The following is a 118,914-nucleotide window of genomic DNA, read 5'->3' as shown; positions in this document are numbered from 1 at the left end:
TGTTCAGAGCTCAGTAATAGGGTAATATGGAACACTTTTTGACAGCACTAGTTAAGGGAATTTACTGAGTATATTAACTGCTGAAGAAATCCAGCTGAGAGCTATAGTTTATTTCCATACAATGTTAATGTGTGATAGTTCAAGCTAGTCCATCCTCCCACCAGAGTTTTACACCACTTTTAATTGCATTTAGCTTACACAGTATTCTCCTGGGACAATTGAAACTACATCTACTACAGGAGGTGAAACTTAACCCTTAACAATATGCAGATGAATCCATTCAAAAACCAAAACCAAACAGTTGGCAGTGGGAGCCATGTTTTAACTGTGCTACAAAATATGCAATAGAACCATAGAATTAAAGTACTAGAACTGGAAGAGACCTCTAGAGGTCATCAAGTCCTGTCCCCTCCCCTCACAGCAGGAGCAGGCACCATCTAGATCATCCTTAATAGATGTTTGTCTAACCCGCTCTTAAATATCTCCAGTGACGAAGATTCCATAACCTACCTAGGCAATTTATTCCAGTGTTTAACCACCTGGTCAGTGAGGAAGTTTTTCCTGATGTCCAACCTAAACCTCCCTTGCTGCAATTTAAACCCATCTGAGATGAAATCCTGGCTCAATTAACACCAGTATCTAAACTTTTAGTGGCTTCAGTGAAGTCAAGATTTCACCCCTGCTTTATGCCAAACACAGCTCCCATTGTGCAAGGCATAATAATAAATGTTGGTGGAAATACTCAGCAAAACAAGTTGATGTGTTCAGAACTGCAAAACCCAAATTGCTGCTCCAAAACTATATTGTTGATATTCGTTTAAAGTATATATTAGGGTAGGTTGTAACCCCACTTATTTGTCTGAGTGACTGGCTCAAAAAGATGTAAGACTGAATTGGCTTTTGAGCTCTGAAGTTGTACATAGTTTGACTTTTTCAGTTATTTTTGGTATACAATTCTACATTTCTAAGTTCCACTTTCATGACAAAGAAATTGTGCTTGACTACATTATTTGTACTGAGGTGAACTGAAAAATACATTTTTTTTGTTTTTTACAGTGCAAATATTTGTAGTAAAACTATATAAAAAGTGAGCACTGCACACTTTGTATTCGGTTATAATTGAAATCGATATATATGAAAATGTAGAAAACATGAAAAAGTATTTAAAATAAATATTCTATTCTTGTTTAATTGTGGAATTAATTTATTTAATCACATGGTTCATTCTCTTAAATCACTTGATAGCTCTTAAACCCACCTTATCTATCTAAAAGGGGGGTTGTGATGTTTGAATGGAAGGAGCCCTTGAGACTGCTGTTGAGAGAGCAGATTGCTCCCTCTAGGGGCTAGCTCAGTAAATGTGCTGCTGGCTGTAATAGTGGAATTCATGAAAGGCAGGTGGTTTTGAAGCATGAAAACTTGCAAAGTCTAAGCTTGAAGCAGAAGTGTCAGAAACAGCAAGAGCTTTCACCATACAGAGTTTTAAAGACCAATGAGACCAACTTAAAATCACTTGGAAACTTCATCAGTAGCTGGTTAAAAAGGTGCATATTCTTGTATCAATAGCTCACACCACTGAGCAAAGGTGCCACTCCTTCTGAATAAGTAGCTAAGCTTGGCTGGGAGCAATTAAAATAATTGTGGTTGATGCTGTGTCTTGTTACACACTTAATAAGGGTGCATTCTGCATGTATGTCACTTGTGTGGCTCTTGACACAAGTTTCTCTGTGATGCTAGATACCAAGAATTTTAACCAGGTACACTAGCTATTTTGTAATAATTGGTGCCTGCTTTGTTGCCATAGCACCCGAGCATGAATTATTACACGTGAACTGAAGCACTCAAGTATTCTCTTGAAATTTTCTCTGTTTTGTATAATTTGTGTACTTGGATCCACACACATTTTAATGAATAAAATATACCATATGTACGTATATAAAATGTATGCAGTATGCATCCTCCCCCTCCCTGCAACCTTTGACCAGCTGTACAGGAGCGCAATGGAGGCGATAGGGTGGGTCACTGTGGGGAAAAGATGGTGTGGGAACCTGGCTTCTTCAGGGTGAAGGGGCAGCAGGAAGTGGGGGCTTGGGGAGAAGGGGTGGCATGGGAGCAGGACCTCAGGGGAAGAGGTGGCATGGGCGTAGGGCCACAATTCAGGTGCCAGTGCCGGAGCCATCCCTGCCATTGGAAGGTTTGGGGCAGCTGCCCCAGGTCCTGCAATCTGGGTGGGCCCTGCAGTGGCTGCCCCAACTGTCCTGTGGATGGGACAGGTCCCCATATTGATGGAAACCTGCAGGACCCAGGGTTGTCTGGAGAATTACATGGAGGCCTGGCATGGGGCAGGAGCAGGGGTCTCTTACCCACCCCACTCACAGTGGCGTCAGGAGCTGGAGTGACCCCACAGCCGGTTCCGCTTCATCACCTCTCTTGGCCCACTGCACTCTGCGTCACCATGGTGATGGCTAGCGGAATGCCCCAGCCGGCCTGGCTTGCTCCCCTGAGTGAAACGGAGTGGAGGGGAGCAGGCTGGGTGTCTCTGCTTTCTCTCTGCTGCAGTGAAGCAGAGTCAGCGGGTTGGTATCTGGGCAGTGGGGCAGAGCAGGCTGCTGGGTCACTCTGGCTCCTGCTGCTGTGGTGCGTGTGTGGGGAAGGGGGGGAGAGAACCCCTTCAGGTCCCCTGGTAATCCCCTGGCTTCCATTGCTTGGGGGAGGGGGAGCTTGAGGGAAGAGGCAAGGTGAGGTGGAGGAGGGGTGGGGCAGGGCCAGGAGGAGGCAGGGAGGGATGAAGTGAAGAGACTGAGGGAGTGGAAAGGTTGTCGTAACAGCCAATCAACACGGAGGAGAAAGTCTAGTCAACACTATAAAGGTTAGTGTGTGAAGGACCAGATCTCACAGTTTGGCAGCTTCTGCTCCTACTGCTGCATCTGGAATTAGGGGGCCAGGGCACCCCCTGGCTTGAGGTGGTTTCCATTATATATGGGATTTACGGTTTGGTTCAATGTCTCTAGCCCCCTGCTATAAAACTTGTTCCAACTCCCCTATTTGCTTGGCGCCTCTCTGCAGTTTTCTCCCAAGTCCGTATGAGGGGAGGGGAGGGGAGGGTCTCTCCGCCCACCATATAGCTATGGGTCCAGCTGGAGTGGGGAGGGATGGCCCTAGGTGGGTGGGCCCCATATTAACCCTCCCCCAGTGCAGTAGTGCCTGTTCAGTTGCTTCTGCCCTAAATGGGTGGAGCCTCTGAGTGAGTGAGCAATGTCTAGGACGGCAGAGGGCATGATTCCCAAATCACTCATGCACAGGATAATAGCACTGCACTATGGAAACTCCCTTTATTTTATCATAATGACCAATCAGTGACAATATTACGCTCAGCAGGGAAGCAGGCAGACCATGTCCTGCCCCTCATGTGACTGTCATTCTGAGCTTGTTAAGCGGAGTTGAGAGCCTGCTGCCAGATGTCTTTTGGTAATTCATGCTGCTGATTTCCACACTCGCCATACAGTGCAAATGACCATGTCGAAAGACAACGGAGACCTATTAGAAGGGTAAATACAACTATATTGTTACTTACATTTGGATTTGAGGCAGTGCTGATTTTATAGCTGAGAAAGGCAGTGGAGAAACAGTGCAACCCACTGAAGCATGACTAATCATTTTGGAAAAATGTGCCGCATTCTCTAAAGTATTACTTCTGTGAATTAGTACAGTAACAGACTAAGATCTATATTATTTGTATAATTAAACAACATTTACCTTCTTACATTCTGTTTTCTTTACTCACTGAGTCTATGAAAAGATCCAGGTTCATTAGAATGCTAAGAAGCTGTATAACTTGCCTTCTGTGGATGCTGAGAAGAGTGTGGGATTGTGTAAAGCATCCTTTTTTTCTTAAAAGAAGCATTTCAAGGAGTTCAGATGTTTTATGTGTCCTTTGAAATTTTGTGGTGGTAAAGTCTCAGCAGTCTTCCGTTGTAAAAAGGAATCTCACAAGGAAGTGTACTTAGTTTTTTGCTTTTATGGGTTTTTTTAATACGTTCTGCATAAAGATAAAGAAATAAAAAAAGGAAAATTTAAAATGTTGTTAGTAACCACACTTGAAGAGTTTTAAGCAGATCAGAGCATGTTTCCGTTCAATGATAAGTATGTTGTAATACTGATACGCCTAAGCTAACAAAGGGAAGATAAAAACTATCATACACTTAGCTAACAGATGACAGTTTTAAAATAGGACAATACAACAAGCTCCAAGTGGGGCTCTAAATTATATAGTTTGTTCATACATAATATTGTTTTAGATGAACAATGGCTCACAATGATGCAGGGAACTTGCAGTTAATAAATGGCTGAGAGTCTTCCAGGAGCAGCACAATTGAAAAGTGTAATGACACAGGCATTATTGAGACTGTCTCGTAGTGTGTTTCTCTCAAACTTATAAGCCTGGTTCTTGAGTGTGCAAAAGTCATGCTGCTTTTCTTCACTAAAGTGTTTTACTTTTTAAAGAAAAAATATTGCAAAGTCCTCAGTGTAATCAGTAACCTCTCACTGCCTTGTTTTGAGTTATAATCCTTTTCTTAATAGAGCGATATTGCTAGCACACTTCCTCGTTTCAAGGTCAATTTCTTTTTAAGTTTGGTAATTATTTGTTTGCAATTTTTTTTAATGGGAACCAGCACAGATTCCAAGTCACAAGATGTTTGTTAGTTAGAGCAGCCAAAGTCAGGAGAGGTGGAGGAGAAAATGAGTTTTTATTATCTTATAAAAATTACCTGGACTCTCCTGTGCACCATGTACTAATGAAATCCAGCCTTTTAAAGAAAGGTGCAAAATACCCATATTTCAACTCTTTTGACATTTTCCAAGGTACATTAACCTTACCCATGCAAGGTCTATTCTTCCTACAGTCTCATACACAACAATTTTATGTCTTGTGCTGAACTTCAGCCAGAACTTCTCAGTTGGTCTATTATCCCATTACCAGTCATCCTGAGACCATCTAAGAAACACTCATCAGACATCTCAGGCCATAATATCAGAGTCTCCTAAAGAAAACAGAAGCCATTGGGGTAAGGCAATGAAGTAGTCCTCTGATTATGATATGCAGCTTTTGGTTTTTCACCTGCATTTTGCAGCTGTTTTTTAATTCAAACTAGCACTCCAGAGCTGACATTTTAATTGACTTAAATACGTATAGCTGTAGTGATTTAGTTCTTTCTTATACTTTGTGGTCAATGGCGGCATAAAATTGGGTTAAACAATACTGCCAAAAGGCTCTTCTGGCAGCAAGGTACTTAGGCATTTCCATGCTGTAGTTTCTCCAGTCCAAGCAGGACTTCAGAAGATTGGGTGGCAGGAGGAACTCTAATACAACTAGCAGTTATGCTGCCTGTAGAAGGGATGATTCCTTTCTGACCACTGCATTGATCAGTTTTCACCAGCAGGCTTGAAATTTGTTTCCCAAATTCTATTGTCCTTAATTACTAATGGTTTTCATCACAAAATATTCCAGGCACGATACCTGACACTCCAATTCCATTGCAGGACTGAAGTCTGTGGACCGATAGCAAGTTGTATGAAGCACTATTTTCCTTAATTTCACTGAAAGCCCTTGTTCTCACATTACAGGGGAGCTGTAAGGCAAAGGAACAGTCTAATCATTTTTTAATTTTGCTTGTATTAATTCTGGATGTCTCAGATAAGGGCCTGATCCAAAACCCTGGGAGCACCTACTGCCAAATTTTGGCAAAGTTTAAGTTGGGATCCTGGCATTGCAGCTAGTCCTTAATTCTATAACGGACCAAACCGAAACCCTGCATTTGACTTGAGCAGATTGTCCTAAATCTCATCTTGAGCCTGTTTAATCCTTAGTTTCTGAGCAAAAGGGGACAAAAAGCTCTACTTATTCTCCACCCCTGGGGCAGGGACCACATGGTTTTTGTAGCATTCAGGAGTTCAGCAGTGGCCCTGAATTACAGGTTACCGCTAATCCTAAAATTTATTGGGTAATCTCAATTCTTAGAAAGATCTGCTCCCTGTCAGTTAGCCTAAAATCTTCATGGCAGTTTAGGGAATCTTGGGTTTAATTTGAATTTGAAATATCATAATGTGAGGATGGTGCACCTTCAGGAGGTCACATTAGGTCTGCAGCTGATAGCATGGCACCAAGACAAGAGGCCACCAAAAGCAAGGCAATTTAACAACAAACACTAGAAACTGATAGAAAGTGAACGGGCATTAGCTGTTTGAGAGAGAGAAGGAATGAGGGACAGATATAGGAATATCTAAAGTGACACAGACTTTCTTTTTTCCTTACAGCACATTTAATGCAAGTTAGTCATCTGGTGTATTAGTGGAATCATAATGAGAACACATGATAAGAAATGAGTTCAGTAAAAGAAGAATGGAAGTAATAGGTTTTGTCATTCTTTTTTGACAGATCATCTGCATCAGACCTGAATGTGGCCCTGGAGGAATGTATGACTGCTGTGGATTTATTTCTAAGCAACCAGTTTCCTGAGGCCCTTGCTTCCCTACAAGCCAAGCAAGTTGAATTCTTTTACCAGCTTTTTGTTTTTTCCCCGCTTCTTTGCTTTCTTTATCTTTCAGTACAACTCCCATTACAATCTGAGCACTAGACAGATTAATAATAACTCTTTTGGATCATATGTAGTAAGTTGCTAGAGATGGAAGAAGGAAAGACTCTTCCCTCCCACTCCCACTGGTAAACGGCACGGCATGATCAGTGGTTATAGTACTTTATGCATCTTCTGTATCAGCAGCATCTTAGGGTTGTCTATAGGGTACTTTAGTCCATGCTAGGAAGGTGTGAATTTTAATGCATGAAAAGCTAGTGTGGACATTTGCTAAAAATTTCCTAGTGCTGGCTAATGAGGTACTATTTGAAGTAGAACACCATATGGGATAAAGAGTCTTAAATGCAGCTGTTGCTTTCCCTATTCTAGCATTAATATCCTTCTCTGTTCCTCTGTCTGTGCCCATAATACTTCCCAAGTAGATGAACTGCTCCACATCTTCGAGGCCATCCACTCCCAGTATGATTGGTGGCATTGTTGGACTAGTTGATCCTCATTGTCTTGTGAATGCTCAGTCCAATCATTGAGGAAGTTTTGTCTATTGTTGTGACCTTCTCTTCTATGCTTTCCTATTGGTGTGAAAGGAGGGAGGCATTGTCAGCAAAATCAATGTCCTCTAGCTGTTTGAAAAGTGTCCACTTAATTCCCCCTTGATGGCCATCTGTTGTCCTGCTCATAATCCAGTCCATTGTGATCAGGAGCATATGAAGTTCACAAATAATATCTGCAAAGATGAAACTGCAGATCTTCAACACAAATTGAAGAGTATGCTCTTGGATGGATGCAAGACCTGGTGTACTAAAAAGTCTTAACTCACAAGCTACAGACATTCATAAGCAGATGCTTGAGGTACATCCTTCACACTAAATAGCAAGACTTGGTCACAAATGAGGAGCTTTGGAACAGAGCAGGACAAGAACAACTTGACACTCAAATCAAGAGAAGAAAGTGGGGATGACTCTCAGAAAACCAGCATCCAGCTTAGTCCATTAAGCTCTCACATGGAACCTGCGTGGAAAATGCAAAAGAGGAAGATGTTGGACAATATGGAGATCTACTGAGACTGAAGAACAACAACTGGGGTACTTCTGGGGTCAGTTAGATGTTTTGTCCTGAGACAGAGTGAAGTGGAGGAGAATTGTAAATGACCTATGCACCACCTGAAGTATAAGGGTTCAAGTCAAGTAAGTCATCTGAAGCAGGATTACATTAATGCCCTTCAGAGAACTTTCTGTGCATGTCAGTAGGGTCCACACAAGCCATGCAGTGCACAACAAGTTAGTATAGATTGAAATTCACACTGGTCTGGTGGGGACTAAAGGATCACATAAGCCTATAGTGAACGAAATGTTTACTCTTGTTTACCAGATGGTATGTTCTGTAACATGAAATATAGCTCTTGTATTTGTTCCTACCAATGACTACAGGTGCCGTCACAGTTTGTTACAAGCAGGATAACTGAACTAAGTGTTATCAGGCTCTACACCACAGTTGAAAGGATTCTTCCCTCATTTCTATCATTGTCACTCCAGATAATAAAACCTGAACAAATCACTTGTTCATTCTTTCTGCTGTTTCCCTTTTCCCAGTTCATGCTCCTTGTCATCACTTTCACATTTCTGAACCTCTCTTCCTGTATCTCTGTTCATTTCTTTCTACTGCCCCAGTTCCTTTTAGGGCTTTCATCGGACAACTGCTTTTTTCCTCCTCCATCCACATATATCTTTATGCCTTCTTACATGCTGCTTCCTTTAATGATCTGCATCCACATACTCACCCTTTCCTGAGGCACACTTCTTCCATCAGCCTTTTCAGTGACAATCCCACAAGCAACAGAGAAACCTTAATTAGTTTTAAGGACTATGTGAATAGTCTTTGCTCAGCAACATAGATAAGACCAGATTGTGGGTAAAGACCAAATTCACCAAGTGCTATTCATGTAGATGTCCCAGTGTAAACCCAAGTGTAGACAAGGAAAGCCACAGCTTCAGTGGCAAGAGCAGTGGATATCTGTTACAATCCCCAATCCGTCATTTGTCACCACCCCACAATCTGCTTGCCTGGTTTTGATCAGTGGTCCCTGGTGAACAGATTCTGGACTGGGCAAGGCCTCTGTGCAGCCAATCAGTATCACTGGGGCCTTTGTGATAGCCCTTTATGCAGCTGCAGGACAGTACAGATGATGATGCTCATGATTGATGAATGAATGCCTGCTGATGAGGTTCAGCAGCGGTCTAGGAGAACTGCATCATGCCACTGAAAAGGCTATCGTTTGGCTACATGACTATGCACACACTCAATACATAAAGTAGAGATCAACCTGCTTGAAAGCCGGGTAGACTCATGGGAAGGTAAGAATCATCTTCCTGGGTCAGACCCAAAGTCTGTGTACTTCAGTGTCCTGTCTCTGATAATGTTTAGCAACCGTTGCTTCAGAGGAAATTAAGAGACACCACAATTGGCAGATGTAAGGTTATTTGCCACTCATAATAAGTTTCAGCCTGATCTCTAACAGATTGAGATTGGGTTAAACCCTAAAGAATGGGATTTAATATCCCTTCCACCAAAAATTGTTATAATTAATTATGGTAATATCCATATACATGTCCAATTGCATTTTGAATCTTGCTGAGATCTTGGCCTCATAGGCCTTAACCATAGAATTTATTACCAAACTATCTTTTCAAACAATGCATACTGTAATTAATTTCCTTTTCCGAGGCACATGGGGTGTGTGAATTTCCCAGGTTACTGGGTGGGGGCTCGAGCCAGTTCTATGTGAGCTGGATGAAAAGGGGCCCCTAGATATTCAACTCAGCCCTGGTTGCTCTCGATTCCTTCTGGTAGAAGAGTTACACCGATATTTGCAGTTTGTGCTGGTGCAGCGGCTGGCCATCAATTGATTGTTGGATTTGGTGCCTGTTTCCAAAGTAGACAAGATTTCAACTGATATTTGAAAGGTGTTCTGTGGGACCTTGAAGACTAGAGAATTATTTTTTAAGAAGTACATTGCTTCTGAAAGGAGGGGAATGAATATCAAAATTGCAGGGCTGTCATGGATGACCACCCTGTCAACTGTTCCCTTTCTTGTTAAGCAATACACTTCCTACTCTAGTGCATCTATTAACTGTAATCATGACAATGTCTCACAGGAAGATGGTTGGTTTCTCAGGCCCTGGGGCTGTCCACCTTTCAAGTTTCCAGTCAAAACAACACTTTTAGCTCCACCCAGAAACCTGAGGGAAACGGATGCAGCTGCCAATGTACTTGTGCAGTGCGCTGCTTCATACAGAGGCCGATATATTATGCATGAGCTTCTGTTTAAGTGAATTTACAGCATAGCGCCAAAAGGAATGGTGTGTTGTAGTTGTCTAATCCAGAGGAGACAAAGGCGTGGATCATGGTGGCCTTCCAAAAGAAAAGGTCTCAACTTCCTGTTCAGATGTGGATGAATATATACCTTGTTGGGCACGGCTGCCAAATTGTGTGATCATGTAACAGCTGGGGATCTAGCAATGCATCAAACTGGCAAGCCAGAGAGGCAAGCTTTGGATAAATACCTTCCATCAGATGAGTTTATATAATCTTCCCCAGATCCTCCTATTGCTTCCCTGCATTTATCATAATTCTTCTAGTCTTATATTGCTGAATCTCAGCCAGCTTGCTCTTATTCCTGAGTGAATCTGACTTCACCTGCTAGGGCCAATGTTCTTACCTTTATAGGCTTTTCTACAAATAACTGCCTCGCCAGTGTTTGCTCATGACAACTTTTGGATATAATGTAGAACTGAATACTTGCGGTCATTAAAGTTGCTATGGTTCCATTCTTCAGGACTTTAGTCCTTATGACCTGGCCACATTCCAGCTAGAAAATTACATTTTCCAAGCCAAAAATCTCTGTATAGTTTTTGCATATTCTTCACAGTCTGTATGTCACAAGGCCACTCTCGGTCACCAGTCTGTGATGCCTAGAAACTATTCCAACCCAAGTTCTTATTGTGTGCAGATTGAATTTTATTCTAAACCCATCCACCCACACATGCAGCCCAGTTTTAATCTCTACTTCTTTCAACATTTCTTGATTAGGGTCTTGGAGGAAAGGATATCTCCCTCTCTGTAGGGAGCTCCATAAGTCCAGGCTCAGCGAGCCTTGTCCTCCCCTCTTCTTTGTAACACCTTGTTCCTGGTACTTATTAGGCTGGTCAGCTTGGGGCCTAATTAGTTCCTTACCTCCCCAGTTTCTCCTTTTGATTAACTAATTATTCAGTCAGACTGACTAGAGGAACTGAGGCTTCTGGGATCAGAATGCTGACTCACCTGGCAGAGCTCACTGCATTCTCACATTGTCCTGGACTGTGTTGTGGCTGCTCTTTTTAATTAAAGGCTACTTTCTTTCACTCCGAAAATGACTGCATTTCAGTTGGCTGAGTAAAATGATTTGTTTGTATACATAGTTTTGTAATCAGCAGTTAAGTCTTTGAGTTTTAGGAGCACTGGATAAAACATACTACAGAAATGTGAGCCAATGATCCAAGGTTAACCAGCTGGTTTTACCATTCTGTGGAGACAAGCTATGAAATTATAATGATGTATGTCTTTGATCAGGGCTTTGACAAAAAATGGCCAGCATACTTGCTGTCCTGCTTCTGTCCTTACATATGTTAATACAGATCACAAGATAATGGGGTGGATATCCTCAGAGGAAAGCTGTTATAGAAGCACAGATTAGTATTTACTATTTATAAAAAACTGCTCATTAGCTTCTTGTTCTTGTGTAATTTCTGGCAACAGCTGAGAGCAAACAGCTCATGTGCCAGTGGCAGAACCTTCTGATTAAAAAGACTAAATAGGATGGTACAGCTTGTATTGGTTTCGATGAAAAGATTAGGTCCATATGACTCAACTAAGTCAATAAAACACTTATTTTAGAGGGACATAATTTAATTGGTGTTCAATTTGCACTAATTTGTTATCAGGCTCGTGTGTTTTAGAAAACAACAGTGAAGGTGGTTGAGGGAGAATCGTTTTCATTACATTGGGCTTTGGTTTGCATTAATGCATTTATCCTTCGACTGGTTTGTTTTCAACTCTTTACTATTGTTCTTTATTTCTAGCAAATCTTTCTTCACTTGCGAAAAGCATGGGACTGAAACCAAAGTTGTCTGTACAAAGAACACCACAGCATGGACAGAGGAATTATAAGCTTTCTCCTCATTGGCCTGCAAGGCTGTTTAGCCCTGCTCTGATGGGGCTATTTCTAAGGATAGAGTTGAAGCACAAGACTTCTCTGTGTTTAGGTGGCTAACGTTCAGCTTTATTGAATTCAATAAGGCAACAGATGAGCCAAACTGGACACTAGTAAAACCAAGTCCAGCAAGGCTGCTTGATGCAGCTAACTCTAGTATTTTATACCCTTACACAAACAAAGCCCAGTGTCAGAGGCAATTTTAATCACTTCTCAAAGAGAAACCGTTATCAACAAAGAGAAACAGGTACTAGGGAGCTGGAGCCTTGACTCCAAACAGTTCATTAACGCATTCCATAGAGCTCATCCTCCCTGCCATTCCCAGATAGGTCAAGGAAAGTACAGGCTCTTGTGTGTGTTCAGAAGTAAGGGATGTGAAATGGTTTCTGATACAAGATGGTTTCCACAAAAGAGAGGTTTGGTCTCCATAGTACATTCTGCCTTTGGCCGCCTCTGCTGAAACTGCCAGAAAGTGGTTCAGTGAGGTGGTGATTTCTGGCACTTACAGGCTGTTTAGATTCTTGCACCCCTCTTTTTTTAAATATGTGGTTTCATGCCAGTCAGGGTCCAACATGATCTTTTAGGCCTTTCTCTAAAAGTTGTTACAGTTCTTATTTAGTGGTATAGATTTGGAAAAGGCCAAACAGGGCCATTGTGGTCATCTCCTCTGATCTGCTGAATAACACAGGCCATAGGACTTTATGAATTAATTCCGGTTCGAACTAGAAAAACATCCAATTTGTTAAAAAATTTTCCCTTGAGTTTGAGTTTGTCTAATGTCACCTTCCAGCCATGGAATCTTCTTATATCTTTGTCTGGTGGGCAGAAGAGCCCATTCTGAAAGTAAATAGTCTATCACCTCAACATCAGAAATACATTCTCATCTGGGATACAATACTGTCTTGAAAAAGTATTATATGCTTTACATCAGGGGTCAGCAATGAGGCAGAATGCTGAAATTGACCTTTTGACCTCTATGTACGGTCCCAGTGCTGGTGACACTTTTTAAAGTCACTGATAGTCCTACTTACAACAGCTTCATTAACAAATAAATTAAGATGCAGAGCTTTACCGTTTAGGTGGTGGTTGGTAACATTAGTTGATCTTTTGTTGATCCACAGGTGGCATGGATTTGAGCAACCCTCCTAGCTGCATGGGGGAGGAGAGGAGGGGCTGAGGTCCTGCCTCATGTGCCAGTGAAAATTGACTTACATGCCACTCTTAGCACATGTGCTGGGGGTTGCTGACCCCTGCTTTACATGTTATAAGAGCCAGGGTACAACTTCTGGGCTTGGATGTGCTAGTCACTATTCTCTCAAGGACCTATAGATAAATTCCAGTACTAGAGAATACTCCCCAGGATTATCCTCTGCTCTTTATTTTGTACCTCAGTGTATCAGACCTACTCTTGGTCATGCTCTTCTGGCAGCTTTAGCACGGACGGTATAAACCAAGACTCAAACCTTATGGAAGGCGCATGATGAGACCAAACCATCTGTAGCTCTGTTCATAGGTTGGGCACATTATGGTTCTTGAGGTTGCACCCAAGTGAAAAGCCAAGCATTCTGGGAAACTCCTGTCTAACACATCAATTTACACTTACCTAGGACGGAAATTGGAAAGCTCTATCTATATCAAATATAGGTGAATGTCCTTTGGCAATCCAAATTCTTGAATGAAACATGGAGAAGCCCAGTTGTTATATGTTAGGCACTGCCCCTATCATTTCTCGAGCCCTGTAAATCTGCAGAGATCTGCTTTATATCCCTGGATAGCTTTATCCACAGATGAAGATCCAGTTGTATTGTTGACCAAATTAAGTCAATTGGATGTGGAACCAAATTTTTGTATTGCTGTAGGGCTCGAGAATAGTTGTCCTCACCTGGAGTCTATGGTCCACTGGGATTTCACGAGTCAGTTTCAAGGAGCCTGTGTGTCCCTATGGGTTTAAGACTTGGAGTTGTGGAGGGGTGGGAATGTCTCAGGGTTGTAGCTCCTTGGGGAGGGGACTTCTAAAAGCCAAGGCCAGTATGGTCCTGTGTGACAGACCCCCTGAAACTTGCTCACTGCCCCACAGTGGGCCTCAGAGCCTTGGCTGAGAACCACTGCTCTAGCGAGTGCAGGTGAAGATGTGAATACATATAAAAGGTTAAGTGTAGATTGCAGGTTAGATACAAAATAATTTCTGTGGGTGCAGATGCAAATTTTTGTATCCGAGTAGGGGTCTACTTATTTCCTGTCATCGTTGACAATATCTGGAACAAAGGCAGTACCCTGTGTAGTTTTGGTGATCCTGATCTGTTTGTCTCACGTGGCTGATAAAGAGCAATGCAGTTCACCTGGTAAGCTAGGTGCAAGTCAAGAGTGTGTTTCTAAGCAGTGAAATGTAGAGTCCCCTGTTTTAGAAACAAAGTGGGGGGCACATACTTTCAGAATGGGGATCTCTTGCTGTCATGGGAAAGAGTGACTCTGAAGAAAAAACAACCCTAGGGGTTGAGGAGGTTAATCAGATAAATATGAGCTCCCAGTGTGATGCTGTAGTTTAAGCATAGACTCATAGGGCTGGAAGGGACTTCAGGAGGTCATCTAGTCCAGCCCACTGCCTAAAGCAGGCCAATGCTCAAACCACTGAGCTCTCCCTCCTCGCTGTCAGCCCTGGGGCCGCATCAAAATTTTTTGCAGCCCCAGAGCTTGGTGCCAACTGGGGCATGGAGCCCCGCCAGCAAGTCCAGCCCAGGGACCTGGTTGGGGGCAGGGAAACCCCAGCAGCACCAGAGCTGGGAGACACCTGGGACACAGAATACCTTAAATTGATATTTCATTGAAAAATTATTATCTATGAGCAAATAACAATTTTACACACCAAATTTTATGAACTATTAATAAAATTATAAAACAATAAAATGCATATTAAGTATTAAATTTTCAATTAAAATTCTTGTGTTTATATTCAAATAAGACCTGAAAAATATTATACAATATACCTAAAATGTAATCTATAATAATTAATAATTATGACTTTCTGATAGAAGTACATTTTCTTTGGTTACCCTGAAAGCTATCAGTTTTCCTTTGTGCAGCCCTCAGTAGGCTTTGAGTTTGACATGCCTGCATAAAGTTAAAAGGGCTCATATGATCAACTGATGTCTACACAGGGGACTCGAGTAGTAATGGAGAGATATTACCCCCATGTTTGACATGGGTTTGACTGCTATTGGAATCTGGTGTCCAGTTTGGGTTCTGTGCATCAAAAAGGCTGTTGAAAAATTGGAGACAGTTAAAACTGCTGTGAGAATAATTAAAGGATTGAAAAATATGTCTTTTAAAGTGCTATGTGAAATCCCACAGTGTCAGCGATTTGGAAAGCATATTCAAGTTGGACAAATTGGGGTTATAACAAGCAAATATATAGATTAAGTAAAAAGCTGAGACATTTGCTGCCCATTAGCAGAAAGTAAAGTCAGTTTCATGTTAAGTGTACTTTGGCCACAATTGTGTTAATCATTTTCTTGATTATTCTGTGTAACTCTCCTAAGTAGAAGGGAATTGTCCCAGTTTGCAGCACACATCATGGTACTCAGTAGTGAGCTCATGCCAAAACAATTACCCCAAACCAAAAGAAATTTCAGAGCCTACCCTATGTTTGTTGAGTGCCCAACAGTTCCACTGATATATTCTAGGCATCCACCCTGTGCTCATTATTGTAGTGTCTTCTCATAGTAATTTAAACTAGAGGTCAGAGAATTATTTGATGCCCAAATCTGAACTTGGGCCATGTCCAGAATGTTTGTATTTTCCAGCAATAATTAACCTTTTGTATGTATCACATTGTGCTTGATTACTAGTATATTTGTTTAGGCTAGGGTTCCCAACCTGGGGTCCATGGACCCCAGGGCTCCATGAGGGTATTGTATGGGGTCCATGGGAAAAAAATAAATAAAAATGATAATAGAAAATAAGCTTTAAATGAATTACAAAGTTACAATCTATTATTATTTTTAAATAAAATATCTTACAATAATATTGATTGCTGTCCGAAAAATCTATGTTGTGTTTTCCTTTTTTCATTTCATGAAATTCACATAGCACTTAGAATTGGCTTTGCTGGGGGTCGACAAATGGTTTGGAGGGTGATTGGGGGCCTGTGAACAGTTCTGGGGGGATTGTTGGGGTCTGCACTAGTGTAGAGGTTGGAAACCACCAGTTTAGACCTTAACTGAATCTCCATCAGAGTAATATGCACCTAGAGTGTTGTTTGTTGAATTAATCTTGTGTTAAATTTGTGTCACCTATTCTTCTGTGTCTCACTTTTTTGCTACAGAACTAAGGACAGTATGTATCATGCGCTGACATATGCCACCATACGGGAAATGCAAGCCATGATGACTTTTGATGCCCAGGACATGCTGAATGCGGGAAACACAATGAAAGAAGCTCAAGCCATCTGTCAGAAGTAAGTGTGGAGAAGAGCACGTGCAGCTGGTGTCATCCTCTGTGAAGTTGTGAAAGATGTGTGGATGAAGGAAAGATGTGCAGAACTGCCCACTTCCAAGATTTTGTCATGACTCTAGCGATTTTAGGGTTGCATATACCAGTCTTGTGAAAACATGTGTGATAGACCACAGCCTGCAGCAGGCTACAGTAGCCTCATGGAGGGTAAATATGTGGGCAGTTGGGTCTGTGAGTTTGTGTTTCCTAGAGACTGAGGCTTATCCAGGATCAGCCTGCAGCAGCAGGCTAAACCAGCACCTGCTGCCAGTTCAGCACCTGTGGCCGATGAAATCCTGTGGAACCTTTGAAAAGGGTTTCCCTCAGGTGAGTGGAAGTCGGGGGAAGGAGACAGGGGATGAACGAGAGGGAAGGAAGGAAGGAAGGCGTGTGTAAGGAGCGATCCCAGGAAGAGAGGGCAGCTGCAACAATCTGAGGAAGGTACCGGGGAAGTGTCTGGTGGTAGTGGCCCAAGGAGGCAGTTGCTGCATCGGGAGGACCAGGGAGGGAAGCCCCTCTAGCTGCAGCTGCACAGGGTCCCGGGCTGGAACCCAGTGTGTGTGGGAGGGGTCTGGGTTCCAACCAGACTACCCCACACCCCAGGGCAGCCCTAGGGGATAGGATGAGACTGGGCACACCTAAGGGGTCTCCTCCACTAATGGCTGTGACATGGACTGTGCCAATGATGAGAATGGCTCGATTATGTCATGACCCAGGCCTCTGTGAGAACAGAGTGGAGAACAGGCGGAGCAGGGACATGGTGAGCCTCTGAGGCAGGACCTCTCTGGGTCAGGGGGCTGGACAGGACATAATCAAGAACCATGGGGAACAGCAGAGATAGTGCAGGAAGGGTAGGGAAGGGGAGCAGGAGCACGCTTTGGGACCAGAAGAGAGGTAACTGTAAAGGGGTACAGAGAAGGAGCATGGAGATGCAGGAAGCAGACCGAGTCAGAGAAATTTTGCTTCATGCAAAAGACTCAGCCAGTCCCATTGTTTTGATTGTGATATTATTGCTCATATGAATGATTGATGGAAGTGTAATGAACCAGAGATTCTGTCTGTACCACTTCTGAATTGTAAATAATTTAATGAAATCATATCATGAAATCACTGTGTCATGGGAAGCTGGTCTGTGTGTACTTCCCCCAGTACCCAAAGCTTGTTTTTCCTCACCAACAGAAGTTGGTCTCATAAATGACGATATCACCCTCACCTTACCTCTCTAATACCGTGTGACCCACACTGCTACAGCAACACTGTATTCACAGGGTTGTATCATGTCTCTGCCAGCCTGGCCAAAGACAATGGTGAGAGATGATCACACAAAGGGTTGCAACATTGTATTTGCTCTATCTGGGTGAAGACCCTTTCCTCTTTATATATCTGAAAGCAGAAGGGGAGTTTGGAAGTAGTGGAAAGTTACCAGGAGAGTAACCAGTAGTGGGAAGTTACCAGGAGAGGAACAAAAGGGGCAGATGTCCTTAGCAGGAGTCTATAAAGGGACTCACAGGAGGAAATGACATCTGCAGGAGAGAACTATATTATACCAGAGTAGGATGAAGTAGGCTGCTCCAGAAACAGGGTAGGCAATATGATAAAAGATCCTGACTGATTGACGGAACAGAAATGATCTCCCAAGGGAGGTGAGATACTGAGGAACTCTGCATTTCGGGTGTTCTATTGTTTTCCATAATCTGTGTTCTTCTGTGCTGACAATACCAAACTGCTCAAGGTAGTTAAGAAGAAAGAAGACTGTGAAGATCTCACAAAACTAAGTGATTGGGCAACAAAATGGTAAATGAAATTTTGATAAATGTAAAGTAATGCACACCAGAAAAAATAATCCCAACTATACATATAAAATTAGGGGAACTAATTTAGCAGTAACTACTCAAGAGAAAGATCTTGGAGTCATTGTGGATAGGTCTCTGACAACATCCACTCAATGGCTGTTTCTACACAGAAAAAAAATTTTGGGAAGAAGGGGCCTCCGGAAGAAGGACTTCCTTCCTGAAGCCCCCCCCAGGGCCGCACTTCTACAGAGTGTTTTGAAGTCCAGAAGAACGGTCTTCTGGACTCCAAATCATGTGATGTTATGCTAATGAGGTGTGGGGCATTTGCATCCGTGCCTCATTAGCATCTTTCGGTCCATATATTAGTGTGCCACTTAGAAAGGAAGTGGCCTGTGTAGAAATGGCCAATATGCAGTAGCAGTCAAAAAAAAAAAAAAGTTAGGAATCATTAAAAAAAGGGATAGCGAATAAGACAGAGAATATTTTATTGCCTCTATATAAGTCCGTGGTACACCTGCATCTTGAATATTGTGTACAGATGGGATTGCCTCATCTCAGAAATGATATACTGGCATGGAAAAAGGTTCAGAAAAGTGCAACACAAATGATTAGCAGTTTGGAATGGTTGCCATATGAAGAAAGGTTAAAAAAACTGGGACTTTTCAGTTTAGAATAAAGGAGACTAAGGGGGGGATATGATAGAGATATATAAAATCATGACTGGTGTGGAAAAATTAATAAGGAAAAGTTATTTACTTGTTCCCATAAAACTTAGGTGTCACCAACTGAAGTCAATGGGTAGCAGGTTTAAAACTAACAAAAGGAAGTTTTTCTTCATGCAGCACATATGAAGTCTTATGGAACTTCTTGCCAGAGGAGGTTGTGAAGACCAAGACATTAACAGGGTTCCAAAAAAGAACTAGATAAATTCATAGAGGACAGGTCCACCAATGACTGTTAGCCAGGACAGGTAGGAATGGTGTCCCTGATCTCTGTTTGTCAGAGGCTGGAAATGGATGATGGGAGAGGGATCACTTGATGATTACCTGTTTTGTTACTCTCTCTGGGGCATCTGGCGTTGGACACTGTCAGAAGACAGGCTATTGGGCTAGACAGACATTTGGTCTGGCTCAGTGTCATTGTTCTTACGTGCTTTATATGATTAAGGTGAAAAGAACACAAAATTGACAGATTGAGTGTGGGAGCTGGGAGGGGGAGCTGTATGTGTATGAGAGAGAGTGCAAAAGTGTGTGTGACTCCTTCACAACCACTGCACACCCCTCTGGGAGTTAAACTGTAAACCAGAAGCTTTCTCTTTGTTGCAAGGAGTTCTGGGAGAGCAGGTTATTTAGCTATTGAGGAGTCAGCTCTGTACCCAGAGGAGACAGGATGGCAGACTCCAACACTCAGAACAAGGTGCCAGATGGAAGGTCTGTGTCCTGAGAGTGTGCTTAGGGACCACAAGACTTGGGCAGTGACAGGACTCTGAGTCTTTAGATGCTTAACAGACCCAAGGGGGATCTAGAACAGCATAGGCTTAGAGTCACCTCATAGCTGTCCTAATGGGTAGCCATGAAAAGGTGGTCTCTAGGATATGGGGCAGTGATTTATTTATTTATTTTGCATAGGAACACTGTTGTTATGGAAAATTACAAATACTTTCCATACTTATTTTCTTTGAAATATTCAGTCAAGGGGATTACATAACTGTGCTCCTAAGAGTTCTGAACACTGGATAGCTGCCCATTTGCTCACACTGATTACTTATTCCATGCTTATATTTGAATACATCATCTGCTGTTTTATACAGCACTACATAAACATGTGAGCTTACTCAAATATAATGACTAAGCATCTTTCTCTTATGCTCCTGCATGTTATGTACACAATACTCATTGCTGCGTAAGACCCTATCTCTTTACATATTCCTGATCAGCTAAACTGAGAAAGAAGGAGTTAATGTAAAGGTCTTTAATATCAATATTTGTAACTCATCAGTCTGATTAAGTGCTTCAAGTTCTATGTATGAGTGTGAATCATGCTGCATTAATTAGGTCAGTGGTTCTCAAACTAGGTGCCATCCAGCCCTTCTTTATATAAGCTAGAACAGGAAACAGCAAAGATAGGGGAACTATCTTTCATTTCCTATAAATATCATAGAGTAAATGGAGTCTCCAGCTGAACAGACAAAGAAGCATGCATTTTTGAGAGCAGTAAAGTTGGTTTTACAACCATAAATGATCTCTCGTGCGTTGGAAGAAAAATAGAACGGCACAAAAAAGTCAAGCAACAGACTATATAATATCATTTTCTGACGTTTTAAACATTTAATTTTGGGGAGAAGTCTGACTTGTGATTTTTGATCTCTTGAGATTGGCAATACTACCTATAGTTTACAACTCCTCCTATTAGTTGATAGAATGCAGGAGAAGACAAGGTGGCTGCATGTAAAATTATACACTGTAATTGGTGAGTTTGCATAGTTGAATCCTGTACAACTCTGTCCTGTTGCTGCACTTTCTTCAGCTATTCATTTCCATATTCATTTGTGAGCCTATCACTCCACTGATTGGCTCATTAGCTCTGCGAAATGCTGCCTTCATGATAACCATAAGCAGAAATAGTTATTCATTATGGATTCGATACCAAAACAATGAACAGCAAAATGCAACTAATTCTGTTATTAATGAAACATGAATAAGCACAAACTGAACAATTTCATGGAGTAAGCTTTTCTACTCTAGCTTGCATGAATTTGTGAGAGCTAGTTTGTATTGGTATCGACCAGTACACGGCTAGGTAAATGGTAATCTTCACAATAGCTGATTGAACATAAGTTCTCTGTTTGAATGAATTTTCTTTTGTAATTTACTGGTGTTACTCTGTTATGGCAGGGTAATTTCAAATTTCACTACAAAAATTAAAATTAATAGTTTGAAAATTATTGCACTTTAGCAAATAGTTTCTTTATTATTTCTGTGATCTTCACTGTGTCTAATCCCATTTGTTGTGTCAGAGGGGAACAAGGGAAAAGTGCTGAGTGAGTTAGTGCTTGTGTGAAATGTAGGTCAGTAACACAAATGGCTACAGCCCTGCATGGATATAAAAATGTGGATCCGTATCCAATCTGCATCTGCCAGCCTCAACTCCCTATTCCATCCATGATCCGGATTTTACTTGATCCACGCAACACATCTGTAATGGAGGGTGAAAAGGGATGGAGTGCAGATGAGTAAGGAGGGAGCAGGGTTGTGCAGGGAAGAGGCAGAGTTCCTAAAACAGGAACTGGGGGTAAGAGGCAGCAAGGACCCAGGGCCAGGGCTCTGCAAGTCACTGCTTACCAAAGGATGGAGGGGTGTGGAACAGGACAGGGCCTGTACTTGACCCCTCCTGCAGGGACACAGCTTCTTGAGTCCTTTCTCTGCTGGCAGTGCAGGGGCCTGCCCTGGTGCCCCCTCCCCTGCCCAGGGGAGGAGGCTGCATAGGTATTCAATCCACTATCTGTGGATATACATGATTCTACAAATGGCCCAAGATCTCTTAGATTGAGATGAGATCTTCAACCTGAATATTGGCAGAGATATGTGTGGCAGGACCAAATGTTACATCTTCTTTTCTTGAGCTTCAACCAATACAGGTTACTCTGTTTTTTTGGAAATACATGGAAATCTTTATGCTATAGGCTGAGATGGCAAAACCCAGAGGGGGCGGGGGGTTCTAATTGGCAGTAAATGTTGGGCTCATGCTTGCAAGCTTCTCTTGTCACTGTTAATCTCCCAGGTGCCATCTCATCACTTATCTAATCAAAGATTAAGGTGAAGGTTTTACGAGATGATGGCAAAACCTGGGCTTAATTCTGCAAGGTCTTCAAGTGCTCTTGGGTCCTACTGAAATTCGATTCAGCCATGCTGCAAGGCATCTTTGTTAGCACTTGTTTTCTTAAAGAATCAAGGGTTTTTTTTCTTTTTTTTTTTTGAGAACTCTTCTTGGTTGCATTGACTACCTCAGAGACACATTTTGATGTCCTTACCATGAGTAGCACGTTGTCACTAATGATATCAATGAATTAGATCTCAGCTATATTAGAGAACATCTGCACTTCAAGTGGCCAGACCATATTAGCAAATTTATATCTCGGTCTGCAAATTGTCAAGTGTGAATTGCACTTCTCTAAGGTCACATTTTGGTCAGAAAGCCCAAAATGAATTGTGCAAGAGTTGGAGACAAGTCTTTTTCATTGAAGGGCTCAAGCTGCAGAATGCATGTGCACAGTAGATGAATCTAGCGTCTGATGGCTTCTAGAGAACAAAGCAAAATTTCCTGTTTGGTAGCAGTTCCATAATAATCAGAACAACATTCAACAGCTCTCCTCTCACTATACACAAACAAACATGCCAAAAACACCTCTTCCCATGTTTAAGGAATGGAGCCTATGAAAAGGTACCATGGATTATCTTAAAACGTTTCTAAATTTCCACATAGGATGCTCTGATGCACCCCAGTGATGGGCAGCAATACAGTACCTTAAAGTAGATATATCTACTCCAGGTGTAATCCCAGTGAAATCAATAGTACTGGTCACAGAATAAGGAGCTCTTCAAAGTGAGTCAGAATCTGTCCTGTTTTAGATGATGTTTAGTGATGAAGTTTCCATTGTCATCCAATTTTTAGCTTTGAGGCATGTTACATATGTGTGAAAATAACGCATGAACACATGTAATAAGGAGACTAGCAGCTCAGGAAGCTCAGAATGCTCTGGGAGGACAGATCTGTAGCAGCATTTTCTACATGTTCTGGTTCATGGCTCCGCATTTCTGGTGCAATTTACAATGGAAAAAGTGAAATAATAGTAGGTGCAGGCTGGTGATGTGTTGTGTCTGTTTGGAAAGCCAGGTAAAGAGTCTAGTTTTTCAGTGATTCCCCCTCTTGTTCAGAATCACCAAGCTTGTTTTTCTTTGCCATTAGGTTTAGGAAGAAATCGACTGTAGCTGATTCCTTGAACAACCTCATGCATAGACAAAATCTCGAGCACTTTACTGAAGGTAAGAGTCCAACTGGGTCATGTGATGGTATTTTCGTTTTCTGTGCCTTTCCCTGGTGGGATCATGCAGGCTTAACTTTATTCAGTGGTGACGGTGGTGGTCGTTGAGGATCTTTTCCACTGGATGTCTGTGGGCTTTGGAGTGGAATTCAATATATCAGGTGTCAGCTTTGGAAGAAATTGCACCTCTCTGTGTGATATTGCCAAAGTAGGAATTAGAGAAGGCAATCAAACTAAAATAGCCTTGATTTAACTGAAAGGAGCCTGCTATCAGGGCACATTCCATGCAGGTCCCTCAAATCTTAGTTTGCTTGAGCCTGTTAAATTGCAGGCGTTTTGCAAAGCCAACCTGTTCTGCTGTGTCCTTGTACACTGTACAGGATGAGTCTTGGAGAGATTTAATGATGGGTAGGGGTTTCTGCTCTTTTGGGACCAGAAGATGCCATTTGCTCCTATGAATGAATTTACTGAAAATGTACAAATCTGAAATTTGCTAATCCTACTAGCCGCTGGTTCTCTGATATCAGTTTCATTACACAGTGGCAGTCCTATTCCACGTAGAAATGTACAAGTGGTAGCCTTGTTTGCATCGGAGCAATAGTGTCCATATAACTGGGTAATTGAATTTAAACAGCTATGTAATGCTCTATTAGCTCTCTTTCTTTATTAAAGAATGGTGATTTCTTTGATGGAAAAGCTGAATGTGAGCATACACTGTACACTGTAATAACTCATCCAGGGCATGACGCACAGTTGGACTAAATAAGATAGGGTCATGTGATTAAAACAGCTTAGCACTATTGCTCAATAGTTAGGGAGAAATAATACTGAATGATTTTTGTCTCATGATCCAGTCCATCACTTGGATTGTATTTAGTTATGGAAGCAAAAGTGTGTATGTGTATTACAGTCAGTGTAGACAAATACTCGCAAAATAGTGTAAGTTGCTAATAATTTGCTGAATAGGATCTCATGACTATCAGAGGAATAACCTCTTAAGAATGGGACGTGGACAGTAATGACAGTACTGCCATCCCTAAATAAGTAAAAATCATGGCTTAAGTGTCACAAAATCATGACATAATAATAAAGAAATTTACTAAAGGGTATTAATATTAGGTATCTTATTTGTCTTCTGATTTGGGCATTGCACTCAGATCGTGTTTTCAGACTTTTCTCCATAGTCACAAGAGCTAGAAACTTAATAATAATGCAACAAAATCAAACCAAACCTGAGATTCCCACACAATTCCAGGAGCCTGGGCTTAAAATCCCAAATAACACAAGATTCACAAATAAATCTATGCAATACCATAATACTCCATAAAACAAGCTGAAGGTGATCTCTCAAGGAGATACATTAAGGAGACTCAGCCTTAGCCTGGACCCTATTTAACAGGAAGGCTTGTGTTATGTGGAATTGCATATGTTGGATTATGTGCTCAGTTAAAGTAAGACTGTACTGCTGAATGATCCATTTCCAAAAACAAAACTTGCATTTCAGATCTTTGGGACCTTTGTTGTATAAGATCCAGTTCCCTAGCCTTCAGCTGTGGCGTTTTCTCGATTTCTTTGAGTTAATTCTGTATTGGCTAGGGAGTTGGTTCGAGAGCTTACAGAGGGCACAGCTCACATTTTCATTCTGGAACCATTGCTGCTTTTATCTTCAGTGACCATCCTCAGCTCAGTTGCTTTTGTAAATCATTATAGTCTCGAGTATGGATGGAAGGGGCGCAAAACAATACTCTTTCTTCAGGATCTCTGTTAACTAACACCATCCTACTACTCTGGAGAGAGATGCAGGGCTCACCTCTCTGCTTTCTGGTGTTCTCCATGATCTGAGCTCTTAGGCAGCCACTCGAGAGAGTCAGGTGCCTCCCAGCCAATTAGCAGGGCTCCCACGGCTACACACTGAAAGCAGCATGTTTTTCTACTGGTGGTGCACATCTGCACATGCCTTGGTGCACATAAAATTTATTCCACTCATGGCTGGGGAGAAAAACAGCAGGAACACTGTTTGCAACCCAGGGCAGAACATGTTTTCCTGCAAGTGGCCAAGAGGACAGACAGATGGAAACAAACTGCCCCTCGAAACAGAACCAAACAAAACTGTTGAGTGATGGAGTGGGTGGGAGGGCACTACTTACCTCTGTTGATACAGTGCCCCTGGAAGTTGCTAATGAGACCACTACCCTAGATACAAGGAAGTCCTTGTGAGTGATTAACACACCTCTTCCCTGGCTCCTTTTAACTTGCCCTTTCACGCATATTCCCACCTCCAAATGAAATGTCTGGGCTCCTGTAGCCCTGGGAGAGAAGGGCAGAAGCGATGATGATTTTGCAGCCTTTGTCTTCATTCTGGTACCCCACTGACCCATGTGTCATGCTGCTGCAACCTCACAGCAACAGAATGTAGCAATTCTAGCACTTTGTTTTTGAAGTGCGGCATTGACATGCACTCATTTTCACAACACCCCCGTGAAGTAATTTGGTGTTATCCTCATTATACAGTGGGGGAATCTGGCACAGAAACGAAATGATCAGTCAAAGACTGGGGGTCACAGATCCTAGTGAGTGCAACATCCCGGCCACTCGCTAGGACTTTTGGGAGGGGAATCGAAACCTCAGCTGTGCTGGATCACTGGAGTTTGAATGGAGTCTATCACCACCCCGAGGCATACTCTCAGGGGGCTGGTCTTTGATCAGCTCCAGGAACCTCCTGTCCAGATGCTTAGCATCTCTGTGTTCCGGGCTGACCATTCAGACTCCCTGTGACTTAAACAGTCTCCCTCAGAACCACTCACCAGAGATGCGAAGCTTCTGGTTTATAGTTTCATCCCTTTACAGACACACAGTATGTGTGAAGCAGTCAACCCGCACACACACACTTTGCCAAATCTGGCTCCTTTGTGGTCTTTTGTTCTTAATCACGTAAAGCACAGCTAAGTACAAATCATATAAAATAATAAACCTCTGAAACCGCAATGCCCCTCACTTTCTACTCCATGCTTCACTTGTGTGCTGCACATCTAGGAAGGCAGGCAGGGAGGCTGACCCCTGCCTCATGTAGGCTGTTACATGGTGAGTGGTCTCTCCCTCATGAGCTGGAGAATGTGGCTAACCACTATGCAGGGTAGCCTCTACCATTTAAAAACCTTTCAATGCCCTGTGTCAGGTGGCACCTTTGTCAGTGCCCCACATGAGCACAAAATCTTGACGACAATTTGCCTTGCCCCCCTGCTAAACCTCTTTTCTTGGGCAGGGACCATTCTTTTGTCTGACGTGAATGAATAGGTTTCCACATTATTGTGGAAGACCTTGCAGAACAAGCTGAACAAGCTGCAGGACAGAGGGACTTGAAAGAGCTCTATAACATCACCTAGAAGCTAGCTGGGTACTTGCATACAGTGGATCAGCCACTACAGAATAAGGAGGGGCATGTGCTAACAAACCCAAGTGAGCAGCTCAGTAGGTGGCAGGAACACCCTGAAGAGCTACTGTACTGCCCACATGGAACCTCCAGAGTTACCATCTGCAAATATATCTCTACCGATTAACAGCAACAGACCTACAAAAGAAGAAATCAGGAAAGCCATTGCCCATCTGAAAAGCAGAAAAGCACCTGATACAGACAACGTTCCCGCAGAAGCAATCAAGGCAGGTAGTGAGACATCAGTCAACATGATGTATAACCTATTTGGGATGCTGAAGGCTGGAAACATGGCTACCTTATCAAGCTTCCAAAGAAAGGCATCCTGAAGAAATGCAGTAACGGGAGGGGCACCACTTTACTGTCTGTTCTAGGAAAAGTGTTCCATAGGGTTCTGTTGGAGAGAATGAAGACAGAAATTGATAGACAGCTCAGGGAAGAACAGGTCAGATTCCGAAGTGAGGGATCTTCCACTGACCAAATAGCAACTCTGAGTGATCATAGAACAGTTGCTTGAGTGGAACTCCCCCCTGAACATAACCTTCAAAGACATTGAAAAAGCGTTTAACAGCATTGATAGAGACACTTTGTGGAAACTGCTGCAACACCACGACATCCCATCCAAAATTATAAGCTTGATTCGTTCAGTGGATGAACCCTCAACATACCAAGTTGTTCACAATGGTGTCTGGACAGAAACCTTCAGCATACTGAAGGGAGTGCAACTAAGGGTGCCAGTTGTCACCTTCCCTGTTCTTAATCACAATGGACTGGATTATGAACAGTACAGGAGATGGCTATTAATGAGGCACTCAGTGGACACATTTCAAACAGCTAGAGGACATTGATTTTGCTGATGATGTCACCCTCCTTTCATACTGACATGAAAGCATGGAAGAAAAAGTCACAACACTAGAGAAAACTGCTGCAATGACTGGACTGAGCATTAACAAGGGGAAAACCAAGACGATGAAGATCAACCAGTCCAACAAGAACATCATCACACGGTGAAGGGATGACCTGGAAGATGTGGAGCAGTTCACCTACATGGGGAGTATTATGGGTAGAAATGGAGGAAGAGATAAGGATATCTATGCCAGGATAGGGAAAGCAACAGCCATATTCAACACTCTCCATCCTATATAAAGTTCACAAATAATATCTGCAAAGATGAAACTGCAGATCTTCAAAACAAATGTGAAGAGTGCGCTCTTGTATGGATGTGAGACCTGGCATGCTAAAAAGTGTTCAAATCACAAGTTACAGACATTCATAAACAGATGCCTGAGGTACATCCTTCACACCAAATGGCAAGACATCGTCACAAATGAGAAGCTTTGGAACAGAGCAGGACAAGAACCATTTGACACTGAAATCAAGAGAAGAAAGTGGGGCTGGCTAGGCCACGATCTCAGAAAACCATGATCCAGCATAGTCCATCAAGCTCTCACATGGAAACCACAAGGAAAATGCAAAAGTGGAAGACCTCAGACAATGTGGAGAACATCTATTGAGACTGAAGGACAACAACTGGGGTACTCTTGGGGTCAATTAGAAGTTTTGCCCTGAAACAGAGTAAAGTGGAAGAGACTTGCAGATGACCTATGCTCCACTCGGAGTACAAAAGTTAAGTAATAAAAATAGGTTTCCAACAATGGGTACCCTCTATTGTTCTTTTTCTACCTGCCTTTGGAATTTAAAACCCGACATGGAGGGCAATAGCATAGAGAAAGCAAAAGGGTGCATTTTCAGAATGGCATGTGCAGCCTGACACATGCACACAGGGCTCATAATCTTATACAGTATTAATAAATCATACAAATACATTCTCTAATCAGTACTGGCATGTGAGAACCAGGATTAAAATTCAGGAGGGGCAATGCAAGCTTGGTTATGCCCTTTTGCCGCAGTGCCTCTCTTTGGCTTGGAGGTAAGAGAAGAGGTTGGTCCATTTGGGTCTCCGTTCACCAAGCATTAAATACATACTTAGCATTCGGTGTGTGACTGATCCCATCTCCATGCCATATAGCACTTTTGTTTAAATGCCTTGGTGGTTAGGAATGGGATTATGTATATGCTTAACATGAAGGACTTGCTTTGTTGAATAAAGCCTTCATCCTTGTATTTATGCTGAGATTGCTACAGTTTCTGGTGACAGCCGTTGCAGTCTAGACCCCTCTCTGCTGAGGGAAAGGCTGAGAACAGTGGTCGGTGTAAACTCTGTGTACGTACAGCAGCTCAGTAGAAATCCAGACGCTGCCCAGTTGATTAGCAGAGCACCCACTGCTGGATATTGTGTTCTTATTGGTGGTGCACATTCACACACGCCTTGGTTCACATAAAATTATTTATTCCACATGGAGGAAAAAATCCGCACATGGAAAAGATTAAAGGGGACATTGGCTGAGACCCCCAACTTGTTTCATATAGCCATCAGGCAACCACTTGGGAACAACTTTGTGTCACTACCACTTTTAAAAGCCTGATTACAGAGTTTTTCTTACAGATTTTCTTCTTGAGATGTTCTCACCCTTTGCTTTTATTATATTCTGTTTTCCTGTTTGGGGGTTTGATACAACTGCTTTAATGAATCTGATTTCTGATTGTGTCTTTTTCCTTCCCTTACCGCACCCTTTCACACTAGAGGAAATTCATGCAGAAATTTGCTATGCTGAATGCTTGCTTCAGAGAGCGGCCCTCACATTTCTGCAGGTACAGTATCACTGGCTAAGGCTGTTTCCTGAAAGCAGGAGGGGAAGAGGAGGTTTTGAAAAGCAATTGTATAATGTTCCACATAACGATTTCCATCTGTCAGGTTCACATTTTCATATACCTGTGCAGGTGACCCAGGTCCAAGCTACTGGACCAAGTCTCTGGGCTAACCCCCTCCATGGTATTAAGACCCCTAATTTCTAGTGAAATCAATAGGAACTGGGTTCCTTGGATGTGGGCCTTGTTTTTTGGTCTCCAAATATTCAGGCATTTCTTGTAGCACGGGTTCTTTCTGGTCTTGGCGAATGAAACCTTTCTGAATTTCTGGGAGAAATAGAAGTCAAAGTCCTGCTTCTGAAACCATTCCCCCTCCCCAAAACAGAATGCAGCCTTTAAACTAGTATGTGTGATATCCTGTGGAACCCTCCAGCTGAATGATGGAAATAGACATTTGCCCTGTGGAACAAAAGTAAAGAGGATCACATTGTTCTGTAAGCATTTGCTGCACGGTGGTTTGAATTAAGTTCTTTAGGGACATACTATGATACCAAGAGTGACTTTCACATTCAAGCTCGCTTTACAAGATCCCTTCTGGTATGGGGGTTGGAGACAGTGTATGAATTTCATCTGAAGAAGTTTTACAAAACAAGTGTCCATTCCTCTGCAGAGACATCCTTGTTAGGAGGGTGCTACTAGACTGGCTTCCACACAATCCCTTACATTACAAAGCTCTGTCTTTAAAAGTTGGGGCAAGGGAGAGAGTTTCCTTTCTTGACTTTTATCTAGTACAACAATTAAACTGCGCTTATCTTCACCCATCACCACATCTGTGATTCACTGCTCATTACTTTTCATGAATGATGAATGAGGAGAGAAGTTGTGCAGCAGAATGAGAAATTTCTTAACTTTCTTCCTGTTGGTTTTCTTGCCTCATTCAGACCACCTGTGTAGTCTGGTAAAGGACTGGAACACCACTGGTAACAAACTTTTATTTTTCCAAGGAGAGTTTTAAATATAAATTTAGTTTATATGTCAGGCTGTTGTCTTGATGCTAATAATTGGTTCCTGGCATATTGTTGAAGCTTTTTGAAGCACTCTTCTGCTGGCCTGAGTTGAAGGGCAGTGTTTAGCCCTAGAACCTGCAGTAATGACATTGGCCTACCTCTGAATCCCACAGGTAGAAGGTATTACCCTTAGTGGTGAACGGGGATAGAAGCTGCTACCAACATTATCAAGTAAAAAAAAAATTCTCATCTGTTGTCATAATTTTTAAGTCCAAGCACGCCTGGGTATTTTATCTTTCAGATTCCTTTTTCCATATCTTTTTTAATGCAATAGACGAGCATGTTACATTGTTTTTTTTATAGCTATGCTACATGCCATTAACACATGCACATTCAGAAGCAAAAAAGAGAGCGCATTTAACATACCTTTTGTTTCTCTCAACACCAGATTGCATCCTGCAGGATCTGGTGCAGGCAGTCTGCTGTTTGTAGCCAGGGAGTGTCTGAATCTTTGTCACGCTGACGGAGAAAAGAATGCAAAGCTCTTTTCACTCTTTGAAAACAGCCGCAGCTGTCTGTACTATCGATGTCACTTTTTGATAACAGCAACAGGGAACAATATGGTTCTGTTCTTGTGGTGATTGATATGGACTAAAGATCCAGTGTCAGAATTAAAGCAGCTAACCACAAAAATTATCTTTAAAATCTTATAGTTGAGAAGAAATAAAACAAAAACAAAACAAAGTTTTATTTAGAAAAGACATCCTAAGTCTTAGCTCCCTGGAGACTCATCCTCTTTGATTCATCTTTAAATTGTTTTGTTCCCAGTCACGTATTAATTTGCAGAAAGCAAATACATTTTAAATTGCTCAGTGCTAATGTGTTTCCCTGCCAACAGGATGAGAACATGGTTAGCTTTATCAAAGGAGGCATCAAAGTCAGGAGCAGTTATCAGACATATAGGTAAGTAGTCCTGAATTATCACGTTATCATACTGGATACATGCCTTCAGTAAAAAGATTCTGGTGCAGGGGAATGGGGGGACTCAGAGAATTAGCATTGTTCTATTTCCTTTACTTAGGTACATTGTGTAAGCTGTAATCACTATCTTCAAAAATCTAGGTGTGTGAGCAATTTTCAGCCCAGGCAGATTGGGATATGTGATTTCGCTCAATCCACCCATAGAAAACATAGATTTAATAATGAGTGCTGGTTAGCAAGTGAGCTGTGTCCATAGACAGATACTGGTTATGTCCATCCTCCTCCCTCGGTCCTAAAACCAAATAAACAAAACCATCTTGAGGAGTTTTTAATTTGTCCCACAGTTGATCTCCTCTGTACTCTAGTATGCACATGCTGCCTCATGTTTTCTGCCTGAATAACAGGCAAGTAAGAACAAGAGCAAAGTCAGTCTCAGCGCTCAGCATGCATGTCCTTTGTAACGGACTGTGTAAGTGCCATGGCCACACTGTCCCATGCGGTGGCACCTAGACCCCTTATACAGAGAAAGAATGAGTATCCTCTACAGCTTTAACTGAGATCCAGCTGGCTTTTAGCTCAAACTGTAGCGATTCTGTCACTAAACTCCAGAAGTCCCAGCTTTCGAGTTGACTTGTGGGCAGCTACAACTGCATCATCCTGCTGCATGATGGTGCAGACAGAATGCCTAGCCATGTTAAAAGTCTATAGAACTGTCCTTTTTAAAGCACTCCTGACAGTAGAGTGCAAGTCCCTAGGCCCAGCGTTCAAAAGACAACCATGTAAGGCTGCCCAACTGGCATCTCTCTTCATTTTTGGAAATACGAGAAATGTTCTCATTCACATACACACAAATCCAAGGGTATTTCCTGTTGTTTGCATGATAAAGACTTGGCCTTTCACATGTTCAGCCATTGTGTGCTTGCTTAGACACCTTGTTTGTCAAATAGTTTTGCACATGCAGAAAGAAGCTCACTCTATACTATATCTAATGAATAGGAAAGCAAAATGAGACCTTTTTCCACCAGGCCATGGTTAACAATAGCTTCTGGCTCTGAGTGTTAACTATTTAGACATGCTGTGGCATTTAGATTCTGTGGTGACTGACACATAATGGATTCAGATGGTTGGCTGTGTCCCTCATTCAAGAGGCCCCTAGATATCTATTCCATTATGCTCTGTTCATATGACTGTTCTTTAATTTTACTTTTATTTTACACATGCATTATCAAATTACTTGACCTTGCCTTCTGATAAACATTTCAAGCTTCACGGTGGCTGCTGCTGAAATTAAAAAATGGAAGCCATTACCATGTTCATGCTGTCACCCTGAAATCTTGTTGTGAGCGTACAGAAAACCCTACCCAGTTTTACATTGTATTTACAGAGAGGTAGCCCTGTCAGTCTGTATCTGCACAAAACACAAAAGGAGTCCTGTAGCACTTTAAAGACTAACAAAATGATTTATTAGGGGATGAGCTTTCCTGGGACAGACCCACTTCTGTTAAATTTTCGTTGTGCCAGCTTACTTTTCATAGAATTTCCAGGTCTGAAGAAGTGGGTCTGTCCCACAAAAGTTCATCCCCTAATAAATCATTTTGTTAGTCTTTAAAATGCTACAAGACTGCTTTTTTGTCCAGTTTTACATTGTCACATTTTGTAACCTAATTCTAAACTAGGATCCTGGACAATGAGTAATCCCTTGTGCATGCCATGGATAGGCTTCAGGTCCAGCTCATGCCTCCTTCTCTGTGTATCTGAATTAAGGTCTCTGTGGCTTTCATGAACAATGCATAATGTTGTCATCCTTTGTCACAGGGAGAGGAAATTTCCCCCCTGGAGAGCTGTGTACTAAAATGAGGGTATGTCTAAACTTCCAGGAAGATCTACCCAGTCAGGGTCGAACCTCTGGAGCTCAATTTTGCACGTCTGGTGAAGACAAGCAAAATCGATCTCTCTGGCGTCATAGGTTGACCTCTGTATACCACGCTATCATGTGGAGTAAGGGAGGTCGACAGGAGAGTATAAGGCTAAGTCTGTACTAGGGAAATAAGTCAAATCAGATATGTCAATTCTGGCTACATAAATGCTGTAGCTAGAATTGCGTATCTGAAATCAACTTATTTCCCTAATATAGACTTGCCTGAGGATTCTGGCAGGAGCCACCTTCAGATCAGGATATATAAAACATGATTTGCCAGACTCAGGTCCCTGGCTGCCTTTATGTATTCAATGGTTAACCAAAGCAAAGAACCTTCTGTCAGGAGTAATCCATGGAAGGTTGAAACAGGCATGGCCGAAACATATACTCATAGAGCGTGGTAAGTACGAAGGCAAGTCAGTAGCCAATTGAGACAGATAAAGTGAGTAATTAAAAGGACACCAGAATCTGGGAATCTAGTTAAGCTTTCAAAAAGGCGTTACAAGTAGTTACTGCATCTTCCTCTGAGTCTGTCTGCCAACTTTTGTGATTTTCAAAGTCACATTTTATGATTTTCTAAGTCAAGTTCTCTTCTTGCTCTTGCGCGAATACCCAGCAACAGGGAAATGGCTGCCCTACAAGGGAGATCACTCTGGGCAGACACACAGCTCTGTCAAACGCTCAAACTGAAAATGGAGGATTTTTTTCCTCTAATCTCTCTGCTACAGTAAATACAGGAGCTGCTCACAACTGTAGCAGATAAAACCTTTCCAGGCAGAAGTATGAGTTTAAGTTGACCCAACCCATTTGACATGAATTCATCTCCAGAATCCCTTTGCTGCTTGTAAATAGAAACTGCCTGATTGCTGAATTTATCCACTGAAGTGTGGCAGGCATTGTACCCTTTACTATTTTCCTCTATCTAGACTAGAATAATGATTCTAACTGGTAAGTTTTAAAAAGACTGATCAGCTTTCTTATAGAATTGGGACAAATATAAACCTGGTTATCCATGTACTTTATAATGTTATCTTCTCTATTGTCAGGGAGCTGGACAGTCTTATACAGTCGCCAAAGTATGTTAAAGGAAAGAACCATCACCATTTTGAAGGTGGCGTAAAGCTTGGAGTGGGAGCTTTCAATCTGGTATGTAAAAATAGTCTTCACTTCAGTCTCTCCCCTTTCAGCCATGCTTCATTTAAACACCTGCTTTCTTCTGACCTTAATGGAACCACTCATGCTCAAAGTTTGAAGTGTGTGGGTATTTGTTGGGTCCACCCCTTTGCTGGTTTTCTGGTCCCTGCAGATATAATGTGAGTAAGAAACATCAAGGGTGAACACACTGCACATAAAAGAGAGGTGCAGAGGAAACACTGTAAGCTGCAGTCCTACAGTTCACTGTATGCAAGTGCTCCTCTGCATTTGCATGGAGCACTGCTGATGTCAAGGCACCCGCTGCATGAGGACAGGCACCTGCCACTCCAACATTCATTGTAGGATTTGGGCCTACGCCAACACAGGGGTCAGGATGAAGTAGCTTGCTGGGCCATTTGAGCAGCATGATCTTTGGTCAGTAGTGGGATGAAGGCAAGAGCTGAGCACAGCTCAGTGTACGTCTATGCTTACTGTGGGTTTGACACAATCCATCTGCCAGAGTTTGATTTTGCCATATCAGTGAATATGCGGCAAAATCAATCTCGCTGGACATGGCCATCAACCCTGGTACTCCATGCTACCATGTGGAGTAAGGAACATTGGCACGAGCCTGAACAGCCCTGATCTACACCAGGGAACAAAGTTGATCCCGATACATTGATTCTAGCTACACTAATGGTGTGGCTAGAATTGTGTATCTGGGATTGACTTTGATCCCTAGTGTAGACCAGGCCTCAGTCTTCACTTGAGAGCTCCCAGCATGTTTACATTATCTCAAGAGTGCAGAATATGTGCCTGAGACCATGGTGTGATTGAAGTGAAGGCACCGTCATTGATACAGAAACCAGCAGACAAAAGGCGCCAACTGAAGTCCTTGCCACTTCTTCCCACCAGGAATGGCAAACCAGTTTGACTAAAGAACTAAGCAGAGCCTAACCTGAACAGTTTTCAAATTCAGAAGCTTAATTTACCTTTTCAGGTGGGTGGGAACAAGGCAGGTTGTAGGGAGAGGTTGATACCCAAGTGTTTCATTAATTATTTTTGTGCACTTTTCCTATGTGTTGGTTTCACCCCACATCAGAAGTGAAAGCACCAATATGCTGTGAAAGAGATGGTGTGTTTACTGGTGGTATTTTAAAACTGTAACCAGTAAGATTTGGATGTAATAGTTTGTTAGGTCAATCCCACCCTATTGAGCTCTTGGGAATTCCAGAGCCAGCAGTCAGGGAGTAATAAGCAGCAGTAGGGCCACACTAGTCCACTGCTCAGATCTGAAATCCGTGTGTTCCTTCTCCTAGACCAGTGGTGAGCAAAATAGGGGGCATGAAATAGCATAAGGGAGGCACAGCACGATCAGCTGCTGGGTCTCAGACTCGTCCATCTCATTAAAATGTTGAAACATGTTACCGCTTTTATGTATGTGTGTTCACATTTATATAATGATTGATTAAAGATTTTACATTGCACATATTATTTTCTTACCTATGCTGAAAGGGTTTTTTTATGAACATAGCCAAAATTTCCATTGGTTTATAATAATAATAATTGGAGATACACATCTCCTAGAACTGGAAGGGACCTTGGGAGGTCACCTAGTCCAGTCCCCTGCCCTCTTGGCAGGGCCAAGCACCATCCCTGACATCTATTTGCCCCAGTCCCCAAATGGCCTCCTCAAGGATTGAATGCACAACCCTGGCTTTAGCAGGCCAATGCTCAAACCACTAAGCTATCCCTCCCTCACAAGGTATGGATTACCTTAAGCAGGTTGGGGGGTCCGACGTGAAAATTTTGCTCACCCCTGTCCTAGACAGATTTGCCTAAAGAAGTTAAGTGAGCTCTGTCTGCCTGGGTTTGAAATCAGAATTTCTTTTCTCCTAGATTCAGTTAGTTCATGGCATGTTATTCCACATTAGTTGGTCCAGCACTGCTGGGTCTGTGAAATAGAGGTCAGAAGGCAGGAGACAGTAGAGATGAGTCCTTTGCAAGGGAGCAGGTGTCAAGTTGAGTGATTTTAAGATAAATGATTTTAGAAGGAGAGAAGACTGAGATCAGGGGGACTGGTGGGTACACTGCTGAAGGCAAACAGATGACAGTTACTATGACAATAAGGCTGATAGATAGGTCTGTTTACTCCTTGAGGACATGTGAGAGGCAGCCAGTGGGGGACTAGGCATCAGGCCAGTTGGGGGGAACTAGAAGAACAGGAGGCCTTGCACCCTGATCTATCCCACTCTCCTGCTTAGTGCTCCTGCAGGGAAGTAGGGTTGGGGCATGGTGGATTGCCCTGCTCTGCCCACCCAGTGCTCTCTTCTGGGGAGTGGGGTTGGACACAGTGGCATGTCCTACTCTGTCTGGGGTGCCTGCCCATGAGCAGGATCGCCACTTCCTCTGGTCTAGACTCCACAAACAAATCTCAGTATACCCCTGGGCACAGCAGATAGCTGAGAAGGATATATGACTACAGAAGAGGAGCGGGGGTGTGGGGTGGGAATAATTAGGCTTTTAATGATTTTATTGATTGTCTCTGAGGTTTAGGAAGGTCATATCACACACTGGGATTGAGAGAGAGGAACATACCAATTCCAGTTAGTGCTCAGTTTGTTTATATTTCTTTCCACAGACATTGTCCATGTTCCCAACACGGATTCTACGATTGCTGGAGTTTGTAGGGTTTTCTGGAAGCAAGGTAAACATTGTTCATTGGATAAGATTGTAATAAGTGTGGCTGATGCATGACAGCTGGAATCTGAATCCCCACCCCACTATTTGAACATGTGTTGCAGCATTTACATCACTGGAGCTGTTGTTTGTGCTGCTCAAGGATTTTTTTCTTGGTCTTTTTTTAAAAAAAAAACAACTTTGTAAATGTTTTACAGGTGAGGACAGTGACATGATGTTTGGAAAATACCAGAAAGATAAGGAGTAACTGTTCAGTGTAATATTGAAAGTAAGACTGTTGATTGAATTGCAGTACCACTTATAAGCACTGTTGGTACCTGATATTGAGTTAGATTCTCACCCTCCTTTTCAAATTTCTCATTTAATAGCTATTGTATTGTGATCACAGTATCCTGCAATCCCTGACTGTATTCCTGAATGGAATCCATCTTGAAAGAATGTACCTTTGATTGTGTGCCCATTCTTTTATCCATGCAGTTATAGGCAACTATTAATTTCAATTACATTTAAATTCTCCAAAGAGTCATTGGCTTGGCACATACTTGGAAAGTGTGGTGTGGCAGATTCACCAGCCTTACTCATGGGGATTTGGGCAGGTCTACAGGAAGGGATCAGACGTCTTTTCCTGGAGATCTGTTTTCCTAGTGCAAAATGTTACACATTCCTGCGGAAATTATTAGGAATTGCTTAAATCCTAAGCGGAGGAAGAAGGGTAGAATTGGGCGGTGGGACCAATTCTATTACAAGAACCACCAAAACTTTCACTCAAAATATTAGTCACATCTGGGTTCCTGGAATAAAATGGTGCGGAATGCTTCACATTCAGTATTACAAGTTGTACCTCTGAAAAACAGCACTTTCTGCTCTGGCAACATTTGTGGTCCTGCTGGACCATGGCTGCTCCTAGACCAGAGAGCCCAGGAACCTAAGGGCAGGAGGACCAGCCACAACTAGGTGGGCAGCCTGGCTGGGGGCAGCATGGGACAGAGGCTGGAGCCCTGTGGCAGCCCCACAGCAGTGCAGGGCTGGGATCGGAACCGCGTGATAGTGTGGGGGAGGAGCCAGCACATGGGCTATCCAGAGCACCAGCAGCATTTGGGCCCAGTGGGAGAGCGAAAGAAGGTTGCCTGCCACCATGCAGCAGGAAGCTGATGGCAGAGGACCTCCCCTGGTTCGGCAAATTCTCTCGTTCAGCACTGGTCAGGTTCTGATGGTGCTGGACCAGGGGGTGCAACCTGTACTTCCATCAGTCTGTTTCACAAGCATAGGGAATTTTTTTAAGTTCATTTATTTTATTTATTCAAGAAACTTGGACAAAATCTAGACAAATTTGCTTCTTTAGTTAGCATATATATAATGCTTTTCATTTACCAAGCACATGATAAGCTTTACCTTATTATTCCACACCATATCCCTGACAGACCAGTATGTGTGCATCATCCCACTTGTAACAGCAAAAATGAGTAAACTTAGTTGAGAAAATTATATATTTTAAAACCACGAAGTCTGTCAGAGAATCAAGTTCCTGGCTTTCTTCTTCAGCTCTTTGCTTAGTCAGCTTTACTTGCCTATTTAGCTAACCAGAAGAGGCAAAAGCTAAGTAACTCCACCTGTCTGCTATAAAGACTGGAATTGCCAAATGGCAAAAAATAAACATGTATCAAAAGGAAGCACAGGCCAGAGAACTAACAGCATGAATCTGACAAAAACAAACCATGTCAAACCAACCTAATGGCTCTCTTTGACAGAGTAACAACTTTGTGGATACAGGAAAGAGGCAGATGTCATCACCTTGACTTCAGTAAGGCTTTTGATACAGTCTCACCTGACCCTCTCATAAACATCTAGGTTGTATTTGCCTAGTTTGGAGCTTGTATAAGGTGGACGCAAAACTGGTTGGATAACAGTTTCCAGAGAGTAGTTATCAGTGATTTACAGTCGAGCTGGAAGGATATGAGTGGAGTCCTACAGGGAACAGTTCTGTGTCTAGTTCTGTTCCATATCTTCATCAGTGTTTTACAGAGCGGCACTGAGTACACTTACAAAGTTTGTGGACAATACCAAACTGGGATGATTGCAAGTGCTTTGGACGATAGGATTAAAATTCAAAATTATCTGAAAAACTGGAGAAATGGTTTGAAGCAAACAGGACAATATGGACAAATGCAAGTGTTGCACTTTGAAAGGATCAATTTCACATATACAAGATGGGAAATGACCGCCTCAGAGGTAGTACTATGGAGAGACCTTTGTCAGATATATTGGATCACGAGCTAAATCTGATTCAACAGTGTAACACTGTTGCGAATAAAAAGCAAAACATCATATTAGGATGTATTAGCAGGAGTGCTTTAAGCAAGACACTGATTAGGCCTCAGCTGGAGTATTGTGTCCAGTTCGGGGCACCATGTTTCAGGAAAGATGAGGACAAATTGAAGCAAATCAAGAGAAAAGCAGCAAAAATGATTAAAGTTCTAGAAATCATGACCTGTAAGAGAAGATTAAAAATACTGGGTTTATTTAGTCTGGAAAAGGGAAGACTGAGAGGTAACATACAGCTTTCAAGAACCTAAAAGTTTGTTACAAAGAGGAGTGAGAAAAATTATTCTCCTAAATCTCTGACGATAGGACAAGAAGCAATGGGATTAAATTGCAGCAACGGCAATTTAAGTTGGCCATTAGGAAAAATCTCCTAACGGTCAGGAGGGGAACCCTGCCCAAGCAGAGCAGAGGGAACTCACTGCCCCAGAGGACCAAAGAAAACCCTACCCTAGGGGAAAGAGGGTGAGCAGAGGGGATTAGCTCCTGAAGCAGGAGGCAGACATGGGTTTCTTCCATGGCTTCATGCTCTCTCCTTCCATGACACTAGTGATTCCCCAAGCCCAAGAAAGGGGTGCCACCCAGACCCACCACACCAAGGAGTAGTGCAGGACCCATCAAAGGAGCATAGGCCATTTGCCACACGTTCCTATCTAAAAAAGATCTCTGTGTACTTAAATTTGTGAGTTACAAGCCCAGATCTGACAGAAGTATTGCAAATGGTATTTGCAATCACATTTCCCAAGGCAGGTTTCCAAAGCTCAGCAAGAGGAAGCTACCCCTTGGAGTACAGACATGAGATTTCACGGTGAGAGAAATGGAAGGGTGGACATGAGATGATAGGAAGGGAGAGGGAACAGACAAGTGTATGTCCAGGTGCCATGCTCAATGGGGAAGAAATTCTGAGTCCTGCTGTGGTGTGACCATAAGATGATGGTGATCTTATTTGTTAACTTCTGTCAGTAGTCTTGGTGCTGTGCAAGGCACAGCGGCAGATGAGGCCAGCAGATTGATGAAATTAGCCCTGTTTCAGGGTATAATTCAGACATATCTGAATGCACTGGTACATTGGGGGTCATATTTAACTCAGTGTGTGGGGGGGGGTTGTTTCCTGTAAGTTATTAATACAGGCAGTCCTGGGACTTAGGGCACAGTTGGTTCGTGAAAATTGCATTGTAAGTCAAAAGGTTGTAACTGGGAACTGCAGTTCACCCTATTTCAGGACTGAGCATCGTTAATCGAAACCAGTGTCGTACATTGAATCGCTGTGTCAGTTAAAAAACATCAGAAGTGCCAGTTGTCTTAAGGTGAATGCCCTAAAGTCAAGGATGGCCTGTACTGGATTTGTGAAGACATTCCTATCCACTGCTGCATTAATTTTTCTATCTCTCTCCTGATACGAAGATGCCATGAAGCCAGTGGATCTGGCTCCCAGAGAGTTTCCCTCTGTAGTGGGATACTTAGGTGGTACGGATGAACTAGCATGTCCTCTCCCGCTGCCCTCCTCCAGTTGGGTTTCAGTGTATGAGGATATGTGAGGGATTCCTTTACATGTTGGCTGCTGGGATGCCCTCAGGGCATTTGCCAGCTGGATCAATTTATCAGTCTGAACTACTGTGAAGTTAATCCTCCATGTCTGAAATGCAGTTTGGCAATGGGTGAAAAGGCAGCATTATTTGATGTGGGAGGCAAGAAATTAGACTGGTGGAATTAATTTGAAGTGAGAGCATATTCATGCCAAATCAGTTGTGCTGAACATCAGATTTGACGTATGTCTTAATTTTTAATTGAGCTCCAGTTTCCCCCCCACCAGAAATTCTTTTGTCTGGTATTTTCTGCTCTTCTGCAGACACTAGGCCAAAGTTAACTCCCAAATGATCTTCCAGAACACACTCAAATGCTTTATCTGCTTTCTGCCCAATTCAATCAATTCTGTAAATAATATCCATCCTATTTGATAAGCCTGTGGTGACATGACCAAGTCACGAGACCAGAAAGGAAACACTGTGTTTTGTTTTCTTTGTAAACACCTTTCATTTTAAAAAAATGTGATTAAAAAGTTGTTTGCAGTGTTGTAGCCGTGTTGTTCTCTGGATCTGAGACACACAAGATTGGTGAGTTAATACCTTTTATTGGATCAGCTTCTGTTGGTGGAAGGCAGGGAGGGTGGCAGGCAGGGCTGTGTCTGTGCTGGGCTGGCAGGACACACGTCCCATCCATGCCAGCTCAGGCCAGGCCAGGAGACAGGACCCCAGTCCCAGCTACCTTCTGTCAGCCTGACAATGGTTAACCAGTTAAATGATGTAATTGTGATAATTTAACCTGTTACCTATTTTAATGGCTATTTACATCTCTAGTGAAAGGGACAAGCTTTTGACCCACGCAGAGCTCTTCCTTCAGTCCAAGTGGTTCGGGGAAGCTGATGTAGTTAAACTGCTGCCTGAAATAGGAACAAGCCATTCTGAGGTTTTAAATAGTGCCCTCACTCTCCCCACATCGTAAGATCTCTGTGCATCGGAGGAATCTCGAGTAATACTCAGATGGCTAGCAGCTAGAATGGAACTACTTGGATGTTAGTTTTCTTTCGTTTTGCTGACTTGGAAGGGAATCAATAGGGTATTGAATGTTGTATGTCCCACATAACATAGGAACGTAAGATTTACCTGCTCCATATGACAACTTGTCTGTCAAATCCTGTATGTTGCTGCTTCCAGCACAGACCAGTGCATGATGCAGTTCAAGTTACTGGGAGTTGTGCATGTCTATCCAGGAGCTGGAATTGGTCCCATGTTTAATGCACTATTTAGCTATTGGCGAGTGTGATGAAACAGATCTATCTAAAAAAATCTTGTTGCCTTGACATCTGTGCACATTGGACAGTGGATGAAGATGGATTTGGGAACACATTCACATTAGTTCTGGGTTGGTGGCTGATCAGGTCACGGCTGTGATGTGGTGGTTCTACTGCAGAGGGTGGTATGAGTGTGCAGAATATCAACAATGACATACAATATCCTCTCTTTGTGGATATGATCTGGTCTCCCTTCTTCTGTAAGAATAGACAAGCTTTCTACAGATGAATTATGGAGTTACTTCTTTAGCTCAAGTGGTAGTAACTTATGCTGTTGGTTTGATCCCCTTGGAGGAATACAGTATCTTTGGATAAGTAACACTCTGTTGGTTTATACATTGAGCCTTGTACAGGAAAGAAGTGGCTTGTAAAAATAAGTGAGAGCTAATTTGAAAGAAGTTTTTTTGCAACACTCCTGGCCCTTTCATTTCCTGATATTGCTATTGTAGGGAAGTGCTGCAATCATGATTTTAAAACACTTTCTTTCTCTCTCCAGCCATGTCTGCAGACTTTATAATCCCTAAGGCTACATCTACATTACCTCAGAAGATCAACCCACTCATGGTCAATCTTCCAGGGTGCCATTTCGCGCATGCCGAAATGGCACTTTCTGGGGTCAATGTCGACCCTGTAATTCCTCATGACCCATGAGGATTAAGGACGGTTGATGGAAGGAGCATTCCTATTGACCTTCTTCCATGAAGACAGCCACAGAAGTCAACAGCTGAAAAGTCGATTTTAGCTGTGCAATTGGCACAGTTAAAATCATGTATCAGCTATCTACTGCTAAGTCTAGTGTAGACATAGCCTAAGCGAGAATGTCTCTCAGTGTCTCTGACATATGTAGGGCTCAGATACCACAGTGATAATAGGCATTGTATAAAAACTGAATAGAACAAAACAGTGAAATACACATAGTATGGATGAACAAACCTGAGGCACAGGGAGACTAGAAGTTCATCAAGTAGCATGACATTGTGAGGACTTCAGTTACAGTATGACACTCGTTCTAGTCTCCATTCTAAAGTGTTAATGTATAATGTGCTGTGTAATGGATTGGTAGATTTTAAGGCCAGAAAGGACCAATAGGTCATCTAGTTTGACATCCTGTATATCATAGATCAAAAATTTTCACCCTATTCACCTCTATTGAGCCCTATAACTTGTGTCTGGCTAAATCATATATATTATGTTGGCAGAAACTAATCATGTCACCACTGTGGGATGTGCACAAATACATTACATGGTGGTAACCTGTGCCAGTTGCATAGGTATTGCAAAATTTGGTTACTTTTATTTTTAGCTCTGTTGGGGAATACTGGTAGAACCTAAGCACTATTGCACTCTCTCCGGATAGCTGTGCAGTTCTCCCTGAGTCACTGCTCTGCCACATGATGTTTTGCAAAAATCAAATGTTAACTCCATTGGAAATGATGATAACTTGCATTAATGTGGTGTCTCCTATCATAGCATTGTAAATAATTGGTGTCACTGCCGTAGATATATAGCACAGTCCATGTGTTTGAGTCACCAGCACAGCTAGAATTAAAATTACACAGGTGAAATGCGAAACAGCACTGTAATTGCTTTATGACACTTTGTCTTCTTTTCTCTCCATTTTGCACAGGAGTATGGCCTGCTGCAGCTTCAAGAGGGAGCACTGATGTACAGTTTTAGGTCGGTGCTGTGTGCCCTGCTGCTTTTGTGCTATCACACCTTCATGACATTTGTGTTAGGTAGGATTATTTACAGTAACCCTGTAAGAGTCCTTTCATTTGCTCAGTTATTGCTGGGAAACATGGGAAAGAACTGGTTAAAATGAAAAGCTGTTGGTGAATTGTTCATTCAAACCTGAACTGTGCAGAGTTGGATAACTTGTGGTGGTTGATTTTTGCAATAACTGTCATTACTGTGGAAAGGGCTTTCTCTCTTCAAGATAGAGGCTTGTGTAGGACATTCAGGAGGGGAAGCTAAGGGGATGGTTGTGCAGAACCAGTTTGTCTTTCATGTAAGCATAACTTCTGTGCCCTCTTCTGATCTGTCTGAAGTGGTGCAAGATGAGGGCCTACATTTGGCTACTATAAATGCTACTATATGGGAGAATTTAAGGCTGTTGTTTCCTATTCTTTTTAATCATTTGCATTGTTTTACTCAACTAACCTAGGGACAGGGAAAGGAAACATTGAAGAGGCAGAAAGGCTACTGAAGCCTTACTTGGCTCGCTATCCAAAAGTAAGATGAACCCTAATTCAATTTAGTGTTTGTAGCTGTTGTGTAACGAGAATGTATCAAAGTGCATGAAAATTGCTCATGGTTGCTTTTGTTTTTTACAGGGAGCCATATTCCTGTTTTTTGCAGGCAGGATAGAAACAATAAAAGGCAACATTGATACAGTAAGTAAACTCCAAGAACAACCTTGCCATATTAGTCACAAAGCCTGGCCAAGATTTCAAAAAAATAAGAGCCTAGGTTCGTCTTCTAACCATATTTAGGAACCCAAAGCCAATTACTCTATACTTTGGTCAAGTCCACTTCCAATGCCGAACTTTGTAGCTGTGATCCATCTCTGACTTTGTAGTGTCTAAACACAAAAGAGGAGTTTCATTCTCATGATTGCTTTGAATGGTTTGATCCACTGCTTTTGTAACCTACACACCTATTGGGTGTGGTTCACTGTGCCATGGAGTGGCACTTAGAGCACTTGCACAGAGGCAGAATGGGTCTCCTCTATAGCCTTTGTGAATAGCCATCTGACTTGTATTAGCTCAAGTGAGAGAGGCTCATGCACTAAACTCCGGAGGGCCCAGGTTCCATTTCACCTGTCAACATTGCATTTTTAGTTAATTGGGCAGCATAAAATAACCATCTGTGACTCATTTGAATGGCACAATTGGATCAGGGTTTAATCATTTTGTTTTGAAAGATCTATCCTGAAAAGGCCCAAGTTCAAGCAAAAGCCTCTGAAACAATGTATCTGCAACAGCCTTTGAAGTATTGTTGGGCCTCCATGCTGACAGTCACTCCAAAAACCTCCATTATTGCTGTCCTGAAAAGGGTTCCAAAAGTGTTGGCCCAGAATGGAGCTCTCTAGTCAAACAGGAGCTGATTATATAGATCCTGAACAATGCAATTCCTGATACAATTAAATTCAGCAGAAATTACACTGGGCAGAGCTGAGTGCTAGTTGCAGGGCTGATACCAAACTACACGGCCACTTTAAGATAGGGGCTCTGAAAGACTGGACAGATAAGCAAATGAGCGCGAGTGGTGAATGTGGTACACTCTTATGCTGCTCTGACTCCAGTTTGATATTAGTAATGCACTTCCCCAATGTTAATGTGTAACATACTGGAACTTAGTGCATGAGCCTCTACCCTTGAGCTAAAAGCCAGCCAGCTTGCAGCTAAGGCAGTAGAGCTCACTCACTCTTTCCCTCTGGAAGAGGTGTAAGTACCATTACATGGGACTGTGAACCACATGAGGTAGCTCTGTGGGTTACAGTTGCTCTTTGTTTAACTCATCCTGCAGCCAGCTTTGTCTTTAATGCCTTGCAGTGATTTTCCTTTGTCTGCCCTCGGACTTTTCTCCCACCAAACTCACATGTGCTATTTTCTTCTCTTGCTATTTTTCATATGCCCCAGATACCCTGGGGCAGATCCTCAGCCGAAATATATTGTCATTCCTCCACTGATATCAATGGAGCTTTGAGAAGATACACCAGCTGAGGCTCTGTCCTTCTGACTTTAATTTCCTAATCTCTCCTTGCAACAAACCCTCCTCTGAGAGCTCTACTGTTCACCTACATTCAGCATTAGGTAATACAATTAAGGTATCTGGAAGTCTCTAGGTGGTGAACTTGATAATACAGGATGAGAGTGTGGAGTCAAGGGTCTCATCCATCTTCTTGAATTTGGAGGGTGGAATCCTAGGAAATCCTGAGCACTCTCAGCTCCCATTAACTAAGAATGGGGGCATCTCTCCCCCTTGCAGCAGCATTGGGGCCCAGTCAGTATTTCCTATAAGGTGAGCTCTTGGGCAGCCATCCAGGAGAAATGTGGGTGCTGCCCAGTTGATTAGCAGAGTGCCCACAGCCAGCTGCATGTGTTTCAGCTGGTGGTGTGCATCCGCTCATGCCTCAGTGCATATAACAAAATTTATTCTCTGCACGGATGGAAAAAATTAGCAGGAACCCTGGTCCCAGTGCTGTTCACTAAATGGCCACAATTTGATGCATATATTCTATGAAACCCATTTTTTAAATTTGTCATGACTAGGGTTATGTTTGGGTTTTCCCTTGTTCAGGCAGTTAGTAGGTTTGAGGAATGCTGTGAGGCTCAGCAACACTGGAAGCAGTTTCATCACATGTGTTATTGGGAACTGATGTGGTGTTTCACCTACAAGCGCCAGTGGAAGATGGCCTATTTCTACGCCGATCTGCTGAGCAAGGAAAACATTTGGTCAAAGGTGAGCTAAGGTGAAATGAAAACACATAGTCAATGAAAGAGAAACCAAAGCTAGGGGTTAATTTTTAAGTGGGTTTAAGCCAGTCCTATCATAGCGTAAGGGCAGTAAAACAAACCCTGGCTTGCTCAGGCTCATGCAGACAGTGCACTCAGGGAGAGCCAGGCAGACATTCTGCACTTGTCATGTAGCCTGGGAATCCTTCTAGTGAGGATTCAATTCCTTGGGTGGGTTATAAAAATACCCCCACCTGCATTTAACACTGTCACGTTGGCTTTTATATCAGTACTGCTGCAAATACACTTTACTGTGCAGATGATGTTGACAGCATTTGCTCTTCACTTCAGGCTACTTATATTTACATGAAAGCTGCCTATCTCAGTATGTTTGGACCAGATGATCACAGACCCTTTGGGGACAATGAAGTGGAACTGTTTAGGTAAGATTTAGAAAGTTCCAAGGAGGGCACTCTTCCATTCCTTACCTCTTCTTGTGAGTTGCAACAGTAAATGTAAATCTGGTATTGGACGTGGAGAGGAAAAATTATTCTGTTTGTGAACAAGAAGAACCCTGATTTTGTAAGGTTAATACGATGCAGGTTCATGTGAGTGTGCCATCAAAATTTGTGTTGGAGTTTCAGATGGCTATCTGATCGCAGGACCCACGCTAACGTGAATGTGTGAGAGGAAATAAAACACTGTGTCAGACAGCAGCCATCACAAGAATTCCCCATTAACTATAGTAACATTTCTGGGATGTTTTCAATGGCCTTTCACTGTACGTCAACTTCCCATTGGCCCAGAAATGCTCTGAGTTAATATTATTTTCTATTTTATCTCTGCTATAGTAGCTACTGCTTTTGCATGCAATACTTTTTTGTATTATTCCAGTTAGTTAAAGATGGCATGAGCTTGTATGGATTTCACAACAAGATGTGTGTGTCCTGACAAAAGGTTGTTATAGACAGCTTTGATACAACCATGACCCTGGGGCACCTGGTAGACATATAAAAGGCTCAAGAAGGCAAGAGCCTCTGTGTGTGTGTGTGTGTGTGTGTGTGTGTGTGTGTGTGTGTTACTGGAACTGAAACGTGAATCTGGTTCTGATGCTTACGCTCAAAAAAAACAGCCTGACTTCTGCTTCAGTTTGATCAACTAGTTACAGTTAAACCCTCTTATAAAATTTAATTTTGATTTTGAAAAAGGTTTTTTCTGGGAAAAAACAACGCCAAGTCCTGTGGCACCTCAAAGACTAACAGATTTATGTGGGCATCAGATGCAGGACTCCTCATTGCTTTTGTAGAGACAGCTTAACATGGTTACTCCTCTGAAACTTTATTCTATGAGATGATATGTACAACTTACTGTGTGCAAAGCTTTGTGATCCTCTCAGACCCATTCACTGCTAGGGGTGCTACCTCCTGGCTGCTCTGGGAGTTAGCTCCTTCTAGGTGCCACACACCCCTTTGGTGGTCTCTCTCAATGAGACCCCTTTCACTCCAGCTTTCTCTTTGTGACTTGGCCCTCTGGCCAGCTCACCAGGGCCTTCCCCTTCCTGGGCACTAAAGTCTTTCAGGGCAAACTTTCCCAGGCAGCCCATTCCCCCTGCGCTGTGCCACTTCCCCCCATGGCTGGTAGAACTCAGGGTTGCCTTCTACTCTGGATTCCAGTTCAGGGTCCCTTAGATCTTGCTGCTTTTCTCGTGAGCTGTCCCTACCTTCCTGTTTCTCCCATCCCCACTTCAGGTTTGGCAGCCTAACCTCTCTCCTCCCAGGGAATAACTGTAGACTTCATCCCAAACATGTTTCCCTTCACCTTGGGAGTGACTGCAGATAATTTCCCTGTAGCTACTTTCTTCTCTCAGCCATGGTATAGGAGGAAAGATCCTTTCATGGATCGGGAATTGGTTAAAAGACAGAAAACAAAGGGTTGGAATAAATGGTAAATTTTCACAATGGAGGGGGGTAACTAGTGGTGTTCCCCAGGGGTCAGTCCTGGGACTGATCCTGTTCAACTTGTTCATCAATGATCTAGAAAATGAGGTAAGCAGTGAGGTGGCAAAGTTTGCAGATGACACCAAGTTGTTCAGGACAGTCAAAACCAAAAGGGATTGTGAAGAACTACAAAAAGATCTCAGCAAACTGAGTGATTGGGCAGCAAAATGGCAAATGAAATTTAATGTGGGTAAGTGTAAGGTAATGCACATTGGAAAAAATAACCCAAATTACACGTACAACATGATGGGGTCAAATTTAGCTACGACAGATCAGGAAAGGGATCTTGGAGTTATAGTGGATAGTTCTCTGAAGACATCCATGCAGTGTGCAGCGGCAGTTAATAAAGCAAATAGGATGTTAGGAATTATTAAAAAAGGGATAGATAATAAGACAAAAGATATCATACTTCCCCTATATAAAACTATGGTACGCCCACATCTTGAGTACTGTGTGCAGATGTGGTCTCCTCACCTCAAAAAAGATATATTGGCATTAGAAAAGGTTCAGAAAAGGGCGACTAAGACGATTAGGGGTTTGGAACGGGTCCCATATGGGGAGAGGCTAGAGAGACTGGGACTTTTCAGTCTGGAAAAGAGGCGATTGAGGGGTGATATGATAGAGGTATATAAAATCATGAATGGTGTGGAGAAAGTGAATATAGAAAAAATATTTACCTTTTCCCATAATACAAGAACTAGGGGACACCAAATGAAATTGATGGGTAGTAGGTTCAAAACTAATAAAAGGAAATTTTTCTTCACACAGCGCACAGTCAACCTGTGGAACTCCTTGACGGAGGAGGCTATGAAGGCCAGGACTCTATTAGGGTTTAAAAAAGAGCTCGATAAATTTTTGCAGGTTATGTCCATAAATGGCTATTAGCCAGGGGTAAAGTATGGTGCCCTAGCCTTCAGTACAAGGGCAGGAAATGGATGGCAGGAGATAAATCACTTGATCATTGTCTTCTGTTCTCCTTCTGTGGGGCACCTGGCATTGGCCACTGTCGGCAGACGGGATACTGGGCTGGATGGACCTTTGGTCTGACCCAGTATGGCCATTCTTATGTTCTTATATAGGCCACCGCTGTTCCCTTCTATCTCCTTCATGAAGTAGAATGTTCAAACAAGCCCCGTTAGCTTGTTCAGGCTTTGGGAGGGGATGGACATCCCCTCACAGTTCCAGAAAAACATAAATTACTGTAGGTTTTCACTCACCCAATTTGTACCTTGACACTACTCCAGGCATCCATATTTTGTTGGATTTCATTATAAGACTTTGGTCTAAATGTCAGCACCTCTGAGTGAATCAGTCTTTGATATTTATGTTGTTCTTGTTTAGATTTGTGAGTGGTTTCTCGATATTCAGAGGCAGCAAATAAAGGTTTAATCTTTTTTTTTTTTTAAATCTTCCCAGGACTGTGCCCAGTTTGAAACTGAAAATTGCAGGGAAGTCGCTGCCTACAGAGAAGTTTGCCATTCGGAAATCTCGGCGATACCTTTCTTCAAACCCGGTTCCTTTGCCCGTGCCTGCTTTGGTAGGCTGGAAAGAGGTCTTTTTCCCTTTTCCCCCTAAATTTTTCAGTTATCCACAATAATGAGACAAAATTAGATACTTAGAACATTGAACCCCCAAGAGCCTGAAAAGTTCCCAGGACTTCATCTCACAAATGCAAGGAATCTTGTAAAAAGGGGGAGGTATGTGCTGGCCCCTGGGGAATGAAGCCAGATGTGTCTCACCTGGACAAGCTACATGTAACTCACTAGTTCACTTTTTTGAGTAAAACACACTCCACAGCTTTTCACTGATCATGCTCAAGCTAATTGACTTTGATTTTGGTATCCACTGGGCCAACAGAAGTACTCATTCCAGGTGCAGCTGGGGAGAACAATAGGTAGGAAACATGCAAAACCTGGTGAAACTAGGTATTTTGGAGTCAAACCAACCTGAACTGAGATGCGTTCAACTAGACTCCAGGGCTACGTCTACACGTGCACCCAACTTCGAAATAGCTTATTTCGATGTTGCGACATCGAAATAGGCTATTTCGATGAATAATGTCTACACGTCCTCCAGGGCTGGCAACGTCGATGTTCAACTTCGACGTTGCTCAGCCCAACATCGAAATAGGCACAGCGAGGGAACGTCTACACGCCAAAGTAGCACACATCGAAATAAGGGAGCCAGGCACAGCTGCAGACAGGGTCACGGGGCGGACTCAACAGCAAGTCGCTCCCTTAAAGGGCCCCTCCCAGACACACTTTCATTAAACAGTGCAAGATACACAGAGCCAACAACTAGTTGCAGACCCTGTATATGCAGCACGGACCCCCAGCTGCAGCAGCAGCAGCCAGAAGCCCTGGGCTAAGGGCTGCTGCCCACGGTGACCACAGAGCCCCGCAAGGGCTGGAGAGAGAGTATCTCTCAACCCCCCAGCTGATGGCCGCCATGGAGGACCCCGCTATTTCGATGTTGCGGGACGCGGATCGTCTACACGTCCCTACTTCGATGTTGAACGTCGAAGTAGGGCGCTATTCCCATCCCCTCATGGGGTTAGCGACTTCGACGTCTCACCGCCTAACGTCGATTTCAACTTCGAAATAGCGCCCGACGCGTGTAGACGTGACGGGCGCTATTTCGAAGTTAGTGCCGCTACTTCGAAGTAGCGTGCACGTGTAGACGCAGCTCAGGTGTGCTATGTTCCAGAGTACATAATGGTGAGCAGGACAAATTCAGCCAGATTAGAAAACTGCTGTATGTGCTGGACATCCCTCCCTAAAGTACTGACTGATTCTCCAGGGCCAAATAAAAATATCTAAAGTCTTATTGGTGGAGCATTTAGAAGAGAAGATGACCACCTGTGCATTCATGTGAGAGCCCATCCCTGGAAAAAGGGGAATATCAGCGGATCTGTGTGCCATAGGTTTGTTGAGTGTAGTTCACGTCAGGGCCTGAAGTTTGGATCCGTTGCCTTTGAGTGTGTCACCAGTGTTCACAACTAGAACATTTCTTCCCTATTCAGCTAGTTTGTCTAGTTGTATGTGACCACTCAGGTCAGGAACTTTAAGAAGCTTGACTAATATGTATCTTAAAGATATTTTGCTCTTTTAGGGGGGGCCAGTACATGTTCTCTTGTCTCATCAGTCATGAGTGCCTGTGCTCAAAGCATGTGCCCTCCCACCTAGTACTCTTCTCTCAGTCCTCTGGCCATGCAACGGGATAGCGTGGCATGTTTCAAAATCCAGTGTCTGTTGCAACTGTACATCAGATCAGTGTGCACAATCCCGTAAGGCTGAGTTTCAACAAGATCTAAAGAGTTAGATGGAGGCTAATAATGGGGTCACCTCTGATGAAATTCCTTTGCATCCACACCCAGTAGGTTTCCATAAGCCGTTGGAAGGCAGAAACCCTCATACTTAAATTTTGCTGGCGCCAGTCTTACGTGATTGTCTGTGCAACAGGTTTCTCTAGCAAGTACTATAGTCTTGAATAGCTTGTTTCCATCTGCTGCAATTGCACTTTTAAGGCACCAGGTGTCACCCTCTAATAGTTAAAGACTAGGGGATTCATGGAGTTGGGGCTCAGATAACAAGCTATTTATAACAAGTTTAAGTGAACTGATAGACTTTCTGGGTGATTTCGTTTGGTTAGCAAGGAACTTGTGTACTGCAATAAGGTCCTAACTCACAGATTTACCCCAGGAAGGGTTTATTTAAACAATGGAAAAATGCAGTTGTCAGTATTTTTATAACATTCCAAGAAACTGAATCCTCACTAGAAACCAATAAGCGCAGCAAGAGCTCCTTGACTACTAAAAAATAGCCTAGCAATAGCAGCAGTGCCATTACAGGAGGCACTACGTATCAGCCCAAGAATAAAATTAAGGTATACAGAATTCAGAAATAAAAAACATTTAAGTTACAATATAGCCCTTTTAGGAATGGGTAATGGGAGTTGAGAATAAGTCTCTCTAAAAATTTTATGTACACCAAGGCTTGTGTGGATGTCTACCACTGAGCGATGCCTGTGGGCTTATGGGCAATACCCAAGTCTCTGAATGGAGCTATAGTCTCACTTCCTTTGGGCCAGTGAACTGCACCCCAGTGAAAAATCCCAACTGGACTGACTAGTGATGAAACCAATAGGGTTGGCTGTATAGAATGTATTCTAAAAAACTTTATGTAATTAATAGACAGTGACACACTGAGCCATCCAGTCCTCCAGGCTGTCTTTCAGCTGTCCCACATGTAGACAGAATTGTTGTTTTACTCAAGTGATCTGTATTGGCAAAGGAAAGGGGTGGACTAGATAACTTAATAGGACTCCCAGCACTGTTTGCTTTTTGCAGTGAGTTACTGGAAGGATATATCAGCCGTATCTGCTCTGAGTATGGAATTCATTACTTCTGCTCTTTGCTAGAATAATCAAAATGAGTTGCTACCTAGCTCAGTCCTTTGCCAGGTTAATGGAGTGTTTTCTCTGGCCACTCCTAGGAAATGATGTATATCTGGAATGGCTATGCTGTGATTGGCAAATGTCCCGATTTAACAGAAGGCATGTTGCAGACGTTAACCCAAGCAGAAGCAGCACTGGAAAGAAGCTCAGGTAAGTGCTGCTCTAATTTATGCAGGTGATTTACAGTGGTGTATCTATATTGTAAGATATTCTGGTTGCCTGTGAATGAAGACATCTTCCAGATACAGGTTGTACCTCCCTAGTCTGGCACCTATGGGCCCTAACTGGTCCTGAACCAGGGAATTTACTGGAGATAGGAAGATCAGCGCTGGCCCCTCTGCTACCACCAGCTGCATGACTCTGCTCTGATGCCAGCAAAAGGGCCAGCATTGACCAAGCGGGGTCTGGGCAGGGATGCTCCAGGGAAGAGGCAGGGCCAGAAGCATAGCTCAGCTGGGCTCCACAGCTGCCCTGCCATTTCCCTGGAGCATCCTACCATGCCTGTTCCTCCCCTGCCCTCCCTGAGCTTTCCTGCAGCAAATGAGCTGTTCGGGAGAGAGGGAAAGGGAGAAGTTACTGGACCCGAGGCCCGTGAATGTTCCAGCCCAGGAGAACCCGTGGGGATGCCGGGCCACAGACGTTGCCAGACAATGCAAGTCCCAACTATAAAGGTCCAAGCTGTAGTAAAAGAAGTTAATAGGGTCACAGGAGTGAGCTGGATTATATCAGCATGTTATTGGTTAATACAGATAGGAACAACACTCCTCTACTAACACCTTAACTTGCAATAATGTATAAGAGGCTTGTCACTTACAGGAGGAGTCTTTCGAACCATCCACTAATACGTGCTGGAAGACCATTTCTTTCGGCAGCCTTCTGGTCCCAGGCTGCCAGATATGAAAGAGTTTACTTTTCATGGAAGAGTGCAACCTTTGACCACTTACCAAAGTCTTAGAGTAGCCTTCTCACCCTGCATCAAAAATTATTGCCTACCCCTGTTCTAGGGCATCACCGATTGTAAATCAGGGCTTTGCGCTGTAAACGCCAAAGAGCAGCAGCTATTTTATCCAGTGAATGTTCAGAATCCACAGTCTGAATGGGACAGTAGTGCAGTACAAATTTAAAAATTAAATGAAAATTTGCACTGTTGCAAAGAGATTTTGAAAATGTCTCCTAGGTATTTTTGGAATGGCTGTGTTTAATTTTTTTCAGGGACAGTTATTTCAAAATGCAAAAATGATAAAGCACACTTTTTCTTGTAGCCACCGAATTGCTGGTAGATGACCAATGTTTGGTAAAGCTCTTAAAAGGCTTGTGTCTGAAGCACTTGGGCAAGATTTCTGAGGCAGAAGATCATTTCACCTACATTCATTTAAAGTAAGTTTCCATATTGGATACACAGAACTCAAGATATGCCGAGTGTAAGTAGCACTGTCAAGTGGTTAAGTCCTTAAAGGAGGCTCTGAAAAGGCCCTGTAACCTGGCTACCATTTAAATCGGCAAATTTACTATCCATGTGTAGGCAGACTTTAGGGATCACAGTACTTTTATATTGCTTTCTACTTCTGCCAGCCCTGCTGTGACAATGCAATTAAGAGTGCAGGATGGATTTTGTTATTTCTTTTGCATTATCAACAGAACCATTCATTAAGTTCAGATTACAAGTTAAAGGTGATGAGGATGACCATACTTTCTGGTCTACACAGCCTTCGTGGGCACTCGATGAAAAGAACGCAGCTTGACATGAAGTGGACAGGTTGAGTTTGCACGGCTGGAAATTAGAAAAAACTTAGGTGAAAAAAGAGCATGTTTGATATAGAATGATTGAAATGCAAAAAATGTGATCCCCAAAACATATATACGCACACTCTCCCCACCCTCCATTTTTATTCATTTTTCAGATAAGAACCATATTTTAATTCATCTGATTAAGACCTAGGACTGCTGCGGGTTTCCCGTAGAGGAATATTAAATAAGCATAAATTGTACCATTCAAAAGTATTTCTCTGAGCACCTCTATTAGAACCCTTTATTTTTGGGTGTGTGTAACTTTAGAACTAAAAGAATTTCCTGGCTGGCTGTTGCTCTCTTTCTTCCAGATCTCCATTATTCTTGTGGAGCCCCTGCACCAGGTGGAAGCTCTGCATAATTGGGGGTGACTAATCTCAATATGCCTCAGTCAAATCATTGTAAAACTGGGTGGAGAGAGTGCATTATGAATTAGATACTAAGTGAAGCTTTCCCAGGAAATTAAACCACACCTGCAAATTGCTCCTCCATTCACTAAGGCCCCATTTACAGTCAGGACATTAGCACTGATGTAACTATGTTCATTTAGTTACATTGGCATAGATACTTCACATAAATGTGCTGCCCTGGCCTGGCTCAAATTAAGCTGGTAACATACCAAAGCAGCAACGTTGACATAAATACAATGGTGCACTTTTTTTTTTAACACAGGCAAGGCCTAAAAGTTTGCCTCTACCTATGCAGTGGGAGTGAGTTGTGGTTTTGTTTTCACAGGTCACTGACCCATTATGTAGCTTCTCAACAAAACACATCCATGACCTTTACCCTTACAAAAATAATTTAATAATAAACCCAGTTTTAACGTGTCCATAGCTTTGTCTTCACTGGAGGGCCAGGGAGAGTGTATTCTACTGTGTCATAGCTCATACGTGACACTGTACTGGTGAAGACAAAGCAGTTTGTAGTTTTCATATGTGAGCAGGTTGAGTTAAAAGTTAGGCTCCCTGGTAGGACATAGTTTAAACTGTTTACGTATGAAAACCTACAGACTGCCCTGTCTTCCCCAGGTTTTTAACGTGTGTTAGCTAACCTGAGTTAAGAAAGCAGCTAGGTCTTCTCATTGAAGAAAAGTCTAAAGGGAAACTGCAGAGCGCCTAGAACAGTAGTTAAGAGAGGTACAGCCTGCTCCATCCATTTTATTAACTTAGGTGCCCAGCCATGAGGATTTTAAATTCTAACATTAACCATTTCATTCTGCACATAAGGGGGGAGGGAAAAATCACAGCCTGCTCAATTTGGACCCTATCTACACTAGTAATCTTACAGAGTTACTGATGTAGCTGTAAGATCACTTGTGTAGCTGCAGTATCCCAACTGGAGAGAGCTCTTCCGTTGACTTACCTAAACCACCTTCAGAGAGTGGCGTTAGGCAGGTCGGCAGAAGCAGCGCACCTCCAACTGACACAGAGCTGTCCGCCCCATGCTGCTGTCAGTGTAACGTATGTCACTGAGGCTGGTCTACACCAGATCTTACAGTCAACTGCAGATACGCAATTCTAGCCACTGTGGTTGCATAGCTAGAATTGACATCTCTCCAGTCGACAGTAAGATCGGTCCTCACTGAGGGAGGTTGATGGGAGCGTTTCTCCCTTCGACCTCCTTTACTCTCATGAGAGGAGTACAAGGGGTCAACTGTGGCCTCCAGAGAGATCATTTTTCCACTTCTTTACCAGACGCATGAAATCAAACTGCAGGTCAGGCTCCCAGGAAGTGTAGACATACCCTGAGAGAGGTGCCGTCCTTGCACACTCATGAGTAACAAAAGTGCTGGTATAGACAACCTTATTCTGAATAACATCTCATTTTGGCGCTACAAGTGGATGAGAATTGGGAGACACTATCCCTCCACCTTCTCACCAGCCACTCACAAAAACGCCAAGCCCAAAGAACTTATATGAGCCTGTGTGTATACTGAAGCCCAGCCAAGTGGGTGCTCAAAAGAATCCATTGGCAGAACAAGTCTGTTTGAAATAATTGCACAGTCTACAAGGAATGGCATCTCATATTGGGAATGCAAGAGTGTGGCCCTTACAGCACTGCCCCCTTTTGTTATCCCTCCCCAATAAGAAACTGCTGAGCATGGTAAATAACATGCTACAAAAGATGGTCAATGCTGAGGCACTTATTGGATAACCTAGCTATTGGCTAGGTTAGCATGCTTGAAGACTAAGCAGCATTGAAGGGATGGACTATTCCTATCTAATCCCAACTGACCTATTTCTTTGTGGCTGGAATGAGTGAAAACTGCTATATGAAAACCTTGTTTCTTTTTCTCTTGCAGTGAGAGGAAGATAAAGTATGACCACTATTTAATTCCAAACGCTCTGCTTGAACTTGCTGTACTGTACATGGACCATGGCAGAAGAGAAGAAGGAGTGAAGTTGCTGGAAAGAGCAAAGTAAGGCTACCAAACACTTGCTCAGATCTCTATCTGGTCAATTTGATTAAGGCATTTTACTAAAAAGGGGCCGGGGCATGTGGGGAGAGCTATACCGAGCCCATTGACTAAAGGTAGGTGATACTTTTTTTTTTTTTTAATTGTTAGTGTTATGGTAGCACCCACCACGACCAGGGCCCCTGTTGTGCTAATCCACAGATAGATTCTAGACCCCCTAAATCTGAAAACTAAGAGGTGGTAGGTAACAGACCAACCAGCAGTTTCATCAGCAAAGTCAGAGTGAGAAAATAAATGGAAATAGTAATAAGCAACCATTCAATGTTCTCCTTCAGTCAGCCACTTGTTGCAGAAGAGCAGTAGGGTTGGAGTGCATAGCTTTCTCACGGACACAGCCACATTTCTAGGCACCGTGCCCCCATGAGTGCTAGATGTGAACAGAGCTGACTTGTAACTATTTTAAAAATAAACTGTTTAACACTTTAAATATCTAATAGGCAGGTGTAATATAAAAATGAAAACTGGTCTGACACTTTCTAGGCCAGAAACTCTGTTTCTCCTACAGCAGTAAAGACATTAATACTGACACAAGAGAATCTGTGCTCTTTTTAGTATTGTGGACGTTGGCTTTGGGCTTTAGCTGGATGGAAGCATGGAAAAAAACCTCAATGCAGGTTGCCCCTAGCTATTTAGAATATATTGTGCTGTTGGGACAAATCCCCAGGCCAGCTCTGGACAGATGCCTTCGAGAATAGAATCCTTTCCCTTACTGTCCTGTGGAGCTGGTCCACAAAGGCTATCGCAGCCCAACTCTTCCTCTCTCCCATTGTCCCAGATCATCTGTCCCACTCATCACCCTTCCCACTGTACAAAACGCACGGATGCTACTGCCGCTGCCAACAGCATTGTCTTAGGCCAAGGGGCTGGATTTGTTCCCTTTACCCCTTTTGTGCATCTTCAAACATTTTGTTCAACCATAGCTTCATATTGGTTCACCTTTTCTGCAGCATGTTTCACAAAGAGGTTTTGTTCTTGTTTTTTTAAAGAGGGGCAGGGTTTAAGTAATTACACAGTTTGAAGATGAAGCACAGAAAGAGGAAACTGCAGGCTGGTCAGTTTCATACCTTTATAACGCTGCAGTTGTGGAGGGTGAACCTCTAAAATCCGTGACTTACTGGGCTGGTGACTTGCTGGATCAGAGCACCACAGAGCCCTGAGAGTCAGGGGCTGGGAGACAGGAGCCAGCAGCATATGACCATAGCTCCCAGGTCCTGCCAGCTGCTCCTTCCCTAGCCCCAGCTGTGGTCCAGTGCTCTCTTGCTCAGGCCGCAGTCTGCAACTCTCCAGCTCCAGCAGAACTGTACAGCAGCAGCCTGCAGTGGGACTGGTGAGCTGTGGACAGCAGCTGGGGCTGGGAAGCTGAGAGCCAGGAGCTGTGATCAGAGAGCTGTGACATCCTGCAGCCAAGACTGGGGAGTGGTGTCCTGTGGCCAGGGAGATGCAAACCGCAGTGACATGGGGGCGTGGTGGGGCAGGTGGGCGGTGTCACAACCAAGGCTGGAGAATTGTGGTCCGGGGCAGGGCCGAGAAGACCAGGACCAGGAAGTGTCCAGCGGCTGGGAGGGGAGCCTGGGAGCAGGCCTGGAGGCCAGCAGATGACTGACCTCCTTTGGTCCAGCAAAATCCCTGATCCAGGACCTTTCAGGTCCCCCAGGTGCCAAACCTGGGAGGCAGAGCCTGTACAATGGTTTGGTTTGCTCTTGTAGTCTAGTGTCAGAGAATCACGTGGCTCTACTCTGAGTAGCCTCCATGCCAAGAGAGCTCCAGCAGCTGTTTGCTTCTTCTGGATGTGCCAGCTCTCTTGTGTAGTCTGCTGTTTGTTTGTTAAATTCGTATCTTGTAAACTCAGCAAAGAAGCTGGAGACAAGAATTTGAAGCATCCAGAAGAAACTATAGAACTGAAAACACACAATCACCACTTCTCTCATGGCTTACGTGTCAAAATTTAGGACTTCTGTACATTATGCTACATTTTTAAAACTAAAAGGAAGAAAATCTGATTTTAAAAGAATCTCCTTCTCTCTTACCTGTGAACAGCGAACTCACTTTCACATTCCTGAACTTGCATGGCTGCAGCCAAGTGGTTAAATACCTGTCCTATCCCCACCGTACCAATTATTATTAAAGTAGAGGGGTAGGGAAGGAAATCCCATGAAGATGGATTATATTTACTGTAAAGTTGTCTGTTAAAGAGCTTAAAAAAACTTCTCATTTCTGGGAATAAATTAAAATTGACAATCATGGACATTTAATATGGACTCAGCATTCTGAAGGGGTAGAACAGACAGATTCAATTTCTTAAGCTATATTTTCTCTGGTAATTGCCAGACACTAGAATTACAAATAAAAGAACAAAGAGCTGCATTGTTCTGCCAAGCACATATGGCCTTACATTGTAGAGATGGCAACAAAGGAGACTTGAGAAATGCTTTTTGTCGTCCGCAAGTGTTTTGTGTAGCACAAATAATTAAAAAATGTTTAATGATGATAAAATGCTCAGAATGGATCTGTTTTTGCTTTAGACAAAATTACAAGCATTACTCCATGGAAACAAGAACACATTTCAGGATTCAAGCTGCCTTGCACCAAGCCAGATCTGTTTCTGAAAATGGAGTACATTCTGGAGTTTCAGCAGTGTCATAGCCTTTTCTTCTTTAATGTCTTGTTTGTATGCAAACTTTGAAACATTATCAGAATATGCTGTTAAATCAGTGGGTGAAACCAGAGCTTTTAAAATGTTACAAGTGATACCAAAAAGATTTTGAATCTGGGGTGACAGGCTGGTAAAAAAATTCCACCAAATCCCCACCTTTACATAACATTTCTTTTGTCCCATGTGTCCTATAATATATATTTGTAATTAATTTTTCTTGTATGTATATTAAGTTTACATATTTGCTAGAATGTGAAATGGGACACCTAAGCAAGGAGGCTTATTGATTTTGATCCAGCTTGGTTATGAATGTAAATTTGAAATCACATTTGTATTACTGTGAAAAAGACACACACTTTTCCCAATACCTGTGGTGTTTACCTGTTCAGTCTAGGTGAGACAAACATCAGCCTTTTAGATTGTCAAAAGCTTTTGAATCTCAAGCATTTCCAGTTACTCCTACAAAGATGTTATCAACTTTTCTCTTCAAAAACATTCTAGCTGCTGAAACAAACTTGCTGGTAATGACATTAAGGAGTTTATCTTGATTATGCATGTCTTTGTTTCAGATTTTGGCCTATTGGTTTTGGATACAGTACAGCCAAGTTTTTAGGGGATGGGGGAAAGGCAAATGAAAAATGCAGTGGAAGAGTAGATTGTTTATCGTAGGCTATATTAACGATGACCAGAGGGGGAACTAAATCCATCATCACTTACCAGAAGAAGCGTGACTTGAAGTTTATATTGTACATAAAGCAGCAGACCTTGGAGGCCATTTAAGAAAGGCACTATTAAATTACTATTTGTGAAGCAGTATAAAATTAATTTGGCAGTAAACTTTTCCTGGAAATCACGTCTCAAGTTGCTGCCATTTCCACATTTGAAGATTCTTTAGAAACATTTTCCATAGGAATAGTAATAGAGAGAGAGAGAGAGAGAGGAACAGGTGTTAGTTTGTATTCTATCAAAACAAAAAAGCAGTCAGGTAGCACTTTAAAGATTAACAAAATAATTTATTAGGTGATGAGCTTTTGTGGGACAGAACCACTTCTTCAGATCTATAGGCCAACCAGAACAGACTCAATATATAAAGCACAGAGGTCCAAAAATTATCAAGCTTGACAAATCACAAAAATTATCAAGGTTGGCAAATCAGATAGGAAGTTAGGGCTGGTGCAACACCTGTGTGCAGATTTTCTTGCCACAAGAGGGAGCCATGTGTCTACAATCTTATTTCCCTCCCACTCCAGTCTTTTACTCGCCATAGATGCACTTCTGTTTCAGATCTGAGAGGATGGTGGGCTGTAGAGATTTCAGGGTGCCTCACCCAAGTACCACCGTCTGCAGAATAGCTAGATTTCTGCAGCAAAGTTGTGAGTTAATGGAGTATTTATTTACTGCCCTCTTGGCCACTTCTGTGCAATCTCAGTGGAGGGTCTGGGGAGTAAGAGGAGAGCGAGTGCAATTTTTCCAAGCAGATGCCTGCATCCACTATGAGGGAGTCCATTCTCCTTGCATGTCAGGCTCCATGGTGATGCAATGTCTTGTAAACCCCACAGCTCCCTTTTCCCAGGAAGACAGTCTGCAGGAAGTTCCATAAAGGAGAAGAATGGTCCGACCACTCTGACCTTCTCCTGCAGGTTGGGAGAATCTGGCCACTGTCTACATGACCAAGTTTTCTCGAAATAACAGCAGTTATTTTGAAATAACCTTGGCATTCTCTAAATGACACACACTATTTTAAAATAAATTCGAAAAATAAGCCATATGGGGCTGTAATAGCACTACTTTGAAACAGTGCTATGTGCCCATAGACGCTATTTTGAAATGATAGCCATTTTGAAATGTCTCATTTCAAAATAGGATTGTTGTGTAGATTTAGCCTAATAGTTGGCCTTTTCTTCCCCTACAGAAGAAGTGAAATTTTTTCCCAATGCAAATGAATAGGTCAGGGCCCATACCCACGCCTTTTCACCATGCTGACTGGTTATGAAACATTCAATTCATACCCTTAAAAAATAAAAGAATCCTTGCAAACGTCTTTCATAGTTTAAAACCATCCAGTGGGAGTGTCTTCGCTGGCGAAAAGGCTTTCACAGTTCCACATGCTCATGTATGCAATGCTTGGTGGCACAGCTATATGATCTATGTCCGGGATGTCCAATACACTGTCCGTTCGCCACATGTGGTGACCTGGACAGTGTGATGTGGCATGCAGCTTCTTAGAGCCACACACACATGGAGTACCCCCCACCATTTGGTGGGACAAGTGCGTGGTGGCTGCAGCAGAGGCAGCTCCTCATGTGGCTCAGGGCCATGGGGCAGTTCAGAGCAACTTGCAGCAGCTGGTGGCTCGTGGCTCGGCTCCAGGCAGCTTGCACCTTGGCTTCGGGCAGTTTGGGTCTGGACAGCTCAGGGCAGCGGGGCAGCTCTGCTCTGGGGACAACTCTGGTGAGTCACCAACATTTTGCGCAGGGGGAAGGTACCTGGCTGGGGTCGGGGCCGGGGGGGGGGGGGGGGATAGGGGGTGTTAATTAATTCCAGCCTATTATGCCTGCTGTCTGTCTTTGGCCATTTTCGCCAGTGTGTCCCAGTTGTAGTTCATTCTCTTCCTGTCTACCTCAACAGTATGCCACCATATTGTCTTGGGCCTCCCATGTTTCTGTCATCCTTCAGGTGTCCAGTGAAGTGCTATCTTTACAATGGCATCTGCCTCCCTTCTCTTCACATGCCCTATCCAGCTCCAGCATATTCTTATGATGATAGGGGTCATGTCCTCCTGGTGGCATCGCAGGAGCAGGTTGTGGTGGGAGATTGTCTTTGGCCAAAAGATGTGGAATATCTTGCGAAGGCTAGTGGTGTGAAAGGACAAGAACTTGACAAGGTCACACTCTGTCATGCGCCAGCACTCTTAACCATACAGTAGCATTGATATGACACAGCTCTGGTACAGCTTAAGCTTGGTGTGGACATCATACTGTGTAGCTCTCTATACATCATTCATACTTCTGAGGACATATGTGGCCTTGCTCAGACTGCTCTGGATGTCGTTCTTGGTGCCTCCAGCATGATGGATGCTGCTGCCTAAGTATGTAAAGCTGTCTGTGCTTGGTAAGTCTGCGTCATCTATCTTGATTAGTGTAGGTGAATCTATGTTAAGAATCATCATCTCATTGTTTTTTGTTTTTATTTTGGCTAACTCAGTCCAACCTGACATCCAAAGTAGCATAGGTGTTGTGTCTTTTCCTGCGTGTGTTGATGGGTATGGGAAAGCAATGCAAGGTCATCCACAAAGTCATGGTCTTCCAATGTGGAATACGGTGTCCATCTGATACCCCTTGATGCATCTGCTGCTGTTCTCTGAATCACCCAGTCGATCACCATGTTGAAGGGTAGTGCAGACATGATGCATCCCTGTCTGACCCCAGTATTGACTTTGAAAGACAGATCACAGTATCCCGTGCTGAATATGAAGTTGGTGTATTTTAGCTATGTGAATTCAGAGCCTCCCACCCCACTCCCCCAAAACTCAAATTTAGGATCGTTAGTTATGGAAATAGTCGTATTATGCAACACCAGTGTACTTAGAATTTTAAAAATCAATTAATTTATTCACTATATTTACACATTTTAAACTAAAGTGGGTTTTGGGTTGGTTTTTTTTTTTGACTGCTCAGTTTTAAGTCTAGGCCTTCATGCCTTTTGTTATAATTTTGTTTATCAAACTGAATGCTTTTTTCCAGGCAGTTTGCATTGTTGAATTTTTAACACCCATACACAGTTTTAAAGCAAATGTTTTCATTATAAATTATTTGTTAATCTATAATTTCAATGCTTCTTTTATAATAAAAATCTAATAAATAAAGACTAACACTGACATGAAAAAAAATCTTTGAAAAGGGTTCATTTACCGATTTTTTAAATGTCTGGCCTCTCAGATGTGCTTCATGTAGTGAGTGAGAGAGAGAGAAACCAGAAAATATATCCAGCCTTGCTTGGGTCCTTAATTTTTGTTTGTTGGATTGCTCTGGGATGGAGTTGGGGTGAGTGGTTCAGTGTGCAGGCTGCCCCAGCAAGAGACTACCCCAGCCCTCTTGCTTGGCAGTAGCTTGGTGTCAAGTGAAAAGTGCTCCTTTATGCCTGCAGCAGCAGCAGGCAGAGCCAGGGGAGGGATGCATGTCTCCCAGCTAGGGAAGGTCCAGGTTCATCTGGCCCCTGTGCACCCCAGGAGTAAGGAGTACAGCACATTGTTCACTTTTCCCTCCCTCCCTACTGTAGGGCAACAGCTAGCAATGTTCTGCTATGAACTGGGGTCAGGGGGAGACTTCAGGACACATTGCCCTCCCTAAGCATACCTGGAGGGCGTGAGGCTTCCCAGCCAGCCCCTTTCAGCTTTCCAGTAATTCTGCCTCTGTTCTGTGAGAAGCACTCATTTCAGGCACATCCCATCTTCCTAGCACAACCAAACCCTGACCTTGCTGTAAGTTGTAAGAGGAAGCCATAAACCAGATTTGGTGGGCCTGGCTCTTACTGCTTAGGAGTTCTTAGACAGACAAACAGATAGACAAACTCTCTAAACAATCTAGTAGATATAAATTAAAGGCAGGGCAGGTTGAAATCAGGCAATGGACACAATGGGGCTGCCAGAACTGCCGTGCCTCTGGGTAAGGCAGGGTGTGGTGTGGCTCCATACTGATGGAAGGTGCAAAGATTTGGGATTGGGGCTGCCAGCCCTTGGTGCTGACTGGTGCTTTGGCTGCAATTTAAAAGGCCCAGGGCTCCAGCTGCTTTTGCTGCTCTAATAGTGGGAGCTAGGAGCCACAGGGTCTTTTGAATTGCTGGGCCCTGGGGCAACTGCTCCCTTTGCCCCACTCCACCCCTGCTGGCAGGCCTCAGTGCCTGTCGGTAGCGTAGGTTGCTCTGAACAGGTTTTGAATACCTTTAGCATTAATCTACACTACAGTGTAGATTTTAGCTGATGGGCTAATAAATAAAATATGTTGATTCTGCATTCTACGGACCACCCTTTAAAACCATTTCTGAGATACAATTGTTCTATAAACATACAGTTATCAAGTACTTGTGCGTTTAAATATAGTGTCACATCAAGCACTCAAACTATATACACACAGAACTATCAAAATATTCCTCTATTCATTGTGATTAAGTTCCAACTGGATCCGATTCTGCTAAATCAAGACTTCTCACTGTGTCAGTTTGCACAGGAAGTGTAAAGGTCACAGTAGAGCAGTGGTGCCCAAACTCTTCCTGTCACACTCCCACCACCAGTAGTGGAATCTGTCCAAATTTCCCCCTTGATTTCTGCGTGGTTGTCTTAGCAGAAGAACTGAAGGCAGAGTGGGGGATCTGGGGCTACAGGCAGAGAAGGAAGGAGGACAGCGCTGGGGGGGTGGGGGGCACAAAGTGGGGCTGGACCTGGGCAGTGGGCAGAGCAGGAGATGCAGTGGAGCTGCAATTGGGGTCTGAGCGGGGCACCCTCCCTGTCTCCTGTCCCCTTTTGGGGGTCATGCCCCCCTTCTGGGGACCACTGCAATAGAATATATTTGAGGAAAGATAAACATGTGCTAAATGGATAAAAAGAGCTACAATTTCTGCCAGGCTGTTTCTCCCAAGCACTTACCCTTTCTGCTTCAGAATTGTAGACACTTGTATCACTCCTACTTCGGCTGTGGCTATTTTTCCCCCTTGATCACTATGGAAATGTTAACATACGAATGTCACGTGCAAAATATAAAATACAGTTTTCTTACATCTGTAATGGCCACCATCAGGGTTTAACAAATACATTTCATTCAGAGACAGATACAGTATGTTTATTTTTAATTTCAATAACCTAAGAAAAACTACAGGAAGGAGAGATGCAGTACCCTTTTGCTATAGTCTAAGACATTTGGGGAGGGACTGATGGTGGTGGAGGTGTAACGACACAATAAGTAATCAACACAGTTTAATCTCCTCGGCCCCACTTTCATCATGTCCTGAAGCACAATGGTCCATTTTTAAACATGATAAATCAAAAATATTGATACTTAAGTTTAAATATAATTGTCTGATCCAAACTGAAGCAAATTAAGAAAACACAGGAAGAGAACAGCAGAAAAGGGTAAAACAAAATGTAACTGTCCAATCTGTTTAGCATCCTTGCATTGAATTGTCACCTACATAAAAAGGGATGGTGCATCTCCCTTTGCTTACAGGCTAGGAGATCACTTTGAATTCTACATAATCCTAACTGCAAACAAAATATAGCACTTTTAACATATTATAAATAAACTGGATTTCAAGCGGAGAGCCAGCCCAACTATAACAATACACTGTTTTAAAAGACCTAAGGCAATGGATTCCATTTCCACTGGAAAGAAAAAAAAAAGAATTGTGCAAACAAGCTTAAAACTATTTTTTGTGCCAGTGTTATAAAATGTAGCTTTTAATAAAGCCTTGACCCAAATGCCAAGAATTTTTGAAAAAAATCAGAACAATAGTAACTTTATTTTAGGAACAGAGAGAGAGCCATGTTAGTCTGTATTCTATCAAAACAAAAAAGCAGTTATGTAGCACTTTAAAAGACTAACAAAATAACTTATTAGGCGATGAGCTTTCGTGGGACAGACCCACTTCTTCAGATCAATCACCTAATAAATTATTTTGTTAGTCTTTAAAGTGCTACATGACTACTTTTTTGTTTTTATTTTAGGAAAAAATATTCTCATCTTGCTTCTAAGAAAAATCTGATGAACATTCACAGTTTTTATAACACTTTATATGATTCCTATGTCTGTTTGTAAAATCAGGCGTTAAAAGAACATCTGCATTTTTAAACACTGGGTCAAGGCTTTACATAAAATTGCTTCCTACTTTTTCTATCATCCCTAAAATATTAAGTGTTTCTCCAATATCTGCAGCCATTCAGGAATTGTTAAGGAAATGTACTTTTTGTGCATGATCTTAATTCCTAATCCCTGGCTCTTTGGGCTGAATAACAATGGAACAAACCCATTAAAACAGTTGATCTCCTGGAAGGGTCAGAGATAAAACCCTTGTTCAGTTATTTTCGTATGATGAAAGCAGTGCTGCATCAACTGGCTCCATGCAGGAGGGGCAGGTAAAGGATCTCATCAGCCAGTCATCTATACAGTCCAGGTGGTAAATGTGCATGCATGGCAGAAATCGAATGGGGTCCCCATAAACAAAGTCCATCATGCAGATCACACATCTGAGGAAAAAGAAGTTGGAGAAATGTTACGATACTCTTCTTTCTTTGGGAGGTTACGCAGCAGAATTACTTACTCTGCTACTATGAAATCTGTTTATTAGAGAAAAGCACCATGACAAGTTTATCATCACATCCACATCTGAATACATTTTGTTAATGAACCTAACAATGTTCCTTAATCCTATGCCCAACTCCACTGATAACAAAAATTAAAATAAAGATTAGCCTTGGAAAGTAAAAGGCTGAATTAAATTCCTCCACATTCCCTTGCCCCTCCCATAAACAAAAAAAATTAAATAAAACAATGAGAAATATGTGCAAACGCCCCTCCAGTGAATGGCCATGCTAAGGTCTGAGCTTTCTATACAGTAGAGTGCATCTTCAGCTCTTACTAATGGGATGACCTCTCTGACTCTCCCCATTTACAGCAGTCTGTTCAGCTACCATTGTTGCATGTATATAAGGCTCCCTGAGGTAGGGCCTTGTCATCTTTGCCTTGACCAGGTCTTAATGGTGCTATGTAAGTGAAAGTTGCACCTCTGTAATCCACCACTCTCGTGTCCAGCAACATACAAGGCCCAGCAGGACCACAGATCTGCCAGGACAAGAGAGTACGGGGCTGTGGCTGTGGCCAGGACAGGAGACCTACCTGCCACACGACAGCAGGTCCAGGATTGGAGTCCTCCCCTAGCCCCGCAGCAGTGTGGGGGGCTGGAAGCTAGAGCTCCCCACAGTCCCATGGCAGTGCAGGGGCCAGCGCTGGAACCTCCACCTGGACACAACAGTAGGCCCAGGTGCTGAAACTCCTGCTGTCCCGTGGCGGCAGAGGAGGAGCAAGAGCCTCCCACCTGCCCTGTGGGGCCAGGGGATGGAAAGTGAGCCCCCTGACATCCCTGTGGCAGCCCCAGAGGGCCTGGGCTAGGGCCACAGCAGCCCTCAGAGCACATCACTGTCTGGACCTCCCCTCACCCGGCAAACTCTCAGGTTCAGTACCTATTCTTTTAGTGCTTTTTAAAAGTGGAACTCTCCAGCCAGCCAAAGCTATGTCTTCCTTAAAGTGATTGAGTGATATGGCTGGGTATGAAGCTATTTGCAGTGATTGACTTATAAATATTAGTCATAGCTTCACTTAAAAAAGCCCAAGGTTTTCAGAGTTAAACTGTGGGACAAAACATTTAGGCTATGTCAACACTAGAAGCATCTGTCGATGCTTCAGTCTCCCAGGACACTCAGTGGCAGATTTAAGGGTGACAGTCCTGAAACAAAAAAATTTCAAAAATCAAATGGAGAGATAAATCTCTGAGCTGCAGTTTATTTGCAAATTTGACTCCATTAACCATGGATTAAACAGAGACTGGGAGTGGCTCGCATCTTACAAAGGCAGTTTCTCTGCTCTGGGTGCTAATATTTCCCCATTAGACTCTGACAAAGGCTCACATCACCCTGTCTGATCTGACTCTTTTTCCCCCTCTTTTGATAAGTACTGTTGATACTGGGCCATTTCTACCTGGCTGAATAGACCTTGTCAGCTCTGGCCCTCCCTCTTACTGGGACCCCACTCTTTAAACACCCCTCTGAAACCACACCTCCCAGTCAGGCATCTGATGAAGCGGGTCTTTGCCCACGAAAGCTTATGCTCCAAAATATCTGTTAGTCTATACAGTGCCACAAGATTTCTTGTTGTTCTCGAAGCTACAGACTAACACGGCTACCTCTCTGATACTTGTCACCATAGCCGTGTCTACACGTGCACGCTACTTCGAAGTAGCGGCACTAACTTCGAAATAGCGCCCGTCACAGCTACACGCGTTGGGCGCTATTTCAATGTTAACATCGCCGTTAGGCGGTGAGACGTCAAAGCTGCTAACCCCATGAGGGGATGGGAATAGCACCCTACTTCGAAGTTGAACATCGAAGTAGGGCACGTGTAGACGATCCGCGTCCCGCAACATCGAAATAGCGGGGTCCGTCATGGCGACCATCAGCTGAGGGGTTGAGAGACGCTCTCTCTCCAGCCCCTGCGGGGCTCTATGGTCATCGTGTGCAGCAGCCCTTAGCCCAGGGCTTCTGGCTGCTGCTGCCGCAGCTGGGGATCCATGCTGCATGCACAGGGTCTGCAACCAGTTGTCGGCTCTGTGGATCTTGTGTTGTTTAGTGCAACTGTGTCTGGGAGGGGGCCCTTTAAGGGAGAGGCTTACTGTTGAGTCTGCCCTCTGACCCTGTCTGCAGCTGTTCCTAGCACCCTTATTTCGATGTGTGCTCCTTTGGCGTGTAGACATTCCCTCGCAGCGCCTATTTTGATGTGGTGCTGCCCAACGTCGAAGTTGAACATCGACGTTGCCAGCTCTGGAGGACGTGTAGACGTTATTCATCGAAATAGACTATTTCGATGTAGCATGCACGTGTAGACGTAGCCCATGATGGATAACACTGTCCAGGCAAACGCAGAGTTCTGTGGAGAATCTGTTGACAGAATGCTTTAAGTGTGTGGCCGCTCCACATAACTCCTTCTGTTGACATAACTATCTAGCATGATCCTGCCAAAAAAAAGAGGCATAACAATCTACCTACAGAGTACTGTCGACAGGAGTGCACAATAGACACTTCTGTCGACAGAGAAGGCTTCTGGTTGAAGCTTTGCAGAGCTGCCATTCCGCTTTCTGGCACCAGAGGGCAGTGCAGTCTGGCAGTTCTCTGTCGACAGAGCAAGTTGTGTGTAGATACAATGTTGATGAAAGGTTCTGTCAAGATTCCCATCAACAGTAGCTTCTGTCGCCAGCGTGGACCCAGCTCTAGACTAAATCATCCTTCCAAAGCCCATACAAGTCCAGACAAACAACTTGCAAACTAGAAGGAAGTGTGTGAAGGCAGCAATCCTTCAATCTGTGCCACTGGCTCGCTTCCCCCAGTTACGTATAAGCCTCCTCTGCTGTGTCTAGGCTCCACAGCTGTGTGGGGAGGGGGGGGAGCTATTCTCTATACCCCACCCTCCTGCAGACAGGCTGGAGATTTCCTGGGTAAGTTAACACAAACACCACTGGCAATAGCTTTTTTGAGAGCTCTCAATGCTATGCCCCTGAAAGCACACAGAGCCCACACATGGGTGACTTTAGCCTCTGGCATGTCCTGGCACAGAAATACTTTTTATTCCAACTCCTCACTCTGTGTCAGCTACCCCTGGAGGGAGGAGCAACTCCCTTCCATTCTACAAAATTGGGAGGAGGCTGAATGCAAGCTCAGTTTCCAGTGTTCTGCACCGTTAAAATCCACATGGGGATGATCTGACTACCATGAATACTGTAACTTGTTCGATTAATGTAGAAAGACTCAAAATTGAAGGAGATACCACAACTACTGTGGTTCTCCTGGTCTCCATCTCCCCCTGCTGGGTCATTTCCTTCAGGCACTGACAACCACTGAAAAATAGCTGCTACTCAGTTCAGGTGTTACTGTGAAAGATTCCAAAAGGACACTCTTTTGGGTGTTTTTTTTTTTTTTCCCCCTGGAATAGTGTCCCATGGCAGATGTCACCATTTGAAGAATACAACTTTTAAGGAAGAAAATCTCTGGAATGGTGTCTTCTAGTGGCGTAATCTGACAATGCTGCCAATTCCTGTGATTTTAAAGCCAGAGCTCCTGGAATCAAGGGAGTATGTGAGAACCTGTTCGAAATCAACCTAAATTAAAATGGTCTTCAGCAGTGTGTCCACACAAAGCTGCACTGGTTTACCTAAACCAGTTTTTAAAAATCACACCTTTTAAGCAATGCAACTTTTGTGTTTAGGCCAAGTGCCTCTCTCAACTCCGCACCGCCCTCCTCAAGAGGGACTGTGGTCCGTGCGCCACATGAAGCAGCCACACTCACTCCAGCACACAGCAATCAGATGTGCCTAAAGCAAGTGTGCTGCTGTGACTTCACCTTTGACTCAGTGTTCTATCTGGACCCAGTTAAGAGTAGGTGAGCCTGAATCATAGGGCGTTCTCCTCTACAGGAGTCTCTTGAGACTTGCCCGATGCCTGAGGGGCAGAAGCTCAACCTCCATATCCCAGTATAAGTGGCTGGGAACCACCCAGGTACCAGAAGCGGCACACTCAGGGTGGTGAAGAGCTAAGTTCAAGTCTCAAACTTTGGCCCTTGTGCAGTAGCACAGTATTTCCATATCACTACACCAGGTCAAGAGAAATTCAGGAGAACTACTACAGCCTGACACTGAATGGGAACTATGAAGCAACACAAACTGTTGTTTAAAAACATTTAGATGGTATATAAATTCACAGGTTGTCTCACAAGCACAGTTAAGACACAGTCCATGCCCGGAAGCGATGATAATGTTAACAACACATGATAAGCAAGACATGGAACAACAGTTCAGGAAAGACAGACTATGTTTATTTTTGATGTGTAGAAGAAGGGAGGGCAGATGTATTATGAAATGGTTGAAATGAAGGGATTTGAAACACAGAGGGAGACAGCGATGAAGAAGACAGAGTTTTTTCCTAGAGCAGTGGCTCCCAACGAAGGTTCTGTGTACCCCTTGGGGTCTGTGAGAATACTGAAGGGTGTCCATGAAAAAAATAAAAGATAAATAAAAATGATCATAGAAAATAAGTTTTAAAGAAACAGCAAAGTTACAATAAATTATTATTTTTAAATTAAATTATCTTCCAATAATGTTACTAATTGTTGTCTGAAAATCTATGTTGTGGTTTTCTTTTTTACTTAATGAGGTGTACGCAGAGGCTAGAACTGGCTTTGATGGGGGTCAGTGAATGGTTTGGGGGCTGACCTAGTGAAAAGGTTGGGAACCACTGGTCTAGAAGGAAAGAGGAACATCATGGTGGGAAGGATAAAGTCTAAAGGGAAAAAGGAGACAGAAGGAACAGTGAGGCCTGGGAGAGAGGCATGCAGATTGGGAACAAGGGCAGAGAGGAACATACATTGTTTGGGGACAGGGCTAGATAGGTGAGAAATAGGAACTTTAGTTGATTAAGAGGCTAACAAGTGAGGTATTCAAGGAGTTGGATGATATAGTCTGAGCAGAGACAGGGAGGATGGCTTCCACCGTGGTACTTTGGCATCTAGGTCACCCCAGGGTACAGAATCCCCTGACTAATCAAGGTGAGGGAGACGGAGAATAAAACAAGGCAAAAAAGAGAAAAAAATTCTCCTCCTCCCAAGAGGCACTTCCCTACAGAAATGTGTTAGGAAAAAACAAAAGCCAACACCAACTTAGAACTACCCATTGGCGGAACTTACTCTCTAATCTTCTTCTCAGAACCGTCTCGGCCAGGGTCGTAGACTCCTTTAGGAAGGTGCTGGATAAGGCCTATCCTTTGCGCTATTCTAATTTGTTCCTCTTCTGTCAGTTGTGTTGCTAGCCGAGTCTGGCTGGGAGTTGGATGATAAACAGGTACTGGAACCTGCTCCTAAAATTAGAAGATAAAATAAAAAGTTTGCTTTGCTAATCATGTTTGCTGACATTGGTGGATTTTGGAATACATTAAACTTACTGTTTATACTGTTCCCTTTCGCACTGTTTGCATGAAGTTCCTTCTGCTGCCCTGCACATCTTGGTCTCAAACATAACATTGAGAACAGGATAAAGAGGGATGCCACCTTCTTAGAAAAACTGGCAAGGATCTATTTTGGGTCATTCTCTACCAGAGTTTCATTTCACTGCAGGAGTTATTCATAGATTAATTAAACACGTGCAAAAATGTCACATAACTTATATGTGGATTTAACTACTTGTTAGGTGTTCTGCAAAACTATAAAATATATTAATAAAATTTACACATATAAGTTGATGCACCTTCCCTCTGTATATTTACAGAGACTCATTTGTGCAATGGGGCCCAGTTTAGAGCATCAATTTTACAGAAGGATCTTTTATTGACTCTGCAATGACAAAATCATGTACAATCTATACAATAATCTAGACCCACAGACTTATTTTAATTTTAAATGCACTAAGTGGACAGTGGACATAAATTTTCCAATTAAATATCTGAACTTCCAATATCTATAGAGATATATTAGAGTCTGTCCATCTGTCTGTGAGTGCAGGTGTTCAAGAACTCCTCCTAAATGGCAAGGGATTTTCTTCCATAACACAGAAAGGGTGGGGACTGACAGGAGGGATAGTTGTGCTGTAGATTGATCACGGGGGTGGGGCAGCAAGCATGGCAGAGCTGCTATACTGCAGAGGGACCACAGAGGGGCGGCCACACCAGGAAGAGTAGCCAGTTGGGGCCAAGACCCTCCACATTGATTGCCAGTGGCCTAGGTAACCTATCCTCCATCCCTTAGGCACAGCACCAGATGGGAAGAGGGCAGCTGAAGCCAGTAGATCCATTGCCCTGGGAAAGCACCACCGGGGGCCATGACTGGCCCACACAGCCACCTAAGGAGCTCATAAAAAAAGGTGTGACACTACATATTGGTCTGTCATCCTCTGTTTTTCTTATAGTTCATGTTTAGAGGAAACTGCTGCATATTAATCATATAATATGAGACTCTATAAGCCTCCACACAGTAAAATGCACACAGTCCTTAGCACCTAACACAATCATCAAGAGTATCATATGATGCTCATTCATGTGACTTAGAGACAACACAACAACTGCAAACCCCAATGAGGCATCTTTTAAAGTATACTTATGAAGATACAGGTGTTAGCTCAACACATGGCCTTAAGAGTTAGAAGGTTACACACTGATCTTCTGACTATAAAATGAGACCTAAAGGAAATTCTGCTACATGACAAAAGTAGGGTGGCTCCAAAGTAAGAAATTACTCATGATAACCAAATGAAAATTGCCTTTATTAAGTGTTTGGTGATAACAATATAACAGTTATTAGTTAAATATATTTTAAACACCCCAAAACATAGCAAGCAGAAACATCTCTCAATTATTTTAGTCTTCGGGATACAGAGTGAAGTACTATCCTTATACCAGCAATACCGAGTTTGTTTATTATTCCAATCTCCTACCTCCCAATTACGTCTCCTCCCCTGCCCTCCAGAGAGAAGAAGAAAACAGAAATGATCACACACATTCCCCATGATACTAAGAAGCTGTCCATAACTCTACACTGATCTGGAAAGAGTGATCTTTTTTGCTTCCTGTGTCAGGTCTTCTTTGTACTACACTTACATGTTTGACATAGCCCATTAAGTCAAGCATTTACTGTGAGCATATACAATCTAACATGCTAGACAAGAATCTCTTCTCAGATTAGTAGCCTCAGGCTAAGTCTACATTGCCACTTTAATGCGCTGTACCTTTCTGGCTCAGAGGTGGGGAACAACACCCTCCCCTCGAGTGCAGCAAATTTCAGTGCCATAAAGAGCACTGCCAGTGCAGTTAACTGCTCCCCTCATGGAAGCAGTTTACATATGGCGATGGAAGAGCTCTCTTCCAATGCTGCTCCTGTGGCCATGCTTTCACTGCACTTTAATATAGAAGGTGTAAATGAAGCCTCAGAAGACGACAAAAAGGTGCTGTCTGTCACTTTTAAGCCAACAAACTAGTGATTAAAAAAGAGGGACACTGACCAGGTCCCACAAAAATGCACAAATCAAATCACTAATGTCTGGAAGTAACACTACACTATTCATGACTTAGAGTGCCTGAAGGAACCGTTAATCACCCCTCATATTATTATTCAAAGTTGGACCACCAAGGCCAACCCTTATGTAAACCAGTTTAGTAAAAACAATGTATGTAAGCACAGGGCAGAAGACTATTTTGCACTGACAGTGACCTCTTTAATTTCAAATTCATTTTTAATAGTGATTAAGGAAAAGCTTGTGAAATAGTTTGTGGTACTTAATATTTGTGAACAATACTTTCAGAATGTTCCAAAAATACTTTTTCATTGAATTTGAGAATTCCTATTTCTTTAGCCACGTTCTTAAAAACGAGGATTTATTTGTTCTTGGGCAGAGGGAGAAGGAGATTTAAAATGTCGGATGAAGAAGCAGATTTTAAATACAGGTTGAACCACTTTCGTCCCACACCCTCTCATCCAACAACATCCATAATCCAGTATAATTTTAGTTAGCTGGACGACGATTTACCATGAGTGTGGCCAAGTTTATCACTGTTCCATAAAGTTGGTTTATAGCCACCAGTCCTGCTTTCAATGTTCTGTGCTGTTATTTAGCTCTAATTTACCTCTGAGTATCTCCTAAGAGCCCAATAAAGTAGTAGAAGCGTTGGTAATGCTGCTAGACAACATTGACCTCCCATGGCCTGGCAAATTCTCTCGTTCAGCCTCACTCAGGTCCCTAGGATGCCGGAATAGAGAGGTACAATTTGTATTTTATGGATATGGGGTATCAGTGATTTTCGTGTCTATATACTGACATACATAAAACAAAATACCAGAAGATGTGTGCTTACACAGGAGGCAGAGGTGTAACACTTCAATTAAAACAACAAACTGGAATACAGTTCTTAGCTTCCAAGAGTTAGGAACACTGAAAACAAAATGAGTATTTCCTTTTCTAGCAATTTTTTTTGCAACCCTACAGCTATTTTTAAAACTAATATGTATTTGAAATACAAAAACTTGTAACTCAAGTTTAACATGGAACTCCTATTCTCTAAAATTACACAACATTTTGAGGTGTTAACTCGTAAGATAAAGACCCCTAGTTACCCAGATGGAAAAAGTTGTGTGTTTGCAGGAGCAGGGCCTCTGTGTGTGCTTAATTTTACTACCAGCCGCAGTTCCACTGATTTCAAAGAGACTCGTCACCATAGGAAAGTTAAGCATGTGTGTATGCCTTGGCAGAATCAAATTTAAGAGCCCAATTTCTCCAGCATCACTCATGCAAATAGTACCATTATCTTCAAGGGAATACTGCTTTGCAGAATTACAGCTCTTAATCAAATTATGATTATAGCTAAAGGCCCTCTGGTATGCATATAAGTAAAAAAGTTGACATCATAATAATTGTAATAAAGCTAAAATGGAAGCATAAAGCTTTTCTCTCTTTCTTTCCATCTTCCCTGGTGGAAAATGCTTTTTCAGACAAGTTATAAAGCACTAAATACATAGCCTGCATTGGGAAACCTTGTCTGGTTTATTTATCCTTTGACTGGGTTGTCAAACACTCCAAATTCAGATGAAATTTCATGTTGATTTTATTTTTATCCAAAAAGCTAAAAACTCAAAACAAAATATCTATATTAGTACTCCTCTAATATGATTTAAAATCTTCTTGATGTCCAGTTTATTTTAATTCATTCATTACTTTTTCATGTGAATTTAAGGCTGGAGAATGATCCCGGATGGCCAGCCCTAAAACTGAACATCTTCTGCTTATCCAGGGCAGGTACAGTTCAGAGAGCTGAAACACATCTCCTTATACTAACCTGCCAATACACTTCAGTACTTGTCTAGAAAGGCATCTAGAGGGAGTAAAGAATTCAGTCTCCATGCTATATCAGTCCAGATTAAGAGTCAATTTCCCTACTCCCCCTCCCCCCATCACTTTGGGTTTCGATTTCCCTGGCGGCACCTGTCACTTGGGTGATATCACCATGCAAGTCTTCAAAAAAAACATCTTCCAGGTTTTCCAACAATAAGGAGAATCCTAATAACGACTCTCAAAAAAATCCATAGGTTTATTGATAACTGCCTCCATAAAATCCTCCTGATCCTCTGGCCATACACCAATCAACAACAAAGACCTGTGGCAACTGACTCACCAACTTCCTGCCAAAGAAGAAATCAGGAAGAGAAGATGGCAATACCCTCAGAAAACCAACCACCAACCTCATAAGACAAGCCTTAAGTTGGAACCCACAAGGAAAAAGGAAAAGAAGGTGCTCAAGAAACAGCTGGCATACAGACCTGAAGACAGACACTAAAAAGACAGCATACTCCTGGTGAGAACTGGAAAAGATCGCCCAGGATAGGGGATGCTTGGCAAATGGTCATCAATGGCCTATACAACAAGATGTAGCAGTGAAAGAGGCTTACTACTACTAATATAAGAAACAAGCACAAGGGGCTGGGGGAGACACCCTTGCAAGGTTTTTCTGTGTGGATCCCATAGTGCATTTTAAGCATCTTTTCCCACAAAAAGGTGTTTTCATTAGGCTTCAGCAGACTTTTGCTTAAAACACTCTAGTCAGTTATGTGGCAAGATCGAGATGCTGCAGTAAAGCTGCTTTTCCCTAACCTCATGTTCTATAGCATTTTCATCTTGTACTTTCATACATAAAGATTTTGTAATGTTCTGAAAACATATCACAGGTAAACTCCCAATCCTGGAAAAATGATTATTTTAAGATTACTTTCTTCCACACAACAGCGGTACATTATAATAATTTGTATAAATATGTAATTCTTTAGAATCGCACCAACCTGTGTATTTTGCCCTTTGACCTTCCTGCTCCATACAAAATGTAAAGTACTAATTCACAACCTATACACAGATCTAGTTAGCTCTCAAGAAACATATTGGAATAACTTTATATTTTTAAAGTATCATGAGCAAACATACTACTCTACTACGCTACTTCAACGTTGAACATCGATGGCATCAGCCCTGGAGGATGTGTAGACGACACACATCAAAGTAGCCTATTTCGATGTTCTTACGTCGAAATAGGCTACTTTGACGTAGTGTGCTAGTGTAGATGTAGCCCTAATATTGTGAAAAATCTCTGCATTTTTAAATGACATATTTCACTTGCTAATTACTTTTTGGATTTTTTAAACTGGACAATGAAAGTCAGTTTCACTTTCTGGTTCATACTGTTGCAATGTTTGGGTTTCAAACAACACAGGGGAATATTTATTTGATTAAAAACAACTAAGTAGGATTTGAAAACAAATAATAGAAACATTTGTTTTGTGTAAGCATCAAATTTTGAGCCAAATACTTTCTATCAATAATTTAGACATCAGAACAGTCAATTGGAAGAATACCAAGTCTTACAACACCATTTAGACATGGGCTGTTGTAGAAGTAAAATTATATTTTTATTATAGGGCTGTAAGGGCCATAAAACAGAGCCTTCAGTTTTTCATTCCATAGCTGCATTATCAGCCAAAGCATAGGCTCAAATATGGAAATAAAGCAAATTAAAAGGTCTGAGTTGGCTTGTTCCTCCCTTCTGTTTTACCTTTTGTGCAATTCAGGGAGAGTGGAGTGAAGAGTGGGGAAAACAGAACAATACAGGAGAATGACAAGTTGCCAGGGCTCTGGCCCCACTCTGACACTCTGATTGCAGAAAGTGGGAGGCCCGCAAAAACTTAAAAACACCCTGCCTATACAAGGGGGGCGTGGCTCCTTTAAAACTTCCCAGGGTTACAGATCCCCTGGACCTTGGAGTGTATTGCTGCCACCACCCAGGTAAACAAAAAAGCCCTTACCCCAGAAAGATACACCTGCGAATATCTCCCATGGGGAAAAACTCCAAACCCTCTGTTAAAAGGAAAAGGGGGCTGAGAACAAAGCAAACTGTAATCTGAAGCTGGCCTTCTAGCCGAAGGCATACACCCACACAGGCCTTTCTCAGGACACAGGTTTCAGATCAATTGCTTAAAAATAGTGATTTATTCAGAAAACAAGAGAAAATAAACCATGGGGTTGTACACAGAGAAAAATATTGCCCTGGGGTTCAGCTTAAAAAGTTACAGGGGGAAAAAACATCAAGTCAGAGCACCTAAAAAGAACAAAGCAGCAAAACAAGGCAATAAGAAAGAGAGATAGCCAATCCAATCAAATTCAAAATAACATGGCCATAGTGAGAACAATAAAACAATCTGTTTTATACTTCTATATCTAGCTATTGAATTCACATTCTTTTAAAGAAATATTATTGTTTCTATAAATCAGTACTACACACACTTCTAAAACATATTTATGGACTATAAGGACCTTTTCTAATTTGTGTCCTCTTACTTATAATGTTGCTGACTCACTATTTTCAGTATCTGCAGGAGGAAAAGGCATGGGGGATAAAGAACCTATTTTTAAATAAAGTTGTTGAAAGTCCAGGTGACTATTCTGATTTCACCAGCAGGCAGGATAATACTGAGCAAAGTCACAGAGAATCATAGATGTTAGAGATACTCCAATGCTTGGTAGATCAGGGGTGTCCAATACATTCGTCAATTGCCACATGTGGCGAATAGGACACTGTATTGTGGCAAATATGGCTCTTGAGCTGCAGGCAGCTGTTGGAGCCTTTAAATATGCCTCCTCCTGAAAGCCACACGTGCACGTGCCCCACCACTTGGTTGGAGAAGCATGTGGTAGCCCTAGCGGTGGCTCCGGTGAACTGCTGGCATTAAATTAGAAGGAGGAGGGTGGAGAGGGCTGGGCACGCCTGGCTCTAGGGGAGGGTGAAGACATTTATTTAGGAGTGGGAGTCTGGGTGGCCTGGATCTGGAGGTGGGGGAGGGCATTTATTTAGAGCTGAGGAGAAGGGGAATGTGGCAAATATGGAAAAACGACAAACACAAGTGTGGAGATCTTTGAAATCTGTTTGGCCACCTCTGTGGTAGATCATCCGATTAAATATCCAGCCCATGCACTACTCTTCCCTACACTCATTTTCTAGTGGCCTAGGTTTAAAAGTACCAGACACAGGGACTTTCACAACTGCCCATGGGAGGCTGTTCCACAGCCATACGTAACTGTCAACATTTTTGGCACCAGTTTACTACAATAATTATATATTCTACAATGCAAAGAATACAAATGCTTGCTCCTTGTCACGTTTAACCCAAACATTTAAGTAAAATCCCTACATTACAATATACAAATGTTAGCTAACTTGCTCAAACACTACTAAAATTTCAAGGTCAGACTTAGTTCCATTTCAGCATACTACACTAAACAATTCTTCTAGTTCCTTGTTTACTTTCTTCGTGCATTTGCATACTGGTATATTCCGCTCTTCCCCCAGTTGTTACCTAACCAAATATTATACATTTAACTATCCAGATCTTTCCTCACAAACCTATCCTTTTTATTACCAGTACTTTTTTTCAGCTCTAACTCCCTCCAATTTGCCATTATCTTCATTGTAATGTGTGGTCCAGAAACAACTGTAATAGTCCTATTACTGCTACCTACTTGAGCAATACATTCTATGGCCTCCAGGTACACAGACTTAGAGCTTTTGCAACGAAGCGCTAAAATGCACTGGCCCCTCTGGAGCCATAACACTGCAAATTTGTGTTTATAATAATGTGCTGTCCATTATCACCATAGGTCTCTTTCCTTCTACTAACTAGGGCCTTATGGAAAGCCTACTGCAGTTAACAGACAGACTTCATGAGACTCAAAGGACTTTTTGGATCGAGCTGTTACAGAGTATGCATGTATCATGTGCGTCGTTTCCTCATTTGTGCATTCATGCATTGTTTCAAACTGAATTTCATGTGATTATTTTCTTCAATATTCCTAACGAATTTCGCAGTCTTCTGATCTTCTTGATTCATCTAGTTATTATATTTACTTGGTATAGTGGTGGAAACGAAGGGGCTTTTTTGTAAATGTTATTCTGGTTATACTGGAAAAGCCTAATCAAACACTATCATGTTAAGGTTTATTCTGAGGCATTACAGTGTGAATTATAGTATTATCATTGTAGGTCACTTTAATAACCTTTTAGAAACATTATTAGGTATTTGCCAATTTTACAATAGCCTTTTCTTGTTATATAGAAAAAGAGAAGTTCACGTATATAGCTCAATAAAACATAATTTAATGAACCTATTAGCCATAATTTTAATTAAGCCCTCATAATGCTTTATTTCCAAATAGCCATCCAAAATGCAAGTTATTTTGCAGCACACTTGAACAATTATGCTCTAGGTTTCAAAAACAGAAAAAAAAATTATTTTTAATTTGTAAAGAGACCTAAGACAGACAACCAGGTCAATCAAAGGGAGTGGTCATTGTACAAGCCAAAATCAGTACTAGTGATTTTGTCTACCAGACACAATTCATTTAACAGTATTAGAGCGAGCAATGTCTAAAGAAAGCACTAAACTCATATCTTGTTAGTTAAAATGGTAACTGATTCCTCTGACCTACTGTGTGTTCAAAGCCACAAAAGGCCTGTTTGATATTAAGAACAGACTGGATGAAAGCTACGAAGTGGATTCCAAAGGCACGTAATTCTCACCCAACATACACATACATGGCAGGATGCTTCTTCAGACAGGTCACTGAGCCACTCCACATAACATGTAGCCTATATCACTTTATAAAGTGGTAGTAAGTGGCCTATATCACTTTATAAAGTGGTAGTAAGTGGAGGAATAAAGCACAACTATGATTCTTTGCATATCTCAAGAATGTGCAGCCTTTTAGGGAAACAAGAGTCCCTATCAACAGACTAATCCCACATGGCTATGCTTTGACAGATTTTTTTTTTTTTTCAAAATATCTGTAAGTCAGTTTTTGTTTGTTTCGGAACATACCTTTCAGACAGTAATACTTGGAAAACAGATGTCGTATGCAGTATTCCCTATAAGCGGTGCACTTGTGCAGTCACTCAAAGAGGTTCAGGTGCCACCCAGCTGATTAGCAGAGTGCCGAAAGCTGGGGTTTTTTTCTGCTGCTGGTGCATATTAGCGCTTGCCTTGGTGCACATACTAATTTATTCCACACGTGGATGGAAAATATCAGGGGGAATGTTGATTGTATGTATGTAGCATGGAGGCTTGCCCTTTGAGGACTGGAGCATCTGAGATTAGCCAACCCTGATTACAAAGTAGGCATGTTTGGACTGGATCAGGGGATTCCTTATAAAGAGCAGTAGAAAGCTGCACAGGGTGGCTCAAGAGACGGAAACCATGACTAGAGCTCCAGCAGGAAAGGGCTGAGACTGGTGGAGTCGGGTGGGGGCAAAGAGTTTAGTATGTGACAGAAGAGCTAGGACTGAGCGTGACTTTTTGTGTTGTAGTTATACACTTTCATTTTCCGACTCTGATGATTTTGAAGCATTTGTTATTTAAACACTCCTGGGTGCAGGTGCTGCTAGCCACAAGAGTGAGTGTGTGGAGTTCTTCAGGGGCCTGGAAGAGGGGGCTAACAGAGGCAGGGTGCCTGTAAACTGACCTCTGGCCAAAACGGGGTCACCAGTAAGTACAACCCTGCTACAACACACTACTGGGAGCATTGCATTGGTGCTGCCTTCCTCCATTCCTGGGGGGTGTACGACTGCACTTAGCTCCAGGCCCTGCTCCCATTTCACCCCTTTCCTCAAGCCCCTACTCCTCCTCTTCCCGCTTTGCTCCAGCCCCACCCAGCTTCCACCGTCTCCTCCTGCCCCGGCTCTTTTCCAACCCTCCCTAGACCCCCAACCCTTCACACCACTGAACATCTGATTGCAGCAGGCCGGAGGCACTGGGCAGGGAGGAGATGATTGGCAGGGCCTACTGGTGAGAAGGAGGCACTAGGGGTAAAGGGAAAAGATCTGACATAAGCACCCAGTATTGTTTTTTCCCATGGAGCACCCATGAAATTGGCACCTATGACTGGGGAGTTGTTCTGCTACCACTACATCCCTGCTATTTACACCAAGGTCATTAACTGTACAGCATGACTGTTTACTTTCCCTCATCTGAAGGTCCCTTTGGGAAGCCTGACAATACTGAAGGACAAAAATATCACAGCATAAAACACTTCTAGCCTTGATTTTCCCTTTACTAAGTGTCATCATTAGCATGGTTTTCTTGTTGCAAGATACACTTCAAGGCATAAGTCTTTTCATGCAGAAATACTGTTGAGTTAGATTCCTCCATTGGTGCAGAGCTAGGAGGGAGAGAAAACATGGTATCTGGGTAGTGATCACAGAACTAAGTCGTATCTTGTACACAACAGCTTTCCAGGCACGCTGCTCACTATGTTAAGTAGCAGTATTTGAAACAAAAATTGTCAAAATGTTGGGGAAATATTATCAATGTGCAAAAATACACAAGATTAAAATTTGGGTAACTGCAGTAACTGAGAAAACAACTAAGGCTAGGGCTGCACTAGCTGCAGAAAATGGAATGCTTAGGTTTGATCTTCCGGGGTGCTGCTGAGTGCATGCGTGAAACGGCACGTTCTGGGATCACTGTTGAACCTGTAACTCCTTGTGTGCTGCAAGGATTAAGGAATGTTGACGGGAGGCGCACTCCAGTCGACATTATGAAGAGAGGGACCAATGTCGATGGCTTCAAAATGGATTTTAGGTACTCAACTGACACACCTAAAATTGCATAGCAGTTGTCGACATTCCCGGTAGGTGTAGACATCACCTAAGTCAGTGTCTGACAACCAGGAGAGAGTCTTGCACATGTGGTTTATATAAAGGGAACAGCAACCTTTCAAGAAAATGGAAGCTATCATGATTCCTAGGTCTTTCTTGTCTCTTCCTCTGCCTTAATTCTTCTGGGACAAAATCCTGGCCCTATTGAACTCACTGGGAGTTTGGCCATTAAACTTCAATGGAGCTACAATTTTACTCATCCTTCTGCTGAGTTTCTTTAAAAAAAAAAAAAAAAATCTTGCTCTCCCAAATCACTCACACTTTCTTTAGTTGCTGGACTTTTCCATAATTTCTCTTCCCTTCTTTCTGGGTTTCCTTTTCTCCTTCTCCCTATGAATCCCCTTAGTAAAGTTTTGAAAAGGGCAGGAATGCAAAGTCCTACACTTCACTGCTGAAAACATATAGTCTCAGGCCAGTCTTTTCTCCAGCACGAAATCATGTGCTGCAACACCAACTACAATTAAATCTCATCACAAACATGCTACATACACATACAGTTACAGACTCAGAAAAATGAGTTAATGGCTCTGGTTTGTCTAGCCCACATACTAGTTCTTGCTTCTTGAAAGTTCTGAGCTTTCAATTTCTGTTTCTCAGCACACTAAAAAGTAACATGTACAAAGAAAGACACCAGGGCTATGTCTACATGAGAAGCCTCCGTCGACAGAAGTCTCTGTCAGAAGGGATTTCCTGGCAAAATTTCTGTCGACACAGCATCTACACATAAAAGCAGGTCAAAGAGCAATCTGCTCTGTTGACAGAGAGCAGCTAGACTGCCCGTCCCTCTCCCAACAGAACGGTTGACCAGAAGCTCTGCAAATAGGACTGCCCGGTGAACCAGAAGCCCTGTCTGTTGACAAAAGGGCCCCGGAGCTTCTACACGGCTGTTTTGTCAACAGAACACTGTTGAGAGAGGTGTTATACCTGAACAAGAAGAGGTACAATGCTGGTGGTAGACATGCCAGGTTTTGTCAACTAACTGTTGACAAAGTGCATTGGGCTTGTAGACGCTCTGTGGTTTATCCCAACAAAAGCCCAGTTTTGCTGGGAAAAACCTCGTGTAGACCTAGCCAAGCTGAATAGGATTGCTTTTGTTCTGTGCTCATGTGTTGGTGGACCTTGGCCAAGCATGGTAGAGGGGTAAGACATTATCTTAAAGACAGAGAGACAATGTATGGGAAAGGACTGAGACAGCATAGTGAAGAAGACACATCCCCCTGCCCCCCATACACACACTTCAGCCACAGAAAAACTGTCATAGCTTCTGGGCGTAAGAGACCCCCTATCTGGGAATATTTTGAAGAATTCATTCCCTGGGTAAAAAATGGGAAACACGTCAAAAGTAAGCAGTGCAAGGAGGAGATGCAGGTCCTAGTTGCAAGAAACAAACACCACAAGGAAAACTGCTCAGTGGTTGAAAAATTAGGTGGATGAAGATGTGGGTATGGCTGAGTAGGTCTTGGTTAGTAACTTAAATAATTTATTTGGCAACGCATCATTCTTCAAGAATTTTTCAAGAAGACTCCCAAGCTGTTTCCTGTGTTGGATGTTGCTAGGAAAAAAGTATATCTTAGCTAATCCTTATGGTTTGTCGAATTAGTTAACTAGGTTCAGAATCTATCACCCAAGTATACAGTACAGAAGGCTGCAGTAAGAGAAATCCACAATTGCAGTTGCCACAGAGTGCCATTTTCTTATTTTATATACGTGCAAGCCACGCAAAAGAACTTTGTCTTCGAAGGAGAAACTCTCAGATTCAAGAATTTGGCAGTAGACTGACATACAGTTATTGCAATCGACCGTGAAAATCCAATATTGGATGGATAAGCCACAAGAGAAGCTGCAGACTCAAACACTGCACATAGATCCTCACTGCCACTAACCACTGTCTCTCGAGACAAAAAGGGGCCGTACTAATTACATAAACACATGCCCCTTACTTTGGAACATCATCAGCACACATCATAATGGTGATGTCATAAATCTATTCTCTGTTTTACTTCAGCATAATTCAGCTTTTCCAAAGGAACCTCATCCTATACTTGTTTTCTCAAAAAACAGAAGTGCCAGAGAGTTCAATGGGGCTTATTCTAAAATTAAGTATGCCCTTGTAGCCAAGAAGGCTAATGGCATATACGGGTGCATTAGGAGAAGCATTTCCAGCAGATCTAGAGAAGTTATTATTCCCCTCCACTCGACACTGGTGAGGCCACATCTGGAGTATTGAGTCCAGTTCTGCCCCCGTCCCAGTATAGAAAGGGTGTGGATGCATTGGAGAGAGTTCAGCAGAGGGCAACAAAAACAATGAGGGGTCTGGAAAACATGACCTATGAGGAGAAGCTGAAAGATTTGGGCTTATTTAGTCTGCAGAAGAGAAGACTGAGGGGTGATTTGATAACGGCCGTCAACTTCTTGAAAGGAGGATCTAAAGAGGATGGAGAGAGACTGTTCTCAATGGTGACAGATGGCAGAACAAGGAGCAATGGTCTGAAGTTACAGAGGGTGAAGTGTAAGTTGGATATTAGGAAAAACTATTTCAGCAGAAGGATGGGGAAGCACTGGAATGTGTTACCAAGAGAGGTGGTGGAATCTCCATCCCTAGAGATTTTTAAGTCCCGGCTTGACACAGTAATGGCTGGGATGATTTAGTTGAGGTTCATCCTGCTTTAGGCAGGAGGCTGGGCTCGATGACTTCCTGAGGTCCCTTCCAGTCCTAGAATTCTATGATTTTAAATTACAGAATCAGTCGACCCTGAGAAGGAGTTTGTTCTCAAGCTTCTAAGATATTTTTTGTTTATAACAGCACTACTACCTACTGTTATGACAGTTGACTATGACCTTTTCCTTTGCCTAGGAGTCACTACAAATTCTAACTCACTGAATTTTGCATAAGCTCTTTTTCACAACCAACCAATTTATCTTTCAATTATTGCACAACATGCTTCCCTGGCTTCAGGGTATATTTCAGCCAAACAAGTTTTTCATCTGCCAGCTCCTCCTTGGTTTTCATTGTGTTCTGTTCCTCTCTCTCCTGATCCCACCAAGCTGCAATGTATTAATTTCTTTGAGAAGGAATCCCATGACACAACTCTGTGCAACAATAAATGTACTTGACAGTCTGTCATAGGGCATATCTTCAATAGAAGCACACCAGCAGCACAGCGGCAACACTGCAGCTACACTTCTGTAGCATAGCAATAGACTGGGTTCTTTGTTGTAGTCAATCTACCTCTTCGAGAGGTTTCAACCTAACAGCGTCCACACTGGGGCTTTGATCAGGTTAGTTACCTTACATGAGGCACGAGATTTTCCGTGGCCTTCAGCAAGACAGCTGAAACTGTGTTGGTGTTGTAGGGAGAAAATTCCTCAGGCAGGCCATGGTTTGTGCTAAAAACCCCCTATTCAATTCTTAAAGTCTGGAGTAGGCCTATAAAATAAGAAACCCAGCTAGCATGAGTGAAAAAATACCTTGCTGGGACCCCTTCTCCTTATCTCTCTCACCCGATACCTCGCTGGGCCCTCTTCTCCCTTATCTCCCTCACAATACCCAGAGAAGGGCAGGAAGGGCCTTGAAGTCTGAAGGGAGAAAACTGCCTCAGCAACTACATTCCAAGGAGAGGCCCTGCATGTGGAAACCAATTGTTAGTGCTGTTAATGATTTGTGCTTTAAATCTTGTAGGTAAAACCCCTGGATGCACCAGTGTGGAGACATCGCCACATCCCCTATCCTACCTTGACATGAACTGGTCATTGTATATCTGTTTTGGTTAACACGTAAAGGAAACCACCTGTACTAGAGATACGACACTCAATAAGCTATGGGCGGAGATACTCTGTAACCTTTTAACCTTTTTAGATATTGGCTTATTGTGATCATTTCGTCTTGTTGCTAGAACCTATCCAGGCATGGGTGATACCCATGTCGTAGTTTCCCTCCGCCCACCAATAATCTCTATAATCAGTTGTCATCTATTGTCTGGGAGTGCTTGGCTGAGTCCTGATGGGTAAAAGTGGCACTCCACCAGCTGTGTGTGTAATAAACCCTCCAGTTTGCTTCATACACAGTGTCCAGACTTTGTTCCAACATGTATATGAAAATAAATAGTCTTATAAATATGAATGTGCCTAACTTGAATATACTTTATGCAAAATACTTCATAGAATTTATCATTTTGAAAGTTATAGTCCGCTGAAGGTGTATATGCTATCTGTGTGCATGTATCATTCCTGTATTTGAAATTAGAATTATGAAGCATAAAGTACTGATCTAGACATCCTAAGAGAGGGTCATTAGTGGTACTTAAGGACATAATGGGTTGGTATTCGGGAATAATCTGTGAACCTGGACTAGGGTTGGTCCTACAAAGATATATGTCCAGGCTACCTGATACTAGAAGCCATTTTGGATGCTGTATTTTTCCATGTGAGGTGAGAAAACTTTGAATGGAACATAAAGGATTCTCACCTTGACAAAATATACATAAAGGCATGAAGCAAACAATAGGGGCCACGCCAGATGCCAGGAGATTCCTGGTTACTAGGTAAGATGACTGCAGGAAACATCCAAGACTGAAGAGGGGGGAAGGATCACGCCCAAGCTGGGAGGTTTTCCAGCTTCCTTGGGATGTGGACAAGGCTGGTGCTAGCCAATTGGTGCTGCCAGGCAAATTTCAGTCACCCATTGAAAATGGCGATCCCCACAATAACCCCGAGCCCAGTGCTCAGCCCCAGCTCTGTATCCAGCAGCTGGCCCAACCCTGGAGTGTGCAGCATGGCAGAGGCCACTGTGGAGCAGAGTGCCCTGGCAGGAGCGCATGCAGCACAGTGGGGGCCAGCCCGGGAGCAGAGTGCAGACAGCGTGGCAGGGGCCAGCCCAGAGTGGAGCACCCGCCAGGGAGCACAGGTATCATGGCAGGGGACAGCCCAGGAGTGCATGAAGTGTAGCGAGGGCCAGCCCGGAGCAAAGTGCCCACCCCGGAGCTTGGGCAGTGGGGGGGGACCAGTCTGGGAGTGTGGGCAGCATGGGCAGGGTGGCAGGGGCCAGCCTGAGAGAGGAGTGCCCACATGGGAGTGAGCAGCGCAGGGGAAAGCTGGCTACTGAGACAGCAGCTGAGCCCAACACGCTGGACTGGCTTTTTCATGGCTCCTTGAAAATGGCAGCCCCAGGCAACTGCCTAACTCGCTGGCGCCTAAGACCAGCTCTGGATGTAGGACTCTGCAGTCCAACTGCTTGATCACTAAAATAGTGCTTCAGCTCTCCAGAATGCACTACTTGCTTACACATGCTCCCCATAAGTTCCACCAGTCTCTCAGTACTTTGTCCCAAAGACGTTAAGCTAGAAGCCAAAATGGCAGGAAACAAGGCACACAGGAAGCTCTTAACCACAGTCATTGTACTTTTATACTGCATGAGACAGTTACAGACCTTTGCACAATAACAAAAATCCTTGGACGCTGCCTTTGCTAGTCATATTCACCTCTTCTGTGATTCTGAATTCTGTTAGTATTTGAGGCCAGGAAGGGTCTCTCTTATTTTCTTTCTACCCAAATCAGTACTACTTGCATGTGGTGACTGGTGGACCTGTCTGCTCAGAGAAGCATCCTCTCTCCTTAAATACAGTCTCCCTCCTCTGGCTGAGGGCTTGACTGGACAGCTTTTCCTTTCCCTCCTGGGGCCCCTCTCTACAAAAAACTCTTTGGGGACTGGGGTAGGAAAGTGCAGCAGTTGAGCAATGTTGATGGCTTAGATGACTTGATGACTCCTCTCTGATGGTTCTTCAGAATGGAGTCGAGCTTCTTTTCAGATAGCTGTCCTGCCCTAGTATGTAACTAACAACCCTGTCTGGAGCAGGGTTAAATATGTTCGGCACATTCTACCAAAAAGGATTCCTAAAATACAGGGCCCCTAAAAGTGAGGTTACAACGCAAATGGGACTCATAATTGGATACAGACTTACTTCATTCTGTCACAGCCCCAAAGAGCTCAGAATGTACTTTCCAATGAGACGTAATGTGGGAACTGGAGAGTTGTGTTTGTTTTGTTTGTTTCTTTGTTATTAATGAAAACAAACGAGCTAGTCAATATCAGTAGCATCAGTTCACTACCTTCTTAGCTATTATCAGCTTACAGCTTTCTGTGGCTTCCTGGCAGAAGTGAGTGATCTAAAGGAAGATATAGATGTGGTTTTATAGTTGGGGTTTTTAGGATTTTTTGAGAAAGGGTGTCTAGTGCATACAACACTGTGATTGTGGGTGAAGATGTCAAGCAAGTAATCAAAACTTGGCAAAACAGAGGCAATGTTGGATCTGTAAACAATGTGCGGGGGGACAAGTATATTCACAGAGACATTAAAGCATTGTATGCTTCCTTTCTTCACTACAATAATAAATGTGATATAGACAAAAGCAATATTTGTAATTTCATTTACGTAACGCTTGTCCTCACAAACAGTGACTCTGTAGTTAGTTTCAAAGGGCATAAATCCAAGAATGATCTCATTCAACGGTCAAACTACTTCTAACACATGAGAGAGGCTTGTACTAAGGTTAGGACAGGTACAACAAACAGAGATACAACAGACCCACTGGGGATTGGTCATGCAATACAAGTAGAATGCTTCCACAAGGCATTTTCTTCCATTTGTTAAAAAGCTTTTATGTGTCTGCAGACACTGTCCAAAGTGACGCTACCAGAAAGCGTGTCTTCAGGCTACACATTTCTATGAAGCATACACGCAAATGATGCACTATCAGGTCAACCTTGCTACATTCAGCCTCGCTGCACAAAACTATTGACAAGTCATCCACCACTGAAGCTGTTAAAACATTTACGTCTATCTAATCAAAATGTTCCAAGTCTGGGGTATGTCTTTAAACACTCAACATTATAAACACAGAGCCTGATTCTGATCTAATTTATACTGATTAACACCAATGCAATTTCACTGACTTCAGTGGAGTTACTTTCAATTTATGCTGTTTTAAACAAAAAGCAGATTTAGGCTCAATATTTTCCACATTAAAAAAAAAAAACAAAGACAGATCATGGAACTAAGCTTGGGGTGAAGTCAAAAACTCACCTTGCATGTAACTCATTCTTCATGCCAAAACAACTAAAAGTAAGTCTATTTAGCAGTAAAAGATACAGCCCATAGCAGCTGGAGTGGATTAACAATTAACCCCTATATAGCCACTGTGTCCAACCAGTTATGAAGTAGTAGCCACTACATCCTCCATTAATATTATTAAAGCTTGCAGTCCTTGACCACTTATCAAATTCTTGGAATGGCCCCCATCATAGGTTATTGCCCCCTCCTGGCCTACCTAGCACACTGGGGCCTAGACGTGGTTAGGCCTCCAATTACTATATTATATCATCCCAGAAATCTTCCTAATCTACCCATCAGTCTCCATGTCTAAGTGAACCAACTGGTGTGACCAAACAGTGCCAGAACAGTCAAAAAACCCTCCAAGAAAATATACACACAAGTGAAGAATAACTTACTGCATTCTAGATAAACAAACCAAAGCCAACATGTCAAAAGCCTTCGTGAACAGACTACCATGGCCCTGATCAGCAAAGGACATGTATTTTAAATTCCTTTGCCTCCAATAGGACTTGAGCATACTCTTACATGCATCTATGAATCAGGGCTTCTATTGCTACTAAATCTGAGCTGGTAGCAGGGAAACCATTTAAGAAGGGGAAAACAAGTAAAGAGAGGCCATTTTCTGGATATGGGGGAATATTTGAACATGAAAAAAATATTCTAATCTATACCTCCATGAACAGCTGTGAATCTTGCAAATATCTATCATCATATTGGTTCACACATACACAGTTAGGAATTTTCCATATTACTTCACAGTTAAGCTTATTCCACAACAGAGATAGATCATCTTGAATAAAAGGGGCATAACCTGCTACGGCCTTGATTGCCATTAAATCAAGTTTTTATTCACGTTTTAGTACATAAATGACCACTTATGACGACTAAGGAGACTGTAGTGGCACAGCTAGGTGAGCCATAGACGGAAAGCTCTGGACAGTAAACTTGGACGTACCTGTGTTTGTTGCAATGTGAAAAAGGTACATAAAGCCACAAAGCTCAGCAATTCATTCAAAAAAAGCCACAGAACAAAACCTCCACGTAAGTTACAGATAAATAACAAAATAGAGAATTACATCAGCGGGCTTGTCTAAATGGTGAGGTTTCCCAGCCTAATTATGCTACTGTAGTTATACCCATATACCTGCCATGTGAAGCACTTATTCCAGCAGTGTCTTTTCCCAGTTCAGTATTTGGCTCTCTTATTCCAGAATAGATGTGCACCCACCCCTGTGAATTACGGCAGTACAAAAACAGTGGTATAATTATGCTGGGAAAGGTCACCATTTAGACAAGCCTGGAAGTAGTGGTAGGGAAAAGAAAGTAACCCTTCTTGCTGGGATATGAACACTTTACAATGGAAATACTTATCTTCAGTCATTCGGTAACTTCAGAGTGCCTCTAGACATCTTTAGATTTGTATGACGCCCAATTTACTGTAAGGTACCCAGTCATTGATTCTTTCACTAATGGTTTCCAGGTGAAAGTCCCTTTTCAACACAGTTAGAAAAACATGTATTGCTGCTGCCCAATTTAATTTGAAGCAGAGATGGGGAAGAACAACAAAAATAGAGAATTCACTCGTGCCTTATTTTTGAACATAGATCACATTCCCTGGTTTGGATGTTATTGAAAGCATTCTGGGTTTTAACCCAAACTGACACCAACTTGGCAAAAGTCTGAAGCTACACCTTTTTCCCCAGGCAGCAAACATTAAAAATGGTTAAATAGGATAGCTACATTGTTTTTTCCTGACCTGACACTTCTAGTAAACATTCCACAAGTTCTAAATGTGGTGCTTGGCATCCAAATCTATAAAAATGTAAGTTCTGTCATCTAAAATAGCTACATTCCAAACTTAGCGGGATAAATTGCCACCCCATTAGCACAAAGTTTAGCAAAAAAAATACAATTTTAATAGTTCATATTTATGTCTCCTCACAAGGGTTATTTTTGTTCAGCAGAGTACAGAAACAAACTTCATGGGAAAAAACTAAAAAGCATCTCCACTTTCAATCTTAAGAATTAAGAAAGATTCTAGTCTCTTAAAAAGAAAAATTAACTATAGATGATCAACATGGTTTAAAATTATCATTTGCTTTTGTTCATGAAGGTTCTTAAGTACATGCATAACTACCAAAATATGCTTTTTAAAGTTCTTGGCCTGCTTCTCATGTCTGAGAAATAGTTACTTATGTGCATAAAGTTATATATGGGTTTAGGTACCTTCCTGAAATAGGGGCTTTTACAAGAGACAATATTGATAACCATGGTGTCCGGGAAATTCCTGGCAACAGTGTCCATAATTTTTAACTCAGAGCTTGTCTACACACTTAGCTGGGTAAGAAAAGCTAGGCTAAAACTTTTTGACCCAGAATGCTGTTTTATGAGTTCATGTGTACTATAAAGTTGCCTCTGCTTTAACCGTTTTTGTTCTTCCATTCCTAGCCATTTCATCATCTGAGTTTAGTATCATCTGATTCATGCAGTCAACACGTAATTTCACAAAAAATCCCTTCTAAATTCTGAAATATATGTGATGAATATAATTGATTCATTTAATCTAAAGAAGATAAAAGTGTTTCAACCAAACTCTCTCCCAGCAACAAAGACTGACCACTATGCTGCCTTCATCAGCACTGCTGCACTGTATAACATGGGCAGTGTGGACAAACCCTAACAAAATCATCAGCTTAACAAAACCTCTCTACACTGCTCCAGAAGCACAAAGGGTCTGCATCACAAGCCAAGATCTGGCTTTAGAGGTTGAACCTCCCGAGTCTGGCACCCGTGAGACACAACTGTTACCAAACGAGAGAATTTGCTGGACCACGGGAGGTCAATACTATCTATCAGCACTAACAACGCTTCCACTGCTTACTGGGCTCTTAGAAGACAGAGGTAAATTAGAGCTAAATAACAGCATAGAACACTGAGAGCCAGGACAGGTGGCTGTAAACAATCTTTGTGGGACCATGGGAAACTTGGCCACATCCATGATAAGTGATCATTGGGCTAATGAAAAAAATCACACCTGATTACAAATGTTACCGAGCAAGAGCGCCAGACAAGAGGTTCAACCTGTAGCATACAATGAAGCAAATTACATTTTGCTAAAGTGTGAAGCTGTTTACACTGCCATCTTACACTGAAAAGCAACCATGCCTGTACTGGAATACAATTCTTATTCTGCAGCTGCCATTTAATTATTTTGTTTAATTTTTAAAAGGAGAAACATGAAGAATAATTGCTCTAATTTAAAGTGCAGGGAATTATAGTTGGGTAGCATATAATTACTGTACTCATGTTGGAATTTGGCCTATGTATATTGTGAAAAGAACCAAAGGAATTTCAGTGACACTGAGTAATCATGACCTCAATTTTAAGTCTCAGTCAGAAGACAATACTTCTCGCTGTGCAGTGACCCAGCTGGCACTATTCAGTTTTTTTACTTTAATGCTAGCTACCAAGGAAGTATCATGGCATTATCAACACAATTTCCTGCATTATTTGGGATTTATTTGTAGATTTCCAATCCAAGTGTTTATGAGACCTGATCATACTTAGCTCATAAGTTCTAAAAAGGCTACAGACAAAGGGATATTTGCTGTTAGCCAATATTCAGTCTTATTTAGTACAAATTAACAAAGGATAATGAAATAAAATAATATGGAGCGAAAATGGTATAAAATGTGGTCTTCAAAGTAAACTAGTTATTGTTATAAGTACGAACATTTAAAAAGAAAGCAAGGTTTCTTCCTGAAAGAGCCCCTGAACGTTTTATTTAGTGATAGGATTAAATCTTGCAACTCACATTAAACAACACAGACTTCAAGAGAGGAATCTGGTGGACTCTACTAAAAAAACCGCTAAAATTATAGCAAAGAACCTCTAAGTATAACACAGCACATTTTAATGGAAGTGAATGCTTTAACATTATAAAAATATTATATAATAGCAGAAGTTCCAGCAAAAGCAAAACATTTCAGAGAACCAAAAGGTTTACATTTAAAACCTCTGAAAAAACCACAGGCAGTCCCCACACATATGAACAAAGGTAATCAAACGCTTAATGGCATTAAGAAAGCTTGCCAAACACAGTCAGACTTTGGAAGCAATCCATTGAGTTATAACTGGCTGTCTTGTGTGACGGAAAGAGGCACGGCAGCACCCCATAATGCAAATGAATGATGTTACTGTAGTCCTCAATGGCCTGTGGGATATCACAGTCTGCTGCACAATGCGAACAAGCTGTGAAAGCCTCTGAAGTCTCCTCCTAAATTTACAAACAGAAAAAAAATACTTATGAACCGTGAGATGGTTTAGAAGAGATCCAGGCTGCTCTGGTGATCTCTCATGTGGATAGATTTTGTATCTTATGTTACTCTTTTGCAGAAGGCTCATGGATAGGAGGGTAAAAAAAGATGAAGTCCATACTGCACATTTGCTTTGCAGCCATTGCAAAATCTTGGGGTGAAATCTTGGCTCCAGCGAAGTCACTGGGTTTTCCCGTTTACTTCAAAGGGGTCAAGATATCACCCCTTTAAGCCACTGTTTGCCCAAGTGGAGCTTGCCCCTGTTTGAAATGAAGGTAAGTTACGCCTGTACCAACTGCAGCTTACAGTGGTCTACCCTACTTACTATTGGGAGTTTACACTACCACAGCTACAATGATTACTAGCAACTGAAGGCTTTAACTGGGGAAAGCCCCTAGTAAAGATAAGGCCAGAGACAGGGACCGTTTAGGGTGACTAGTGTGGGACAATTTCTTAGAAGACATGAGCAGTCTCCCTGGGAAATCTTAAGTGGACTCTCATCACCTGAGTAACTTAAAATGAACCAGACAAACTCCTGAAGAATATATTGGAAAGACTGATTCTCCAACTCCAATTTCCAAAATTCTTTGATTTACTATGAGGAGACACACAAATTCAATTTAGCCTCACTCAAAAGCTTCTTAGTTCCATCTACCATTTCTAAGTGAGATGCCCTCTCCTCCTGTCTTTGGCTTTCAGGAAAAGTACTACAGCACCAATTACAGAGCTTTTAGAGGAACTGACAGTGAGAACTTATTTCTATATACGTTCTCTGTGAGCTGCCTCAGGAGGAGGAGAGAGAGAAGCTCTTACAGGTACCAAGCACAGTTAACTCACCATTTGAGTCAATAGCTGAGACTTGGAGATTATGAATGTGTGGAACCACATTATTCACTGAAAAGTGAATTTTTCATTACATCCATAGTGCACTACATATAAAAACAAGATAAAGAACTGGAAAGGCAAACAGAAGTGGAGCTTGTATGACATTAAGACTTCAAGAACTAACTACCACTGTATTTTTGTTATGGCCAGACCACATGACATGCACACACAGATTCAACATGTAACAGGTAAAAAGGAGGAAAGAGTAAAATCTAAGCACAAAACTCAATTTCTTTCTAATGCACAGATCATCAACTCACACTAAACTAGATGAACAAGTTTAGCACAATAAAGAAGAACTTCACGAGAGATCGTGGGGAGGGTAAATTGTACTTTCCCAGGAAGGTCTAGAACTAGGCCATTTGTAACATGTAGTCCAGGAGCTTGCTTCAGGAGCTGAAATGAGATAGCCAGTTACTGAATAAAACGAAAGATTTTGGGCCACTCGGAAGAAACTCAACCTGATTTAGAAGGACAAAATGTTATTTGCTTGGAATTGGAGAATATTTTCTCCATTCCATGAGTTAGATTTTTGTTGAGCTGAAACAGTTGGAATTTAAGTATTATACTCCTTATTGGGAGGCTGACTGGTGAGAAAGGAGAGAAAAAAAGTCATATACAAACCTACAAAGCCCACTATGATTTATTTACAAAAGGAAACCTTTCTTATTATATTTCAATGTTCTGATTGCTACATAAAAACATATATGTCTGCTTCTTTTATTTTTGCAAATCCTTCAAAATACAGGACAATTTGCTTGAATTGATCCCATAATGAAAGGATCTTTTTGGATCTAATTTTCATTATAGATTGACTTAAAGTTGCTTTGTGCTTCACCCACATAAGGCAGATAAGCATTAGCACCTCTTGATCTGTTGCTCACAAACAGGGAAGAATTGATGGGGGAACTGAACCTTGAGATGGTAGAGTTTAGGATCCAGACAAAAGGAAGAAAGGAGAGCAGCAGAATACAAACCCTGGACTTCAGAAAAGTAGACTTTGACTCCCTCAGAGAGCTGATCGCAGGATCTCCTGGGACCCTCATATAAGAGGGAAAGGATTCAAGGAGAGAGGGCTGTATTTTAAAGAAGACTTATTGAGGGTGCAAGAACAAGCCATCCCAATGTGCAGAAAGAATGGCAAATATGGCAGGTGACCGGCTTGGCTTAACAGAGCAATCTTTGGTGAACTTAAACCCAAGAAGGAAGCTTACGAGGGCTATGCCTACACTAGCCCCAAACTTCGAAATGGCCACGCAAATGACCATTTTGAAGTTTACTAATGAAGCGCTGAAATGCATATTCAGCGCTTCATTAGCATGCGGGCGGCCATCAGCTCATGGGAATAAGGGGACTTCGAAGTAGGCGGGGTCCTTTCGAAAAGGAGCCCCGTCGGGACGAGCCACACGGCGGCGAGGCGCGTCAATTTCGAAGCGCCGCGGCCACCCGCATGCTAATGAAGCGCTGAATATGCATTTCAGCGCTTCATTAGTAAACTTCAAAATGGCCATTTGCGTGGCCATTTCGAAGTTTGGGGCTAGTGTAGACACGGCCAAGAAGAGAAACTTGGACAGATGACTAGGGAGGAGTACTAAAACAATTCTCGCGCATGTAGGGGCATAATCAGGAAGGCCAAAGTGCAAATGGAGATGCAGTTAGTAAGGGATGAAAGGATAAGAAGGCGGCTTTTGCCAGGTATGTTAGCAACAAGGAGGTGCTAATGGAAAGTTTGGGACCATTACTGAATGGGGAAGGCAAATTAGTGGCAGATGATGCAATTGGAGCAGAGAAAGATGATCAGAAACAGTTAACATGGACTCACCAAGGGCAAGTTCAAACTGTGGCACTGGGGCCCACTCTCCCTCCATCAGAGCTACGCAGGGCAGCACTGCCACAGCATTTCAAAGGGGCCCAAAGCTACATCCCCTGCTGCTGCTAAAGTAGCGGTGGTAGTGACTCAAGCTCTGGACCCCTTTGAACTGTCCCCTTCCCTGCTCCCCCTCACCCTCCTCCCATCCGCGGGCCCACACGTGTATTTAAAAAAATCCTCTTAACTCTTTATAAATACAAATTTGTAGCTTGGATTCTGGTATGACAGATTGGGTTGTGGGATTATTTGTTTTTTTCCTGGTATTTGAAAAAGGATACAGCACTCTATTAACAAAGCACATAATTAAAGGAAATCACTAACTACCAAGTGTTTCTATTTGGCTTGTGGGTTAGTTAGTTAACAAAACCATCCTTTTTTATTTGCAGCCCCGTTCACTATAAACGGTTTCTAATTCCTGCATCCAGCCTCTCTCATCACCACACAGTTCTTATTCATTTGCTGAGCACCATCCTTCCTATGTATTGAATTAGTCAGGGGATCTCGTAGGAAAAAAAATATTGTAATAACTGCAATGCATACATACAAAGGGTTGCACACGTAACTTTAATTTTCATATTTCCTAACTGTTGAGTGCTTGACTTCACAATAACATTCTTTCAATATTTTGTTTATAAAATATTCATTCTGGTCAAAATAAGCTTGTTATGAGCATATTACCATGCTTTTGAAGACTGACTTTTTCCCACCCTTAATTCATAAAATGGTTTAGCAAAGTATGCCATCATCACTGAGCTCTTGCTAACAATTAATATGTGGGAAGGAAATCCTGGCCACACTGGATTCAATGGCAAAACTCCCATTGATTTAAATGGAGCCAGGATCCTTCACTGGTCTTAAAATATATCACTAAGGCTACGTCTACACCAGCAGAAAACTTCGAAATGGCCATACTAATGGCCAAATTGGAGAATACTAAGGAGGTGCCGAAATGAATATTCAGCCCCTCATTAGTGTGCTGCCAGCTGCAGCACTTCAGAAGTGCCGCATTTCACTCCTTTGCGGCTCGTCTACATGGGGGTCCTTTTTGAAAGGACCCTGCAGATGTCAAAATCCCCTTATTCCTATCAGCTGAAAAGGACCCCCCACCCCGTGTAGATGAGCCGTGTGGGAGCAAAACGCAGCACTTCTGAAGTGCCACTACTGGCAGCATGCTAGTGAGCCACTGAATATTCATTTCAGCACCTCATTAGTATTCTCCGATTTGGCCAGGAGCACGGCCATTTTGAAGTTTTCCCTTAGTGTAGACATAGCCTAAGTTGTATTGGCGAGAACTATATTTGTATTGTCTCTGTAGTCTTTTCTATTATTTTTGCACATATGCAAAAGGAAATGCTAACTTTAGAAAACATTTTTCACTTGGTATGAAATACTTTGCAAAAAAAAAAAAAAAGAATAATTTGTTCTCTTCTTCTACTGCTTTACAAAGAGTTTTAAAAACAATTTCCACTAGAAAACTTGGTGGAAGTTAAAAGGTTCTTGTTTTTCATTCTGGCATTCCAAGGCTTCAAACGTTTTCTCTGGGCACAGTGTTCCCTACAGTCACACAGAATGATCATTTAAGCATATCTAAGAATGCATTTAAGATACATCAAAGCAAGAACAAGTTTTAGTCTCTACAAACTGATCATCCTTCAGACTCATGTATTCAGCACAATTTCCCTTCAGAAGTAGTTAAACTGAAGACTTTGTTCTTCCTCAATACTAATTTTATTTTCATGTAAGATTCCCACCAACCTCTACATGATCCCATTATTAAGACCTTAGTAGGATTTATTGTCTTGTTGGTCAGAGGGACCATTGTTCCATTCTGATTTTGCACAGGCAGAGATACACACAAATACTTATCTTTCTGATTCTGTAAATCTTAGAAGTTATTCTATTGAATCTTCTCTTATTTAAGTGTTTGCATTCAGAGGATTATCTCCCCTAATGCCTAATTAAGATGAAATTTTCTTCCTTTTTATTTAGATTTCCAGTTTAAATTGAACCTCAATGTCTGGCTTACCCTTAGGCTTTGAGTTTAAAATATTTGAGAGAAAAGAAAAAAAAAAAAAAAAAAAAAAAAAAAAATGGTCTCTCGCATAGTTTTATTGCTCATGATTCAGAATGGAGGAGAATTATTCCTCTTCTTTGGAAGGAGGGATTAAGAGGGTGGGAAAAAATGAATAAACACAACCACTGCATTCTTAGATTTTTTAACATTCTCACTAGTAAGAGAAGCACACATAGCAGGTCTGTGGGGAGACTGTTATTTTTTCCACTCAAACTTTTAAAAAAACTACAGTTAGTATGGTGAGTCCTGGTCAGATTAATGCACAATTGCCTCAGAAATCCTGCACAAGACCACTTGAGCTACACAGAAAAGCAAATTACTTCAGGTTGTCTGATTCCTTAAGTGGTAAATTATTATCATTCAGAACTTCGTGGAGCACAGTAATCAGTGCCAACCCCAAAGAAGCTTCGAGGAAGCATTAGCGACCTAATTAGCTACGTTTTCACTTACCACAACTAAAATCCTCTCCAATAAAAGATAAAGGTCAAAAAGACATTTGCAACCAGTTTGAACTATCAAAGTGTCCATTAGCCCTCACTTTTAACTTTTTGTCAAAGCAGAGAAGGGAGAAAGAGAAAGCGACTGAGACACAAACAGATGGATTTTACTTCATGTGTAATGTCTCCATCCAGGTCAGACATTTCTAAAGAATTGTATGCAAAAAAAAGGGCAAAAGTTCTCCTTCATAGAAGGGTAGAAGCATATTCTATTTATTTCAGAGTAGATGTTACAAAACATTTTGGCAGGAACATCTGGTGGATCAATATTTACTGCTAGCAGGCCTATCCCCACCAATTCTAGAAACTGTCTCCAGTCTTCACAACAGAAAAGACACAATACACAGAGAACTCAAATATCAGTGGACATACTATACTTTGGTGGTGGTTCTCCTAAATCTGGTCTTAATTCATTACTTGTACTGAATGAGATTTGGGTTTAAAAAAAAAAAGCTTTGTTTTAAATTTGGCAGACAGTCAATAATAAGGTGCAGCCAATAACCAAGCATATTCATTACAAGTGTGTGTTATAAGAATTCTTCCACCATTGTTTCATGCCAGAAGATTACTTGCTTACCTTATAATCTTATCTGATGTACTTTCCCTTTTGGATATCTAAGATGTCTCTCCCCCATGCTCATCTTGTTAACTAGAACAAGTTAACAAGACACTAAATAGCCAATCTGCTAAACTAAAAATCTGACCAGCATCACCAGGATTATATCTACACTAACGCGTAGGTCAGTACAATTGATGTCACTCCTGCTCTTGGGGCCACTGATGGGGGAAGGTGGAGAAGTGCTGTTGCCCCTGGGCCTGGTGATTTAAAAGGGCTGAGGTGCTACAGCAGAAACCGGAACCCAGACCCTTTAAATGGCTCACAGAGTCCAGCCCGGTGTAGTCCAGGCAGTACTGAGGGCTAACTGTGGGAGGCTAACCTCTATCCCCTCTCCTTCAGCCCATGGTCCCACCCTTCCGCGGGGCCTGGAGCTGAGTGTCCCAACCCAACCTCGCTCAGGGCCCAGCAGAATCTGTCATCAGCCCTGCCTAGGCATGCATATTCCATCTCCCTGACACAAATGCCAGTATGCAAAGCACCATGTCAGCAACAGAGATTCTCTCTCCTACACTGCCTATGCTGCTCACAGGAGTGTTTTTTTAATACTGATGGAAGAGCTTTCTCCTGTGGCGTAGACTGTATCCACCACACATGCTGCATACAGCTGTGCTGCTGCATCACTGAAAACACAGACAAGACATACACATTTGTACAGGGTGCTCTGGTTTAGCATTATCCAGAAAGAAAACTATACTTAATAAAACCCACAAATCCTTCTATTTAGTATTGATCAATTACACAACTATCCTCTAAACAACCACTTTGGGAGTCCACAAGATATAGCCTTCCAGATGGAAGAAATGTCAAGATAAATTGTTTATTCGCCAAATAATCTTTGGATATATTTTTAAATGAATTTATTTCCCAAGTAAATTCAAATACAGATATTAAAAAACATAGTCCAGTGTGCGTCATGTTCATAAAATGCCAAATCTTGCGCACAAAAAATTGACCATACGGACACCATTATAACAAAAACACCACAAACCATTCTAAGGCAGACTTTCAAATGTAGCTCTCTGAATTGCATTGAAACATATTGCAGTTCTGTTCAGAACAGTTTTTCAGAACTGGCTTTATAATTGGCCCTGGGCAGAATGGACATTGTTACAGAATGATGTCACAGGATACGTTCATTCTGTAAAACAAGCTATACAAGACAGCTAACATCATTCTGCTGGCTACTTCCTTGCAAGAACAACACTAGTTCATTCTACCATTTCCCATCCTCCAGCAAGTTCTGAACTTCCTCACCCATTGTTCCTGTCTCCTCCTATTGGAACTGATATATTACCTAGACACACACTAACAACTTATTTTGCTAGGGATAGCCTTTACTGGTAGTGGGACTGATAGTTGAGCAGAAAAGCAGTTTTTATTGTTGTCTTCTTATGTCCCTGCAGTGTGTGTAAGTTATATCAGGTTTCACACACACATTGCCAAATTGGAATAAGTTGTACTGCTTGACAACTTACATTGGTTTGTAAATGGTAAAGTAGTATTGCTACTAACAGTATAACTTTTACTTCCATGTAACTAATATAATCATTTTTAGACTTCAAAAACGTAGCTCACATAACTCTCTGGGAGTTGCACTCACACCGGGGCTTATAATTTGTCTTGACCTATTTAATAGTATTAATTACTACTCTTTTTGGCAGCAGTAGCAGAACACCAATGCAAAGTATTAGTTAGGTGAGTCAAAACACAGAAGTTAAACTGCTGACACATGACAAAAGGAGTTTGGCTGGTCTGTTATGCAAAGTAAAGCCAATAAATGCATCCAAGGCTGCAAGTTTCAAACACAAAAGAAATGGACTATTCCAACAAATAATCTTTTCCTTATTCAAATTAATCTTCCAGGTCACTTGAAAACTTCTTAAAGTCAAGCAGCCAAAGTTTCAGACCTGGCACCTTGTGCTGCTCCTATAACCACAGCCTAATGGGACAGCTGGGGATTTTATCTGCACAGACTCAATCTCCCATCCCCAGGACTGAGGGAGAGAAGATTCATGTTAGAGAAACAGGGATCATGGCAATGTAGGTGATCCCCAGGTGGTGCAACAGCCTTATAGGGACAATCAGACTTTGGCCTGGTCTACCCTACTGTGGGCTGTCGACCTAAATGACAGTTTCAGCTAAAGTTGAACTTAGATCTGCTTACTGCAGTATCTTCACAGAGGTAAGTCGATAGCTGATACCCTCCCACATGGGGCTTACTTTTCTCATTGTGGTGGAATATCAGAATCCACAGGAGAGTGCTCAGCAGTCGATGATCCCTGCTGCATCAATCGCTGCCCATCAATCCAGCTCTTTCGAGTAGAACTGGGCCTGCCTTAAATTTTGCTGGCAAGCAGTTTAGTGCCCCACCCTACCCCCTCGCTGCTCCAAGATTATAGAAGTATAAAATTAGCTTTCAACCACTTTTGTTCACTCTCTCAGCCCTTATCTTGAAAGGCCATAGATTTTTAGATTAAGTGACATCAGATTTTTTTTTTAAAAGTCAAAACAATAAACTAAACACTGGATCCGAAAATGCCTGATTCTGTAGGCTAGTGTATAGTACTACAGGAATCTTTGTATAGATCTGGAACTACATTATTCAGTATGAAAATATTTTGTAAATTATTCTCCATAGCAACATTTCAAATATGCTTCCTCCTAGAGCTCCATATGAATGCCAAGAATTTTCAGGAATTTCTGATCTATTTCAGTTTACTGCATTAAGCATAACATATACTGAAACAACTTTTTTTACTTCAATTTTGAACTTTATGGAAATCCTTTTTAAAAGCTCCTACCTCTTTTGTCTGCAAATGTATTTTTTACAAATTTTTTCTTCTAAAGTTTCTCATTCAGATTGTGATGTTACTTTAACAGTCTCCAAAATTAATAAAATGACAAATTGTTTTGGGCAACTGTTCAAGAACAAGATGGTAATGGAGTAAGGATCTGTGGGGAGAAAGCTGTTGCAGGGTGTTTTCTCTTTTCTTTTTTCAAGCAGGTCATGAGCCTTCTGTTTTACATAATAATCTTTGGATTAGAATTACTAAGAGTCACAAGGAAGAAGTAGGATAATCAGTGAACTTGACTGTCTTATAGCGAAAACATGTGATACTATCAAATGATGAGATGAAATGTCTAAAAGGAAAGTAGATTTTTCAATATCCCTCAATTCTGAGAACTTAAAAAGGCTATGTTTATTCTCAAATACAGAAAGCTCTTTTTGCCTTCAAATGGAGTTGCATGTGTCCACTGCCCTCAAAAAACCAAGCCCTAAACTGGTCACCCTAAAAAGGAGGCACCCAAAATTAGTGGATACTTACAAAATGCTGGATTTTGTTATGTGACAAAATATATAGCTTTATACATGACCAGTAACTGCTTCTTTTTTACTTTCTTACAGTCTTGTCTTTGGGCTTTTTCCATGCTGTCCCTTAAAACCGAACCGCTTACCAACTTTTCCTTTCAATGCGTTATCCACTGTTGTCAGTTAAGTCCCTCCTAAAAATAACCAGATTTTGAAACCTTTCTATGAAATCTTACAGCTGTAGCTCAACTCCACATAATGTAATACATATAGATCCAGGCATGGACAGCAAATAAAGCTTCAGAGCCCCACTGTCCCATGTGTCCATACTTAACTCCGACTTTCATTTTAAATTCCTTGAGCTAAAAACCTGCATATTCTAAATCAGGGGTCAACGACCCCTGGCATAGGTGCCAAGAGTGGGACACAAAAGGTGCATCTACACTTGCATTCCTCTTTTGAAAGAGGTATGCAAATGAGGGAAATCAAAAATGCAAATGAGGTGCATATTTGAATATTCTTATTTTGAAAGACCTTCTTTTGAAAGAAGAAAACTAGTGTAGACGCTACTCTTTCAAAAGTAAACCCCATCGTCGAAAGAATCCTTCTTCCCTTTATTTAATGGGAAGGAGTCTTTCGAAGATAGGGTTTACTTTCAAAAGAGCAGCGTCTACACTGGTTTTCTTCTTTCGAAAGAAGCTCTTTTGAAATGAGAAAATACAAATGAGGTGCCAAATATGCAAACATGCGCCTTATATGCATGTTTAATTCCCCTCATTTGCATACCTCTTTCAAAAGAGAAAGGGATGTGTAGATGCACCCCAGCTGATTTTGATCAGCAGGTAAGGCAAGAGCTTAGCTCCACCCCTCTTACCCTATGCAGTGAGGAGCTTGCTCAAAACCATGCTACCTGTAAATTAACAAAAGACCAGCTAATGCTACCAACTTCCACATACACAGTAAAGGTCTGTGTCTTAATTTATTTGTTAATGAAAATCTTTTAAGTAGGCCTATTAGTGACTTTAAAAAGTATCACTGGCACTTGGACCTTACGTAGAGGTCAAAAGGTCAAATTTCAGCACTCCACCCCAGAAAGGTTGCTGACCTCTGTTCTAAATCAGAAACCTCACTGAGCCCTGAGGCTGCATTCAATAATAATGTCATTCTCAATTAAAGGACTAACAAGAGGATAATTTACATGAACAGTTTCTTTAAAAGTTATGGAAGACTTGCCTTAACTAGAGTTTTATATGGGTGCCCACTACAGTATTGGAAAACCTAAATATTTTAAGGACCAAACAAAGCTGGTGTTGTATCTGTGTTGGTTCCACAGTATCAGAGACAAGGTGGGTGAAATAATATCTGTTACTGGACCCCCTTCTGCTGGTGAAGGACACAAGCTACACAGATCTCAAGAACACTTGTCTCCTTCACCTACAGCAGTGGGTCCAATAAAAATATTACCCAGCTTGTCTTTCTGAAGAGTTCAGGGGTCAATTATGAGACCCCTAAGCTCGTATCTACTTACAGAAATACAAGAAATTAGGAGGGAAATAAATTTACTGAACTCCTGTAATAGAGAAAGCTAGGTTTTGTTTTTGTTATTTTTTTTTAAAGAGAGCCCTAGAAGAGTTGGGCTGTCTTCTATTTAGTAACAGTTTTTATGCATATTTTTAGGCTTAAACTCCAGTAACAATATTTATGGTAATAATTACCTAGCATTGTGCAGAACAGATGCCACAATATGCCAAAAACAGGAGTTTTCAAATGGATTATACACTCTTCCTTGCCTCCTCCCATCCATCTTTCAAATTGTGTATGAAAATGTGTATCTGTTAAAATAATGTTATAGTGATGGTGATGACTTTTTCAAAATAAGGATGAAACAAACAATATGAAATTCTTTATGTTCCACCATAACAGTATTAAGCAACTACTTGGTTTAACTATCTAGCACGCAAGTCAGATAATTCAAAGTTATTGTTTTTTTTTCAGTTTTAATTTATTCACTTTGAACATTGTACAGTATCATGTATTAAATTTATATCAAGTCACTGAGGCTGAACTACAGTTGTGAGACTTGTAACTTTCAAATTTTAAGCATACAAATCAAGAAACTGAACCATAATTTACATTAAAACAGCTTTTCTGGTGCTGTTTTACTTCTGAAATATTTTATAGAATACAGATGTCATTGTGACAAATGAGGCTCAAAACAGCAAAGCTTCAGATGTACTCTGTGTATATAACTGGAGCTCCATAACTTTATTAACATAAGTGAATTTTGAAATAAACATGGTGGGGTCCCTCAATAGTAGCAGGGCTTTAGAATAACCAAGAAAAAGAACAGGCAGTAAACTAAATTAGTCTACTCCCTTCTGCTTCACAAATGCACATTCCTTTACCTGAAAAAGGGTCTAACCCTTCAGTTCTTACACACATGCTTATCAGCCCCTGAAAGCAACATGACAAAACCTGCAGAGCCTGCACAAGAGGCACCTGATCAGTCTGAAGAGCTCTTCATGATAATACTGTCTGTTGAAAAACAAAAACAAACACAATAACCACCCCCCATCGTGGAGATCACAAACACACATGGCATTTGAAATCTATAACACAAGCATAGACTGCAATACATGGTTTATATTATGTCTTGATTTAGTAAATATTCTTGCATTCTTAATCCAAAGATAATATAGGCTTAGTTTTGAGTAATATGTTCTTTAAATAACTTGATCCAACAGTGATGCGTTTCTGTTCACCGGAGTTGAGAAGCTTTAATTGAGACTTTAGGAAAAAGTTCCTCCCAAGAGTTCACTCTAAAATTTTCAGATGCTTTTCTGTACATATAAAATGTAACCAAACATAACCCCTGCTTTGTAATACCACTCCTGTCTCTCTGCATCATCGGTGACCAATATGTATGCCTTTTCTTGAACAATTTAAAAAAAATCCTTTCATGGATACAATTTTTTTAACATATAGAGCATTTAAAGGATGACAGAGCTACCCAGTTAAATGCTTCCTGAAATTTTAGTTATAAGCCCATTTCACAACTACCGAATGACTTCTATCTAACTAAATGAAGAGCTATCATGTCTGCCTTCATGGTTACAGTCTCCATCACTTGGGTTTCTCAGGACGATATCTAATTATTCCAGGTTTGAAAATTACTAGATTTCCCCCCAGATCATCCCCTAAGAAAAGTGCAAATATAACAGTTTAAATAATGAATTTATTCAATGATTTTTTCCACTTTTACTGTTGTCCTACATAACCAACTCCTTTTGGATGGCTTGCTTCAGGTGATACACATTTTGACATACACAGCAATGGTGAACCTACACATGCAAGTGCAACCAACAAGTTCAACATGTGCCTGTCTCTGTCTACCTCTCTGGTCATGACTTGAATGGAGGTCAAGGTTACAGACTTGCTATTACTGACCATGCTGTTTGACATCCACATTCATTCTCATACAGAAAAAAAAATGCTATATATATTTTCTACCTTTGCAATCTTTCAAGAAGCTGCAAATTCATTAGTTTTTGTAGGGATGGGAGAAGCAATGGAAAAAAGAATACCAAGCTTCCTATGTCTGTTATATATTCCTAGATGGAAATAAAATCTATTGCCTTAAAAAAAAAAGAGAGTTACTGATTAAGGATCAATTCCTGTTTAAAAAAAAATCAAGAAAGCAAAGGCAAGAGTAAATAAGCCCCCCTCCCCGACAAAGACTGTCAAGTTGTTCTTGTTTTTGTTTGTTTGCCTGGTCTCTGGTTTAACAGGTTAATGAGAAAAGAGCAAAGCCAGACAGTGATGTCACCACATGATGATAACAAAGGAAGCTGCCCAGGCTGAGAAACTAGAGGCTCCTCTTTTTTAGCCAAAAATTAGACGAATTACACCTTAAAAAAATCCAGAGCTGTCTAGCAAGTAAAAACAAGGTTACAAAAATCTCTTTCCTATCTTCTGTCTGGTGTGTGCCTTGCTTTTTCTTGCATGCATAGTTTCTACAGCCCGCTTATGCTTATGCTTTATAAATCAATTACAATCTTCACCAACAACACATCAGGTGAGAGTGCAATCTTAAGAGAAAAACTTTCATCTTCTATCCAATTTGTTGGAAGGCACAAATCCCTGAGAACGAAAGGAACAAAAAAGTCTGACCGGGGTGTACGTTAAGACATTTAGCCAGCTGCCAAACTTAAGATCTGGCACACATCAGTGTCGCCAACCAAAGCTTTTTATACAAAAAGCACTATCACTACTCTGCAGTCACAATAGGGGAGACCGGAGGAAGGAGCAACACCTTCTCACCCCCTCCCCCCTCCAAAAATAAAACCCTTCCTGTTACTTAAAGGGAAAGGATCACTTGGAGGTGTTTACAAAAAGCAACACCCATCTGTCTGTCTGTCGTGTGTGTGTTCTCAACCTCGCTCGCTCTCTGTGCGTATATGTGTGTGTGTGTGTGTGTGTGTCTCCTTTCCGCTGTTTTCTGTCTCTCCCCTGTCCTCTCCTGCTCCCCCGCCTCCCCTCTTCTCTGGGCACCGCTGTCTCCTGCTCCCCCTCGCCAGTACCTGATATGGCGGCGGCGGCTCCTGATCCGGCTCGGTCCCTTCCCCGTAGCTGGCTCTGTCCGACTGCGACTCGTGGAGCAGGGAGATGTCATCCGAGGTGGGGGACTTGAGGCAGTTCCCCATCGTCGCCGCCTCAGGCCGCCCGGCTGGGGAGGCTCATGCCCGTCTCTCCCCCTCGGCGGCTGCCCCGGGGACCCGCTGTCTCCCCCTCGCCCGCACTCAGCCCGGGGGCGCCTGAGGCGAGGAGCGGCGGGCGGGGGAGGCCTCCCGTCCCCACCCGCGCGAGGGCCGCGACCCGGGAGGGCTGGGCTGTGTTTGGACAGCGGGGCTCAGGTGAAGCCCGCGCCCGCCCCCCAACCGCAACCAGCAGCTGTTGTGCTTCCTGGTCACCAGCTTTCTGCGCACTGGGCTTTGTCACACGGGCTCCTAACTCCTCCTCTCGCTCCTCCCCGCCGCGGCCAGGTTTCCCGGGGCTGGGCCTGGCCGGGCCTCGCCTGGCGGCTCCCTCCTGCCGCCCTCGGTGGCTCCCTGAGGAGCGTGGGGGAGGGATTGTGTATAAAGCCTCCCCCCCCACCACACACAGACACGCTTTCCGGGCAGGAGGCTTTCAGGGGCGCTTCAGAGTCACATCTGCAGAGCAGATCCTGCAACCTGCTTCCCAAAATGGTGGGTGCGATTTTCACCCCACCTTTTGTATTATTTTACTCCAGTGTGTGCTGGAAAAAGGGTGTGGGGGGGCAGGGAGGGGATATATATTTTCTAAAGTTTCCATTTGTGGACTTTCTAAAAGGAGGACATGCCTGACAGGAGCATACAGCTCCGCCTACATGGCGACTTGGTTTTGAAATCGTTTACACAATTTGTGCTGTGCAAATTGCATATGTAATTTCGAAATACCTTATTGCGAACTTGGGGCTGTCCACACGGCACCAGCTTTCAGACTGAAGGGCTGTTCCGAAGAGTCCATTATTCCTCGTGCCATGAGGGGTAGCAGAACTGGAATGGCACACCCGAAATAGTAGCGCAATTTTGGGCACTGTGAAAAACCACGGAGTTCCTATCAGGATGTCTGTGTATCTCAAAATAGCACCCACCATGTATAGGGTGACCATCGCTCCACATCCCAAATACGGAACAAGAAGATATGGGGGGGTCAGCTCCTCCAGGATGGGACAGCCACCCAGTTGTGCTCCTGACTCCCTGCGCCTCAGGGATCTGGGAAGGAGGTGGCAGCTGTCAATGCTCCTGCTGGCTTCCCTGAGCTTTGGGGAGCCAGGAAGGAAGCGGCAGCCATGCTGGTCTGGCTGCCATGAGTGGTGGGGAGCCAGGAGCCAGGCATAGCCGCCTGGGTCCAGCTCTCATGAGCAGCAGGAAGCCAGGAGCCAGGCTCAACCACTTGGGTCCAGCCCCAGCAAGCCACCAGGAGCCATGCACAGACGCGTGGGTCTGGCTCCTGGCTCTCCCGAGGGTCAGGGAGCTGGTAACTGGGTGGATGCCATGACAGTGTGTGGTGGGAACCAGGCAGCAGCTGTTCCCCCTACAAATATGGGGCAGAGCCCCGTTTTGAAAATAAATTGGGATGCCTTCCTGGTGCCCTAAATACAGGGCTGTCCCACCAGAAACGGGATGGATGATCACCTTAGCCATGTGTGTAGCCTATGTGTATCAGTGTTTACCGGCTCATATTGTATGAATATGTTATAAAAATTTATACATAATGTTCTATAATATATTAATGCAATGTAAGTTGGTACATACTGATATAGATACGCTCCTCTCAGGGGCATCCTCTTTTTTGAAAGTTCAAATATGGTAACCCCAATGTTACTAAGGCCTGGTTTACACTAGGAGAAAAAAATCAGTTTTATATATGCAAATCTAGCTGCAAGAATTGCATAGCTAGAGATGACTTACAAAATCAATTTTTGCTACTGTCCACGCTACGGAAGCTTGGCAGGAGCAACTCTCCCAAAGACTTTCCTTACTCCTCACGACTGACAGGAGTGCTAGGTTCAACAGCAGAGCCTTGACAGTTTGATTTTCCCCATCCCTGCTAGGGACACTAAACTGAACTTGGGAAGATCAACCACCAGTGTGTCAATCTCCCATAAACAGTGCTTTTTTCCCAGGAAAAATGGTGCTAGAACTCTGCCTTTCCCCTGCTTAACCCTCTCCCCTGCAGCCCCAGCCCACTGCAGCATTAACCCCCTGCTCCCCCACAGCCAGGCTTTAACCCCACCACCCTTCCAAGGCCCCAACCCACTGCAGCCTTAACCCCCTCAAGGCCTTAACCTGCTGCAGTTTTAACCTCCCCCAACTCTCCTGAGGCCTCAACCTGCCATAGCCTTAATTCCCTGATCCCCAGTGCCCCAACCTGCTGCAGCCTGAACACCCTCTGTCCCCCTTGGCCAGGCTTTAACCCACCCCACGGCCCCAAAGTGCTACAGCCTTTAACTCTCCTCCACCTCCAGATTCACTTATATTTCAAAAGGAGCTCCATGTGCTCCTGATCCTTTGCCGTGTTTCCTTCCACACAGCTATGCAGCGCCCCCTCCAGCCCTCCAGGACCCCACATATAGCACAGCAGGGGTAGGTCCCTGACCCACTGTACTGGAAGAGCAGGCCTCAATTTAATTGGTTTAACAGCTGGCGCCATTTAATTGGTTTAAATGGAGTCCTGCTCTTTCATTGGCACGTATGGAGCTGGAGGCAGAATGGCAGCTGCAACGAGCGCTGCAAGTGGCTGCTTAAAGAGCAACATGCGGCTCAGAGCTGCCCAGACATCTTTTAAAAATGGCAGCCTGGGAAAAAGATGGCGGAATGCAGTTCTATGGCATTCCATCAGAAAAAGAGCCCTGCTGATAAATATAGACATGCCCTAACAGTCCCATTCATGGACTTCTTGTGGTATGTGGCTAACACAGTGGCTACCAGATTTAGGCACATAGAATATGGCACCCAAAGCTGGTGACAAAGTGCTCCCCACTGTACTCAGAAAACAGAGTAGTTTATGCAAACATTGAGCAGCTAGACGTTATTAAATATGTCTGCTACCTGAATGGCTATGTTAACAAAAAATGGTCCTTCCCAGTCAGGCAGAGTTTGAAAACCCCACTTGCTGCTGTCAGACATGTTGGTATCCAAAATATCCACAAATTATTTCACGTATGCAAGTAGATACTAAAGCTGGCCTGCAAAGGATATTTTTTAAATGGAACTTTACCACTTTGTTTATCATTTATGTTGTGATAATGCCTAGAGACCAACCACCTGTGATCCCATGTTACTTGGGCTTCCTTCCCCAAGAAATTTACAGACTAAATCTAGTCATATATAAAGAAGACCCTAACACCTGGGCTTTATATGTTTTCTTTTCAGCTTGTTTAGCTTTGATCCCGGTGGATCTTCTTTAGCAATGAAAAATCTGGTCGTCATTGTTTTGGAGGAAGATTTGCTTGAGGTGTCAGAATGTATTTATTGTGAGCTCTAATACCTTTATTGAAGTGGCAAGAGTGATTTTTTTAAAGATACCCTTTACTCAAACTCCTAGATAGCTATATAGTTAATAGTTTAGAAAGCAAACCAAAAGGAGAGTTTTAAGCAGTCTGAAGGTTTGTCTACTTTTAAATTGCTGCAGCACCACAGTTGTGCCTCTGTAGCATTTCAGCGTAGACACTATCTGTGCTCACTGGAGGGGTTGGCCCATCAATGAGAGATGGTAACTAGACTGATGGAAGAGTTTTTTCAATCTAATGCTGCCTACACAGACTCTGGGTGGATTTTGCAAACCCTTGACTGATGTAGATAAATCAACCTAATCTGGCTGCCTCAAAGTCAGTAGCAAAAGTCTCATTAACCCTGAGGTCGGGATTTCTCTGGCCTTTTTTCTCTAAAATTCTCACTGTTGCTACTAACAATGTGTCTCCACAGGTGTAAGTGAAGTGGGAATATTAATGTAAACATCGGTTTAACCATTGTTTTATCTCTTGGGCTAGTTTTGAACAACGTTAGATGACATAATGGTTAAATAATCTACAATAGTTCCCCCTATCACCATTGATAGTATCAGCAGGAAATTTTGAGGAAAAACATCTAATGTACAGACCTAGAGAGGTTTTTGGGGGCAGACAAGATCTTAATTTCTAATGTAAAAGAACTAGCAGGACACAACCTGTTTTTATTTAATTTTTTTAAAATTGACTTTTTGAGCCTCCTTTATCCATCATACCCAAATAAAAAAGTGTGAGTTTGGCCAGTCTTAGTTTGCTACAGGTTGAAAATCTCTAGTCTTGCACACTCAGGACCTGACTGATGCTGAATGTGAGAATGTGCAGGACTATAGGAGGTCAATATTATTTAGCAATATTACCAACAACTTTCACTGCTTACTGGGCTCTCAGAAGACATTGAGGGGTAAATTCCAGCTAAATAACAGCACAGAGGCCAGGACTGGTGGCTGTAAACAAACTTTATGGGACCATGGGAAACTTGGCCTCACTCACAATAAGTGGTCATCCAGCTAACTAAAATCATGCCAGAACACAAAATATTGCTGAATGAGAGAATCCCAGACTAGAGAGGTTCAACCTGTACTACGTTTTCTGTTGTCAAGTAAAAGATAGAAGCCGCATCTACACTAGTGAGTAGTTTCAAAATTTCACAACCTCTTTTGAAAGAGTGTGGAATGTCTACACACACCATGCGCTCTTTCAAAAGGAAAATTGAAGGAATGTGCCCCAGTTTTCGAAATCGCTTTTCCTAACTTGAAAGAGGAAATGCCACCCCTTTTGAAAGGGTCCTTTGAAAGAAAACATTTAGGCACTACGCAACCTGCTCTTTCAAAAGAGCAGGTCCGCCATGGCGCCGGCCAGCTGGGATGCGGAGATGTGCTGCATGGCACTTGCAGGGCTCTGTGGTCCAGGTATGCAGCAGCCCTTGAAGCCACACAGACCCAGAAACTCTGTTGCAGGAGGCTGAGAGCATGCAGGCAGCAGCCATTGGACGTGCTGCCCCTGCACACCCCAGTGAGACCCCCAGGAGCTCCTGGAGCAGCATGGCCAGCACCCAGGCATATGATGAGCCCCAGGCCCCCACCTCTGATTGTGCCCAGGGCTTGCAGGGGGCCAGCCAGGCAGGGAAAAAGTGAGCCCTCTCCTGGACTGAGCATGAGCTCAGGGACTTCCTGGCCTCTGGTGGGAGTAGGCGGTCCTGCAGGAGATGGGCACAGAACAGCAGAATGCAGCTGCTTTTGCCCAGCTAGCCAGGGGTCTGTCCTCCCAGGGCCACCCTGTCTGCACTCCTGACCAGGTTAGGAGTACGGTCAAGGAGCTGCAGCAGGAATACGCCCAGGCTAGGACTTGGACAGCTGGTCACGGGCAGTGCCCACCTCCTCCCCCTTTTATAAGGAGCTGCAGAGCCTCAGGCCCAGGGACATCACCTCCCTGCCTGCCATCCTGGACACAGCCACCAAGGAGCCCCATGCCCAGGGACAACAATGAGCTGGGACATGCAACCAGCCCCACCCACCAGGACCAGAGCCAGAGCCAGAGCCAGCTCCAGACTGGTCAGGCAATGAGGGTGAGCTGGTCATTGACCCGCCTCTCCCACACCTCCAGCTGTGCCTTTGCCAGCCGGGCATCCTCTGACCTCAGTGGTGGACCCTCTGGTAAGTACCCAACAGGGCACACACCCTGGATCACAGAGCGGGGGCTCCATAACTGCCAGAGGGCCCCCCATACTCACTGTGGAGCCTGGGCTGGGCTGTGGCCCTCAGAATGGCATCACGACTGCCAGTAGCCTTGAGCACCTGCTTCCATGGATAGCACCGCAGCTTGCTCCCCTTCTGCCTTCTTGATCCTCCAGGGCCACTTTGCCATCAAATGGGGCATGGGGATCTGCTGCCCATGGGGGTGGTTGGCCCATGGGGCAGGGGTCCAGGACTCATGGCCTGTCCCTCTCTTCTCTTTCATTCCTGCAGCTGGGCCATCAGAGGGCCAGGATCGCCTTGCACCCTTCGTGGTCCCGGACAGCCCACTGGAGGCGAGAGATGGGGACTGGGCAGCCCACCACCGGCACCAGGTGTCCCTGCTCCAGGAGGGGCAGAAGTGGGGTTCTGAGGACCTCCACCTCACCACCTCCATCCGGTGCCAGGTGGAGGTGGCAGAGCGGTGCCTCCGCTTGGAGGAGGCCAAGGCGACTTGGTGACAGGTGGCCTGGGGAGAGCACATGGGGACCATCTGCAATGTGGCAGGCACCTTCTGGGAGCTTCTGGCCTGGCTGCCCCCTCCCGCTGCCCTACCTGCTGCCCTCCCACTGCCCCTCTTGCTGCCTTCCTGTTGCCCCTCCACCCCCTTCTGCCCCTCCTGCTGCCTCCCTGCTGCAGCCAGCGCTTGCCAGCCCCCCTGAAGAGTCCTCTGTTGCAGCTGATCCCCCGGCTGAGGCGAACCCCCAGCCCTACTTCCCCACCCCATCCCAGCCCCACTTGGGACCCTGAACCAGGGGAGGTCACAGATCTCAGGGATGGTGTGGCTCGAGGACATATGCACCCATGAGGGTGTGCAGGGAGTGCCAGGCCCCCCTGGCACCACCAGACCCCTTGTCTCCCAGGCCCTCCTGTCCCCCTGGGCCCTCCCCCACCCCCTAGACCCTCTTCCCTGTTCCCAATGGGCCCCCTTTCCTGAGATCCCCCTCCCCCGATGGGTGTGTGTCCTGAGCTTCCTTACTTCCAGGAGATGGTCCCTGACTGTGGCCTTGCCCACGCCAAACTGGTAGCCCACGGAGTGTTAGCTCTCTGGAGTGACCAGTTTTCTGACAGTTATCATGAGCCTCTTCTCCATGGGGAGGGCACACCACATCTGGGTGTACTCATGCTGTAACACAGATGCTAGCCACTAGCAGAGATCCAGAAACATCTACTGCTGCTTCCAAAAATTCTGGAGCCAGCTGTCATCATCCCATTCCCCCATCAGCAGGTGCTCCCACCACTCAGAGCTAGTGGGGTAGGTCCAGAGCAGGCAGAGAACTGGGGCGGTGGGGGTTGCCGGAGGGTTCGCAGGTCCAGGGGATCCATGGCCATGCCCAGGGGTCGGGGGAGAGAGGGCCTCTGGGTTCTGCAGCAAGTGGCTGCTATTCTACCAGCTGGGGGAAGAAAAGGGGAGCAGCAGCAGCAAGCTTGGTAGCCTGCCTAGAGGCTTCATACCACTGCTCTGATTGGTTGGAATTTTAGCCAATCAGAGCAGTGGAGTGTGGGGAGAGGGAGCAAACCATTGTGTGCCAGATATGAGACCCTTGTTGCCCAGATCCTGCACCCCTGGACTGCTTCTGTGCCCCACTCCAGACCCTCCCACCCCTACCCTGACCCCTCCCAGACCTGCACCCCAAACCTCCATCCCACCGTCTACTTCCACCCAGACCCCATGCCTCGTCCCCTGCACCCCCTCCTGCCTGGACTCCCCAACCATATGGTGCTCCTGCCCTCACCCTGCCCTGACCCCTCGCTTCAAGACCCCAAACCCTCCATAACCTTCCTGCCCAAACCCCACACCCCCCTCCAGTACTCCCCACCCTCCCAAGCTCCCACTCGCATGCTGCTCCTGCCCCCTCCCTCCCACACTCATACCCACCCTGACATCTCCCTCCCAAATCCCTCACTCTGACCCTTCCTTTTTAGATCCCACATCCCAAGCCCTCTTGCAACCTGCCTCCCACCTAGACCCACACCTCAGCCTGCTCCTATACTCCCCCCCTTGCCCAGATCCCCTCTCAGCCCATTCCTGCACCCTGTTCTAGCCCAAATCACCCACCCCAGCCCATTCCCACACCCTCATTCTTGCCCAGACGCCATATAGCCCTGGTGCCCATAATCAGGGACCACATCGGAGAGGGTTATTTTTTGTTGTTTCGCATTTGTGTGGCCCCCAGTTGATTTGTCTATGGGTCAGTGGCCCCAGTTCCCCACGCCTGAGCTCGCTGTGTGAACTGACAGATCAGTGAACCTTGAGTCTGCAAGAAGGAGTGGATCCTCTTTCTCTTTCCACTAGAGAAAAAACAGACCCATGCAGAATGATTTATAAATTGAACCTCATGGAGTTTTTCTTTTCTTCATCATTCCTGTGAAGTATGATCATCTGAGCCTTACTACTGTGTTTTATTTGTCTATTAAATAGCATGCTCATGTGGGGTGCTATGGAAATAATTACACAAGACTGTTTTCTTAATGTACTGTATAACAGTTTATGCAATCATAAGAATGTTTTATAACCAAATAAATCAATCTATATGGTACCATATTACATTATGATAAGCAATTGCTCAAGGGGAAAAACAGCACCAATAAAGCAAACAGCACGCTAAACTTCTTTTCCTTGTTAGCTCTCTTCCTATTCTTGTTCCTGTGACATCTGAAAACAAATACTCCTCTCAGCCATCTTTACATGGTGGGTCTTATATAGTAGTCAGTCTTGCTCATTCTTTCATTCAGTTCATAACACTTTCACATTCCTCTGCAGTGTGTGAGTGTGGGGTATGTGCCAGGATATCCAGATATTTAATCATATCCCTGACATTGTAGAAGTATTGACAACTGATGTATTTTGATACCTCCTGTTCTCTGCCTGTAGCACCAGACCCATCTCGTCCATTGGATGGTTTGGAGCAGCCTTGTTGGGCCCTGCACTTTGCAGGGCACCACAGGGCCGAAAAGGATTGTCGGGAGGGGAGAGCCTGGCACCAAAAGCAAGTGCCAGACCCACCCCCACATTCAGCAGCACTGGCGGGAGCACAGGAAGCAGAGCAACCTAGCACCAGGCTGCTCAGTTCCACCATCTCCCAGCTGGGTCACTCTAGTTCACCATGGTGGCAGTACGGGGAGTGCCTGACCCCAACCCATTCCACTCCCCCCCTACTGACACAGGTGGGAGTCAGACTCAGGGAAGCAGAGCAGGCTGGGACCAAGTCATTCTGCTTCCCACGGCCATGGTGTGTGTGTGGGGGGTAACCTTTGTTGCTGATGCCAGGCCCCCCAGTAATTCTCCTGGCCACATTACTTGGGGGGAGTGACTTTGGGGGAAATGGTTGCAATGGGGGTGGGAGAGGTGAAGCAGTGGTGGAACAGGTGCAGCAGGAGCAAGGTGGGACGAAGTGCAGCTTGGGAGAAAGTATGACACACGGCTGGCGTTGAAAGTTAGGAAGAAGTGGGGGTAGGGCCTGGGACAGAGCAGGGGGTGTCCTAGGCCCCCAACCCTCCTAGGGATGGTGCTGTGTGGCATGTAATAGTCTAGGCTTCTGGAAATCTTATTTATTTTGATCCCATTTTTGTGATTGGATTTAGTGTGCAAGTGATGGCTATTGTTGTGGCATGTGATATAAAAGAGATTGCACTAGATAACCTAGTGGTCACTTCTGGACTTCAGTTCTATGATGCTGATGTTCTGCCAATATCAGTGTACACTGAATGGTTTACAAAAGTCCTACTGGGTTGCTTTAATTTTTCCTATTATTCTAAGAAACTATGACTGGACAAAGTAATATGTGAATGTGATGACAGGGCACAAATGCATCCCCTTAAAATATGAAGATACCCTTTCTTAGGGCTGTGCTGTCATTGCTTTATCTCAAAGAGAATAATGCAAAGATTATGTCAGAACTGACATGGAGTACGTCTTACATATGGCACATTATTTATATTGCCTATATTCTTCACACAGGCATACATGTGAGGGCAGAATATGACCCAGTATATTTCCATAAGATTTTGATTTATTTAGGATTATGCAAAATTACAAACTGCATGGCCAATGTTTAGTACCACGTTTGTAATGTGGGATTGATAAAATCTATCTATGAAAATGGAAGGTAAATGGACTGGTATTTTACACTACATCTTGTTTGCATAATACTGAATTATTCTCTTGTAGTACTGATTTCTTCCACAGTGATATGGAGTGGATTAGGTCCTGAGGCCCCCTGCTGGAGGCTTTGCTGCAATGCTGCACCCCACCCCAGAAACCAGCAATAGAAAAGTCCTCCAAGCTCTCTGGCGTGGCTGTGTGAAGCAGCCAATTAGGGCCCAACAAACTAGTATAAGCT

General features: G+C 43.0%; 2 protein-coding genes across 2 annotated transcripts; one reads left to right on the top strand and one right to left on the bottom strand.

The window, feature by feature from the left end:
- Positions 1-3,510: 3,510 nt before the first annotated feature.
- On the top strand, positions 3,511-60,973 carry TTC39A (tetratricopeptide repeat domain 39A). Its single transcript, XM_075002616.1, has 18 exons — positions 3,511-3,548; positions 6,437-6,541; positions 16,160-16,291; positions 23,085-23,161; positions 29,235-29,302; positions 31,205-31,269; positions 34,252-34,351; positions 36,981-37,046; positions 43,837-43,945; positions 44,374-44,441; positions 44,543-44,602; positions 46,512-46,673; positions 47,018-47,109; positions 50,080-50,200; positions 53,157-53,268; positions 54,381-54,495; positions 57,209-57,325; positions 59,905-60,973. The coding sequence occupies exons 1-18, from the start codon at positions 3,511-3,513 to the stop codon at positions 60,023-60,025; spliced, it is 1,728 nt and encodes a 575-aa protein (XP_074858717.1). The 3' UTR covers positions 60,026-60,973.
- A 4,880-nt stretch (positions 60,974-65,853) lies between these two features.
- Positions 65,854-109,200, bottom strand: RNF11 (ring finger protein 11). Its single transcript, XM_075002617.1, has 3 exons — positions 108,829-109,200; positions 72,527-72,696; positions 65,854-67,269 (listed from the first exon to the last, which is right to left on the bottom strand). Exons 1-3 carry the CDS (start codon positions 108,949-108,951, stop codon positions 67,098-67,100), a joined length of 465 nt encoding a protein of 154 aa, XP_074858718.1. The 5' UTR covers positions 108,952-109,200; the 3' UTR covers positions 65,854-67,097.
- Positions 109,201-118,914: the final 9,714 nt, after the last annotated feature.

Source organism: Carettochelys insculpta, chromosome 9 (genome assembly GCF_033958435.1).
Source record: "Carettochelys insculpta isolate YL-2023 chromosome 9, ASM3395843v1, whole genome shotgun sequence".
NCBI lineage: Eukaryota > Metazoa > Chordata > Testudines > Carettochelyidae > Carettochelys > Carettochelys insculpta.
This window is presented reverse-complemented; position numbering and strand designations above follow the sequence as displayed.

Excerpts from the sequence above, each read along its gene's own strand:
- TTC39A (XM_075002616.1), top strand. The coding sequence starts at position 3,511 with ATGACCATGTCGAAAGACAACGGAGACCTATTAGAAGG. Across the intron at positions 6,542-16,159 it reads CTTGCTTCCCTACAAGCCAA|AACTAAGGACAGTATGTATC; the intron begins GCAAGTTGAATT and ends TTTTTGCTACAG. Across the intron at positions 23,162-29,234 it reads TCTCGAGCACTTTACTGAAG|AGGAAATTCATGCAGAAATT; the intron begins GTAAGAGTCCAA and ends CTTTCACACTAG.
- RNF11 (XM_075002617.1), bottom strand. The coding sequence starts at position 108,951 with ATGGGGAACTGCCTCAAGTCCCCCACCTCGGATGACATCTCCCTGCTC. Across the intron at positions 72,697-108,828 it reads AGCCGCCGCCGCCATATCAG|GAGCAGGTTCCAGTACCTGT; the intron begins GTACTGGCGAGG and ends TTCTAATTTTAG. Across the intron at positions 67,270-72,526 it reads TCTGAGAAGAAGATTAGAGA|ATGTGTGATCTGCATGATGG; the intron begins GTAAGTTCCGCC and ends CTTTTTCCTCAG.